Source organism: Taudactylus pleione, unplaced genomic scaffold (genome assembly GCF_031769625.1).
Source record: "Taudactylus pleione unplaced genomic scaffold, aTauple2 ptg000393l, whole genome shotgun sequence".
In the NCBI taxonomy this organism is placed as follows: Eukaryota; Metazoa; Chordata; class Amphibia; order Anura; family Myobatrachidae; genus Taudactylus; species Taudactylus pleione.
In genome coordinates, this window is record NW_028284794.1 from 8,808,726 (window position 1) to 8,952,904 (window position 144,179).

At 44.2% G+C, this 144,179-nt stretch overlaps 1 protein-coding gene and 1 pseudogene across 1 annotated transcript in view; both read right to left on the reverse strand.

The window, feature by feature from the left end:
* Positions 1-1,813, reverse strand: part of LOC148507449 (NXPE family member 3-like) — a 61,321-nt gene extending 59,508 nt beyond the window's left edge. The window contains exon 1 of the mRNA XM_088446151.1: positions 1,609-1,813. Within this exon, the coding sequence (XP_088302277.1) occupies positions 1,609-1,656 (48 nt within the window). The 5' untranslated portion in view covers positions 1,657-1,813. The remainder of the gene's footprint in view (positions 1-1,608) is intronic.
* Positions 1,814-36,403: 34,590 nt separating this feature from the next.
* On the reverse strand, positions 36,404-96,317 carry LOC148507450 (NXPE family member 3-like; annotated as a pseudogene).
* Positions 96,318-144,179: the final 47,862 nt, after the last annotated feature.

Sequence of the window (144,179 nt, forward strand, 5' to 3'; positions counted from 1 at the left end):
AATGGCTAAGTTTGGGAACCACTGGTATTACTTACCTTTCTGCCACCACTTGGAAAATGACATGGGTGGGGTGGCACACAGAGACTGCACATGCCCCCCACCCCCCCCCTTCATAAACCTCCTGTAAAAGGTGCCAGGAATAAGATACTGCTACGCTATATCCATAGTTGCCAACTCTCCCTGAAATAGTAGCAATCGTCCTGATTGCACCTTACCCCATGTAAATACGCCAACTATAATATATATATATATATATTTACACACACACACACACACATACATACACACACAGTGCATTTGGAAAGTATTCACAACGCTTCACTTTTTCCACATTTTGTTATGTTACAGCCTTATTCTGAAATAGAATAAATTAATTTTTGTCCTCACAATTCTACACACAATACCCCATAATGACAACGTATAAAAAGTGTTAGAGATTTTTGCATATTTAAAAAAAAAAAAAAACACACTAAAGGTGCATACACACACAACGATTTTTTGAACGATTATTGATAACGATATAGTTTATCATTCAATCGTTGAAAAAATCGTTCACTTTCTGAGTTAAAACAGTGAACTATTATCGTTCATGCACATTCACGTTTGTAGTTTGTACTTCAGTCAGACTGACCAACTCAACAATTTTCAGTAAGGGAATATGCAAAAATCGTTTGTAGTTCAAAAAAATCGTTCATTACATTTAGTAAATGAACGATTTTAGTAAATGATTTTCGTTAATTTTTCCCTTGAAAAAATGAACGAAAATCATTTACTAAAATCGTTCATTTACTAAATAATTTTGTGTGTATGCAGCTTAAAGGTGCATACACACACAACGATTTTTTGAACGATTATCGTTAAACGATATCGTTTAACGATAATCGTTTGTAAAAATTGTTCACTTTCTGAGTCAAACGATGAACGATTTTCGTTCATGCGCGTTCACGTTTGTAGTTTGTAGTTTGTAGTTCAGTCAGACTTGTCAACTCAACGATTTTCAGTAAGGGAATATGCAAAAATCGTTTGTAGTTCTAGAAAATCGTTCATTACATTTAAATGAACATAGTAAATGAACAACTTTAGAAATGATTTTAGTTCATTTTTTCAAGGGAGAAAATCGTTTACTAAAATCGTTCATTAACTAAATCATTGTGTGTGTATGCAGCTTAAGAAATCACATGTACATAAGTATTCACAGCCTTTGCCATGAAGTACAAAATGGAGCTCAGATCATCCTTGAGATGTTCCTACAGCTTTATTGGAGTCCACCTGTGGTAAATTCAGTTAATTGGACATGATTTTGAAAAGCATACACCTGTCTATATAAGGTCCCACACTTGGCAGTGCATGTCAGAGCACAGACCAAGCATTTCATCAACAAGTAGAGCTTACGAACTGCTTCGGGGCTCATTAACATTTGGACAGAAGTCAACTTTATGAAACACCTCTCAAATGTATCAGTACACATCCACTGTAACGCTGCACTTATATGTACTGCCTTCACAATCTCCCTGTAATGCCTTTTCACAGGTAGGTAAGTATGCACTATATCTCCTCCTGTCACAGCCCAATATCCACTGTACTCGCCCCCCTTCCCCTTGCACTTACCATTCCAATACACCAAATAAAGATGAGTAGCAGCCATCTCCGTCTCATGCTTAGTCAGCATAGGTGAGGATCGTGCCTGCAGACTCCCTGGTAATACAGGTGTATTGTGCTCTGGAAATTCCTCAGCCCCACCTGTACTTGTGCCTTTCACAGATCTTCTGTCACATACTGTAGATGTTAGTGATTGCAGTATAGAGGTAGAGGCTGCTTATACGGCTTATTCAGACAATCCAAATTTAAAGGGAACTCCACACAAATTAAAGTATAATGTAGCACAAGGGTTCTCAAATTCGGTCCTCAGGACCCCACACAGTCCCCGTTATCCATGTCACCTAGCAGGAGCACAGATGTATACAGTACATTACTCAAAGACATTTTAGAAGTTACACAGGTGGAGCTAATTATTTCACTTGTGATTCTGTGAGGAAACCTGGAAAATATGCACTGTCTGGGGTCCTGAGGACTGAGTTTGAGAACCTGTGACATACAGTATCATGTCGTTAAATTGATAATAAAAGCATTTTCTTATTGAGACATCTGGTGCCTTCAGGAGGAGAGATAAGTATATGCTAATGATGTTTCAAAGTTCTCTCCGTGAGCGATTTCACTTGGCACATACCAAGCAGAGCTGTAACTAGACTTTTTGGTGCCCTGTGCCAGAAAGAGCATTGGAGCCCCCCTCATTTTTCAAAGGGACATAATACACCCAAAAAAGGGCCATGGCTTCATGGGGAAGGGCCAGGGAAGAGATATGAGAGACCAGGAGATGCTGGGGATGAAATAAGAGGAAGCTACAAGTGAGAATGATAACAAACAGAAATTTGACAGGGCCAAACAGCGCCCCCTGACCTGTGGTGCCCTGTGCGATGGCACCGGCTGCACTACCCTAGCTACGGCCCTGGTACCAAGTGTAATGTTCTGGGGTACTATGCTCAGTAGTGTAGTTAGAGGTGCAGTGTTTAAGGTGCCAAATAAATATTTCTAGGGGCAATATTCAATTAGGCTGAGAAAACCCGTTATCAGCGATACTTTATCGCCGATGACATAATTTTCTCCATTTTCACTTTTCCCCATATTCAATTTCAAAGACTTTTCGCAGGTGCGAAAAGTATTTGTCAAAAATCGGGGATAACTTTTCACCATAGAATAGGTGGTGAAAAAAGTGCAGAATCTGGGTTTTGGGGTGCAGACTTTAAAAAACTACCCTGCACCCCTTGGAATATCCCCTAAGAGTAATCTGTCAAAAAAAATGTAAAAAGTTCCATAGGACACCTCAAAAAAGTGGTTTCCTTTTGTGGGCAAAAAAAAAAAAAGTTGGGGAACAAACTTATCAACTAGCGAAATAGACTCAGGGGGGTCATCCCCAAGTATGTGGCAGGTGTTTTTTGTTGTTTTTGCGGTAGGTGAATTTTTAAAGTTTTTTTTTAAAGTTCACTTTAGGGAGTTAAAAATATGCTTGCACCCATTTTCATGTACCCCAAATTTGATGGGACTAGTTAATTTAAAAAAAAAAAAAGTTGCTAAATTCTATTCTTCACCACTTTTTTTTAAAGGCGCATTAAAGCACCTGTAGAGCCCATTTAAAACCCCTAAATACTTTTAGCAGGGCTTTTGGGGGGTACCCATAGTGATCCCCATGTTAGTGCATCTTTTGGGGGGTGACAGGCTGATTTCCCCAAATGGGACAGGACTTTGCTACTTACCTTTCCGCCGGGTCCCGTTTTCTCCAATTCCAAATTGAATACAGGGGTACGCAGGCACGCACCAGATACTTTATCCCCAACAAAAAGCTCAGATGACGGCGAAAAGTCCGGTAACTGACTTTTTACCTCTAATTGAATATGGCCCTATATCTCTATACAGTTTGGCTGGGTTTAAATAACTTAGGAGAAGAAAGAATAGAAAACTCTTTGTTTGAGGCGCTCTTAAAGTAGTATGAATAAATTAAAACTTAACTTTTATTTTATAAGATTTTAGAATATAAGGGGGGGAAGTAGTTATTTTTCAACCTCCAATAATATTTAAATACAGCCAATAATTACAGACAAACAGAAATCAATATAGTCCACTGCCAATTTTTTGTTAATACAGCCAAAAGGCGATTACTATAAGTGGTTAGATTCAACACATTATATTTATCTATTATTGATTAATCAAAAAAAATATTCTTGTTATTGAAAAAAAATATACCAAAGAAACCTTCCTTCTAATTTTGAAAAAGAATCAGATAAACATTTCTACATAGAGTCTAGTATACTTGAAGGAGTATTTTGTCAGATGGTTTATCCTGCTTATATACTGTTATAGGAGATGTAATTGTATAACTTTTGTACCAATATGTTGAAACATGTTGCAGTGCGGTTGCTAGCAGAAAGACAATTAGTACCAATATGTTGCAATGCAGCAGCTCAAGAGCTGGCAGAGAGAATTGTTATTCATGTAGCAAAAAACAGAAAAACAAATCCCTACAGTTTTTTCACTTATACCTCTTTTCCACCAAAAACCCAGGTCCAACCTGGGTTTTTGGACATGGTTCCAACCCTGGTCAGACCCAGGTCAGACCCATTTACACTGCACCTTTCATCTGGGTAACTCCCAGGTCAGCCCTGTTCACACTGAGCTCAGGTCTGCCCTGCTAAACCTGTGAGGTCATTAAAAGTGGGAGGTGACTGCTCCACAGCCACCAATCAGCTCATTTTAGGCATGATCCAGGTCAGATAACCCGGGTTGCACCGTTTACACTGCACCATTACACGGATCCATCCTGGGTCCAACCCTGGTAGCTACCTAGGTTGGATTGCAGGGTCACTTGACCCAGGTTATTTTTCAGGGACCCTTTTACACTTATACCCCTTTTACACCAGAGCAAAAACCTGGGTTTTTGCTGGGTCTACCCGGTTCGCAGCTCAGTGTAAAAGGGTCCCTGAAAAATAACCTGGGTCAAGTGACCCTGCAATCCAACCCAGGTAGCTACCAGGGTTGGACCCAGGTAATGGTGCAGTGCAAACGGTGCAACCCAGGTTATCTGACCTGGATCATGCCAAAAATGAGGGGATTGGTGGTTGTGGTGCATTCACCTCCCACTTTTTATGACCTCACAGGTTTAGCAGGGCAGACCTGAGTTCAGTGTGAACAGGGCTGACCCAAGGTGCAGTGTAAACGGGTCTGACCAGGGTTGGAACCATGTCCAAAAACCCAGGTCGGACCTGGGTTTTTGGTGGAAAAGAGGTATTAGCTGCGACCTGGGTGGACCCAGCAAAAACCCAGGTTTTTGCTCTGGTGTAAAAGGGGTATTAGTGGATATAACACCGTCCTGCTCAAAGAAATATATTACATGAAATTAATCAGCAGTAGTTTATATATTTTAGGCCCATATTCAATTTGAGGCGAAAAGTCCACTCTTTTCACCTGCTGGACTTTTCCTCCTTCACCTGTTTTCCAGGCGGAAAAGTATTGCACGCGTGCCCGATATTCAATTTCAAAGGACGCAAAAATGGGACCTGGCGAAACTTGGAGCGTCGAAAAAAAAGGGAATTTTTTGGGAAATCATCCTTTGACCTCCCTAAAGATGTCCAAACATGGGGGATCACTATGGGGGTTTTGCACGCAGAAGGGAAGTCGGGTTTTTAAATAGCCACGGCAGGTGCATAAATGCGGCTTTGAAGAAAGTGATGCAGAAGAGCATTTAGCAAATTTTTTGGGGGTGTTCCGATTTTTTTTTTTTATAAACTTTTTTGACATACATTAATTTTAGGGGCATTCCCAGGGGTGCAGGTTTTTTTTTTTTTTAAGCCTGCACCCCTAAACCCCAATTCTGCACTTTTTTTCACATATTCAAAACTTATCCCCATATTTTTACATTGATTTTTCGCCCCGGTGAAAAGTCTTTGTAATTGAATACGGGGATAATGACAATAGGTGAAAATGACATAATCAGCAATAAATTATTGCCGATAACGGGTTTTCACCTCAAAATTAATATGGTCCTTAAGCTGGGCATCCACTATACAATTTTCTGTCAGATATCTGTCCAATGTGGCTGGTTGGAATGAAAACCTGGTAATGTATTAGGGCAAATGACAATCGTCAATTTGCTCACAAACACTGGAAAATAGCCAAAAATGTTTGTTCAGACATATTGGTTAAAACACACAAATTTAATCAATTTGAACAAAATTTTTTGCCCTTTTTTCAGTGTTTAACACCATATGATCAACTGTCATTTGCTCCCATACATTACCAGGTTTTCATTCCAACCAGCCAGATCTCCCTGTATTAGTATTTGCTTCAGTGGTCATATTCCAATGGAGATGTCTGCATCCTTGTTTGCTGGAGATGACAATCATTTCACCTAGAGAGTTTGTTCACATCATTACAGGTGAAGTATTTCCCAGCAGAGCTTCTCCTTTATAGGATCTCAGTAGTTCATTTCAGTAGGTAATTCAATTAATTAGATGTCATGTGACATCGTTAGCCTCGTTTATGGCTAGTCTGGAGAAAGTTTTTCAAACACACTTTATCTGGGACATGAAAAAAACATTAAAGAGCTGACTTATTGTATATTACAGTCACTAAGCGCTATCCAAACATTTAATATCTCATATCTATGTATCAGAGAGGTGGTTCCAATTTTTAGATCAGTGTCTGATAGTATTAACCCAGTGTAAGCCATTTCAACCGTCAGCACAAAGAGCTATGTGAATTTATGAAGTGGCTTGAATCAAAATGCACGAAGAACTCAAATAGTTTCAAGAAGCATCTCAGTTTGCTTAATGTCGGCTAAGTGCTGACACAGATGCATGTATTCAATGATTGAACTAGGACAAAAAGGAAATATAAGAAAAAAGACATAACGTATGATATAATCATTGAGCGCTATCCGGGCACTCTGGACCTCATTCAGAGTCGGTCGTAGCGGCCGCACGGTCGTACGCCACCGATGTTCGCTAAACTGCACATGCGGAAAGTTCGCAATGCACGTGCGCAAACTAGCTGCTACGATCACAAATTTCTCTCTCCTTGAACACAGACAGGTCGGTAGTTTGAGTGACAGAATGAGGCATTTGTGGGTGGTAACAGGGGAAGGTGCTTGAAAACGGGGGAGTGGAGATCCGAACGTAGGCGTGCCTAATTATGCGAACGGCATTTTATGGGAGTACATAATTAACAAAGTAGTGTCATGGCACACGTGACATGGGTGGTTTGTACACTGACCTGATCGTAGTGCTTAAGAGAGGATATGGTCAACCTTAAGCTCTACGACCAGTTCCGATGGTTCCCGATGGTCTCGATTAATCCTTATATGCCCGGAGATGACGTGTAATGTGTACGAGAAGGGGGCGTATTTTTTTGTCTTCCGGCTGCTTCCTCCCCTTGGTCGGCCGCATACCGATCCGATCTTAGGGACACAACTTGCGAGGGAATCATTTGCATATCCGGCCCCTTTTCCCGTACGACTGTGTGGCCGCAATGACCGACTCTGAATGAGGTCCTCAGTGTCTCAGATACATATAAGAAAATTAGTTCCAATTTGCCAAATGTCAGCTGACATGGACATATTTATTCGATCATTTAACTGGGACAAAGGAGAAACATTAAGGAACAGGCATAGTTATGATATAATCATAAGGCGCTATCTGAGCATTCAGTGTCTCTTATGCATATACCAGAAAGTTAGTTCCAATTAATAAAAGAGTGTTCGATGTTATTAGCTCCCTGTATACCATTTCAGCCATCGGTACTAAAAAATCTATGTGCATAAATTGTGTTGCTTGAGCAGAGATATGTGAAGAAATCAGATAACACTAGATACAATTTCTAGTTATTTAATATCAGCTAAGTGCTAGATAATATCTAAGCATATATAGTGATGTAATATACTGAAAGAGTTAAAGCAGTTGTCCACTGACATCATTATCGATATAGGGCCATATTCAATTAGAGGTGAAAAGTCAGAGGTCGGACTTTTTGCCTTCATCAACGTTTTTCCAGGGGGTTAAAGTATCGGTTCTGTGCCCACATATCCCCATATTCAATTAGGAATCAGCGAACACGGGACCCGGCGGAAAGGTAGGTATCGAAAAGTCCTCTCACTTTTTGTGAAAATCAGCCTGTCACCCCCCAAAAGATGGTCTGACATGGGGGATCACTATGGGTACACCAGAATTGGCCAGCTAAAGATATTTGGGCTTTTAAACGGTGTCGGCGGGTGCTTTTATGCACCTTTGTAAAGGTGGTGAAGAATAGCACTTAGCTTTATTTTTTTGGAAACAAAACTAGTCCCATTAAATTTGGGGTACATGAAAATGGGTGCAAGCATATTTTTAAGTCTCTACAGTGATTTTTTAATATTTTTCAAAAATCCACCTTCCGCAACCACCCGCATTCTATAAAACACCTGCCGCATACTTGGGGACCCCCACTGAGTCAATTTTGCTAGTTTTTAAGTTTGTCCCCCAACTTTTTTTTTTACCCCCAAAATGAAACCACTTTTTGGGGGTGTCCTATGCTTATATTTTTTAAAAAAAATCATACAGATAACTTTTAAGGGACATTCCAAGGGGTGCAGGGTACTTTTTTTAAGTCTTTCACCCCAAAACCCCAAATCTGCACTTTTTCTCACCACCTATTCAGTAGAGAAAACTTATCGCCGTTTTTTAACAAAAACTTTTCGCACCTGCAAACAGTCTTTGAAATTGAATATGGGGAAATTGAATATGGGGATAAGTGAAAACGGTGAAAATTATGTCATCGGCATAACGGTGGGTTTCGTTCTGATCGAAATGAATAGTACATACGTGACCATTTGAGTGAGTACAAATGAATACACTTTATTTACAAGTAACAAACAAACAATTAACATACAAAGTATACAGTATACTCAACTTTTGTCATTGTATTCAGATGACACCAGTAGTTCATCATCTTCATCTGGGGAGCCCTCGTTTCAATAACGCCCAGGTAGTTCAATATACTTTAAAGGATAGAGGAGATATATTCCGCACAGGTCAATCGTAGATAGAAAATATTCCTATAAACCCCTAATGTTACATATAGAGTATTCTCATTTATTCTTAGTAGGGGGTGCTATCATTGACAACAGTTATAGCAAAGTCCACACAGATAAAGAAAGAGTTGTCTTTTTAGATGCACAGTTAGTATTAAAATGTAATTTTTGTTAGTATTTTAAAATATTATGCATATTTTTACAGTCAGTGAAATATTAAAAGAAAGAAGAATGTGATCAAAGAATTAGAGATAGTGTATTAAAATAATTAATATGACCAATACATGTCTGTATATCTATTTTCCATGAATATATATTATATATATATATATATATATATATATATATATACAGTCAGGTGCATAAATATTGGGACACTGACAGAATTTTCATATTTTGTCCTCTATTCACCACCACAATGGCTTTGAAATGAAACCAACAAGATGTGCTTTAACTGCAGACTTTCAGATTTAATTTTAGGGTAATTACATCCAAATCAGGTGAACAGTGTAGGAATTACAACGGTTTCCATTTGTGCCTCCCACTTTTTAAGGGGCCAAAAGTAATGGGACAAACTAAACAATCCTAAATCTAACTTTCACTTTTTAATACTTTGTTGCAAATCCTTTGCAGGCAATTACAGCCTGAAGTCTGGAACGCATAGACATCACCAGACGCTGGGTGTCATCCCTGGTGATGCTCTGCCAGGCCTCTACTGCAAATGTCTTCAGTTCCTGCATGTTCTTGGGGCATTTTCCCTTCAGTTTTGTCTTCATCAAGTGAAATGCATGCTCAATTGGATTCAGGTCAGGGGATTGACTTGGCCATTGCATAACATTCCACTTTTTAGCCTTAAAAAACTCTTTGGTTGCTTTTGCAGTATGCTTCGGGTCATTGTCCATCTGCACTGTGAAACGCCGTCCAATGAGTTCTGAAGCATTTGACTGAATATGAGCACATAATATTGCCCGAAACACTTCAGAATTCATTCTGCTGCTTTTGTCAGAAGTCACATCATCAATAAATACAAGGGAACCAGTTCCATTGGCAGCCATACATGCCCACGCTATGACACTACCACCACCATGCTTCACTGATGAGGTGGTATGGTTTGGATCATGAGCAGTTCCTTTCCTTCTCTTCTCTTCCCATCACTCTGGTACAAGTTGATCTTTTTCTCATTTGTCAATAGGATGTTGTTCCAGAACTGTAATGGCTTTTTTAGATGTTGTTTGGCAAACTCTAATCTGGTCTTCCTGTTTTTGTGGCTCACCAATGGTTTGCATCTTGTGGTGAACCCTCTATATTCACTCTTGTGAAGTCTTCTCTTGATTGTTGACTTTTACACATATACATCTACCTCCTGGAGAGTGTTCTTGATTTGGCCAACTGTTGTGAAGGGGTTTCTCTTCACCAGGGAAATAATTATTTTGTCATCCACCACAGTTGTTTTCCGTAGTCTTCCGGGTCTTTTGGTGTTGCTGAGCTCTCCGGTGTGTTCTTTCTTTTTAAGAATGTTCCAAACAGTTGATTTGGCCACACCTAATGTTTTTGCTCTCTCTCTGATGGGTTTGTTTTGATTTTTCAGCCTAATTATGGCTTGCTTCACTGATAGTGACAGCTCATATTGAGAGTTGACAGCAACTGCATGCAGAAGGTGTTTTATAGAATGCAGGTGGTTGCGGCAGGTGGATTTTTGAAGAATTTTAAAAAATCACTGTAGGGAGATAAAAATATGCTTGCACCCATTTTCATGTACTCCATATTTAATGGGACAATTCTGACTGTGTAACAGTGGGAAATATAATAGGAGAGATAGCTCATAAGCTTTATATTACGTATAAGCTAACATATGGTCAACATAATTGCAGCACTAAATAACAATGAACTAATAGTATCACTGTCCAGGCTAACAAGAGCTGATTATGATTACAACACTGAAGAGGCAGTATAGCATGTAAATTTGCTAAATAAAAGCCATATCCTTCAGTTTAATATGATTGAATAGTATGGACTTCATATAGAATTGCTGTATCTGCCACTATTAGTAGTCTTTTCATGTCAGAATAATAAAAATGATAAGCCCAATACATAGAGAATAACAAACCAATAATCTAAATATATTTGATATACCTGATGTATTGATTTTATACAACTAGTATATGGATTCTGTGCACTTATAAACAGGACATATGAGTGGATGTGATTGAATAACCAATGTAGTACACACAGTGATGGAAAAGAGGAGAGTTGTCTGACTCCCTGGAGTATAGTCCTATTTGTAACATAGTTTGTGTTCGATCTGCCTCTTTATGTCAAAAGCACAAGAATTACAAATGTATCCAGTATAACTAGAAATCTAAGGTTTACTAACTGTCTATGTAATTTTGATTACACACTGATACAATCTGAATGCGGAATAAATAACAACTCTGATGGGAAGAAATAAGTGGATTTAATTAATAATTGACATATATATAAAAACAACAATATAACAATATAAACCACTATTATATATATAATTTTTCATGGAAAATAGATTTACAGACTTGTATTTGTCATATTAATTATTTTAATACATCATCTCTAATTCTTTGATCACATTCTTTTTTCTTTTAATATTTCACAGACTGTAAAACTATGCATAATATTTTAAAATACTAATTAAAATTACATTTTTATACTAACTGTGCATCTAAAAAGACAACGCTTTCTTTATCTGTGTGGACAGTCCAATATACATTACAGGCACCATGTACTGCAGGCTTAGGTCCATGCACGAGCCAAAGAGCCTTTGTCTAGCTCTTGATTTATATACCCTAGTCTGGGGTGTTGGCTTTCCAGATATTAAGCCCATTGTAGTTACAAACTAGGTATCAAGCACTGGTTGGTAGAATGTAGCATTGGCCAAACTTATCTTTCGCACATGCTCTGTAAGCACTAACATATACTACCAGACAAAGAAATACAGTAATGACATATCCTAGTATGTCTGGAGATAAACTCTCAAAGCTCCTTTGTCTGTAGAATATGGACATCACTAACAGTTACCCATAATACTTAGAGTCTCTACACATCTTACAATGGTCATTCTATTGGAATGTGACTCACTGTCTACTGATAACAGCATATAAGCTTTGAATGGCTCATTGTACATCACTGATAGTGACAGGTACAAGCTAGGCCTCAATATTTATGTCTTGTTTGACCTCAAGGTGAATCTGACCATTCTATGCTTAGACTGCAACTGTATAAATACAATCTCTTTGCAAACCTCAATGGGGCCTAGCAAGGGTACAGGTATATGTGTGTGTTACAACTTATATGCCTATGTAGAAATTAATTATTTAACCCACTGGTTACATCATCGGCGATAAATTTTCGCCTCTAATTGAATATGGCCCATAGCAGTAATTACAGTTTAATCCTCTATGAAAGAATCCTTAAAGCAAATTACATGTAGTTACTGGTCATTCTTTATGCTAGAAACCTTAAAGCAAATGTCCACTGACACCATTCCAAATATGGCTGTGATAACAGCTTAATATAGGAAAACATATACTTCCATAGGAATGTTTCAGTGAGGATCATAAGGCTGGATACCCATCAAGAGTGCTGAATATGCTATGTATACAAGGGAACCATATTAGGGTCCTGCAAAATAAGGGATTATTGTGCAAAGAAGTAATATTCAATAGAATCATGATATATATGCGTGATATGATGTTAGTTCATAGTGTTCATCCATAGTGTCCATCCTGCAAGTGTCATAGATAGGAATATGCTCTATGTTTTCATAAGGTTCAAAATAAGAACTGTCCTCTTTATCTGAACAGTATAGGTAGAGTGATGATTCTATAATTATTAACAGAAGAGAATTGCCTTTACTATTCTTATCAGCAAATTACTTCCCTTTCTTACATATGTTCCCCACTATAAGTATGGATCACAGGGCCTGATTCAGAGCCGCTTGTAAGCGGCTGCTCGCTCGTTCCGAGCGATGTTCGCACTTCTGCGCATGCATATGGGTTTTAGTACGCATGCGCGAACCAGTCAGTGCGGTCGGAAATCATGTGCGAGTGCCTGCTAATTCGAGTGACAGAATGAGGCGTTTGTGGGTGGTAACAGGGGAAGGTGCTTGAAAACGGGGAGTGGAGATCAGAACGCAGGCGTGCCAAACGGTCAAAACGGGCGTTTTATGGGTGTGCATAATTAACAAAGCAGCGTCATCGACCACGTCAGTTGGTTGTCTTTTAGCCTGAACTGTTCGCATGATTGCGGTAGGAAAATGCTACCACAAGCACTGCAAGCAGTTCAGACGCCTTTCGATGTACTCAATTAATCTAATAAACAGCGGAGATGACGTATGATGCGAGCGGCCAGGGGGCGTTTTTTTACAAAAAAACGTCCGCATGTTTTGTTCGCTCGTTCAGACATAGAGGCGTCAACAGACCGCAAAGAGCGAATGGTCAATTTAAATAGCCGGCCCCTTTTTCTGGACGAGCGAGCGCAAATAGCGTCCGGCTCTGAATCAGACCCACTGTCCATAAGACATATATTTTCTTCTATTAATAATGTGTCAATTGTGCTTGATGTGTATTTTCTACAGCACATTTACTAAGGGTAAAAAATATTGACGCTCCTGCTCACTAAGCAGGGTGAAGCTCTGCCGTGAGCAATTAGTATATACCTAATAAATGTGTTTACTACAATGCACTCTGCATTACCAGTTTTTAAGACTAAAATCTATCTCTACAGCTGATTAATTTCATGCACTATATTTCTTTGAGCAGGACGGTGTTCTATCCACGGAGTGAAAAAAAACTGTAGGGATTTGTTTTTCTGTTTTTTGCTACATGAATAACAATTGTCTCTCTGCCAACTCTTGAGCTGCTACATTGCAACATATTGATACTAATGGTGCATACACACACAACGATTTAGTTAATGAACGATTTTAGTAAACGATTTTCTACCTTGAAAAAATGAACTAAAATCGTTTACTAAAGTTGTTCATTTACTATGTTCATTTAAATGTAATGAACGATTTTCTAGAACTACAAATGATTTTTGCATATTCCCTTACTGAAAATCGTTGAGTTGACAAGTCTGACTGAACTATAAGCTACAAACTACAAACGTGAACGCGCATGTAATGAACGATTTTTATGAACTACAAACAATTTTTGCATATTATCTTAATGAAAATCGTTGAGTTGACAAGTCTGACTGAACTACAAACTACAGACGTGAACGCGCATGAACAATAATCGTTCATCTTTTGACTCAGAAAGTGAACGATTTTTTCAAACGATTATCGTTAAACGATATCGTTTAACGATAATCGTTCAAAAAATCGTTGTGTGTGTATGCACCTTAAGGGGTAACTTTACTAAAGTGAGGGTTTTTAGAAGTGAGTTTTAAAAGTGATGTTGCCCATAGCAACCAATCAGATTCTAGCTATTATCTTCTAGAAGGTGCTAGTTAAATGTTAAGTAGAATCTGGTTGCTATGGGCAACATCACTTTTAAAACTCACTTTAGTAAATTTACCCCTAATTGTCTCTCTGCTAGCAACTGCACTGTAACATATTGCAACATATTGGTACTAAATGGAGACAATTACATATTCTATAACGGTATATATGCAGGACAAACAATCTGATAAAATAATCCAAGTATACTACTGTAGATTCTATGTAGAAATGTTTATCTGATATATTTTCAAAATTGGAAGGAAGGTTTCTTTGGTATATTTTTTTCAATAACAAGGGATGTTTTTTGAATGATCAATAATAGATAAATATAATGTGTTGAATCTAACCACTTACAATAATCGCCTTTTACCTATATTAACAAAAATTGTCAGTGAACTATATTGATTTCCATGTTCTGACTCAGGGGAGCACCACCAACCAAGAATTAGGAAGCAACGACTATTACCTTGAATCTTATTAAGTTGGTCTTTTACACATAATAATATCATCATATACTCTACTGTAATATTTTTCATATTGAGTATGTAGTGCCAACCACTTTTTGGAATTGGCAAACTTAGATTGTTTTTGGGTTTTTTTCTAGTGCGGGTCCCAACTCTTCTGTTTCTTCTGGGTTTTAAATAAATAAGGTGTCTATATACTAAGCCTTGGATGGAGATAAAGTGAATGGAGATAAAGGGTCGTATTCAATTAGGTGCGAAAAGGCAAGATACGTGAAAAAGTATCGCCGATTGCGACTTTTCACCAGTCGGATAGTTTCCTCCGTATTTAATTCCAAACAGTTTTTGCGTATGTGAAAATGCAATGCAATGTAATAGGCTAAAAAGATTTGCCTCTGAATAGCAGGTGGAAAAAAATGCAGAAATGCAGTTTTGGGGTGCAAAGGTGCGGAAACCACCCAGCACCTTTGGGACAGCCCCCCAAAGGGTAGCTGCATAAAAAAGGAGGGACACCCCAAAAAATGACTTTGAAAATGGGAGCAATAAAGTACAGTGAAATAGACTTTTGGGGGGTCTGCAAGTATGGGGGAGGTGTTTTTGTGTTTTTTTATTGCAGGTGCTTGCTTTAGGTGCTTTTTTTTTCCATTTTTCAAAACTTCATTTTAGCGATTTTAAACCATGCTAGTAACCATTTCAAAGTACCCCAAATTTGACAGGACTACTTATTTTCACCAAAAATACTGCTTAATGCTATTATTCATCACTTGTGCAAAGATGCTAATTAGAAGCAATTAACAGCTCTTAAGTACCCCAAATAGATTCACTAGGGCTATTCAGGTGCATCTACTTTGATCCCCAATGTTAGTGCATCTTTTGGGGGGTGTCCGGCTGATTTCCCCATTTTTACAGCACTTTTCGCCTATTCAAGTTTCGCCGGGGCGCGTTTTCACGTCTTTTGGAATTGAATAGCGGAGGCACCGATGAAAAGTTTCGCTGCAAAACACGCGAAGTCTGCAAAAAGTATTGCTAGTGCGAAACTAGTTGAATATGGGCCAAAGTACCAGCCAATCAGCTCCTAATTGCCATGTCACAGGCTCTATTTAAAAAATGACAGTTAGGAGCTAGTTGGTTGATATTTTATCTCCATCCAAGGCTTAGTAAATAGACCCCTAAGTGATGCTTTAATGTCAACATAAATGAATAGACAATAGTAAATAGCATAGCCCCCATTCAGGACACTAGCTCTTTGCTATCAAGGGCAACTTGTCTGCAAACAACTTCACACAAAGGGCCTGCTTCAGAGATGGATGGTTATGTAATCGCAACTGCATTCTCTCACAGATCGCAGTTGCTAAAATATGCTAATGCCTTCCAAAGTATAGCCGAGCCTAGGGACGCCCACTGCTGCCTTCTCATGTCCATCCGACGACGTGCAACAGCGTAACCATCAGTAACATCCATACAGATCGGGCAGCCAGTCAGCTTGTAAGACAAGTCTGACCAGCCGCAAACAATGCAGATCTTATTACATGCAGAGGGCTCTCATAATGTGCAGGAGATCACAATGTCTATATTATGCCCACCCATGTAGTGCTGTTTAAACGGTCAGATACGCCTGCATTTTTCTAACCACCACCTCTGTTACCAGGGCCACCATCACAGGGGGAACTGCCGGGCCTGGAGTCCCGGTCCCGGACAGGGAGGGGGCCCGCAGCTGGCTCCTACCAGGAGGACGGCTCGGGGACCAAGGAGACATCTGCTTCCTGGGCCAGTATAATTCTATTACTGGAAGGCCCAGGGCCACCGGCTGGCAGAGACTAAGGGCTCCGCTCCCCGGCTGCCTGGCCACTTCTGCTCTAGGGAACAAGGTGAGGTGTCGGCGTGCTGGGATGGAGTTATGAGCGGCGGACCAGGCGGCTGTCGCAGTGACTGTTGTCTGCCTCCAGTCCCTCTTCCTTCCTACGTCGGCTGAGAAGGGAAGTGACTGAGACGTTAGGACGTCTCATGCACAGAGCAACAGCTTGCAAGAGGAGTGAACACGCTCCTCCCTGGCCAGCGTGAGCCGATTCCCAGCAACGATCACAGGCAAGAAGAGAAGAGGAAGAAATGGAAGAGCAGGAGAAGTCAAAAAAAAGGAGACACAAGATTATTGAACAGGTCACATACACACACTCACTGTATAAGGGAAAGGATGGAGGTGGTCTTGGAGGGGAAAAAATCCATAAATACATATATGTTACATATATACAATAACTATAAAAGTGATGGGGTGGGGCTTGGAACACAAAGTGGGGATGGGGAATGTAAAATAAAAATGAAAAGGAGAAGGGAGGCTGGCTAGGGAGACAGGAGGGGGGCTGGCTGGGGAGACAGGAGGGGGGCTGGCTGGGGAGACAGGAGGGGGGCTGGCTGGGGAGACAGGAGGGGGGCTGGCTAGGGAGACAGAAGGTGGGCTGGAGAGACAATGCAGGAACACGGGAAGTGGGGACCAGCTATTACGTCAGTCCTGTGCCCCACATTTTCTGATGGCAGCCCTGTCTGTTACCTCCCACAAACACTCAGTTTCACTCATATTGCGAGTGGTTCATCTACGCAAATGAAAGCTCAAAGCAATCTCTGTGCGTGCACAGTGTGACATTCACGCATGCACTTTAGCAAACAAATTAGCTTGTTCTGTGAGATAAAGGAGGTTTGAGCTAGAACCGAGGGCACATAAACTTTTATTCAGGGATAGAGGGGTTAATAAAGTTAGAAATATATGTTTTGTTTGGGTTCATCAGTAGGCCGGCAGCAATGATAGACTGAGGGGTTTAGGGGGCGTGTTATGTGAGAGGGTGTGGGGAATCTAAATTGGTAATTCTGCCCTTTGAATTTGATCTTCTGACAAGGGAGGTTACGTTTTTGCAGACCTGTCCTTTCTGTCGTTATAACACTCCTTCCTTTATCTCTCTACTATTCTCCTCTTCATTAAGTCTCTCCCGCAGGGCCGGCTCCAGGGGTCGGAGCACCCTGTGCCGGCCCTTAACAAGGCGCCTTTGCATCGCACGCGTGACCGAAGTGGGGTGTGTGGCCTAATTACCATAGACCACACCCCTACGTGATGTTATTTGAAGGCGTCCCGCATGGCATGCCTCCAAATAATGTCAGGCTGGGGGTAAAGCCCAGCCCTCCGTCACTGGCTGGGCTTCCCCCAGCCCTTTCCTATCAGTGAATGGATGCCGCGCACATGCGCACTGCATCCATTCACACTCTGTGCGGCGGTGGGGGTCCCCCACCTCCCAATTTGACCACCCACGGGCCACTTCGGCCCACGGGAAATCGGGATGCTGAGGAGGGGTGCACCGTCTACAGGTGGTGCCCCTGTGCGACTGCACTGGTCGAACACCCCTAGAGCCGGCACTGCTCTCCTGCTTGCATTTTCTTTTTCCCTCTTCTCTCCCTGTCCTCAATCTCTTCCTTTTGCATACTCTTTCCCTACTCTATCCCTCTCATTGTCATGCAGCTCCCCCATCATCGAAGGCATTTTAGTGACAGGTCCTTGGGGACTAGTACTAGTGTAGACCGGGGGCAGGTCCCCATGATGTGGGGCACTGCGCTAATACAGCACTCACACGGGGTCTGCGTACCGGGGTTAAGCAGTGCATAAAAAAGGCCACTATGTAGACATGTTGGCAAAGAAGTCTTTCATCTGCAAAGGCCAAAGGGGGTATTGGGCTGGATGCGTATAAGTCCTACACTTATTAGCTCTCTGGGTTTTGTATATTTTCAGCTTGCTACCTTTAGTCGAGGCTGGCCGAGTACCTTAATGTGACTCTGCATTTACACCTAATGCACAACCTGTTCAAGTCATCACTACCATGTCACAGGCTGTGGTTGAAAAATGGCAGTTAGGAGCTGATTGGCTGGTACCTTACTGTCGTTCACTATTTCTCCTAACACAGCTTAGTAAATCGCCCCCTGAGGAGTTTTGTTGTAAGTAGGATTGGGTCATGGTCATGGACCTAAGTTGTGAGGATGTAGAGGTGTGGATGGAGGTAACGCATCCTGCACGTGTCTTTGCTGATCTGCTCCCGGGGCGACCAGTTCAACCCTCGTCCCCATCAGCACAGAGGGCAGCCAGTGGAGCACAGAACAGAGGGAAATGTTACACGTACAATAAAGGGAATTGTACCGTGGGAAGCAGGTGTCATTTTTGACACCTTTGCATCCATTGCAATGCTGTGCACCCCAGCAAGGATTCCTGATACCTTAGGTGGGAATCCCTCCATTTTTATGCTTTTAATTGTTTTTCATATGTTTCTGGAGTGGAATTAAAAGAATTATGAGCTTTTTCCCTGGCTGTCTATACACTTTTTGGGAGTGATACATGAGGAGCCTTGTTTAAAGGAGGAGGAGGAGAGAGAACTTCTCCAGGATAATAAAGACCCACCTGATGTACCTATTTGAACCCCTGAGATTGTGAGTGTTTTGCAGAGGGGGTAACCCCACCAACATCTTTTTATGGTGATGGTGAGCAGAGGCGTAACTAGACTTCAGGGTGCCCTGTGCCAGAAAGAGCATTGGCGCCCCCCTCATTTTTCAAAGAGACATTATGCACCCAAAAAAGGGCCATGGCTTCATGGAGAAAGGCCAGGAAAGAGATAGGAGAAGCCAGGAGATGCTGGGGATGAAATAAGAGGAAGCTACAAGCAAGAATGATAATAAACAGAAATCTGACAGGCCCAAACAGCGCCCCCTGACCTGTGGTGCCCTGTGCGATGGCACCGTCCGCACTACCCTAGCTACGGCCCTGATGGTGAGAAGCAAGAGTATCTTGTGATGGGCTTTGCTTATACTTTGAATCTGTGAGTGCTATGGTGTGGGGGATTTTTGTGTGTTTGTCTTTTTGTTTTGCATACACTGGAACCTCCTTCTACCGAGATCGAAAAGAGGGGGAACAGATTTTCTTCAGAGATCTTAAGGGAAGTAACATTGATGTAAATTCTGAGTGCCATTATACTACAATAGAGTTTGCTGTTATAAATGATCTGTGGAAATTGTGGGTGTGTTCCTTTTTATAGTGATGAATATAGGCTGCTTGGGTTGTGCACCAGGATAGTACCATTATTTAGTATCGAATAAACTAGAATGCCCTTGCATTGTGTTCTGCTGGTTTTCACATTTTGCAAAACCACGGCTCCAGTCGCAGTCTAGTCTCACCTCACAGCGGTATGACAAAGGGAGGTATTCACAGCCAAGAGAGTGTCGCAGCTGGAACATGTCATATGCGACCGTCACTGAATCAGCTGCAACAATGTGAATGCATTTTGCGAGTCCCTTTGCGTCCGACTTTGAACAAGGCCCTCACTCCCTACGAAGCAGCCATAAATCGGAAGCAGGAACCAATATTGTGTAGACCACACTGAGATCCAGGTAATTTCTGTAACAAAAGTATACAAGGGCAGCTCTTAGTGCAATAACAATGTGATGAGTGAGAATGAACGGAGATGAACTGTACCAAACATAAAACCAATATGGGCTTATCTGAGACCAACATACCAGCAGCTCCAAACTAGTTCAACAAGTAATTCTTCTATATTTCTACACAGGAAGCCATGAAATACAGATAATATAGTGTAATCCTGCTTTTACACATTTTGGGAAAAACACATCACGCGTACAATGTTTAAGGAGATAAAATCACTTACCTGACTAACAGCATCAGAACATCAGATAACAGCACAAATATATATTATGCACATACACAGTGACTCGGAGCAGCCCTACATATGTGCCCTCATGCACCTAGCCTCAATACGCCATGCAGCATGAGACGACTGGTCCAAAAAAGCCACCAAGTCCAAGGCAACTTACCTTGCGTCAAGTGTCTATTTCATCAGTAAAAATGCATCTCAGTTTCTAACGGATGCACCAAGCCACTTCGCGAGACTGCATTTGATTTGCGACACTTGTATATCTGTGTGCACAGGACCTGGAACACCTAGAAGGGCTGTTTGGCGGGCACAAAGCAATAGTGTATGAGGACACATCTGTATGTATACGGACACAGGAGGAGAAGGAGCCAATAGAAGAGGGGACACTGGAGAGGGCTCGAGAGAGAGAGAGAGGACAAGAGCTGATATTTCTTTCAATCAGTCCGACAGCCATAATTACTGCCCGACTGGCAAGTGCAGCACAATAATGTGTCCAAGGTAAACGGTAGCCACAGCAAGGTTCCACAAGGACAAGACAGCAACGCGTTACATCCACTGCTGTGGACTTTTTCTGTGACTATTGTTTACTTCTCACCTGTTATTCTGCTCTACTTGGCATACGAGCGGCAACTTTGGCTGCTGGACTGTGCTTCAGCCGGGAGAGAGGCATAACACACCACCATATTGGATATTCAAAAGGTACTGCTTCTAACCATATATACTAACATTGTCTATACGCTAATAGATTCTATGCAAAATACTCACCAGGACCGCTAACAATATACTATTCCACAGGGTCTCAATCTTGGTTCTCAGGACCCCAAACAGTGCATGTTTTCCAGGTCTCCTCACAGAATCATAAGTGAAATAATTAGTTCACCTGTGGATCTTGTAAAATGTGTCAATGAGTAATGAGTACACCTGTGCACCTGCTAGGGGACATGGAAAATGTGCCCCTTCTGCTCCACAGAAGGTTTGTCCTCCCTGAGCTCATCTTAGGACACCTGCATTATGGTTTGACAGGAGTACCGCCCCAGTCAAACTTCCCACCTGCCACTGTCCCCGGAGTGGGTCGCATGTCAGCCGTGTAAAGAGATGGGTGCTTGGAGCCAGAAGCAAGAGCCCGCTCAGGGCTTGCCAATGCCCAGGGCCAGATTAAGGTCTGTGGGGACCCCTGGGCAACAAACTTGTGGGAGCCCCTATATACCACCTTTTCTTGTCATCCTAGGAAAAAAATTTTTCTTTCTATTCACCTTAATGCCCCCAGTAGTAATGCCCCTCTTGCAATGCCCACTGTAGTAGTGCCCCTTATCCAATGTCCCCAGTGGCAGTGCCCCTTATGCAGTGTCCCCAGTAGTGCCGCCCTATTCAGTGCCCCTTATATAGTGCCCCCAGTAGTAGTCTCCCCTATGCATTGTCCCCAGTAGTAGTCCCTTCTATGCATTGCCCCAGTATGTCCCCCCCTATACAGTGCCCCCATGAAGCGGCCCCCCTATGCAGTGCCAGTGCCCCTTACACACACACACACAAAACACAACTTACCTGAATCCCCACTCCTGATGCTACCGCCGCTGTCCGCTAGGAGACCCGGCTCTTCTCCTGCACTATGGGAGAGACGTAATGACATCTTTACCATCACCAGCTGTGGGGGGAGCAGGAAGGCAGAGCTCATGAGTGAGCTCCAGCCAGCTCCCTCCATTGATGCAGCAGCCAATGAGAGTCTGTCTGACTCTCATCGGCTGCTATAACAAACACACCGCTGCTGCCTGCAACTGTGTGTTTGTCACTGTGTAGTGTGGACTCCGCTCACTGCGGTCTACACTACATTAGCGGCAGGGGAGGACAGCGGACTCTGGTGCACAAACACTGGTGGCACTGCTGCTAATGGGGGCCCAGGGACGACCGCCTCTGTCACCTCCCCCCCTCTTAATCCGGCCCTACTAATGCCTCACCGGGTAAGGAGGAACGGGTTTGATACCCAATGTACTATTAAATCATGGATGTTCACTCTGCATATTGTATTTAATTATACACTACTGTATCCTACCTGCTGTACTAACCAGGACCGCTCACAACATACTGTTTAGTAACAGATTGTCACTCTGGATACAATATAAAGCTTGATTCAGATATGGACACAAATTCAATCACAGCTGTGATCTCTCACAGATTTGCAATTGTTAAAATATGCTAATGAGCCAGTGCTTAGAGATGCCCACTGGAAGCATCTCACACCCGCCGCTCGCAGAACCAGAAATAATGAACGCAGATTAGGTGGCCATCAGCCTTCCGAGTAAGTCTAAACTGCCGCAGACAGAGCGGGTCTCCAGACACACACAAGACTCTTCTGCTGCCAGCAAGTACACAGAGGCTAATTTATGGATGCCCAGAAAACAGCGTTTAAACAGTCCAACACACCTGTATTTTTCGAACCACCCCCCGTTACCTGCCCCAAATGCTGATACCTGTCACTCACTTTGCTTATTAATCTTCTGTGTGAGTGTAATCGCAATTCAATTGCTGTACATGTGCAATGGCTAACAATCGCACAATCTGCGTAAATATCGGCATTGCGGGAATCTATGAAACAGGACCAGTTTCTTCTATGAGTTTCTGACTATCGGCTGCAACTTCCAATATAATTTGCTATTAATTTGAAACAATGTTACTGTACATTTTTCATTGAAACATTGTATCACAAAGATCATTAGACTCTCTGGATTAAATATTTATTTCTCATGGTGCTGCTGGTTGCAAAATCCATTCTGCTTTTATGTTTTTAGCTCGCTCTGAGTATATAGAGGATACACACTTATGTGATTTTAAATGCTTATGGTTTTTATGATATTTATGTGTAATATAATTATATTATCAATAAATTGTCCTACTATTCTGCATATTCTCAGTCTTCTTGCGACTACAGTAAATATTCACCATCACGATTTTTAATTTATCCTTAACTTTCTTCGTGGAGTTTGCAAATTGTCCTTAATTTAGAACCACTCCAGGTGAATAATAATAAACATCATTAGGTATTGCCATTACCTGGGGCTGGGTATATTTTTCTGTTTTCACAATAAAGATCCTGCAGGACATGAATTCAGATTCCTGCTTGGTGTCCTGTATCTAACCCTCTACACTACAAGTTAGTTTCTGAAGTAGGATGAAGTTGAGTCCTGTTCCTGAGGACTTCATGGAGCCATCCCGGAATCTGCTGAAAGTGATTTATAATTTCTTCATAAATATAATATGCTCATGGTAAATATATGTATGTATGTGTATATATATATATATATATATATATATATATATTCAACAATTGAACTGGCACTCAAATTAAATGGAGTGTGTGCCAGGGTGCCTTCCGTGTAGAAATTGGATATCCAAGCGAAGAAAACAGCGGCACTCCCAGTGGCCCTGAAACGTCGGCTGAATGGCATGCATTAAAACCTTATTTCACTAAGAATCAAGTCTGGGAGTGCCGCTGTTTTCTTCGCTTGGATATATATATATATATATATATATATATATATATAATCTCACTGGGGAACAAAAAAAATATATTTTTTCTTTCCAAGGATGTAAGATCGATGTGAGAGTACTCGCAGGTACTATTTTCACATTAGATCTTTGCTATAGCTGAATTGGCTCCAATTTTCAAATGAATGAAAAACTATAAAATTGTATTATTTTCTAGTCTAGGCCTGCTTTACTTAAGAGAATCGACTTAGTTTTGCTTTTTTAACAACTCCAAGAATTTGTTTTATTTGTGATAACGTAGCTGGTAGTCATGTTTGTGACCCATAACACATTCAAATCTCCTCACTATCGCTGGGAGTAGGTGTGGCAGTGCACAGTTGAGCCTGCTGGGTCATCCTCAGACCACAGCCACCCCTCCTCCCAGCATACAGCATGTTCAGCCCTCTCTCTGTCCCACCACAACCAATTTCCCGCCATTTGGGCTTGCTTTGTTCAGTACATCCTCGGCTTTTGTTGGGAGTTAGCACTGAATGTGTGAAACAACACGTTTTTGCCATATAAATTAGTTCTTCTCAGAGACAGTGTGCTAACCACCCTGATGTTTTTTGTTATATTTGTGGCAAATATAGTGTTAAAAAAGAAAAAAATTAACTGTATTCATAAAACAAGCGTATCAGGCTTATTTTGGACGTCACATAAGCCAGCAAGATAAGATTTGGGTGCCTCACAAAGTTTGTAAGACCTGCGTGGAATCACTCCACAATTGGACAAAAGGTGATCGAAAAGGACTTCATTTCGGCATACCTATGATGTGGTGTGAGCCAAAAGATCACTTGAGTGACTGCTATCTTTGTGCTGTAAATGTGAAGGGTATGAATCGATTTAAGAAAAACAAATGGGAATACCCAAGTATGAATTCTGCAACACAACCTATACCACATGGCGAAGATTTACCTGTACCGTAATTCAGTTCTTTGTGCGAAGTTGAATGTGATGATCTGGAAATGTTAATTTGATCCAGTGCAAGTGACAACACAGATGAAAGTGAGTTTGAAGAAAGTTCCTCTACTTCAACAAATTTTCTCAAAAGGAACTAAACAATTTATGTTGTGACTTGAATTTATCGAAAAAAGGAGCTGAGCTTTTAGCATCCAGACTTCAAGAAAAGCACTGTCTTGAGCCGGATGTTACTATAACATCGTATCAAAATAGAGAGCAACCATACTGCTGTTCTTTAGCCAAGATAACAATCTTGTGTATTGCAACAATATTCCAGAACTTCTCCAGATGATGAGTTTACCAGAATATCAAGCAGAAGACTGGTGGCTCTTTTTGGATAGTTCTAAAAGGAGCTTAGAATGCGTATTACTGCACAATGGGAATAAATTTGCATCGATTCCTATCGGTCATTCAACAAAACTTAAAGAACAGTATGAAAATATGAAGTTAGTCTTAGAAATAATTGCTTATTCTCAGCATCAGTGATCTGTTTGTGTGGATTTAAAAATGGTGAACTTTCTTCTTGGGCAGCAAAGTGGATATACTAAGCATCCTTGTCCCATATGCTTATGGGATAGTCGTGCAAAACAAAAGCACTGGAAGCAAACCGTATGGCCTCCAAGAGAAGTTATAACTGTAGGAGAAGCCAACATCATTCATGAGACCTTAATTGACAGGAAAAAAATCATACTGCCGCCTCTCCATATCAAACTGGGTTTAATGAAACAATTTGTAAAAGCATTGGACAAGTCAGGCGATTGTTTCACGTATATTTGTCGAACATTTCCATCTCTTAGTATTGAAAAATTAAAGGCAGGATTTTTTGCCGGCCCACAGATACGAAAACTGGTGAAGGATCCAAATTTTACCACATCTATGACTGAAACCGAATCTGAAGCATAGCTGAGTTAGGTCTTATGTGTCTGTCATTTAAAAATTTTTAGGCAATCACAAGGCAGACAACTATCATGAATTAGTCCACAACATGCTAAAATGTTTCGAGAAAGTAGGTGCCAACATGAGTATTAAAGTACATTTTTTGTACAGCCATGTAGATCACTTCCCATCCAATCTAGGAGATTTAAGCGAAGAACAGAGTGAATGGTTCCACCAGGATATTCAGGTAATGGAAGAAAGATATCAAGGAAGGTGGGATCGTCACATGATGGCTGATTACTGTTGGGGTCTGCAGAGGGACTGCCCGCAACAAGAATACAAAAGAAAATCCTATAAAAAACGGTTCTCATAGCTTCCTAACACTTATGTATGGTATGTAATCATCCTGTGTCTATGGCAAGCCTGCTCCCTCTGGGCAGGATGTACTAAGCGGAAAATCTGGTAAAAACCCTGTTTTCAGGGTTTTACTGCGTTTTCCATATGTATCGTCACCTGGCCGCTGGGTCTCCGATGCGGAGGGTAATGCCAGCCTTTGCTGGCATTACCCTATAGAAGCCTATGGGTTTCTACCATGTTGCGCTGCTATGAAAGATCCGATCGGATCCCTCCCAGCTTTCCCCGCAGCTGCCATAGAAGCCTATGGGTTTCTACCATGTTGCGCTGCTATGAAAGATCCGAACGGATCCCTCCCAGCTTTCCCCACAGCTGCCACATCATTCTGCGCATGCGCAGTTGGACTCCCGTGACATAAACCCGGAAGTCTGCGGCACAGAGCATATCGCAAAGGACAGCTCTTATCAGAAGAGCTGTCCTTTGCGCTACTGATCGCATATGTTAGTGCATATGTGATCAGTAGGAATGTGAAGCATGGCGGGATGTACTTAGCAAAGTTAGTATAGAATGACCTCTGTGCAACCACTGGGGAAGGTCTGTGGCTCAGACGGCCACCCATTCACTGCCATGTAGGGGGCGCAGGTCCGCCTTGATCTGCCCCACTCCTAGCTCCAGACTGCCTTCTGCTACTGAGGGGTATGAGGGGAGGGCAGAATCTGCTATCCTTTGGGTCCGCCTCCAGCCCACCTGCTTCCAAAGGGGGTATAGAGAGTATGCTGGTGCTGGACTCCTCCAGTCCGCCAATGGCTTCACCTTCATTGGCAGCTGTCAAATCAACCACGGAGGTCTCTTACAGTGATGTTGCTCTGCTACTGCCGCTGGGAGCACAGCACTAGGGATGGGCATCGGTGGGGTGTCCATCAATGGCTAACAACCATTGGCTCTCTGCCATCGATGGTAAAAGCATTCAATATCGGCCTCATAAATATCGATAAGTTTGAAACAGTACTGATGGCAACTGCATACGTCTGTCAGCGCAGGTCTCTTTCATAATGCTCCCTCAGGACTTTAAAACGGTCCAGGTGAATCCCTCGTACTGGCTGCCTTCCAGCTGAACCCTTGAACCAGGCATCTGCAGTGTAAACTGGGCTCCCCATTTTAAGGTGCAAGAGTTCTTGTCTCGAGCTCACAGTCTGCTTGATTCACTGGCTTCTGGGAATGAGTCACTCTTTTCCCTCTCGGGGGAAGGTATGCCAGAGGTGCTCCAGCACTGGGTTATAGAGCCTGATTCACAATAGTTTGAAATTCTGCTTATACGCACGCCCTGCAGTTGCTAATATCAGCGGTGCTATTTAAATGTTTGCATTCACATTGCGATCACAGCCTGACATAAGGACACCCACTTCCGCTTACTCACCTCCATATACTTGGGGAACATAGCGAAACAATCGGTAACATCGAGTAACATCGGACCCATATGCACACTTGCACAAGACCTGACCTTACTCAGAAATTGCTAACATCCACGCACGCTATCAGTGCCTTGGCTGCTTATTCCCACGCAGTGGATAATTTATGCATGTCCCTACAATGGCATTGCAATGCACTGGCATGCCTGCATTCGCCCGACCACCCCCCCATCACCACCCACAAACTGCACTTCCTGTCAATCACTCTGCTCTGGGTCTGCGCAGCCTCTGCAATCTCAATTCTGTTTGCAAGTGCTAGTTTGCGCGCTGTAATGCATACACATGCGCAGAATGCAACAATCGACCGATTGCGTGCGCATAAGCAACTGCGATCCAAGATGAATCAGGCCCATAGTTCCTAAATCGAATTAAACTTAACAGTTACTACCACAAAGCTCCATTCCTCTACCTAGGATTTTTCCTCTTCTCTCCCCCTATTTTTCCAGTCAACCACATCCCATATACACAGTGCATCTAGAAAGTATTCACAGCGCCTTCACTTTTTCCACATTTCATATGGCTGACCAGGTAGGGGAAACCATCATTTTGGAGTAGATTACCTGTCTACTTCCCCAGGGTTTGGTTCACAGTATCCATATGCATAGGAGAGAGAATTTGAAGTTATGTCTATTCATTTGGTGGAAAATCCCATTTCTGGTCGGCTTTTAGAGTCATCAGCTGCCTCCCCAACCTTTCTACCAATGGAATCTGGAAGTAGGTGCAGAAAGGGTCAGAAGTCCATTGCCCGGTTATTTAGCCCTGCAAGGTACAAAATAAATTGTGCACCTGCAAAAACCAGGTGCATGATTTGGAGTTTATAATAACAATGACACATATTTGCTGTGGCGGGATCTAAACACTACTAGATCTTACATATCTTACAGATCTTGCAATGAATGTAGATGAAAATACAGGCATGGTGCAAATGAGCAGAGATATCTTTTTTTATACACAAATGGGGCATTTTTTCAAATCAGAATCATTGTAGCTTTGGCTAAATCAGGATAATGAAGTGGGTTGCTAGAATGTGTCCTGCCATGTAATAATCTTGATGTAGTAATTGGTGTAATAATCTTTACTGCATCTGTCTTTGAAATGTAGACTTTGGACAAGTAAGTTTGCTTAACCAGATCTTTATACTGATGCTTATAATCCATGCCATAATCTTTTGCTCGACAGACAATATCATTTAAACAATAGTTTTTGATCTATCATAGTTTATGTGGTTATAACAAGCTCTGCAGCTGTAGAGATAAAGCACAAACAGGTTGTTAAAAATCTTTGTGAATATCTTGCCCTTTAATGACTATAGATTGCTTTCCTTATGGTACATACACACGGTCAGATTTTTCTTCAGACCTGAACGATAACGATTTAAAAAATTGTTCACTCGTTCATATCTGAAGGAAAATCTGACATATCTGATATGCCTGAACGATGGACGATGAACGATGTGCGTTCCCGATGGTCAGATAACGATATCTGACATCTGATGTGTTTGCAGTCAGACTTGGACGATTCCATTTATTTTAATGCATTCAAAGATCGTTCAATCATTCAAATCTTTGGTAAAAGAGTTGAAATCATTCATATGACAGATCTGACCGTGTGTATGCTCTATTACTTTGTTCTTTGGCAAGTTTTATATCTAATTACATACTGTATTGTCATTTATCAGCCAATAGTCTTCCACCTTATGCACCATGAGAAATGCTTCTGAATCATCTAAATATACTACGTCCACTACCACCTAGGGGCTTATTTAGAACTGAGGGCCTGATTCAGAGACGAACGCTATTTGTGGACGGACGTTCTGAAAAAGGGGCCGGATATTTAAATGAAGCGCTCGCTCTTTGCGGTCTGTTGACGCCTCTATGTCTGAACAAGCGAACAAAACATGCGGTTGCTATGTTGAAAAAAACTCCCCCTGGCTGCTCGCATCATACGTCATCTCCGCTATTTATTAGATTAATCGAGTACATCGAACGGCGTATGAACTGTTCGCTATTCTTGTGGTAGCATTTTCCTACCGCAATCATGCGAGCAGTTCAGGCTAAAAAAACAACCAAGTGACGTGGTCAATGACGCTGCTTTGTTAATTATGCACACCCTTAAAACACCCGTTTTGACCGTTTGGCACGCCTGCGTTCGGATCTCCACTCCTCGTTTTCAAGCACCTTCCCCTGTTACCACCCACAAACGCCTCATCCTGTCACTCAAATTAGCAGGCATTCGTTATTTTGCGAGCACACGATTTCTGACTGCATTGACTGGTTCGCGAATGCGTACTAAAACCCATACGCATGCGCAGATTTGCGAACATCGCTCCGAACGAACGAGCGGCCGCTTACGAGCGGCTCTGAATCAGACCCTGAGTACCCGAAACCCATTTGCAGTATGCTGCAGGTGTGATATCAAGGTAACTAGGAATAGTCCAGACAACCAGAACTGACTTGCATGTAAGGAACTAAGCAGGACATGAGTTAGACAGGGCACTAGTACTAGATGCAGGTAACAGGTTAATAAGTAGTTGAAATGTATTGCATAATTGGCTTCTGAAACTTGCAGACAGAAGAGAATGTAGCAGAAGTAGTACAGTAAATGCAGATAAATACAAAAGTCATGGAGCGCTAATCAACACAGTAATAAACAAATCCTGGATGCAGTGATTAGAACACAGGAGATATAAAGAATACTGTATCAGATAACTTACTTGAGGAAGGCATAAGGAAAATGGGGAATGCTGTCGGGATGCCTCCTGTCAGATGGTTGGTAACAACCCGATGGTTGGTATCCCAACAGGGGTTGGGTAAGTATATTTACCCTTCCCCCCTAACCCTCCCTTCTTGTAGCTTAATCTTAACCCTCCCCACCCCGCACCCTAACCCTCCCCATTAATGCCCAAACTTAACTCCCCCCTTCGTGCCTAAACCGAACCTTCCCCCCTTAGTGCCTAACCCTAACCCCCCCAGTGGTGCCTAACCCTAACCCCCCCCCAAAAAAAACCTAACCCTAATCCCGCTATGCTCCTTAAACCTAACTCTTTTCTCCTGCGGCTTACGCTAACGGCGCCCCGTACTTACCTCGTTCGGTCTGGGGTCTTTCGGCGTTCCAACGTTAGGATTAAGATAGGCATCGTTCTCATAACTACTTCCCGGAAAATGGGTAGCAGAGAGCCAGGATCTAGAGCCAGCAGGCAGGCACCAAATATACTGGGAATGTGACCTAGAAAGCAGTCACAGAGGTTGACATGATGATCTGGCAAGTAGGGCTCTGATGAGTTGGATTATATTGGCAAGTCAGGCAAATCATCCCAGGCAATCACAAGGATAAAGTCTGAAATGTGCTTAAAACACCTGCAAGGAGAGTGAGACCACAGGCAGAGCAGGGGAACTGCACGGGATAATGACGGCCACAAGTCAACATATATTCCCGATAAGGCAATGTTGACGCATTTGTGCCAGACTTTTATGTGTATCTGAATTAGACAACGTGTACAATTTTTTGCTCTCTTCTTTATAATATCCACGTTTCTCAAACTCATGTTCAAACTGTTGTCAGGATTATATTCCAGAGCATATTCCTGAATATGGTCCCTTAATGACCCTTCAAATCACTTCCCAACTACTGTTCAGTGTTAAAGGGCTGGATTCAGAGATGGACAAAGTCTCGACATTCCTGCAATTGAGCGATTTTGCTGCTGTGTGAAAAGTCAGAGAAAGCCTTACTGCACTTGCGCGAAGTCAAGGGTGAGATGGCAATCACAGTCGCGTATGGCATGGCTAGCACTCAAAAGGTGTTTGAGATTTCTGAGCATTTCAGGGTGGAGACTGGGAGGTGACCTACACTGATCGCAAAAAGGGTCAGTTTCATGGGAGTGTCAAGGGCGTGTCTGGTAATGCTGATGCGTTTAGTTGGATTAAAAGAGAGTAGCTAGAGGCACTTGGCCTCTGCAAATGTCAGTGGTGCGATCGGTGTTGGATTGTTTACAATCTCCACCTCAAATGTAGAGACCACGGAGCCTGAAAGTAGATGTCTCACTGCTCGTACACTCTATCGCACGGTCCAGCACAAAGGGAAGGCTGGGATTAGCATTTGCGTATTACCATAACCACTAATCCAGGAGCATCTGAGATCACAGCTGCATTACCAGCCATCTCTGAATCAGGCAAAAATACTGACCTATTATTACCCTCATACTTTTTTTTTTGAATATTCAGACCACACTTGCTCTACACCAACTCACTGGTAACATGGTATGTACAGTCCTTCAAAAGTAGGTTCAGATGCTTTATTCACATTAATGTGATTCTATCCAATCTGTCTTGGACCAAGACTTCTGTTGTTCCCAGCTTTATTTAGTGTAGTATAGGAAGCATTATGTTACATTACTGGTAACAATTAAATTTTGTGACAATGCATTTCTTTTTACACAGCAAGGTGCAGTAGATGGGGTGGGTATGGAATGTCGGTGCTCGGGATCCCAGCGGTCAAAATCCCGACGCCAGCATTCCTGACACCTGTCAGTAGGTATCCTAACCATCCCCCTCTCCCTAACTCTAACCCTCCCTCCCCAGTGCCTAAACCTAACCTCCCCCTCCCCGCACCATAAACTTATCCTCCCCTCTTAGTGCCTAACCCTAATAAAAAGCCGGAAGTAGGGTAGTGTGACCAGTGCCATGGCACAGGGCACCGCATGGCAGGGGGCGCTGTTTGGGCATATCAATTTTCCTGTTTATTATTATTCTCACTTGAAGCTTCTTCTTCTGTTATCACCAGCATCTCCTGGCCTCTCCTATCTCTTCCCTGGTCCTTCCCCATGAGGCTATTGCCCCTGGCCCTTCCCCATGAGGTCATTGCCCTTTGGGGGGGGAGAGAGAGAGAGAGAGAGAGAGAGAGAGAGAGAGAGAGAGAGAGAGAGAGAGAGAGATCTTGTGGCTGACTCAGCACAGATTGCGATTGCAACTGCGATTACGCACACAGTCCTGCTGCAAAAACATGCTAATGAATTCAATCATAATGCCATCGCACAGCCAGCATAGAGACTAACACTACCGCTATCTCACATCCATAATGCCCTGCATATACATCGGGAGCGTTGAGCAACATCGGCCCCTCACGCACAATTACAGCAGCTCTGACCTTACTCAGAATTCGCTAACCTCATCACACGCAGTGAGTGCACAAGCTGCGCATGCCGTCGCAGTGGCCAATTTATTCATGCCCCTGTAACAGCGTTTAAACGGACAGGCGCGCCTGTGTTTCTCCGACCACCCCCCCATCACCACCCCAAAACGCTGACGTCCCGTCACTCACTCTGCGATGGCTTTCTGTGGTCTGCGTGATTGCAATGCATTCGTAATGCTACTGTCATGCACGCGAGCTGCGATGCATATACATGCGCAGTAAGCAACAATCGGCCATCTGCGTACGTTGTTGCAGTTGCGATCCGTGCTGAATCAGGCCCCTTGTACGGACTGCCAATATCATAAGACAGTTTAGTTAGCATACTAGCTGCGAGACCCCTGCCAGCTCTCATCTCAGTCACAGATAGAAGAAGACAGATATTGATGGCAGTTCAGCTTAAGGATTTTAATAGAGAGAGAACAAAGATATAGAGATCTGTGGCTGATTAGAGAAGGGCAGGACAAGATGCATTGGTCCTGATCCTCTGAGGTGGTGAGAGGAAACCATTTTGTGTAGACATACCAACACTCCCTACATGACTTAAGCATTGCTTCCCAATATACAGTATATAAGCTTCATAATTAGAGATGTGCGCCGACCCCCGTGTTTTGGTTTTGGATCTGGATCTACCCTGGTTTGGGATCTGGATTGGTTTTGCCAAAACCTCACCTCCGTGTTTTGGTTTTGGATCTGGATTTTTTCTTAAACCATAAAAACAGCTAAAATCACATAAAATGGGCCTATTTTGTTCCTACAGTATAATTAACCTCAATAACATTTATTTCCAGTAATTTGCAATCAATTTTGATCAGCTCACAATATTATTTGCTTCATCTAGTTAAGGCCAAAAGATTGCATCCAGCTAGCTGGCTGACTAAGCTAAGTGACACAGTGGGCGGCACTAACATGTGGCAGTTCAGTTTCTAATTTCCAACACGGATACAGTGTGTTATACAGTATGGTTTGGATACACCAATAGTGCACTTACTGTGACAGCAGTGTCAGCAGAGCGGGGTTGCTGACGGTGTCCTCAGTACAAGGAATGGCAGTGCTGCGGTGCTGGCAGTGTCCTCAGTGAAGGGTACCGGTGATGTCGGCAGTGCGGGGGTCTTTAGTGCAGGTTTGCTGGTTGTGTCGGCAGTGCAGGGGTGACAATGGTGTCCTCAGTGCAGGTTTGCTGACTGTCAGGAGTGCAGGGGTGTTCTCAATGCAGGGTGCCGGCGGTGTTCGGCAGAGCGGGGGTGCCAGTGGTGTCCTCAGTGCAGGTTTGCTGACTGTGTTGGCAGTGCAGGGGTGCTGGTGGTGTCCTCAGTGTGGGAGTGTCAGCGGTGTCGACAGTGTGGGGGTAGCTAACTGTGTCCTCAGTACGTTGGGCAGCAGTGCAGGAGTGTCTACAGCGGTGGTGTTGGCAGCAGGGGGTGCCGGCGGTGTCAGGCGGCGGGGGATGGCGGCGCCATCTTCTTTTCCTCTTTTATTCTGTTTTCAATTGGCTTAACGCTGATTGGCTGAGAGCCGTGACAGACAGCTCTCTCAGCCAATCAGTGTTAAGCCTGCTCAAAACAAAACCTCGCAACTCGACAGAGGTTGCAAGGTTTTGCCTCGGGTCAGGGATCCCCGAAATTCGGGTGGGTTTGGATCTCTGAGATCCGAACCCGCTCATCTCTATTCAGAAGTACTCCATGTGCACCAACCCGGGCTGCCAACATTCAAGTTTTTTAGGGTTCAACATCTATTAAGTGTTCTGAGCATTAGGATTAGGACCTATATCTTAGATTGGAGACCATGGGGAAAAGGATTAAAGTGTGCACACTAAACAAAGAAGCCAACTGCAACCTATTTTTTTGTTTTTGTTTATTGATCCAGTTTAAATAAGAATTTGTCAAGTATATTAACAAAAAATATATATATATTTCCTTCCTATTGGTTGTGACTGTACTGTGTCTAGGGGCTGGGAATCCTTGCCTCTCTGCTGTGGTGAGAAGAAGGGCAGTGAAACCTTAGTTCTGCCAAAGATGGAGTACAGAAGCAAGAGTGAACTTCCAAGATCCTGCCACAATCGGGTATTTATGAACTTGTGAACTGTGACCATGGCCGATGCAAGGTGTCTCAGCATCCTAGGCAAAACTTTAGCCAACTGAACCTCCCCCACTGCCACCAAGACCCACTCTCCAGCCCCTCAGGCGAAAGTTAGGAGGCGGCATCTTAGAAGTTCCACAGCCATCACCTGCATTAGTACAACAAGAATGTCTCTCAGACACATCCTTAATATTGTGATAGGCAGAGTCTGTGGTGCCTCACCCAGATCCCGGCACCCTAGGCAGCTGCCTAAAGTTGTCTAATGGAATCCGGCCCTGACTGTGATCCATAAGCATTAAGTAGATCCATCACATAGAGTTTTCTAGTAAACTATTTGAGGTTACTATTGAATTTTGGCTTCACAAACAGGATACAGAAGCCAAAGCAGTACTTCCTATTCCCATAGACAAATTGGCTAATGAGCATCAACAAATAACCAGAAGCAATATTGCACCTGAAGGTAGTCATAACCCAAGGCCTCTAGCACCCATTACCTTGCCGTATTACTATGGAGCTTCTTGGCTGCCAATCTATTTTAGAGATGTTGGCAACCTAGAGTCCAACTAACTTCAAAAGTTCAAACCCAAAATTAAGTCACTGTTATGTCTATACCGTTTGACTAAACATAAGACAGTAGAAATCCTCTTGTGACAATTAAGGGGACCATCACTAAGGGATATATTTACTAAAGTGCGGGTTTTTAGAAGAGATGTTCTTGCTCATAGCAACCAGATTCTAGCGATTATTTCCAAGAAGGTACTAGATAAATGATACGTAGAATCTGATTGGTTGCTATGGGCAACAACTCCACTTCTGAAAAACACGCACTAAATATACCCCTAACAGGTAAATTTGTGAGCAGTTATCGTGAAGGTGCACGGAACAGATGTGTCTCGTAGTAGTGTCTTGGATGTGTCATGTGTATGGAGCCCAACTTCCATGCAGGCATGAGGCGTGCAGTAACAGATGGTTTGCATATTTCACATCTTTTCCACCCAGTATGCAACTGCTTATACCAATGATGAGGGCTGGAAAAACAATATGCTCATGAATCTGCATCTATACTTGCTTAGATGGACGGGGGCTCACATTAGCATAAGGTAGTAAATCCGGATGCTCTTCCAGCCACTTCGCTTTTGACTCAAAATCAAGCCATTTGACCGATATAGAGAATGGCGTCAACTGGTATGGTAACAAGTTTGAGGTATCTTCAGAAACCCATAATTGTCCCCTTAATATTGCTCTTAACTTCCTTCCCCATCTTTTTTTTTTTTTTGTTACATTTTATTTATAACAAAAAACAGGCAAAGAAAACCTCCCATTTCTGTAAATGATGCGCTGGTAATAAAACAAACTAGTAGTAAATATTGTATCATATAAGCTGTATATGTATGTTGATATAATAGCATGACCGCTCTCTTATTAATTTATTATATTTTTTTTTATTGAGTCATTTTTTTACAGTATTAAAACTGTACTATACATCATAACCATACAATGAAAATGATTAAAAAACAGTTCAGAAGCATTTAATCCCAAATAATTTCATTTGAATCCTTTGGAAAAAGAGATCTTCAATAATCTTCAAAGTCCAAATGTTGCTAAGATGCCAGTCCTAATATTAATATAATGTATTATCTGGTTGTTATCCTACGGTCAACATACAAAAACACAGGATGCCGCACTTGTTGGCTTGTAACTGAGAAGTGTCCTGTCCCTCATTGTGGACATATGTAGGACAACATAAGGTCCACCTCATTCCTGATGACTGCTGGTCCTGGGTGGATGTTGTCAGGATAGTAGTGGCAGGAGGTCATGTCCCAGGCATCCAGGATAGTGACAGCCATTCCCCTGAAGTATTCCCTCAATAAGATGTCCAACTGAAGAGACAACCAGTCGCTGCCATAAATTGACTTGTAACCCGTGTTGGCCGATTTAATTATCACCGTGGTCTGAGGGCTACGGGAAAGCAAAGATGTGATTGCCTGGCGGACCTTTTCCAATCTTTCTAAATAGACTCTCACAGGATAGGTGGTGAAATGGGCCCATAGGGTCATCACAATAATAGTATGAGGTCCTCCACCAAGTCCAGCCAAGTGGGCTGCCTCATAGTGTAGGTCAGAGACCATGGTCTTGGAGGTTCTCAGGGGTATCCCATGTGCCCTCCATCTCATGGCCAGACCAACATTAGCATCCACTGCTAGCAGAGGTCCCGACTTGTAATTAGCATGCAAGTCTATCCTCTTGAGACCTAAAGAAAAAAAGTAAAACATTTATTGTCATTCGAGCATTATAGAGCTAGCCCATCAAATTGTACCTCTCTAAAGTGGTGCTTTCCAAAGTCACTATTTTAGCTAATTAACTTGGCCCCAAGACATAGGTATTAAAATTGTTGGTCCCTTACCCATGGGAAGGTTCATCTTGACCCCAGAGGACTATGCCACTAGAAACCCCCGTGATGGGATCTGTAGATGTCAAGTTTGTAGCCAAGATACTGATACATAATTTTAGCTAGGTAGAAATCCACAGAAGTTATTAAGTGTCCAAGGTTCCCAACTTCAGGGAGAATTGATGTAGACTCTTTGGAAGAAATCACAGGTTAGACCCTGCATAAAACAACATATGATTCCCAGCCAAATGGTCTACGTTAGAGGATTAATAGTAGCAGGAGGTCATGTGTCATAGTCCACTGGCTAAACTAGATCACAGGGTACAATGGAATCTGACTTAAAAGCTAACAGTGATATATCTCCCACAAAATAAGTTGACATGGGGCTGCAGGTGGATGCTCACACTAGTAGGAACTAGAAACAGAGCCACACACTCGTGACCAGGCCTGAACATTGCTGCCTGCTCCACATCTAGGGGTATATTTACTAAAGTGAGTGTTTTCAGAAGTGGAAATGTTGCCCATTGCAACCAGTCAGATTCTAACTGTTATCTTCTAGAAGGTGTTAGTTAAATGTTAAGTAGAATCTGATTGGTTGTTATGGGCAACATGTCCATTTCTAATAAAAAAACTCACACTTTAGTAAATACAGTATACCTCCTAGACTGTGGATGTATTTAAGTAATGGAAGGAATGTGGTGAAAGCAGTATGATGGGCAAAACATATTATAGAAATTAAACCCACTAGGCATTCCATCTTTCCAGTACTGATGTTGTGCTGACTATGTAATATATTGTGTATTGTATATGTTACACTTTCACAATTCTTAAATGTCACCAGGTGGATCCTCTGTACAACGCTAGATCATTTACATTTCACCTAAAGGAGCTACAGCTACTTGCAGTCCCCAGAGCAACCACAATAAGTTGCACCAGAATTCCAGATCAGACCACAAAATAGCTGGAAAATATTACCATGAGGTTAAATTGGGCATGTCTCAGGATGCCATGGGGTTTAATGCAATTTATGTTCCATTGAAGGAGGTGGTTGTTTCTTATCTTCTGGTCCAGCTAGATTGCCCAGAGATGACAATGGCAGAATGGCTTCTGTTACTTGGGGACTGGAGGGGGAGAATACTGGGCAGCCCCCTGAGAAGAAGTCACCAATCTCAGACAGATGAGCTATCTAAGAACTTCCCTGCTGTAGCCAAAACACTATGATAATCAGGTAGATGATAGAAGAAAGCATCAATCTCACCTTTGTGTTGCACTTGTCCAGTACTGACTAGGGGTTTCAGCGACTGTTGATTGGGAAGACATGCTGATTACACTTTGTAACTATACCAGAACCAGGGGAAGGTTCCTACCAAGCTCATGGAATAGCAGAAGGTCATGCCTTAGCAGCCAGGACAGCACCATCAGTGGGCAGTGACTAAAGCTCTTTTTTTATCTAGGGCTGTGTGAAAGGTGTAGTATGGTGAAACTTTAGTGCCTGTAAATTGTTTTAATCTTGTGTGATGATTTAATAATAAAGGGTATACTTTACTTTAACTACAAAGTGTCTTGTTAATTTCATTCCCGCTAGAGTTACCAGGTGCGCTCCACTTGCCGATAAGGCAACTTCCAGGTAGACCAGTTTGCTGGGACATAGGGCCTGATTCAGACCCACTCGCGAGCGGCTGTCCGCTCGCAAGTGGGTCGATGTTATGGACTGAGCATGCGCACGACGGAGGGAGCTCCGTCGTGCGCATGCGCCAGACGCGACGAGCGAAGGAAAGTCCTTCGCTCGTTGTGTCCGATCAAAGGGGGCGTGCTGTCAATGTTGATTGACAGCACGCCCCCTTTGGTGGGCGTGTCGGGGGCGTGCCTCCCTGACGGGGGCGTTCCCACGGGAACGCCTCCCGTCAGAAGCCGGCCCACTGACATCACTAGTGATGTCAGTGGGAGTGATTTTGGCTCTGATAGAGCCAAAATCACTCCGGAGCTTGCGGTTGAAAACCTCAACGCAGGCTCCGGCTCGCAATTTTGATGGCCATCACAATGCACGCTCGTATAGCCTGTGGGTGGTGACCCACAGCTATACGAGCGTCCAGGAGGACGCTCCATTTTCATGGAGCCCGGCCCTCATTCAGAGCGTGCGCTCTGCTCAGAGCATACGGCTCTGAATGAGGGCCATAGTCAGAATTCTGGTGTGCAGGATGCCGACAGTCAAAATCCCATAGCTGAGTATCAGGGGTTAGGGGAGGGGCAGGTTTACATTTAAGCGTTAGGGTTAGGCACTAGGGCTGTGTTGGCTAACCTTGACACTCCAGCTGTTATGGAACTACATAACCCAGCATGCACTGCTACAGTTTTGCTATTAGGGCATGCTAAAACTGTGGCAGGGCATGCTGGAATATATAGTTCCACAACAGCTGGAGTGTCAAGGTTAGCCAACACTGCACTAGGGGGAGGGTTAGGGTTAGGCACTAAGGAGGGAGGGTTATGTTTAGGGTGCAGGGAGGGGGAGGTTAGGTTTAGGTACTAGGAGGGGAGGATAGGTTTAGGCACCGGGGAGGGAGGGTTAATGTAGGGAGAGGGGTAGGGTTAGGGTAATTACCTTAAGGGAGTCAGGATTCTCACTGTTGGGGTGACACGGTCGGTATTCTGACCAATGGTATCCCGACCGCTGGGATCCCATACCCAACCCCAGTATGCTACATTGGCGTGAAAAATATTTTGCTCCTTCCTAATTCCTTCTGTTTTTGCCTATTTGTCACACTTAGTTGTTTCAGTTCTTCAAACAGAAGACCTATTCCATGTCACGTACGGGACAAAAAGGAAACTTCTACTTGATAATTCTTCTCAAATCTTTGTATCAAGAGCCTATGTTATTTTTTTTTTTTAAGAAAGCAATGAGAAAGAGCTATAATGTAACTTGTCCACCTATGTTAGAAACTCAAAAGATACACAGCTAGAGATTTTCTTTTACTATATAGTGTCAAGTATAGGTCATTTCATGGAATGGCCCAAAACTGAATATAAGAGACAACTTGAGTCAATATATCACCCATATGAAAAATAAATTGGCCCGCTAAACTTAATAACTGTTTGTACCACCTTCTAGCAGCAACAACTGCAACTAAAGGCTTCCAGTAACTGGAGATCAGCCTTTCACATTGCTGTGGAGGACTTTTGGCCCACTCTTATATGCAGGATTACATATTAAATCAGCCCTATTGAAGGGTTTTCCAGCAGGAACTGTCCATTTAAGATCCTGCCTCAGCATCACAATTGTATTAAAGTTAAGACTTTGAATAGGCCACTTCAAAACCTTAATTTTATTTCTATTGAGAAATACACTCACTCTTGTGCTTTGGATCATTGTCCTGATGTATAACCCAATTGCACTTGAGCTCCAGATCACAGAATGATGACCAGACATTATCCCTCAGAACTTTCTGGTAGAGAACAGAATTCATGATTCTGTCAGTAATGGCAAGTCACTCAGGTCCTGAAGCAGGAAAGTATCCACACACCATAACACTACCACCAGCATGTGTGACTGTTGGTACGATGTTCTTATTGTAGAATGCTGTGTTAGCTTTATGCCTTATCCATGTCTTCCAAAAAGTCACATTTTTTGACTCATCAGTCCACAGAACATTGGGGCAGATGTATGAAGTTCTGGAAAGTGATAAAGTGCAGAGTGATAAACGGCCAACCAATCAGCTCACAAATGTCATGTTACTAGCTGTGTTTGAAAAATGACAGGTGGGAGCGGATTGGTTGGTCGTTTATCACTCTGCACTTTATCACTTACCACAGCTTCATACATCTGCCCCATTAGCCCAAAAGTGTTGGGGGTTGTCAAAGTTGGGGTGGTTTTTTTTGGCAAATATGACACAAACTTTTTGTCTCTCTTGGTAAGCAGTGGTTTTCACCTTACATCTCATCCATGGGTACCATTTTTGCCCAGTCTTTTTCCTACAGCAGAATCATGATTGTTGGCATTAACTGAGGCAAGCGAGGTGTGCAGTTCGATGTTTGTCTGGGTACTGGTTGAATCGTCGATGTGCTTTTGGAGGAATTTTGCAGGCCAGCCACTCCTGGGAAGATTCACCACTGTAAAAAGTTTTCCCCATTTGTAGATAATGGGCAAAATGTACTAAGCGGCGGGTTCTAAACCCCGGGGGTTTGGCGGCGGTTTCTAAATGGCAGCCCTGTTCTATTCTATTCTAAAATTTGTTTTGACTGCGGTTTTGGCCTTAGTAAACCTGTGGATAGCAAAAACACTGCAAAACCACAGTCAAAACAAATGTTAGAATAGAGTAGAACAGGGCTGCCATTTAGAAACTGCCGCCAAACCCCCGGGGTTTAGAACCCGCCATCAAACCACCACCAAACTGCCAGGGTTTAGAACCTGCCGCTTAGTAAATTTTATCCAAAAGCTCTCACTGTGTCTAACTGGACTACCAGAGCCTTAGAAATGGCTTTGTATCCCTTTTACAGTCTAAAATATTTGAATAACTTTCTCTTTCTCATCTCTCCCAGAATTTGTTTTGATTGCGGCATACTGTGCTGCTTGTTGAGACCTTTTAGGCAATGAAACCATCATTTATAAACTGTATTGTGTGTTTACTCAGGGTGTCTTTGTCAACTAATATTATCATCTCTATGCTGATGCCACTCAGATCTACCTTTCCTCCCCTGACCTCTCCTCACTGGTATCTCCAGCTGTCTCTCTGCTATCTCATCCTGGATGTCCCAGCACTTACTTAAACTTAACACATCTAAGCCTGAGCTGACCATCTTCCCGCCCTCCCACATAACCTCACCTGCCACAATTTCATTATCTATTGGCAGCACAACCATCTTCTCTAGCCCCTATTTAAGCTTCTGACACTCACATACAAAGCCCTCATCCCAATTCTCTCCCATTTACATCTCTGACCCTTATCCCCCTTCACATTCCCACCCGCTTTGCTCCACATATGCATGCCACCTCTGATTACTTCCTCCCACTTCGGACTCCAAGATGTTGCCCGTGCTGCTCCCTACCTCTGGAACTCTCTCCCTCTCCCTATCAGACTCTCCATCGCTCTGCAAAACTTCAAAAGGGCTCTCAAGACCCAATTCTTCAACATAGTCTTCCAGCTCTCATCCTGATTCCTAACCCATTGCTGCTTGCTCTTTCCTCTTTGTCTACCCCATCTGTGTCACGTCTGTCTGCCTGCCCCACCCGTCTAGATTGTAAACTGTCATGAGCAGGGCCCTCATCTCTTTTCCCTTACTTATGCTAAGCCGATGTGCGTAATGTTACAGATATTACGCAGGTAAGCATCATCACTCTCTTCAAAGGCACCTAACCTTTGGTTGCTGCCTCCCTGCTGCTTATTTCAAGGTTACGATCACGGATGCTGAAATATTTATATACCCTGTCCTTGTCCTGCATTGTTTTGTACTGTAAGTCACTATTCTCTTGTGTTGTTCAAAGTGCTGCGGAATCCTCGTGGTGCCATCAAAATAAAGGATAATAATAACAATAATTAGATTTTCTTTGAAGCTCTGAAACAGTTAAGTGTGACAAATATGCCAAAGTAGAAGAAATCAGGAATGGTCAAAAAATGTGCATGCAGAAAAAGAGCAACATACAGTATGGACCTGATGTCCTCTCATCCAGGTTTGTGGCAGAGATGCTGACATTCTGGCAGGGCAGCCAGTTCAGCAAAATTGGGGAGCAGGGGTGGCTGTTGTGGACGGAGCTGGGGGCAGGGCCACACGCTCGCATCATTTTGGCCCCACCCCCGCTACACAATGCCGATAATCCCAGCATTGTGAAGCAGGGGGTGGGGCCAAAATGATGCGATTCGGCGTGATGTAATCGTGGGGGGGCAGGAGGGGTTGGCCGCTTGCGGGAGGATTGCCTGCCTTCCCGGGAGGCCGGAAGTGGCACACGATTTTCGGGAGGCTCACGACCAACTCTGGAGGGTAGGCAAGTATGGTGTACTGTGGCTGAAGCCACATCTCATGATCTATATTATAGATCTAGTTTCTACAATGGAATTCTAGATGGCTAATAAAAGACTTCTCATCTATCACTCTATGCACATCCCCCCAAAAAAACAAGTGGGAGGTAAACTTACCATTCATGGGGCCATTTAGGCTCCTGAAAACGATAGTTGCCTGCTGTATTATAATTCTCTAGCCAGAGGGAGATTGAGCATAACACTCTGGGCCTGATTCAGAGCCGGACGCTCTGAACGAACGCCCGCTCTGAATCAGGGCGTTTTTTTTTTTCCCGTCCGGCCTTTTGGACTCCTCGCATAGCTGTGGGTTACCACTCACAGCTATGCGAGCGTCCATGATGATAGTCGCGATGGTCAAGACCATCGCGACCATCGGGCTTGCGACGAGACCCTTGCGGTAGGGTGTCGGTGACCGCAAGCCCTGGAGTGATTTTGGCTCTATCAGAGCCAAAATCGCTCCCACTGACATCACTAATGATGTCAGTGGGGCCGGGCCCAGACGGTAGGCGTTCCCATGGGAACGCCTCCGTCTGGGCAGCCACGCCCCCGGCACGCCCACCAAAGGGGGCGTGCTGTCACTCACCATCGACAGCACGCCTCCTTTGGTGCGAGACCCATAACGACGGCTACCCCATCGTTATTCAGGTCTCGCGCATGCGCACGACGGAGGCGCCTCCATTGTGCGCATGCGCATTTGGGCACCATCGACCCGCTTGCGAGCGTACAGCGCTCGCGAGCGGGTCTGAATGAGACCCTCTGAATGAGCGGGAGGTGTATATGGGATTTGACAGAGAAATTGAGAATGAAATGACAGGGCTCTAGGTAAAGTACTACTCCTTTCACATTGCAAACACGGCTCCGACCCGGGATTTTGAATACGGATCCAACTCGGCTGCGACCCGGGTCAGACCCCTTTCACACTGCACCCCGGTTATTCTCGGGATAGCCCCGTTCACATTGATCCCAGGTCAGCCCTGTAAAACCCTATGTATCAATGTCAAATGCAGGATTTCTAGAGGGGGGGTTTCCAAATGCTTGATTTTAGAGTGAGTGTGGCCAGTCCATGAAGAGAGCATAATTAACACTTATCCAGCTTTAATATGTGTCATACAAAGTGTATTGTGTGTCATAATTCCAGCATATACAGGACCAGTGATCACAATAAGCCATTAAATGCGGCAGTAGGGCCATCCTGCCTGAGCTGAATGTATTTATTTTAGATGTGGGCACCATTCCAGAGCATGGGAGCAAGTCCGGGAGTCCGGGAGTCTGGGAGCAGCAGAAGAACCTAGCACTGTCCTGGACATATATGTAAATATTGGGCTCTATAGCAGTGCATCCCTAACAGTGCATGTTTTTCAAATCCCCTAATTGGTGCACAGGTTATTTATTACTGGCTGATACAAGTTAAAAGATCCACAGCTGGTGCTATTTATTTCATTTATGATACTGAGAAGAACATGCAGCACTAGTAAAATTCCATTATATTACTATTTCTATTGTGGTCATGGTGTGGGCTGGGGAGGGGGGTTTCCAGGCAGACGGAAACCCCCCCTGCGTTTGCCTATGTGTATGTCACTAAAAGTTGGTCTTGGCCATCGCGACCATCGAAACTGCGAGCCGGAGCCTGCGGTTGAGGTTTTCAACCGCAAGCTCCGGAGTGATTTTGGCTCTATCAGAGCCAAAATCACTCCCACTGACATCACTAGTGATGTCAGTGGGCCGGCTTCTGACGGGAGGTGTTCCCGTGGGAGCGCCCCCGTCAGGGAGGCACGCCCCCGGCACGCCTACCAAAGGGGGCGTGCTGTCAATCAACATCGACAGCACGCCCCCTTTGATCAGACACAACGAGCGAAGGACTTTCCTTCGCTCGTCGCGTCTGGCGCATGCGCACGACGGAGCTCCCTCCGTCATGCGCATGCTCAGTGCACACCATCGACCCACTTGCGAGCGGACAGCCGCTTGGGAGTGGGTCTGAATCAGGCCCAAAGTTCCTATCCGGATCAGATCCGGAATTTTGCCGGCGCCGACTTGGGATATTCCCGAGTCAGCGCCGCTCACACCGCAGTCGGGTCTGCATAGACACGGCTTTAGCGGAGTGAAAGTGGTCGCTTGGAGATGACGTCATCTCCAAGCGCCACTGAAGCCGGACCAATCGGCCGGCTAGCAGTGCACTCCAGGTCATCGTGACCCGGAGTGCGCTGTTCTCACAGCAGGGTGTCACGGGCTACGCCCGGGTTAAACCCTGCTAGTTACCTGGGTTGGATTGCCGGGTCACTCGACCCGGCGATCCAACTCTCTCCCCTTTTACACCAGGGAACTGCCCGGGTTAACCCTTCAAAAACCCGGGTTTTAGCTCCGGTGTAAAAGGGGTATAAGTCACACATAGCTCCCATTTATAACTTTTCCTCTGCTTTTATCACAAACATCTTGTTAATATGTGCACGTGATCCTGCACATATGCACAATTATAGATTCCCCTGAAAGTAAAATCAGAAGCCACTGCAGCTAGACACACATGTTCATATTTGTTACATAAAAATAGTACACTTTAATCTTCCAGTTGTTTTTTAAGGGATTCAGAATAAATAAAGAGGCATTGCGCCCTCTGCAGGCATATTCAGTAAGTCTGTCTTCAGTTCTGAGTGGCAACAGCGCATGGATGTTGTAGATAATTGTTTAAGGCACCTTTTAAACAGTGGCGTAACTAGGGCAGGGCGAGCGGGGTGCGTGCCCTGGGCGCCGTTGGACCGGCGGCGTGGGGGGCGCCGCCGGCCACGGTACCGGCCCGCCCGCCCGCCCTAGTTAGCCAGTGTAGCGCCGACCGCAGTGAGTGCGGTCAGCGCTACACATTTACACAGGACCGGCGCTAGGCTTCCAGCGCCAGTCCTGTGCTGCACAGCTGAGCCCATTCCGTCCCCCTGAGGGCTTGCCCAATAGCGCTAGGAGGTGGGCTCAGGCTGTGCATAACACACGCATCTGTGTTAACACACATGCGTGTGTTAAACAGCAGCCAATGAGAGTCAGATAGACTCTCATTGACTGCTGCAGCACCCACTGCAGTGGGTAATGGGACAGACGTCATGACATCATGACGTCTGTCCCATAATGCTGAGCGCGCCAGCCCGGGAGGACTGGCGGGCGGCGGTGGAAGCGGCGTCGCGGACCGGAGCAGCAGCAGCGTGGATTCAGGTAAGTATATTTTTATATATATATATATATATATTTTTTTTTAACCTATCTGCACTACTGGGGGCACAACGGGGGAGGGGGGTGGCTACTACTGGGGGGACCTCTACTCATGGTGGGGGCACAACGGGGGAGGGGTGGCTACTACTGGGGGCACCATTATTGGGAGGACCTCTACTGGGGGGGGGTTACTACTTGGGGCACTTAATCGGGAGTGGGAACCTCTACTGGGGACTACTACTTGGGGGGGGAACTACCACTGGGGGCATAATAAAAGGGGCCTACTACTAGAGGCACTGCACTCGGGGGACCACTACTGGGGGCAATAATAGGAAGGGCCACTACAGGGGGCACTGGATAGGGGGGATCACTACTGGGTGCTTGCATAAGGGGACCACTACTGGGAAAACAGCATGGGGGGGACTACTGCTGGGGGCACTATATAAAGGGCACTGCATAGGGGGAAACTACTACTGGGGGCACCATATAAAGGGCACTGCATAAGGGGATACTGCTACTGGGCGCACTGCATTGTGGGGACTGCTATTGGGGGCACTGCATAAGGGGGAACACTACATGGGGCACTGCATTTGGGGGGGCCACTACTGGGGGTACTGAGTAAGGGGAACTAATTTGGGGCTGTATAAAGGGGACCACTACTGGGGATACTGTATAAGGGGCACTACTATGGGCCTGCATAAGAGGGACCACAACTGCATACTGGGGGTACTGTATAAGGGGTCCTACTGGGGTTAAGGTGCATATGGATAGGAATGTTCAGTGTGAAAATAAAGGGGTGTGTCATGTTGACACGCCCCATTTTTAAGTGACCACACCCATTTTTCTGCGTTTCTGCGATTACGTACGCAGCTCAACTGTGATAGTATGCTAATCCATTGTGATCGCAATGCCATACGCAGCACTACATAAGGATGCCCACCTTACCTTACACATCCATAATGTTTAGCAAGACTGCGAAACCATCAGTAACATCGAGTACCATCGCAGCCTCATGAAATTGCACAAGGTCAGACCTTACTCGGAAATGCTGACTTCCACACAGGCTATGAGTACTCAGGCTGCGTAGGGCCTCACCCCTGCAACTATGTTGAAACGCACTGGCACACCTGCGTTTGTCCAACCACTTCCCCCCCCCCCCCCGTTACCACCGACAAATGGCATTTCCTGTGAATCACTCCGCGGTGGGTCTGCATAGTCACGGCGATCACAGTCCTGATCGCAGTGGCTAGCTCACGCACGCATGTGCAGTACGCAACAATCAGCTGATTGCATGCGTGATTGCAGTTGCGTGCGGTAGTGAATCAGGCCTCAATGTGCTTCAGACATTTTTTATATATTTTTGAACAAATCAAAAAAAAAAAAACACAAAATGCAAATCTTACTGGGAATGAACTTCTCCAAGTACTCAAACCACTGGCGCAGTGTGGAGTCTCCAAACATGTGGATGTCTTTCCCCTTGAGACAGGCAAGAGCATCGGATGGCCCAGGAAAATGCCGCCCCAAACACACAAAGGATGTCCATTTGTCACCATAGTAAAAGCCAGAAGGCTGTGTAGATTCCTGGCCAGGTCTGCAGGCCGAGAGATTGGAGGCGAGTTCTACAAGAGAGTGAGCTGAGTGAGAAAGAGAGACCAAGAAGCTCAATTCAATTTAAAGAATGTTCCAACAACATCACCATTTGGGCTAGACAGTGTCCCATCACAGTCACTTGTATAGAGACCATGAAGGGAAATGTTCAACAATCACCCCAAGGTTACTACACTGGCTGGGTCCCTAGTGCTGGCCTCAACTTGATCAGACCTTGTGCTCCCCTTGACCCAGGGGCCAGAGAACACCACTCGCCCTGCTCCAGTCATAGACACACCCCTGGAGACAACAGACGTCTATTGCCCTACAGCAGCGTTTTTCAATCACTAGTGTGCCATGAGCGGTTGTCAAGTGTGTAGTGGTGGTCAGCTCAGCACACTCCGGAGAGGTGTGTTTTATTCCTGAGGAGGCCAATGTAGTGCGTTTTATTCCTGAGGAGGCCAATGTAGTGCGTTTTATTCCTGAGGAGGCCAATGTAGTGCGTTTTATTCCTGAGGAGGCCAATGTAGTGCGTTTTATTCCTGAGGAGGCCAATGTAGTGCGTTTTATTCCTGAGGAGGCCAAAGTAGTGCGTTTTATTCCTGTGGAGGCCAAAGTAGTGTGTTTTATTCCTGTGGAGGCCAATGTAGTGTGTTTTATTCCTGTGGAGGCCAATGTGGTGTGTTTTATTCCTGAGGAGGCCAATGTAGTGTGTTTTATTCCTGAGGAGGCCAATGTAGTGTGTTTTGTTCCTGTGGAGGCCAATGTAGTGTGTTTTATTCCTGTGGAGGCCAATGTAGTGTGTTTTATTCCTGAGGAGGCCAATGTAGTGTGTTTTATTCCTGAGGAGGCCAATGTAGTGTGTTTTATGCCTGAGGAGGCCAATGTAGTGTGTTTTGTTCCTGTGGAGGCCAATGTAGTGTGTTTTGTTCCTGTGGAGGCCAATGTAGTGTGTTTTGTTCCTGTGGAGGCCAATGTAGTGTGTTTTGTTCCTGTGGAGGCCAATGTAGTGTGTATATTTTTTTATGTGGGAGCCAATGTTTTAAGTTTTTTTTATTGGTCACACACACTGCATAGCCGGATAGTGTGCCTTGGCAATTTTATAATCTTGTGTAGTGTGCTTCGAGTTGAAAAGGTTGAAAATCTCTGACCTACAGGAAACTTACCCAATGAGCTGTTACTGGAGGTGACATTGATTGGAGGAACCTTGCCGGGGATAATCTTGGCAGTGACAAAGCTGATTGATTAAACAGATTGAAATGTGTCAGAGGTATAATTGGAAATGACAAGACATTAAAACAAATTCTATATAGGGGTTAGCAGGGGAATATTTTGACTCTTTCTATCCTGGTTGGCCTTAATTCTTGGCTGTAATTAGTTGTGCGAGTCAATGAACAGTAGGGGGTAAATTTACTAAAGTGAGAGTTTTTGGAAGTGAGTTTTAGAAGAGATGTTGCCCATAGCAACCAATCAAGACCAAATGGTTCCTTGGGCCTTATATGTCCCCTTGGCCCCTGGGCCTGAGATTCCCCATTCCTGCCTTAGAGGGTCTACTTCCAGGATGCTCCAGTTTATCCATTTAAGGGATACCTCCTGAATTGATACAGGAAGATACTAGCACTTAAGAATCAAAAGACACTAGAGGAAGAAATTCATTCTGTCAGTTTCATGATAAAGAGACATTATTTATGTTTGGTTGTGCTTCTAGCGCCCTCAAATCTATATAATTGGGTCGTATGTCTTTGGGGCCCACTAACAGGGATTCTGATTTGAGGTGCTGCTCATTCTCTTTTCTTTTATTTTGGTTTCAGTGCAAGATAAGGGTATTTGTGAATATATATATATATGTCAATGCATCATTTCAGTGCTCTAAATCGTCCAAATAAATGTAAAATAGTTGCTTGCAGCTCAACCTCATTATAATACGCTCCAGCCAGAGGGAGTAGCCAGCTTATTTCTGCTAGCCTCATCTGACTAGCAGGTGTCTAGAATGACACCCTGCAGCCAGGGGTGTAACCAGAGGTATGGGGGCCCCATAGCAAAATTTCCTCGGGGCCCCCATAGGTCTACCTGTACAGTGCCCCTGTAGTTGTGCTCATTATGCATTAACCCTGTAGTAGTTCCTCTTATACAATGCCCCCTGGATTAAAGCCCCTTATGCAGTGCCACCGGTAGTACCCCTCATATATTGCCAATTATGCAGTGCCCCCTGTAATGCCCCTATGCTGTGCCCCCTGATAATGCCACTTATGCTATGCCCCTGCTAGTGCCCCTTATGCTGAGCCTCCGGTAATGCCCCTTATGCTGAGCCTCCGGTAATGCCCCTTATGCTGGGCCCCCAGGTAATGACACTTATGCTATGCCCCTGCTATTGCCCCTTATGGTGAGCCTCCGGTAATGCCCCTTATGCCTGGCCCCCAGGCAATGCCCCTTATGCTGTGCCCCTGCTATTGCCCCTTATGCTGAGCCCCCAGGTAATGCCGCTTATGCTGTACCCCCTCCGCTTTGTAGTACTTACCAGTCTCCACGAATGTCAGCGCTTGCCACTCCGGCATCTGTGCATGCCGCTGAGAGGATCTAATTAGATCCGACAGGCTCCTCACATGTCAGGTGATGCGGGTGACGTCATCACGTCACCCGCACACCCGCACACTGCATCTCTGGGAACGCTGGCCTCTGAAGCGATCAGAGGTGTCTTTAGCGTTTCCAGTTGCACCAGCTACAGACTACAGAGGGTGCAGGGGGATGCTTGCTGGGCTGACGGGCCCCCTAAGCCGCCGGGCCCCATAGCAAGCGCACCCCCTGAACCCTCTGTAGTTACGCCACTGCCTGCAGTCAGAATCTATGCAGCAGTGCCACCTGGAGCGTCTTTAGGATGCTTCAGACAGTCACACCGCTGCTGTTACAGCTCCCTGGAGCATCCTCAGGATGCTCCGGGCATTGCTGTAATCACCAGCGATTGTGGCCCCGCACCCGTGTGATGTCACACGGAGAAGGAGTTTCATGCACCGGGCCCACAAATAATGTTATATATATATATATCTCAAAATGGCCCTCGGCAGAAAAAAGGTTCCCCACCCATGCTCTAAGGGAACGGGGGGCAGGGCCGGATTAAGGTCTGTGGGGGCCCCTGGGCAACAAGCTTGTGGGGGCCCCCATGAAACTGCTGCTACATATGTAGTCCAAACCCCAAATGGTGTGTGTATGTGTGTGTGTATATATATATATATATATAATATATATATATATATATATTATATATATGGTACTTCCGTATCTTTGAGGCCCCCTGCAGGAGCCGCTGGTTACGCTACTTACGTATCTTCACTAGTCAGTGAAGATACGTAAGTAGCGTAGATATCAGCCAGTGTCCAAAGTCATTCCCTACCATCCAAGTGAGCATGGAGGGGGAATACATCCATGTGGCGAGCGAAGCGAGCCAGCAAGGGGCCCAATGACACTGGCTGATATTTTACGCTACTTGCGTATCTTCACTGACTAGTGAAGATACGTAAGTAGCGTAACCAGCGGCTCCTGCAGGGGGCCTCAAAGATACGGAAGTACCATATATATGTGTGTGTGTGTGTGTATGTGTGTATATATATATATATATATATATATATACACACATACACACACACACATACACATATATACTGTGTGTGTATGTATATATAAATGCGCAGTATATTCAGATTATATATATATATATATACTGTGTGTATGTATATATATATATATATATATATATACACAATTTGACATTTTAAGGCAAATGTAATGAACACACACACACACATATATATATATATATATATATATATATACACAGGATATGTGTATATATAGTTATATATATTGTATAGATATATATATATATATATATATATATATATATATACACAGGATATGTGTATATATAGTTATATATATATTGTATAGATATATATATTATGGGCTACCTGCCTGTTAGCTCTGTAGCTCAGCTCACGGTACCTGCACCGCTGAGCCTGAGCTGTATCACGGGGGAAGGCTTAGGGTAACGAGTCACTGGCACTGAGAATCTTCTCTATGCAGCAGCCTCAGCTTCTGACAGTCAAACTCTCGCGAGACTGACTGTCCGAGCCGAGGCTGCAGCACATAGGGAAGATTTTCAGTGGCTGGCTTTGACTATTGAAGCTCCTCGGCGGCTGCTGTTTAAGGAACAGCTGAGCCGCCGGAGAGGAGCGGAGACAACTGAATGCTGTTCTCCACTGTGTTTGTACAGTGGCATGTGTGGGGACAGAGTGGGGGCACCCTGTGTGTGGGGGCCCCAGGACGACCGCCCCTAACGCCCCGCCTATAATCCGGCCCTGACGGGGGGATTGAGGAGAGGGGAGAATTGAGTTTGACAGCCAGAGGGAGAGGGAGGTATTGTCACAGGGGATGGGGAGGGGAAGGTAGGGGGACCTTGTAGTAGGGAAAGTTAACGATTCCAGCTTTAGCTCTCATTTATTAAATTGCATATAAAGATATTTCTCAAACTCCATCAAAATCATATTAGCAGCAACTAACTAATACAAAATCTCCTTAGCATATAGGGATGTGCAGGCTCGGATAGGTTCGAATTTGCACGCCGAGTTCGGATTTTTCCCTCCAAAAATCAGGTCTCAGAAAGAGGCAAAACGTCATCTTTCATGGATAAACATCATCTTCCATGGACTTTTGTCCAGGAATGATGACGTTTTGCCTCTTTCTGAGACCCGATTTTTGGAGGGAAAAATCCGAACTTGGTGTGCAAATTCGAACCTATCCGAGCCTGCACATCCCTAATTAGCATATAATTCATTGATTAAACATTAAAATCACGTCTTTATCGAAAATACGGATTGGAAGAAGGGGGATGGATAGGTCCAAAACCAGCACAACAATCAAAAAAAGACTCTGTGACAATTAAAAAACTAGACTGATGAAAACGTCCAGGCATTTAGCTGTTCAATTTGCTGTATGGTCAGTGTTATTGAAAAAAAAACCACAACAAAAACATTTCCGCGTCTGTACATCTTGCCGTCCGGTCAACCAGTTTCGCAACTCTGCGCCATATTCTGGAGCGAGGCATATTCTAACATCAGTCATCATGTTAAGTACCGTGGAAGAAGACCACACGACGCTGCAAACTCGCAACATTTCACCTAATATACGCTATTATAAATTTATTGCACTTTATATTTCTGTCATGTTCAAAAGGTGACAGAAATGAATGGAAACTGAATTAGAAACCATTAGAAAAATTTTACCTGATTATTTAAAATATTGGCGTATAATCAGAAAATGTCCAGTACATAGAACTAGAACGATGTATTTTAGTGACATCTAGTGGTAGAAAGGAAATATGCACTACTGTATGTTCTATTGGTGATATCAGTTACTCAGCACTACAATATATTCCCAATATAATAACATTCTCCTTAAAGAATCTAACAGGAAATAAAGGGAAACTAAATAAAAAATATTTAAAAACACCATAGTATGTTCTCAATATGTTATAATTTACCGTCATGAAGACTTGTAAACTACAATTATTGACAGGTAGCCCAAGGTTATTGAAACAAAACAATGCCAATATATGAAACCATTTATATCTCAGGGCGCTATTAATGAAGTATGGTGATAGGTATAAACAAATATTAACAAGCATTAAGACACTATACAACACTTTCCTTATTATTGCCAGGTAGAAGTCTCATGTGTATACAGAACTCATTACGGAGACAATTTTTCATAGGGATTTTTTCTGTCTCTGTTTGTTGATGATTTCTTTATTTTGCTCATCAGCATGCAAACATAATAAAGGAACAAGCAGAAACAAAAAGAACTAATGTGTAGTACGTTCCAGTCTTAAAAGGGTAGCAAACGTTGTAATAACTCCTTTTGATTTAAAAAAGAAGCAGATCCCACTCACACTTTGTAAGAGGACTTGTATGAAGGTTTCTTTATAGTAATACATAGAATCCTTCTATTCAGAAACAGGTAAGCGTACCCCACTCACTCTTTAGCGTAGTAATTTCAAACACATATAGGTGTCTTTTGGCAATAGGGAAAAGAAGCGTACCCCAAACTCACAGCATGCATATGGATGAAATACACAAAAAGGGTCTTTAACAGGTTGACTGGGAATAGATGCGTACTAAACACTCACAGTGTTAGGATGAATGTGACTCCTATCAAGGTTTCTTTGTGTAAGCTCCAGGCTCATGTGTGGATCTCCCCTGTCTTTTGCTCTCCAACAAAGTGTGGCAGTGACCATATGATCCAAAATATTTATTAAAAACAAATATACAAAACACAAGAGTCCAAACAAGGATAAAAAAAAGTCCACAGGAAAAACAGTCAAAACCCAAATTGTATTTGTGGTCATAAAACAAATCCACTAATCAAAAACAAATTTAAAAAAAATAAGTAAAAAGGTAAAATTGCAAATGATGATCCAGCAGGTTCGACAAAGCTACTCACACTCCTGGTGTCAATGCGTTTTGCTCTGGGGACCTTTATCAAGTGTCTTATATCATCACATTTCCCAAACAGCGTATGGCTCCCTAACACAAAGCTAACATTACCAGCTCTCTATCACCTGGCCAACTAATTCAGCATCAGGAGCACCTTCCCCCTGAATCCCACAATCCTTTATACTTCACACACACAATCACACACACAAACACACATACACACAAACAGCAATCAAACTGATGTGGTGCAGCTGTGGTTTAAAGGTATCCAGCAGGGAACAACATCATCTTTACCCCTGTTCAGCATTTCATAGTTGAAAAGATTTAAATCCATCAGGAAAAATCATGTATATTTCCTTATGATACATTGGTCAGAAGGATTAAAGATACCTTTATGCATTTTTATCTACAAAAACAAGAAGTGAGTTGGGTACGCCAAACCAATTAAGGAGAAATTCCACATTAAAGATGCCTTTATTACGTGTTTTCCTGCCACATGTGATGTGAGTGGGGTACGCTATAATATATTATTTGACATATAGGATATCCCACTTTGCACAATTGACTTTCTATTGGTGGTTTCAAGATATTACTACACATTCGTTCTTCTATCTCTTTAATGTCTTTCTGCATGCTGTAACCAAGCAACTATCAAATCTTGAGACTCCATTAAGAAGACAAAAGATTCCAGTTGATTGCATCCTCTATAAGACTACAGCTTCTACACTAAAGGGATGTATCAATGCCACACCCATTTAGCGCCGTAATTTTTGTCTATTTCGTATCTCTGTGTTATGTATTGTTTCTTTTGAATTGTGGTGAAATTCGTAGAATATTGACTAAATTAAGGGCAGCTGGGTAACGCGCCCTAAGAAGTTTTCTCCTCACCTCTTTTTCAAACATCTTTACCCCTGTCTACTCTTTGTTCCAGGGAATGAGTCATGTTCTTTATACCCTTCCCATAAGCTTCGCCATGCTTGGTGAAGCAGACCCTTTTACTGAAAAGGATTCTCCTCTTCCCACCTACCTCTCACATAGCTTTGCCAACTTTGGCAACTCAGCTTCCCTATGCAGTGCAAACTTCTGTGAGTGGGCATCAACATTATTTTAGGAAGCCCCCGTTTTGATTTTCCCAGCACATCATTCTGTAATCTGTTGAGGAAGGGGTTGAGGATGGAAGAGCCTACAGAACCCTATCACTTCACTTGCGCCTGGCACATGTGCACACCATTTACCGTTTTGTGTGGGCACCTGCTCAAACTCCTTGTCACCTGGATTGTAGGAGCATATGGAGGCTTAGGCCTCAGATCCCCTCTTTTTTTGCCCCTGTGCCCCCTTTAAGTGTTACTTTACTTTTGAATCTGGGACTATAGAAATGGGTACCTGGGGAACTCCATAATTAGGTCTAGGTAAGCTCTGTTGGTAGACTGTGCAAACTTGGCAGTATCTCCTAACTGCCATGCAGATGCCTGGCCAGTAAAATCTCTGGAGTACCCATTTGGGAGTTTGCTTCTCTCCCAAATGCCCTCCCTCGGGGTGTACATGGGCCACTGCCAATATCAAAGCAACATGTACCCATGGCATCAAGAGCTGTTTAACTAATTTCCTTTGAACCACTTCTACCCTACTATTCTAAAGTATGGTTGTCTTTTATCCAGTCCCTCAGCCTCCCATACTCCATTAATTTCCATTACATTTTTTTAGGCATTCGTACAATGCACAATCCTTTCATTGGTCTGCTTGCAGCTTTCTGATTTCTCCCTCCAGTTCTGGAATGTAAGCAATAGGATCATGTGTGGTCAGATGTCCGGCCGGCAATTCAGTTGCCGGCATGTACACACCGATCTGGTCCAGTATAATCTTTCCCAGAACAGGGGAAAGTCTTGCCCCAGAATAAGGGGATACGGCAACCTTGGTGCTAATGCAGCTATCACTTGCACCATTTGTCCCCTGATGGTTACGTGGAGACAGACATGGTCATATTCCTCAGTGCCCTCGTGGACACAGAGGACCTTTAGTGCCAGCAGCCGATCCACCAGTCCTTCTGGAATCAGAGCACTTGGCACCAGGGTGACTTCACTATCTGAATCCATCAAGGCCAACACTGCCTGTTGCTCAGGGCTATCCTGGGATGAGGACAAAGTCAAAGACAGGGAATATGGGGCCCCATTGCTGAACAATCCATTGGTTCCTGCCTATTTGGGCAATTCCTATGAAAGTGCCCCATTTTGCTACACTTAAAGCATCTTTCTGGGGTCACCCAGCACTCTGTACCAACATCTTGTGATGACTCTTTTCTGAATATCGGCCAGACAACCTTCTCTGCTGTCTGGGCCAAATTACCCAGGGCATAATATCAGTCAATGGCTGCCAGAAGATCCTCAAATGACTGTGGATAGCTCTGCAGAACCCGTCTTTGTAGCTCCTGCTTTAGGTCCCTCACACGTTGGTCAATTGCCAGGAGTTCTAGGATCCTGTCCGGCGTGTTTCATTTGGGCTCTAACCAACTCTGAGTTAACTTTGCCCGATCGGCTAGCAGAGCACGCGTTGTGGACCTTGTCTCCCCTACCCATGCCAGAAAAACAACTTTTAGCTGCTGATAATTTGCCGTCTGAGCTTCGGGCATATCCACATACGCTAGTTGGGCTTAGCCCATCATATAAGGAGCCAATTACGCCACCCACTCTTTTATTGGCCATTTTAGCCAAGTTTGCTGGACAACAGAAATGCCTCAACATCATATACTGGTGTCATCTTCTGTATCACAGCAGGCCTGCATTCATCCATTCACAGCTGACCAAGCTCTGCCCACAGCAGTTTATTGCTCTCCCCCTGGGCCTCAGTGACTGCTAGCATAAGGGCTTGCTAAGCCTGGTATGCGGCTGCTACAGTAGTTAAGGTTTGGAGGATTGCCGCCATCTTATTGTCTAAGCTGACTGGGTAACAAAATTGGGCCTCCCTTATCATACACCGGCCAGCCAATGTTTTGATGCTAATAACCCATTGAGGACAATATTCAATTGCTGGCGAAAAGCCGGCAAAAAGTTCTCACTGGTGACGTAATTTCGCCTGGTGAGAACTTTTCCCTGTATTCAATTGTAAAGAGTTTATGCCAGAGCGAAAAGTCTGCGCCTTCAAACCAGCGGACAAGATTCGCCTCTGAATGGAGGCGGAAAAAAGTGCAGAATTGGGGGTTTGGGGTGCAAAGTTGCGGGAACACCCCTGCAGACAGTCCCGCAAAGGTAAACTGCATCCAAAAAGGTAAAAAAAAAAATAATAATTTAGATGACCCCAGAAAAGTACTTTTATTTTGGGGGCAAAAAAAAACAAAAACAAAGTTGGGGGACAAACTTAAAAACTAGCGACATCCACTCCAGGGGGTCCCCCAAGTATGCCCAAGCTGATTTTTTGTTTCAGGTGCTTGCTGAAGGTGCGTTTTTTAAGGTTTTTTATAAACGAACTTTAGCTAATTTTAACCATGCTTGCACCCATTTTCAAGTACCCCAAATTTGCTGGGACTACTTATTTTCCTAAAAAAAACCCCTGATAAATGCTATTCTTCACCACTTGTGCAAAGACGCTAAAAAGCACCAATTGAGAGCATTAAAGCACCCCAAATAACTTCAGCAGGGCTAATCGGGGGGTATCCATAGTGATCCCCCATATCATTGCATCTTTTGAGAGGTGCCAGGCTGATTTCACCCCAAATCTGACAGGACTTTTCGCCAATTTCAGTTTTGCCGTGATGCATTCTCGCGTCCTTTGCAATTGAATAGGGCGAATCACGGTGACGAGCGAGATTCTTTTCTGCTGGCCAAACTGGCGATGACGGTGAAAACTCCGGAATGCGAAAAGTCCGGGACTTTCACCGGCAATTGAATACGGACCTGAATCTCCACATTTATTCCACTCAATAATAAACTCCTCCAACTCCTCCTCCCCTTATCTCCCCTCCTCTGTCTGCCTTCCTCCCCCTCTTCTCCCATTACTCCACTTTCATTCTTTTCTACCCCACTATGGTCCTACTACCCACTGCTAATCTCTCCCTCTCACTGTACCCCACCTTCATCCACACCTCATTAAACTCCCTCCCTGCCCAACTCCTACAGGTTCCTCTCCTAGCACTGTAGCCCACACTATCGCTACACTCTATTCATCCCGGTCCCCCAAATTAATCTCAATAATGACTAGAGAAAGTAGAGTATTCCTTAGGGTGCACTAGGATCAACAAATGACTTAAAATAATAAATCCTTATTGGTATGCATTAAAAAGATATCTCCTACATATCATAATTAGGTGAAATAAATATAGAATGTGAATAAAGAGAAGATAATTGTGCTCGTAGAAATAAAATATTTGTTTCAATGCTGTGGCTCCTGTGTTTAGTTGTTCTTCCTTACAATTATAACTATAAATGCTCAGTAGCTCTACTCTGCTTATATGAATCTCAGTGTCTTTTTATCCTTCTGTATATTCAGTGCTCCCTGGTCTGATTATGCATGAATGTGTGGGAAAGATGGCTCAATTACTTAGTATCAGGTTTGTAATGATTTTATACAATGTTTCAAAGATATTGCACATACTGTATATTCACATGTTATATTCCTCTGTCACCACTAGATGTCACTCTTTTCCCATATCTGTGGAATGTCTCTGTTTCGTACAGTGCTAATCTTATGATGCATACACACTGTCAGACAAAAAGGACGATACAAATGATAACGATATCATTTGATCGTTTATATGGTCCTTTTTATAGCCCCCTCCAATGACCAAACAATGGATCGTCGTCTGATCATCCCGTGTGTACGGCCCATTACTGGTAACTGTTAACATTTCATATCAGATGTTTCACAGGATATTTCTTATCCCTCGTATATACAGTGGTGTCAGGTAATTCTCAGAAAATGCAGTTCCAGACCCTGGTGGACCCCAAGTTGTCCGGACTCCGTCTTTAATCTATATGTTTAAATAACCACTAGTATTAATCCACAGTTATAAATCAGTAGTGTCTATTATAAACCTGCTGCTATTATATATTTCCCAGTCTGTATTCACCAAGACCGTGGTGTTTATACACATTCACATATATTCTAACTGGTGTTATTATATATATATATATTTCCAGGGCAGGGGAGTATTCCCCATATTCAGTATCGGAATCTCAGGGACGTTTTCATGATCGTGAACTGTTAGTTTTCAACTTTGTGAGTATTAACTCTTTGTAGCTATTCGGCTACATATGTGCTGCCTATATCTGTTATCTGCAGAGTTTTAATTTGAACCCCAATGTTTCCAACATTAAACAGGGGCTGACGGCGATAGTGTACACATTATATATATTCTCCTCCTGCCGCCCTTACTCTGCTGACCTTTCCATGTGCTATTATCCACACCGCACAGTCACAGCTAATCTAACAGGCACCGGCACCTCTAGGTCAGTCAGCATGTTTCTGCTCTATGCTGATCTTTCCGTGTGCTATTATCCACACCGCACGGTCACAGCTAATCTAACAGGCACTGGCACCTCTAGGTCAGTCAGCATGTTTCTTCTCTATGGTAACCATGCGTTGCGCTCTCTTTGCACCGCTTGGTTCCAACTAATTGGGACAGGCACCAGGAGCTTCTATATTAGCACTAACACATTATATAAATTTTCATTAATTTCAAGTCCTTTTAGGGGAATTAGACTAACTTCATATCATTTATAACAGAGACATCGGCCACAGCTCTGCCGACGGCCGTTTCACCCAAGGCTTTTTCAAGGCCTTGAAAAATTCCCCATTCCCCCTCTCTGACCATCACCATCTCTCTTATAACTTATCCCTTTTACCTTCCCCTCCTCTACTTGACGTACCATTGAGGCTATTGATACTGTTTCTTGTTCCTCCCTGCTTGACTCACTTCTCTCCCCTATCCTTTCTCTCTCCTGCCCTGAGAAAGCCACTTCCCTGTACAATGCCTCCCTTACTGCTGCTCTTGACTCACCGCCGTAGATCCAAACCTCAACCCTGGCATTCCAAATGTACCAGATACCTGCAAAAGTGATCACGAACTGCTGAGCGACAGTGGAGACACTCACGCTCTAAGGCAGATTTTCTCCATTTCAGATGTATGCTCTCATCCTACAGTGCTGCGCTTTCCCTCTCTAAACAGTCATATTTCAAAAACCTCATCTCCTCCCAGTCCTCAAATCCCCAGCGTCTCTTTGCCACTTTCAACTCCCTCCTTTGCCCACCCCCTCCTCACCTCCCCTCCTCAGTCTCTGCCTTTGACCTGCCACCTACTTTACATCTAAAATTGACTCCATACGCCAGGACATCATATCCCACCAGACCCTCAGCATTACTCTCCTCCTGTCCTCCGCCCTTGACCCTATCCCTTCCTCACTCCTCCGCTACCTTTCTCCCTCTGCCTGTTTCCATCTTGCCCACCTCCACAATCTCTCCCTTTCATCTGGCACTGTCCCTTCTGCATTCAAACATGTCCTTGTATTCCCCATTCTTGAAAAACCTACCCTTGATCCTAATGCTCTTTCCAACTACCAACCCATCTCTCTCCTCCACTTTGTCTCCAAACTTCTTCAGTGTATTGTTTACAACCACCATACCACTATTCTTTCCTTCCTTGTTGACCCTTTTCAGTCTGGCTTCCATTCTCTCCACTCCACTGAAACTGCCCTCACGAAAGTCAGCAATGTCCTTCTTGCTGCCAAATCCAAGGTCCACTACACTCTGGGCCTGATTCAGAGCCGGACGCTCTGACCAGAGCGCTTGCTCTGAATCAGGGCCGGCCTACCTAAAATTGGAGTGGCCTCCTAGCCACTCGCATAGCTGTGGGTGACCACCCACAGCTTATGTGAGCGGCCAAAAAGATGGTCACGATGGTCAAGACCATCGCAACCATCGGGCTTGCGATGAGACCCTTGTGGTAGGGTCTCATCTGCCGCAAGCCCAGAGTGCTTTTGGCTCTATCAGAGCCAAAAGCACTCCCACTGACATCACTAGTGATGTCAGTGGGGCCGGCCCCAGGCGGTAGGCGTTCCCATGGGAACGCCTCCATCTGGGCAGCCACGCCCCCGGCACGCCCACCAAAGGGGGCGTGCTGTCACTCACCATTGACAGCACGCCCCCTTTGTTGCGAGACCCATAACGACGGCTACCCCATCGTTATTTGGGTCTCGCGCATGCGCACGATGGAGGCACCTCCATCGTGCGCAAGCGCATTTTTGTAACATCAACCCGCTTGCGAGCGTACAGCGCTCTCGAGTGGGTATGAATGAGACCCTCTATTCATTCTCCTTAACCTCTCTGCTGCTTTTGACACTGTGGACTACCCTCTCCTTCTGCAAATCCTTCACTCCCTTAGTTCACATAACACTGCCCTCTCCTGGCTGTCCTCCTACCTCTCTGACCTCTTCTCTGTCTTCTCTCAGGTCTCCTCTCCCCCCCCCCACTTCCACTAACAGTAGGTGTTCCCCAAGGTTCTGTTTTTGGACCCCTACTATTCTCCCTCTATACGTCCTCTCTAGGTAAACCCTTCAGCTCCTTTGACCTCCAATATCATCTCTATGCTGATGATACTCAGATCTACCTTTCCTCCCCTGACCTTTCCTCCCCTCTCCTCACTCGTATCTACAACTGTCTCTCTGATATCTCTACCTGGTTGTCCCAGCGAGTTCTTAAACTTTAATATATCTAAGACTGAGCTGATCATCTTCCCACCCTCCCGCATAACCTCACTTTCACAATTTCATTATCAATTGATGGCACAACTATCTCCTCTAGCCCAAAGTGCGCTGTCTTGGAGTTATCCTGGACTCATCCCTCTCCTTCAAACCACATATCCAGCACCTCTCATAGTCCTGCAGCTTCCACTTCAAAAATATTTCCAAGATCAGACCCTTTCTCACCCAAGATGCTACTAAAATCCTTATCCACTCACTGGTCATCTCCAGATTGGACTACTGTAACCTCCTCCTATTTGGCCTACCTGCTTCCTACCTCTCTCCACTCCAATCTGTTGCTTGGGTCATCTTCCCTTCCAAATGTTCTACAGTACATCTGCCTCCCCTCTCCTACAAGCCCTCTACTGGCTCCCCTTCCTCTTCAGAGGCCAATTCAAGAATCTTACACTCACTTACAAAACCCTCACCCATTCCTCTCACCTTTGCATATCTGAGCGCATCTCCCTTTATTCTCCTGTTGGCCTTCTTAGCTCAACAAATGCACGCCGCCACTCCTGCCAACTGATTACTTCCTCCCACTCCAACCTCCAAGATCTAGCCTGTGCTGCTCCCTACCTCTGGAACTCTCTTCCTCTTCCTAGCAGACGTTTCACCTTTCTACAAATCTTCAAACGGACTCTCAAGACCCATTACTTCATAAAAACCTTCCAGCTCTCATCCTAACCTGCTGATACCTGCTCCTTCCTCCCTGTCTACCCCATCTGTGTCATACCTGTTTGTCTGCTCTGCCCCTTTAGAAAGTAAGCTTTCACAACCAGAACCTCTACCCTCTGTGCTACTCCTAATTTAAGAAAAATAAAAAAGAAGACAGAAATGTCCCTTGGTTGGCGCACTAACAAAAAATTTAATAAAATGTAACTTTTATTAAACAATATTAAAATAGTATATATAATAATCTCTCCAGTGAAATATAAAAAATGAAAAACGTCTCAGTGTGTTAATTATTGAAATGAATAGTGTTATTGGTACACCTGCGCGTGTAATGGTGACACAAAAATGGATATTAATAAATAGAAAATCTCTCACAAATAAGTCATAGAATATATGCAAATCCAAAAATAGCAAATCAAAAAATGCATTTAATTGGGACCAATTATATGTGGCATGCTATAACATCCCTAAAAGTGGGATAATATTCTGCAATGTCCACTGCATGTCAGAATTGCCATGATATGCATGTGAGAAGTGGCCGCAATATACTCATATGCCTAGATTGCCACCTGTAACTGAAATGCACATGGAATCTAATACATTTAAACAAGGTTTGACTTAACTGCTGCAAAGCCAACAAATAACTTTTAACATCTAAGGGGCTGGAATTATATTCCGTAAAGACTGACTAATATACTTGTAATCAGTCAATTGGCTCAATTAATATAGATTTCATATCACAAATGTCATGTAGGAAAAGGAGATTGATATCTTATATTATCACCTTATCCCCTCATGTTATTCTACCATGTTTATGGACATAATTGGCTATTCATTAGGCTGCAGGTAAACATGCACATGTGCTGTCTGCAGTGTATTCAGCAAATCTCTGGAAAGAAAGCCAAATCTTCAGATATACAATGTTGCAGTGTCACAGTGTCTTGTTATAATGTTATCAGCACGTGTAGCCATTTAAATCATAAGGGTATTTGCATTAGCTTTGACAATAAGAAAACCCATGCCCAACTTAGGGAGTATCTGTGAAAGAAGCCAAATTTGAACAGCACACATGGTGTGTATAAATGATTCTAAGCTTGCTGCTGTTCATGCAGCTATAAATAAATAGGATCTAACATGAATAGCTGGTAACTTAGTGAGTCTAGAAACAGCTCTAATCAGTCACATGGTATACACTATCTGAGCCTTACACTAGCTCACTAATAATGGTTGAATTCAGCAGTATAAGTTATATGAGTATTAGGTTTGACTTAATTGATATAATATATATGAGCATTACATCAGCTCAATAGAGATAAGTGTCTCATATACACAGCGCATATATCAGGTGAGTACTGAGTGAAGTATTATCTTCTTTTTACATCACATCACATCACTACAGACGTTTGAGCAGTAAGATATCTGCTCATGCAGCAGTAAAGTCCCAGGGATTTTGCTGCTGCATGAGCAGATATCTTACTGCTCAAACGTCTGTAGTGATGTGATGTAAAAAGAAGATAATACTTCACTCAGTACTCACCTGATATATGCGCTGTGTATATGAGACACTTATCTCTATTGAGCTGATGTAATGCTCATATATATTATATCAATTAAGTCAAACCTAATACTCATATAACTTATACTGCTGAATTCAACAATTATTAGTGAGCTAGTGTAAGGCTCAGATAGTGTATACCATGTGACTGATTAGAGCTGTTTCTAGACTCACTAAGTTACCAGCTATTCATGTTAGATCCTATTTATTTATAGCTGCATGAACAGCAGCAAGCTTAGAATCATTTATACACACCATGTGTGCTGTTCAAATTTGGCTTCTTTCCCAGATACTCCCTAATTTGGGCATGTGTTTTCTTATTGTCAAAGCTAATGCAAATACCCTTATGATTTAAATGGCTACATGTGCTGATAACATTATAACAAGACACTGTGACACTGCAACATTGTATATCTGAAGATTTGGCTTTCTTCCCAGAGATTTGCTGAATACACTGCAGACAGCACATGTGCATGTTTACCTGCAGCCTAATGAATAGCCAATTATGTCCATAAACATGGTAGAATAACATGAGGGGATAAGGTGATAATATAAGATATCAATCTCCTATTCCTACATGACATTTGTGATATGAAATCTATATTAATTGAGCCAATTGACTGATTACAAGTATATTAGTCAGTCTTTACGGAATATAATTCCAGCCCCTTAGATGTTAAAAGTTATTTGTTGGCTTTGCAGCAGTTAAGTCAAACCTTGTTTAAATGTATTAGATTCCATGTGCATTTCAGTTACAGGTGGCAATCTAGGCATATGAGTATATTGCGGCCACTTCTCACATGCATATCATGGCAATTCTGACATGCAGTGGACATTGCAGAATATTATCCCACTTTTAGGGATGTTATAGCATGCCACATATAATTGGTCCCAATTAAATGCATTTTTTGATTTGCTATTTTTGGATTTGCATATATTCTATGACTTATTTGTGAGAGATTTTCTATTTATTAATATCCATTTTTGTGTCACCATTACACGCGCAGGTGTACCAATAACACTATTCATTTCAATAATTAACACACTGAGACGTTTTTCATTTTTTATATTTCACTGGAGAGATTATTATATATACAATTTTAATATTGTTTAATAAAAGTTACATTTTATTAAATTTTTTGTTAGTGCGCCAACCAAGGGACATTTCTGTCTTCTTTTTTATTTTTCTTACATGTTGTATCTCGTCCTTGGCAGCACGCCCCAGACGTCGCATAAATATTGAATTTATTACTCTTCATATTGGGGTTTCACACTTATTTCTAAATAAATATTTACTGGTGCAGAAGCTTTCCCCAGATTCCATTCCTTCTATTCTAACTACTCCTAATTTATACTGTCATCTTCTCACTCGGGTGCCTAACACTTGGTTGCTTACACCCTGTTGCTTATTTGAGTGTTATGATCACTAATGCAGCATGTCACTTGTTGCTTGTTCACTTATTTGTCTTTGTACATTATAAGGCTCTGCAGAACACTTGTGGCACCATATAAATAAAATATAATAATAATACTACATCAGATAGCTTTTACTGATGAAAATGTTATATCATCACATTTCCCAAATAGCATATGGCTCCCTAGCACAAAGCTAACATTACCAGCAATTCAGCATCAGAAGCACCTTCCATCCTGAATCCCACAATCCTTTATGCTTTACATACACATAGGAAAAGAAATTGCAGATGCACTATGTGATCATTACTGTTACAATTTAAATGTACATTGTAATTATAGATCATATCAGAGGTAATTAGCATATCATTGGCCAATGATATGGGCCTGCCCACCAACGTCAAGGTTACCTCGTTGAGCTGGTCCCTAACACTCTGGGGCTCACATCTGGGGTGCAGGGGATCCCAAAAAACAGCCCAGCCAAAGATCCCTCCAGGGCATCACATGGGAAAAAAAGGGTGACAGTGAAGTGTTATAAAGTATCAGGGGTGTGAATGTAGCTAATGAGTGTTGAAATAGTTACTAAAGAAAAAATGTGTGAAAAAATATATGGATAATAAACAAACATAAATAGTGATATAAAAAGTGACTATGGGCTCTATGTACTACAATCTGCATTATAATGGGGTTGTAGTGTGACCGACCACCGGCTTCCCAACTGTCTAATCCCGGCAGGGGTCTAATGATAGGAGTCAAAATCCTGATGCCCTTCATTATCCCTACCTGGCATACTGAACGAAGGTAAGCCGGACGGCAGGTGCGGACAGCTGCGGGGGAGGGGGAGGGTTAGGTTAGTGGGTCCCAGGGGAAACTTAGGGTTAGGCACACCCTGGGAGGGTTAGGGATAGGCAAGGGCAAGGGGGGGTTAGGGTTAGGCACCACAGGGGGTGGGCACCCCCTCATGAGGGTTAGGTTTAGGCTGTGGCGAAGGGGGATTAGGTTTAGGCACTTACAGTGGGGGTTAGGGTTAGGCACTTCTATGGAAGGGTTAGGGGGAGGGTTAGTAATAATTAAATACTCACCTGTTGGGATCTTCTGTTGCCGGTCTTCCAGCACCTAACATTGCACCACTGACATTCTACTGAGCTAATTACCCCAGTTACAGTATATCACTATATATATATATATATATACACACACACACACATATATATATATATATATATATATATGTATATATATATATATATGTATATATATATATATATGTCAGGGACCCATAACAAGTATCCCTGATGTGGAGGTGCACCTCTGCTATAGACAGCGCCGGAATACAAATACCTTACTTACCAAACTGCCACCACCGATAGAGATGATTCAAAGTGGCCACCGATCCTCTATTTACCCAATAATTGCGCAGATTCGGCAACAAGTTTCCCACGCAGTTAATCTGTTGCCTCCTGCTTTCAGCAATTAACACAGCTGTTGCATAACCTCTGCCCAATAGCGCAGACTCAGCATCACTGATGACCACACAGTTTGCCGAGACCGCCTCTGCTTCTAGTAATTAACAATAGATGTGGCGTCACCCTAAGTTTTCGGAGCAAATATGAAATAAACTAATAAAGAATACTTTGTTTACAAAAAGGAGTACAGTGCTTAAAAAGAATGTTACAAAGCAAAGAATGGTTACAAAGGTACATACATGTATAGTAATTTAAAATAAACAGGAAACTTACAAATTAAGGCTCAGCTAATTTGCCCCCGGAAGGCACAATAGAAATGCAAGGAATGCAGGTTAAACTACAGGACTTCAATCCTTTTCATACACAGAGCATCACACCTAAGATAATGTCATCGTAGTCTTCTCTGATTGGTGGATTAAGATAATTGGGGTCCAGGAACCTCCCAGCTAACTTCCAAAGCCCTTAAACTTAAAACCGAATAATGAAAAATTATATGAACAGCGCTAGGAACTTAATATTATAACATGAGTATCATAATATGCCAATGCAAAAAAATAAATATATCAAGAAAGATATATGGTGTCAAAATAGGAGAGGGTGAATTGAATCTATAGGATCTCAGTACATTATAATTGAGAACTAGTATCTATACGGCTTGATTGAAAATGTCAATTTATTGTGATAAAAATATGTTAAAAAGGTACATTCCATAAATATTACATTTCACAATAGAAACAACATGAATAAAAAACAACAATTGAATATTGTATAATAATAAAACATAAAAATATTAAAAATAATAATAAATAAAAAATAATGAATGTTAATTGAATGAATAAATAAATAAATTAATAATGAATGAATTCAGAGAATATACTGAAAAAAAAAATTAATAATAATCCAGAAGAAATCCCCCAAAAAATATCCATTTGAATTGATGGGTGAAACTGTGTAAATATGAAGTTAATATGTGAAATATTCTCAAAAGGTAGTCTCGCTTGAGGTGATATAAGATATGCACTATAGCAACAATGAAGCAACAGTCACTGGTCTACATGTGTGGATCCGGAATAATATCCAGCTTTTATAATTACCAGACTTCGTTAAATGTCCACAGCCCGAGAGTAATGCAGATATTCTTGCACTGGCATGTCGACGTAGGAAGAAAAAATACTGGAAAGTGATGAATGGTGCTGGTCCGGAAACAAGTCCACATAGAAATCCAAGTGCTGTATATAAAGCCCCACATTGAAGCAGTGTGGATATTGCTACTGAGGAAGCTGTGGGACCTACCTCAGCGAAACACGTTTCATACACAACCTACTTCATACACAACCCTTGGACTTCTATGTGGACTTGTTTCCAGACCAGCACCATTCATCACTTTCCAATTTTTTTTCTTACTACGTCGACATGCCAGTGCAAGAATATCTGCATTACTCTCGGGCTGTGGACATTTAACAAAGTCTGGTAATTATAAAAGCTGGATATAATTCCGGATCCACACGTGTAGACCAGTGACTGTTGCTTCATTGTTGCTATAGTGCATATCTTATATCACCTCAAGCGAGACTACCTTTTGAGAATATTTCTCATATTAACTTCATATTTACACAGTTTCACCCATCAATTCAAATGGATATTTTTGGGGGGATTTCTTCTGGATTATTATTAATTTTTTTTCAGTATATTTTCTGAATTAATTCGTTATTAATTTATTTATTTATTCATTCAAATAACATTCAGTATTTTTAATTTATTATTATTTTTTAAATTTTTTTGTTTTATTATTATACAATATTCAATTGTTGTTTTTTATGCATGTTGTTTCTATTGTGAAATGTAATATTTATGGAATGTACCTTTTTAACATATTTTTATTACAATAAATTGACATTTCCAATCAAGCCGTATAGATACTACTTCTCAATTATAATGTACTGAGATCCTATAGATTCAATTCACCCTCTCCTATTTTGACACCATATATCTTTCTTGATATATTTATTTTTTTGCATTGGCATATTATGATACTCATGTTATAATATTAAGTTCCTAGCGCTGTTCATATAATTTTTCGTTTTCTTTGTGTAGTTAGGAGTTGACACCTCCACTGAACTAGCTGCTTGTTGATAGCGCCGAACTGATATTTTCCTTTTCTTCTTTTAAAACCGAATAATCCTTCATAACTTCCCCTGTGGAAAAATTACCTAAAACCAGTGGCGGATCTAGACTGCTCTTTTTGGGGGGGTGATTTAATGATTAATCTTGACTCCTCCTCTTTCCTGTCACGGCACCTCCCCTTTTTGTAGCCAACTCCTCCCCATTAGTATTTTTTTTAAAATGGGTGGTCATGTGGACTATTCCAATTTATATATCTTTATTTGTTCACTGTGTGACTTGTGTACATGTACAATACAAAGGGGGATATCCCATTAGCCCGGATATATTTTCGTGGATGAAAAATGGGGATTTTTTGTCGATAATCCCTGTTTCACCCGTTTTTTAATCTTGGTATCCTATTTGTTCCGCAGAACCAATAGGTTTTTTTGATCAAGAACACATAGGATCTGCAGCGACCAAAACACGGCACTTTTCAGGGATCATTTTTCGGGACGCCTTAGGTCCCGGAAAATGTACCAATAAATGCCGGCATCAGGCCGGATTTTGGGGCTAAGTGGATAGCCCCAGGGAATCCATTAGTGCCCAATAATTGGATAACCCCCAAAGCGTGCTAAATGCATCGAAACAACAAAGTCGCAGTCTACAGTAGGGAGCAATGATAAGAGCAGAGGCGTCTGGCACTGGCACACTGCAGGACACCCAGCACTTGGCATCTCCCCTCCAGATGTGTGGGCAGTTCCTCCTATTCAATGTCAGGGACACACAGCACCATATCTTGCTGAAAGTTGGCACAGGAAGGAACAATTAGCATGTGCCAGCCCTGGCCGAGTAAACTCATTAGATCTGCATCCATTCCACTTACCTGGGTGAGGCAGACCTGGGTGAGTACATGCTGCCGGGTGTAGTGTAGCCTGGAAGCTAGAGAACAAGATCACATCACAGTCACACCTGCTGCTGCTACTACTAAATTTTCTAACTCTGCTATTTTAACTGCAGCTGAGTTGCTCCATGGACTGAACCTTCAGCCCTCCCTTCCTCCCAAACTCTGTGCCTGACTTGTGCAGGACTCGGTGCTCTGTGCCCTTAGCCAGCGTTATCCTGGGAGCTGACTGCAGTACAGCAGCTCTCCCAGGCACCCGACCTCTGATCACAGCACAGCGCTGCCTCACTAAGCACATGGGTTAACGCGGCTGAACTATATATGAAAAGCTCCTTATCAGAACTATCATCAGCTGGGGCTGGGGGTGTACAGAACAGGGGAGGGAGAGGGAGAGGAGCGGACCTTAACCAGTTCAATACAGAATGCACTGCAGACAGAGAGATGATCATGAGGAGTCAGACAGACTGTGCTGGGGGGGGCATCACTCCGATCACTCCCCCCCTGGATCCGCCACTGCCTAAAACATGGGGTGTTCATCTTATTAATTACTTTATCTGTTATGTGAGTGTAGATACAGTATCATGTGTTTATGATGGTGCATTCTTGAGATATCTCATATCTTTAAAACTGTACGTCTCAGTGACCTTACAAATCCGCGCTAATGAGATGTTCAGGAAAATGAACCTATTCCACAGATTCCAAATGTATCTCAATGAGTCCATATGTAGATAAAAAAAGAAGAAAAACAAAATGTTTCTTTTGTCAGACAATCAATGTTATTAGAGATGTATTACACCTCAGGTGTCAGAAATGGATGAGGAGGTGATATAGGTCCGAACCCAGGACAGCAATGAATCTTGACAGAATATCCAAAACATCCATAAAGATACACCAACAATGTGATGAGACCAAATAATGCTTACATGTAAGCTTACATATAAAATGCAGGATACAAGTGCGTAGCGGTTTCTTTAATCGGTCCTCTTTCACAGACACAGATCCACTGTTTTTTCACATGGATCAAATCCACAGGGCCCAAAAAAATATAATAAAGGGCCCAAAAAGTCACAACAAGTAACTAAAATAATATGGTTTATTAAAGTATAAAAACATCAAAATGAACATACCCTATGTACAACACTTAAACCTAACAGCGAAAGATGGATCCCGGGAATAACGCTGAATAGGTAAGGTGGGACACACAGGGTGGTAAAACAGACACTAGTACGACGCGTTTCGACGCTCTGCGGCGTCTTTATCAACTTTAGTGTCTGCATAAATAAAAACTCCCAATTAAGATCCAAAATATATAACATGAATGAACAAGGAAAATAGGATATATCTTGCCAAACAATGAACTTGAATACTCGTGCAGCCGCCATCTTGATTAAGGGGACTACATTTCCCATCAATCACTCCACGTATATATACATACTAAATGATATCACATGACCGCTAAATCAGTGACGTCATCTCTACTCACCGCGTATACTTCAATGGCACCGGCAGCGTGGTTTACCATGTTGCCTAACCTATACTTTGACCCCACATACAGCAAAAAGCTGTATCTTCATTCAGCGTCGTCATCAAGATATGCCGCGCATATTACTTAAACGCTGGCTGCATGGTATAACAGGCTCACTCCCTGCTAGAAAAAACTACAACTACCATGGGGCAGCTTGATGGAATAGGACACATCACGTGACAAAAGGCTAGTCACGTGGTCCGCGGCGCCTCAACAACCGCAAAATACAATAAAACTATATATAACAAGTAAATCATCCAAAGGCTTACCTACCCATATCGCTATAACACTATGATACCGCACAGTCACCATATTGTAAAGGGGGACTACACATCCCATACTGCAAAGATGATCTAGTATACCCCATCAACCAATGGGCTACAAGGAGCCAAAAAGTAAACAAATACACATAAAATAATAAATCAAACGTTCTAACCAGAATCCATCTTGTACATAATTAATATGCAATAAATGAATAATATAAAATAATGATAGAATATTGATAAAATCAAACTTTATAAAAACCATTTAATTTCAAAATCGGAGTTCAATCCTGTGGGTTTAAGTGTCTGGAGTTCATATATATACCGCATCTCTGACTTGGCAAGTCTGATATCTCTATCCTTAACTCGCCAATTGTCCTTAACCCAGACTATGCCACAACAGGATTTTAAACCCATGATTGAACTATTATGTTTTTCTTTAAAATGCATTGACAGTGGATGATTTTCACAACCTCTAATGATATTATAAACATGTTCAGACCATCTTATTTTAAGCTGGCGTTTGGTCTTACCAATATATGTTAGATTGCATGTACATGTTAATGCATAAATTACATAATTAGTATGACAAGTGATAAAATCATTAATGGGAAAACGATGTCCATTAATAAAAACTTCAGTTATCTTTGATTGAGGATTTCTGCATGCCTTGCACATCCTACAGTCTCCACACCTATAAAAACCTTTGTTTCTAGGTAGTAGACGTCTCTCATCCATAGGTAATGCACTAGATACCAATTTATTTCTAATATTGGGAGCTTTGCGATATATAATTCTTGGTTTCTCTGGAAGAATCTCTTTCAGGATATCGTCCTTTAATAATATTCCCCAATGTTTCCTAAAGATGCCTTCAATATATTTATATTTATTATTAAATTGTGTACTGAAGTACACCGTATATTTGTTGTTACAATTTTTATTCTTTTTATCTTCCAACAAATGATTCCTATCAATCTTTAACACTTCATCCATATCCCCTTTTAATTTAGGAACATTGTACCCCTTTTGAGCAAAATTGTTGATCATTTTATTAGCCTGACTTTCATATGTTATACTATTGGAACAGTTACGTCTAAGTCTTAATAATTGTCCCTTTGGTACATTTTCCAACCAAAGTGGGAGATGGTTACTCTTTCTGTCAATATATGTGTTGCAATCTGTTGGTTTCCTAAAATTGCTGGTCTCTATTTGGCCATTGATCGCACAAATTTGCAAATCTAGAAAATTCACCACATCTTTACTATTAGAGAAAGTAAGGACTATGTTGTAAGAATTATTATTGAGATAGTTACAACATTCTTTCAGCCCTTCTTCGTCACCCTCCCAAACAAATAGGATGTCGTCAATATAACGCCACCACTGCACCAGGTTTGCGACCCAGCTATGTCCAGACCACACATAGGACTCCTCCCATTTGGACATAAATAAGTTGGCATAGCTGGGCGCAAACCTGGTGCCCATTGCCGTGCCAACGAGTTGCTTGTAAAAATTACCATTAAAATTAAAATAATTATTTTTTAAAATAAAATTAATACCATCAAGGATAAATTGATTGGTAGTTTTATCAAGATTTTCTTCTTCTAATACTTTATGGATCGCTTCTATTCCCTGTGGATGAGCAATAATAGTGTATAATGATGATACATCCGCCGTGACAAGAGAATAATTCTCCTTCCACTCTATCATATTGAGTTTATTCAAAACATCTTTCGTGTCCCTCAGATGTGATCTTCCTTTTACAACAAAAGGTTGAAGGTAATGATCAATATATGCCGAGAGATTGGAGGTAATGGAATTAGTCCCTGCTACTATAGGTCTACCCGGAGGATCTTGAATGCTTTTATGTATCTTGGGCAGCAAATATAGCACAGGGATAGAAAAATTTTCATTAATCAAATAATCACATGTTTCTTTACTAATCGTGCCTAACTCCTTATAGGAGAGAATCATAGACTGATAATTTTTGAAAATATATGAAGAGGGATCACTTTTTAATTTGGAGTATGTAACTCCATCATTTAATTGTCGTAAGCCTTCCTTAATATACAAATCTTTATCCATTACAACAATCCCTCCCCCCTTATCAGCGGGTTTAATAATTATAGTTTTATTATCTTGCAACGATTTCAGTGCATCTTTCTCTCTTTGATTTAAATTATTTCTATATTTCAAACTTTTAGATTTCATATTCTCAATGTCATCCATTACACTTTTGTGAAATGTTTCAACGAAACATCCATGACTATGGGTCGGATAGAATAAGGACCTTTTTTTGAAGGTATTCACTACTTCTTTATTTTCAGGTTCTAAATTCCTGCCAAAAAATCTTTTTAAAGATAGTTTCCGAATGAATTTTTGTAGATCAACATATATATTAAAATAGTTGATATCATTGGAAGGTGAAAATTTTAAGCCCTTCTGTAAGACTTTTTCCTCAATCTCATTGAGGACATATTTGCTGATGTTAAAGATTTTAATCTTTTCATCAGTGCAATCTGTTGCATTATTATTAGTGTTGCTATCTAAACAGCTTATCTTTTTCATTTTGTTCTTTTTCTTAATTTCAAATTTGTTTAATTTTTTAAGTTTTCCTGCTCTAATTCCTCTTTTTCTTCTTTTCTTGGCTTTATGACTAATGTCAATTAATGATATTTCCTCTGGAATCTGTTCCCTTCTAAAAAATCCTCATCATTACCCAAAGACCCTACTTCCTGTAGTGTATCAAATCTATTAAAGGTCTTTATCGGAGGTGGGTATCTATTGTATGGAGGAAATTCCCTCCTATTTTCTTTTATTTCTGGCATGTTTTTATATATCCTAGTCCTATAGGGATATTTCTTAGTGTTCCCATAAGGGAACCGGTTAAATTTGCCATGTGTGGAAGTATAACCTGTTTCTCGTGACTGGAACACTTTAGCTCCATTTTTTCTGTAAGGTATAATATAGGGTTGTTTCTTAGATTTAATAGTAGGAGGGATAGAATTGTATTCCTTCTTTAACGGGCTTATCGATTTATGTGAATTACTGCTATTCTCTTGTGAAGGGATATTTTGATTTAAAATGTACAACTTATCTCTATTGAACTTTCTTTTCTTTTTTGCTATAATCTCATTCTCATTTTTCTTTATTTTTTGAATAGTACGTGCCTCTAAAATTTTATAATCTTGTGTATCCACAAGAGGACTCATTAATAGTTCATACTCTGTAATCTGTTCTTCTAATTGTTTCAATTCAACCTTCCTCTCTTGAATGATCAGATCCATCAATGAGAAGGAACAGTTTTTCACAGTTAAATCCCACTTCATTTTAAATAGTTCTGAAGCATTATTAAAGGATGATTGCTTATCAATCTGTAATCCTTTGGGGATAATCTGTGCTGCAATATACTGCTCTAAAGTTACAATCTCCCACCAGATTTTATTCTCTTTGATGAGGACGTATTCTAATTTATTCATAAGGCTATCTAAAGTCTCATCATCAGACGTGATGGGATAGATGGTGTCTGAAGTAAATATATCTTTAATTAGATGGGTCCTATTAACCCGATGTTGAAACATGCTGCTGCCCAGTTGTGAAAACAAGGTGAAAATACAATCTGAAAACATCTCATTAGCGCGGATTTGTAAGGTCATTTTCTACGTTTCATGTCTGTATTTGTAAGTTGGTGACTTATATACTGACCTTGTCTGCTGCTATATGAGGCAGCGCCTTATGTTGTGATATTTTTTCATTTTTGTATATCAGATTGTATTTTCACCTTGTTTTCACAACTGGGCAGCAGCATGTTTCAACATCGGGTTAATAGGACCCATCTAATTAAAGATATATTTACTTCAGACACCATCTATCCCATCACGTCTGATGATGAGACTTTAGATAGCCTTATGAATAAATTAGAATACGTCCTCATCAAAGAGAATAAAATCTGGTGGGAGATTGTAACTTTAGAGCAGTATATTGCAGCACAGATTATCCCCAAAGGATTACAGATTGATAAGCAATCATCCTTTAATAATACTTCAGAACTATTTAAAATGAAGTGGGATTTAACTGTGAAAAACTGTTCCTTCTCATTGATGGATCTGATCATTCAAGAGAGGAAGGTTGAATTGAAACAATTAGAAGAACAGATTACAGAGTATGAACTATTAATGAGTCCTCTTGTGGATACACAAGATTATAAAATTTTAGAGGCACGTACTATTCAAAAAATAAAGAAAAATGAGAATGAGATTATAGCAAAAAAGAAAAGAAAGTTCAATAGAGATAAGTTGTACATTTTAAATCAAAATATCCCTTCACAAGAGAATAGCAGTAATTCACATAAATCGATAAGCCCGTTAAAGAAGGAGTACAATTCTATCCCTCCTACTATTAAATCTAAGAAACAACCCTATATTATACCTTACAGAAAAAATGGAGCTAAAGTGTTCCAGTCACGAGAAACAGGTTATACTTCCACACAGGGCAAATTTAACCGGTTCCCTTATGGGAACCCTAAGAAATATCCCTATAGGACTAGGATATATAAAAACATGCCAGAAATAAAAGAAAATAGGAGGGAATTTCCTCCATACAATAGATACCCACCTCCGATAAAGACCTTTAATAGATTTGATACACTACAGGAAGTAGGGTCTTTGGGTAATGATGAGGATTTTTTAGAAGGGAACAGATTCCAGAGGAAATATCATTAATTGACATTAGTCATAAGTCCAAGAAAAGAAGAAAAAGAGGAATTAGAGCAGGAAAACTTAAAAAATTAAACAAATTTGAAATTAAGAAAAAGAACAAAATGAAAAAGATAAGCTGTTTAGATAGCAACACTAATAATAATGCAACAGATTGCACTGATGAAAAGATTAAAATCTTTAACCTCAGCAAATATGTCCTCAATGAGATTGAGGAAAAAGTCTTACAGAAGGGCTTAAAATTTTCACCTTCCAATGATATCAACTATTTTAATATATATGTTGATCTGCAAAAATTCATTCGGAAACTATCTTTAAAAAGATTTTTTGGCAGGAATTTAGAACCTGAAAATAAAGAAGTAGTGAATACCTTCAAAAAAAGGTCCTTATTCTATCCGACCCATAGTCGTGGATGTTTCGTTGAAACATTTCACAAAAGTGTACATTGAGAATATGAAATCTAAAAGTTTGAAATATAGAAATAATTTAAATCAAAGAGAGAAAGATGCACTGAAATCGTTGCAAGATAATAAAACTATAATTATTAAACCCGCTGATAAGGGGGGAGGGATTGTTGTAATGGATAAAGATTTGTATATTAAGGAAGGCTTACGACAATTAAATGATGGAGTTACATACTCCAAATTAAAAAGTGATCCCTCTTCATATATTTTCAAAAATTATCAGTCTATGATTCTCTCCTATAAGGAGTTAGGCACGATTAGTAAAGAAACATGTGATTATTTGATTAATGAAAATTTTTCTATCCCTGTGCTATATTTGCTGCCCAAGATACATAAAAGCATTCAAGATCCTCCGGGTAGACCTATAGTAGCAGGGACTAATTCCATTACCTCCAATCTCTCGGCATATATTGATCATTACCTTCAACCTTTTGTTGTAAAAGGAAGATCACATCTGAGGGACACGAAAGATGTTTTGAATAAACTCAATATGATAGAGTGGAAGGAGAATTATTCTCTTGTCACGGCGGATGTATCATCATTATACACTATTATTGCTCATCCACAGGGAATAGAAGCGATCCATAAAGTATTAGAAGAAGAAAATCTTGATAAAACTACCAATCAATTTATCCTTGATGGTATTAATTTTATTTTAAAAAATAATTATTTTAATTTTAATGGTAATTTTTACAAGCAACTCGTTGGCACGGCAATGGGCACCAGGTTTGCGCCCAGCTATGCCAACTTATTTATGTCCAAATGGGAGGAGTCCTATGTGTGGTCTGGACATAGCTGGGTCGCAAACCTGGTGCAGTGGTGGCGTTATATTGACGACATCCTATTTGTTTGGGAGGGTGACGAAGAAGGGCTGAAAGAATTTTGTAACTATCTCAATAATAATTCTTACAACATAGTCCTTACTTTCTCTAATAGTAAAGATGTGGTGAATTTTCTAGATTTGCAAATTTGTGTGATCAATGGCCAAATAGAGACCAGCAATTTTAGGAAACCAACAGATTGCAACACATATATTGACAGAAAGAGTAACCATCTCCCACTTTGGTTGGAAAATGTACCAAAGGGACAATTATTAAGACTTAGACGTAACTGTTCCAATAGTATAACATATGAAAGTCAGGCTAATAAAATGATCAACAATTTTGCTCAAAAGGGGTACAATGTTCCTAAATTAAAAGGGGATATGGATGAAGTGTTAAAGATTGATAGGAATCATTTGTTGGAAGATAAAAAGAATAAAAATTGTAACAACAAATATACGGTGTCCTTCAGTACACAATTTAATAATAAATATAAATATATTGAAGGCATCTTTAGGAAACATTGGGGAATATTATTAAAGGACGATATCCTGAAAGAGATTCTTCCAGAGAAACCAAGAATTATATATCGCAAAGCTCCCAATATTAGAAATAAATTGGTATCTAGTGCATTACCTATGGATGAGAGACATCTACTACCTAGAAACAAAGGTTTTTATAGGTGTGGAGACTGTAGGATGTGCAAGGCGTGCAGAAATCCTCAATCAAAGATAACTGAAGTTTTTATTAATGGACATCGTTTTCCCATTAATGATTTTATCACTTGTCATACTAATTATGTAATTTATGCATTAACATGTACATGCAATCTAACATATATTGGTAAGACCAAACGCCAGCTTAAAATAAGATGGTCTGAACATGTTTATAATATCATTAGAGGTTGTGAAAATCATCCACTGTCAATGCATTTTAAAGAAAAACATAATAGTTCAATCATGGGTTTAAAATCCTGTTGTGGCATAGTCTGGGTTAAGGACAATTGGCGAGTTAAGGATAGAGATATCAGACTTGCCAAGTCAGAGATGCGGTATATATATGAACTCCAGACACTTAAACCCACAGGATTGAACTCCGATTTTGAAATTAAATGGTTTTTATAAAGTTTGATTTTATCAATATTCTATCATTATTTTATATTATTCATTTATTGCATATTAATTATGTACAAGATGGATTCTGGTTAAAACGTTTGATTTATTATTTTATGTGTATTTGTTTACTTTTTGGCTCCTTGTAGCCCATTGGTTGATGGGGTATACTAGATCATCTTTGCAGTATGGGATGTGTAGTCCCCCTTTACAATATGGTGACTGTGCGGTATCATAGTGTTATAGCGATATGGGTAGGTAAGCCTTTGGATGATTTACTTGTTATATATAGTTTTATTGTATTTTGCGGTTGTTGAGGCGCCGCGGACCACGTGACTAGCCTTTTGTCACGTGATGTGTCCTATTCCATCAAGCTGCCCCATGGTAGTTGTAGTTTTTTCTAGCAGGGAGTGAGCCTGTTATACCATGCAGCCAGCGTTTAAGTAATATGCGCGGCATATCTTGATGACGATGCTGAATGAAGATACAGCTTTTTGCTGTATGTGGGGTCAAAGCATAGGTTAGGCAACGTGGTAAACCACGCTGCCGGTGCCATTGAAGTATACGCGGCGAGTAGAGATGACGTCACTGATTTAGCGGTCATGTGATATCATTTAGTATGTATATATACGTGGAGTGATTGATGGGAAATGTAGTCCCCTTAATCAAGATGGCGGCTGCACGAGTATTCAAGTTCATTGTTTGGTAAGATATATCCTATTTTCCTTGCTCATTCATGTTATATATTTTGGATCTTAATTGGGAGTTTTTATTTATGCAGACACTAAAGTTGATAAAGACGCCGCAGAGCGTTGAAACGCGTCCTACTAGTGTCTGTTTTACCACCCTGTGTGTCCCACCTTACCTATTCAGCGTTATTCCCGGGATCCATCTTTCGCTGTTAGGTTTAAGTGTTGTACATAGGGTATGTTCATTTTGATGTTTTTATACTTTAATAAACCATATTATTTTAGTTACTTGTTGTGACTTTTTGGGCCCTTTATTATATTTTTTTGGGCCCTGTGGATTTGATCCATGTGAAAAAACAGTGGATCTGTGTCTGTGAAAGAGGACCGATTAAAGAAACCGCTACGCACTTGTATCCTGCATTTTATATGTAAGCTTACATGTAAGCATTATTTGGTCTCATCACGTTGTTGGTGTATCTTTATGGACGTTTTGGATATTCTGTCAAGATTCATTGCTGTCCTGGGTTCGGACCTATATCACCTCCTCATCCATTTCTGACACCTGAGGTGTAATACATCTCTAATAACATTGATTGTCTGACAAAAGAAACATTTTGTTTTTCTTCTTTTTTTATCTACATATGGACTCATTGAGATACATTTGGAATCTGTGGAAAAGGTTCATTTTCCTGAACATCTCATTAGCGCGGATTTGTAAGGTCATTTTCTACGTTTCATGTCTGTATTTGTAAGTTGGTGACTTATATACTGACCTTGTCTGCTGCTATATGAGGCAGCGCCTTATGTTGTGATATTTTTTCATTTTTGTATATCAGATTGTACGTCTCAGTGATTTGTGAATCGCACCCAACCTGGAAGTTGTTTCCAGTTATTTGTATATGATTTTCCCAGCTTCCAGCTATCACTGATACATCAATTTTATCTCATAAACCATTTGAAATATGACTGAGCTTTGATCTGGCTATATCTGATCAGACCTGAATGTCGTCACCATGGTTACTCTTTGTTGTACTCCCCCTATGGTGCTTGTTTCCTATAGCTGAGAACACAAAGGGCTGAGTAATCTACATGTCCTGGTGACAACGTTATCATAATTGTATGAACCTGCAGATGGGCTCTAAGCTAGATGAATCTGCTCAGTATTTCCTGACTTTGATAACAGGTTATTGGGAACTTCTTAGTTTCGTTACCTGGGCGATTCTGACAGACTGTAAACAAAAGGCTCCCTGCCCTGTACACTACGAAGAATCATTATCATGGGAGTCATATGAAATTAGCATCTTATTGGTCAGTGAGGGGCCAGAGTTTAACAACAAGCTATTGAGAAACAAACTCACAATCATATAAGAGCTATAATTCTTCCCTATATATACTGTATATACAGATGTGTCCGTATACATGTAGCCTCCTTGCGTGTTAGTCCTGCCATGTGGTGGAGTGACTCAGTAGCGCAGAGCGCCTTCTCGTGCAGCTTTTTACCATCAAATGTGTCTTTTTCACACAGTGATGTGAATAAAAAGCACAAGCAGCTTCTCCTTACTGTATATACAGCATGCCTATATTCTGTGTGCAACTGCGGGTGTTTCTGCATGCGAAACGCTAAGCTATTGTGACAGTGGCTGTGACTCTGTAGCTTAGCGATATATATATATATATATATGTATATTTGAGCTGAAGTACCCAGCATTGCTTGGGTTTAAATCTTCAAGTTTATAAGTTTTATTATGTGATGTCACCCAAATCCACCCATTGGATGGCCTAGAATAGGTTTCCTGGGTCACAGTTCTGCCCAGCGCTCTCCGCCGTGAGATCTGGCTCCATTAGGCATCCTAGACCAATTGCCACCCCTCTGTGAAGTTTTCATCCAAATCAATCCAGTGGAAGACTCAGAACAGGCTCCCCGAGTCAAAGTTCTGCCCAGCGTACACCAAAGGGAGCACCAACTGGGACCCTAACCCCGCTAAACCTGGCCAGGATTAGCATTAGTGAGCATACCCTACTATAATATTATTAGTGAGCATACCCTATTATAATATCATTAGTGAGCATACCCTACTATAATATTATTAGTGAGCATACCCTATTATAATATCATTAGTGAGCATAGCCTACTATAATATTATTAGTGAGCATACCCTACTATAATATTATTAGTGAGCATACCCTACTATAATATTATTAGTGAGCATTCCCTACTATAATATTATTAGTGCGCATACCCTACTATATTATTATTAGTGAGCATACCCTACTATAACATCATTAGTGAGGATACCCTAATATAGTATTATTAGTGAGCATACCATACTATAACATCATTAGTGAGCATACCCTAATATAATATTATTAGTGAACATACCCTACTATAACATCATTAGTGAGCATACCCTACTATAATATTATTAGTGAGAATACCCTACTATAACATCATTAGTGAGCATACCCTACTATAATATTATTAGTGAGCATACCCTACTATAACATCATTAGTGAGCATACCCTACTATAACATCATTAGTGTGCATACCCTATTATAACATCATTATTGAGTATACCCTATTATAATATTATTAGTGAGCATACCCTATTATAATATTATTAGTGAGCATTCCATACTATAATATTATTAGTGAGCATACACTAATATAACATCATTAGTGAGCATACCCTATTATAGTATTATTAGTGAGCATACCCTACTATAATATTATTATTGAGCATACCCTACTATAATATTATTAGTGAGCATACCCTACTATAATATTATTAGTGAGCATACACTACTATAACATTATTAGTGAGCATACCCTATTATAATATTATTAGTGAGCATTCCCTACTATAATATTATTAGTGAGCATACACTACTATAACATCATTAGTGAGCATACCCTATTATAATATTATTAGTGAGCATACCCTACTATTACATCATTAGTGAGCATACCATACTATAATATTATTAGTGAGCATACCCTACTATAATATTATTATTTAGCATACCCTACTATAATATTATTAGTGAGCATACCCTACTATAATATTATTAGTGAGCATACCCTACTATAATATTATTAGTGAGCATACCCTACTATAACATCATTAGTGTGCATACCCTATTATAATATTATTAGTGAGCATACCCTACTATAATATTATTAGTGAGCATACCCTACTATAATATTATTAGTGAGCATACCCTACTATAACATCATTAGTGTGCATACCCTATTATAATATTATTAGTGAGCATACCCTACTATAATATTATTAGTGAGCATACCCTACAATAATATTATTAGTGAGCATACCCTATTATAATATTATTAGTGAGCATACCCTACTATTACATCATTAGTGAGCATACCCTACTATAATATTATTAGTGAGCATACCCTACTATAACAGACCTACCACAAGGGCAAGATGGACACTCGGTATGCATCAATGTTACCGATAGTTACGAAGGTAAGTGGCGCTGTACACATATGAGAAGGCAGCATTGGGCGTATCTATGCTCCGATGATCTTTGCATCCATTAGCATATTTTCGCAGCCGCGTTACATACAAGATCGCAGCTGCGATGGCATTAGCGTCCGTCTCTGAATCAGGCCCTGTGTCACAAGTTTAAATTAGTCTCTCACTCACCCACTCAGCAGAACATTCTCCAGTGTATTAGTCACTCTGCGGTATCCGCCCATAGAGTGATAGACCCAGGAGTCACATGGCAGCTTCCGTGGTCGCACACACTGCCACGTGTCCCCAGAGATGGGGTCCTTGTATTTGCACACGTCCTTTCCTGGCAGCTCCAGGTTACACTCTGTCACCTCACTGCTACCGTTATATTGGAAATATCCATAGAAATAGACCTGAAAAGTACAACGCATATTTTACTGGGGATGTAATCCTATCAGGATCAGTTCTGTACAGGTGGAACGTACCATGTAATGTCCATATTAACACTTTCATCAATATTAGTTCCATACTTTTCTAATTTATTTTATACGTTTGGGAGATCCTGGATGGGGATTGGCCAGGTAGGGCCCTTACATCAGTGGCGTCACAAGGGGGGTGAGCCAGCACTCCGCACCTCCACCGCCCCAGTGATGACAACCATGGGCCGGGGTCGAGGTTCGGCCTGCGAGGCAACCCTCCATTTCTGCGAGGCCACACCACTGACCATGAGGCCACACCCCTCTTTGGCGTTTGCTACAGCGCCACAGGTATGGCATCTCACCCCGCACCTGGTGTCACCACGGGGAGGGACGCCACTGCCCTGCACTCTGCCATGTAATGCATTACTTTATGGGGACAGGGATGTGATTATGGAATTCACAGTGAATCACATCACCACTCCCCACACATTTCCCTGTATCACTATTGTATGTTCGAGGGCTGTCTAATCTCCTGGGAGCTGTGAGTAGTCCCCCAAATGTGTGACTATCCTGGAAGTTCAAGGAGAATTTAAACTAGGGATGTGCAGCGACCCCCATGTTTTGGTTTTGGATCAGTATCTCCTCGTGTTTTGGATCTGGATTTGGTTTTGCCAAAACCGCCCCTTGGGTGTTTTGGTTTTGGATCTGTATTTTTTTTAGAAATATCATAAAAACAGCTAAAATCAAATAATTTGGGCCTGTTTTTGTTTCTACAGTATTATTAACCTCAATAACATTTATTTCCAGTCATTTCCAGTCAATTTTTACCACTTCACAGCTCACAATATTGATTTTCACCTAGTTTAGGGCCAAAAGGCTGCATCCAGCTAGCTGGCTGACTAAGCTTAGTGACAGCAGTGGGCGGTTCAGCTTCCAACATGGCACAGTGGACCTCATTCAGAGGCGGTCGCTCGGGAGCGATCGGTCGCACCCAAAGTGATCGAGAATATGCAAAACAAGTGCTCAATCGCAACGCACATGGTAAGCATGGAAACACCCTCAACAATGAAGGCACACCTCCTATCTCTACGGCCTAATTCAAAATCGGTCGCAGGCGGCAACCTATGTCAGCACGATTAACACCTGTTACATTGTTAATTACCTACAGACATCGCCTGTACTCGCAATGCTTAGGGTAAACCCTGGGCTACCTTTAGCACTGCGAGCAGTAGCGTCGTTATTGCAACCAGATGACGTGTGATGACTCGCTCAGTAATATATGCATGCCCTTAAAACGCCCTTTTTAAGGTCAGCCACTCCTGCGTTCACACCACCACACCCCCGTTCGCAAGCACCTTCCCCTGTAACCAACCACAAACAGCACGAAATGTCAATCACAGAAAGACAGGCTTGCGCACGCGCACTGCCATGTGGACACATGCGCAGTTGAAAAAAACATCGCTCGCTACGTCCAATCGCTCCGCGCGACCGCCTCTGAATGAGGTCCAGAGTACCCAAATAAGCAGCAGGTCGGCAGAACCCAAAGTTACAGTAGGTGCCATTGTTGGCAGTAGCGAGCTGATGATGGTATAAGTAAGAGAAGGGAAAGCACATGATGAAGAGGGCCCTGCTCGTGAGAGCTTATAATCTAAAAAGGAGGGATGACGCAGATGGGAGAGGCGATGAGCATTGAGCATGAAGAGATGGGAGAGAGTTCCAGAGGTTAGGAAGCAGCACGGGCCAAAGATTGGATGTAGGAGTGGTTAAAATATCAACATAAACTAGTCTTCATCTTATATATTTTAATGCAATGCACTCTACACTTGCAGCAGGGGTGTATTTATAATGGGTACAGGATGTGCAGTGCACACGGGCCCTTAGGTCCAGGGGGGCCCACACTGCACACCCTGTCATTTTCCCGTCATTTGCGCATGTGCAGCACAGGAAAAATGGCCGCCGTGGCCATTTTCCCGGTGACCTGCGCATACTCTATAGACTCTGGGTGCATTCTAGTGCCCAGAGTCAATAACTCTGGTGCTGGCCGCGCACAGCTCAGTGCGCTGCCGGCCGCCGGACACAGAGGAGGGGGCCCGTGTCAGAGACTGCACACGGGCCCCCTCCTCTCTAGAAATGCCCCTGGCTGCAGAGCAGAAAAAAATCACCGGGAAAATGGCGGCGGACATTTTCCCGGTGACTCACACATGCGCAAAAAAGGTGCGGGCACCATTTTCCCAGAGTCCTGTGCATGTGCAGTAGATTCTGGCATGAAGCCAGAATCTACTGCGCTGACAGAGAGGAGGCGGCCCAAACGGTGGCTGCACACGGGCCTCCTCCTCTCTTAAAATTTCCCCTGACTTGTAGATTGCAAATTGCAACTTATGAAAAGACAAATGTCAGTCCTGATGTCCCCTTACTCTCAGTACAAACATAATACAGACAGTCCAATCCTCGCTCTTGTCTTTGAAGCATCTCAGATTTCAGTCATGTATTTATATTAGGGATGAGCGGGTTCGGATTTCTGAAATCCGAACCCCCCCCCCAGTGGCGTAACTAGGGTATTTGGAGCCCAGGGCAAATTTGAAAAGGGAGCCCCCCCCATGTGCGCACGCCGAAGGCGCACGTGGCAAAAAAATGGGCGTGGTCACTTAAAAATGGGGCGTGTCAACATGACACACCCCTTTATTTTCAAACTGAACATTCCTATCCATATGCACCTTAACCCCAGTAGTACCCCCAGTATGCAGTTGTGGTCCCTCTCATGCAGGCCCATAGTAGTGCCCCTTATACAGTATCCCCAGTAGTGGTCCCTCTTATACAGCCCCCAATTAGTTCCCCTTACTCAGTACCCCCAGTAGTGGCCCCCCCAAATGCAGTGCCCCACGTAGTGTTCCCCCTTATGCAGTGCCCCCAGTAGCAGTCCCCACAATGCAGTGCACCCAGTAGCAGTGCCCTTTTATATAGTGCCCCCAGCAGTAGTCCCCCCCATGCAGTTTTCCCAGTAGTGGTCCCCTTATGCAGGCACCCTGTAGTGATCCCCCCTATCTAGTGCCCCCTGTAGTGGTCCCCGCAGTGCCCGTAGCAGTAAGCCCCTTATATAGTGCCCCCAGCAGTAGTGTCCCCCCTCCCATGCAGTGCCCCCAGTAGTGGTCCCCCTGATGCAGGCTCCCAGTAGTGACCCCCCCCCTATCCAGTGGTCCCTGTAGTGGTCCTTCCTATTATTGCCCCCATTAGTGGTCCCCCGAGTGCAGTGCCTCTAGTAATACTATGCCCCTTTTAGAATGCCCCCAGTGGTAGTCCCCCCCCCAAGTAGTAGTCCCCAGTAGAGTAGCCCCCCCCCAGTAGAGGTCCTCCCAATGGCACCCCCAGTAGATGTCCCCCCGAGTAGATGTCCCCCCCAGTAGTAGCTAACCCCTCCCCCGTTGTGCAGATAGGTAAGGTTTAAAAATAAATAAATATATATAAAAATATACTTACCTGATTCCACGCTGCTCCTGTCCGCGATGCCGATGCCGCTCCCGCCCTCCAGTCCGCCCGGGCTGGCGCGCTCAGCATTATGGGACTGACGTCATGACGTCAGTCCCATTACCCACTGCAGGAGCCGGACGGAAGTCCGGCTCTTGCAGTGGGTGCTGCAGCAGTCAATGAGAGTCTATCTGACTCTCATTGGCTGCTGTTTAACACAGCAAAACATCATCCCGCCTTCTGGATCTCGTGGGTTTTGGATTCTATAAAAGGTCTCCGCGTCGGCACCATTTCTCACTCCGGCTGTGGACAGTGAAGGAGGGTGACTGGGCTGTGTTGTGCTGCTGTTGTCCATAGGGGCTGGCTGGGCTGTGTTGTGCTGCTGTCATAGGGGCTGGATGGGCTGTGTTGTGCAGTCAGTTGTCCACAGGGGCTGTGGGTCTGATTCAGAGCCGGACACTATTTGCGGACACTCATTCTTAAAAAGGGGCCGGATATTTAAATTGAGCGCTCGCTCTTTGCGGTGTGTAGACGCCTCTATGTCTGAGCAAGCGTCAGAAAAATGCGTTCGCTATTTTGTAAAGACGCCCCTTTGCCGTTCGCATCACACGTCATCTCCGTTATTTATTAGATTAATCGGGAACATCGAAAGGCATTTGTGGTAGGATTTACTTCCCGCAATCACTGCGAGCAGTTCAGGCTAAAAGACAACCAAGTGACGTGGTCGATGACGCTCCTTTACTAATTATGCACTCCCATTAAACGCCATTTTGACCGTTAGGCATGCCTGCTTTCTGATCTCCACTGCCCAGTTTTCAAGCACCTTCCCCTGTTACCACCCACAAACGGTACATTCTGTCACTCAAATTAGCAGCCCCTCGTTGTTTTATGAGCGCACGATTTACGACCGCAATGACAGGTTTGCGCATGCGCATTACGGCCCATACGCATGCGCAGTTGTGCGAACATCGCTCAGAGCGAACGAGCGGCTGCTTATGAGCGGCTCTGAATCAGGCCCAGTGTCCACTCCAAAGTCTGCAGGGGCTGGCTGGACTGTGTTGTGCAGTGTCCCATAAAGGCTATAGTCCTAAAGGGGTGCTGTAGTGTTGTCCAGGGGGTGATCTGTCCATCAGGGGTGCTCCCCCAAAGTGCACTCCAAAAAAAATAAAAATTCTGTGTTTGTGAATTGTATGCGCAGTAGCCGCACGTGCATCAACAAAATAGTGCCAAGCGTGCTGTAACCCCCAAAGTGCACTCCAAAAAAAAAAAAAATTCTGTGTTTGTGAATTGTGTGCGCAGTAGCCGTACGTGCATCAGCTAAGTAGAGCCAAGCGTGCGCCTGTGTCATAAGTAAAGGGCCGGCTGGCTCATCTGTTAAAGGGTGGTGTAACCCCCAAAGTGCACTCCAAACAAATAAAAAAAAAAAATTTCTGTGTTTGTGAATTGTGTGCGCTGTAGCCGCATGTACATCAACAAAGTAGCGCCAAGCGAGTGCCTGTGTCATAAATCAAGCGCCGGCTGGCTTGACCATTAAAGGGTGCTGTAACCCCCAAAGTGCACTCCAAACAATATAAAAAATTATTTTCTGTGTTTGTGAATTGTGTGCACTGTGGTTGCACGTGCATCAACAAAGGAGCAGTGCCAAGCGTGCGCCTGTGTCCCACAAGTAAAGGGCCGGCTGGCTCATCTCTTAAAGGGTGGTGTAACCCCCAAAGTGCACTCCACAAAAAATAAATAATTCTTTTTTTTCTGTTTGTGTGTAAAATGTATGCGCAGTAGCCGCACGTGCATCAACAAAGGATCAGCGCCAAGCGTGCACCTGTGTCCCATAAGTCTGTTAAAGGGTGGTGTAACCCCCAAAGTGCCTCCACAATAAATAAACAATTCTTCTTTTTTTTCAGTGTTTGTGTGCGAAAGGAATGCGCAGTAGCCGCACGTGCATCAACACAGTAGCAGCGCCAAGTATGCGCCTGTGTCATAAGTCAAGGGCTGGTTTGGACATCTGGTCCGGACTGAAGGACCTGCCAACAATTTCTGACAGGTCTACTGTCACGGCATATGATACTGTCACCACTGACAGAATGGTGGAGGATTACATTAGTGACAGCTTCCAAGTAGGGATGTCAGACAGTCCGTACCTGTACTGGCAGGAAAAAGAGGCAATTTGGAGGCCCCTGTACGAACTGGCTCTATTTTACCTGAGTTGCCCCCCCTCCAGTGTGTACTCCAAAAGAGTGTTTAGTGCAGCCGGGAACCTTGTCAGCGAAAGGCGTAGGAGGTTGCTTCCACAAAATGTGGAGAAGATGATGTTCATAAAAATGAATTATCAACTCTTCCAGGGAGACCAGCCTCCAGAACGTACAGAGGGACCTGTGGTGGTGGATTCCAGCGGGGACGAATTAATATTCTGTGAGGATGAGAATGTACACAACACTGAAGAGGGTGAAGAATCAGTGGATGAGGAGGATGAGGACGACATCTTACCTCCGTAGAGCCAGTTTGTGCAGGGACAGATTAATTGCCAGCTTGTTTTGTGGGGGCCCAAACAAACCAATCATTTCAGCCACAGTTGTGTGGCAGACCCTGGTGCTGAAATGATTGGTTTGTTGAAGTGTGCATGTCCTGTTTATACAACATAAGGGTGAGTGGGAGTGTCCAAGGACAGTTCCATCTTGCACCTCTTTTCTTTCTTTGCAGTATGTACTGTTTGGGGCCTAGTTTTTCAAACTGCCATCCTGTCTGCCACTGCAGTGTCACTCCTAGATGGACTGCGTGTTTGTGCCGCCCACTCGTATCGCTTAGCATAGTCATCCAGCTACCTTGGTGCAACCTTTTGGGCTAAAAACAATATTGTGAGGTGTGAGGTGTTCAGAATAGACTGGAAATGAGTGGAAATTAAGGTTATTGAGGAGGTTAATAATAGCATAGGAGCAGAAAAACCCACAAATTCTGTGATTTTAGCTGTTTTTATGTTTTTAAAAAAAAAAAAAAAAAAATACAGATCCAAAACACAAAACCCTGAACCCAAAACACGGAAGGGTGGTTTTGGCAAAACCAATCCAGATCCAAAACACGAAGAAAGACCCAGATCCAAAACACGAAAAGTGGCCGGTGCACACCCCTAATTTATATATAACTGTTACAAGTCAAGTCCAGGACTTGTCTCCTGCCAGTATTCCTCCTGCTCCTGACCATGCTTCTAGGTTGCAGGTTGCTAGGAGACCCAGACGTCAGAGGATTTCACATGTTTCTTCCTAGTGTTGCCTGATTGGCAGCTGATCCTATTTGAACTTCCTGGACTGTCGCCGCCCTGTCGGCTATAGTTTTCATGTGGAACTTTTGGTTATGCAAGCTGTGCATCCAGACTTCCAGCAATATTTTCTACATGCTGCGTGTATTCTGCTCACCGGCTTTTAAGTGACCCAAGTACCCTGGGGCCAAGCAACGCTATCTCCAGGGCCCTCCAGGCCATACAGCTATCCTGCTTCTATACCACGGTTCAAGCATCGCTGTCTACAGAGCCTCCAGGCCATACAGCTATCCTGCTTCTATACCACGGTTCAAGCATCGCTATCTACTGAGCCCTCCAGGCCATACAGCTATCCTGCTTCTATACCACGGTTCAAGCATCGCTGTCTACAGAGGCTCCAGGTCATACAGCTATCCTGCTTCTATACCACAGTTCAAGCATTGCTGTCTACAGAGCCTCCAGGTCATACAGCTATCCTGCATCTATACCACGGTTCAAGCATCGCTGTCTACAGAGCCCTGCAGGCTATACAGCTATCCTGCTTCTATACCACGGTTCAAGCATCGCTGTCTACAGAGCCTCCAGGCCATACAGCTATCCTGCTTCTAAGCCACGTTTCTAGCTACGCTGTCTACAGAGCCTCCAGGTCATACAGCTATCCTGCTTCTATACCACGGTTCAAGCATCGCTGTCTACAGAGCCTCCAGGTCATACAGCTATCCTGCTTCTATATCACGGTTCAAGCATCGCTGTCTACAGAGCCCTGCAGGCTATACAGCTTACCTGCTTCTATACCACGGTTCAAGCGTCGCTGTCTGCTGAGCCCTCCAGGCCATACAGCTATCCTGCTTCTAAGCCACGTTTCTAGCTATGCTGTCTACTAGGCCCTTCAGGCCATACAGCAATCCTGCTTCAACACCACGTTTCAAGCACCGCTGTCTACTAGGCCCTCCAGGCCATACAGCAATCCTGCTTCAACACCACGTTTCAAGCACCACTGTCTACTAGGCCCTCCTGGCCATACAGCAATCCTGCTTCTGCACCAGGTTTCAAGCATCGCTGTCTGCTAGGCCCCCCAGGCCATACTGCAATCCTGCTTCTATACCAGGTTTCAAGCATTGCTGTCTGCTAGGCCCTAAAGGCCATTTAACAACTTTCTTTGGACTGTAAACCTACAGTATATTCTATTGACTGTCCTATGGTTTCAGCTCCTTATTGCACCATTGACATGTTGTGTTTACACTGGTCCATCATATCATTTATTTAGTAAACTGCCATGATTTAACCATACTTCTTGTGTTTGTTCTTCGATGTGCCACGTATCTCCAACACCTCCATCTCGGTCCTAGCAATTGCTAGAGGATCGGAACATTATAGCCGACCAAATCTTTGGACTACGATGGAGCATACGCAGAACCCAGGACAAGTTCTGGCAGCTCAAATTCAGACTCTTACTCAAAAAGTTAATGAACTCTCACTTAAAGTTGAAGATGTCCGTACCTCCTCGTTACAAGCTGCTCTTACGGAGCCCAAAATGGACTTGCCTGATCGTTTCGCTGGGGACAGAAACTTGTTTGTGAATTTCCGTGAGAGTTGTAAACGTTATTTCCGCATGCGTCCAGTCTCTTCTGGTTCTGAGACACAAAGAGTTGGACTTATTATCTCCCTGCTTCAGGGTGATCCGCAAACATGGGCATTTGGACTGCCTTCCTCGCATGTTGCCCTTCAGACTGTGGATGCCTTTTTCCTCCAGCTGGGCCTGTTGTTTGAAGACCCAGATAAGGTATCACTTGCAGAATCCAAGCTTCGCTCTCTTAAACAGGGACAAAAAGCTGCAGAGGATTATTGTTCTGAATTTCATAGATGGGCAGTGGAATCAGGCTGGAATGATTCGGCTTTGCGTAACCAGTTTCGGATTGGTCTTTCTGAAGAAATAAAGGACATTCTTGTGCAACATTCCCTGGCAAAGGCTCTGGATGACTTCATGCATACAGTTATATGTATTGACCCTCATTTACGTGAAAGACGGAGAGAGCAGCAGTTGCCTACTATGTCCCCCCGATCTTCTTTGTTGCCTCCTTCACTGGATCGCGAGGAGCCTATGCGAATTGGAGCTTCTCGTCTTTCTCCGGGAGAAAGGCGTAGAAGACGTTCACAAAGTCTCTGTTTGTACTGTGGAGACAAGGCTCATTCCATAAAAGACTGTCCTTTGATATTCATAAAAAGGCAGGGTCTAAGTGTACAGAAGGGATTACACTTAGGTTTAGCCTCAATTTTCCTCCAAGAATTCAGTACTTGTTCCTGTATCCATTCATTCAGCTATTAAAGAGTTCAAGACACAGGCTTTTTTGGATAGTGGAGCAGCAGCTAATTTTATGGACTATGCGTTCTTTCAGAAGTTAAAGATTCCTGCAGTTCCATCAGAGCAAGAAGTTTCCATTTGTGGCCTGGATGGAGGCTTATTCCCTAAAGGAATTCTTAAGGTTAAGACACCCCTTATTCGGCTTACCGTAGGTGTTTCACATATTGAACTCATTTCATTTTTTCTTCTGCATAGTCCTTTGGTTCCAATTGTATTGGGCCTACACAATCCTTCCATTGACTGGTCCTCTGGGGAGATTATTAAGTGGAGTCCTGAATGTCAGTCCTCATGCCCTTCACTCCCTGTGCGGATGCTACAATGTCCTGAAGTTTCATCCGCTTGTAGCATTCCTCATCAACATTTGGATTTTGCTGATGTGTTTTCTAAACAAAAAGCTAATGAATTGCCTCCACATCGACCATATGATTGCGCCATCAATCTTATTCCTGGTTCTAAAGATGTTAAAGCTGACGCTCTCTCCAGAAGTTTCTTCTCTGACCAACAAGTCTCCGTTTCTGAAGAACCCATCATTCCTAAAGATTTAATTCATTTTGCCTTAACCCAGACTCTAGCTGAGACACTCCAGAGATGCCAATCTGAAGCTCCATTGAATGTTCCTGCTCATCTTCTTTTTGTTCCTGAGAGACTTAGGAAAACTGTCCTTTTGGATTTTCATTCTAAAAAAGCCTTTGGTCATCCAGGCATTTCTAAGACTATGGACATTCTCTCCCGTTCTGTCTTTTGGCCATGCTTAGCCAAAGATGTCCGTGAGTTTGTGTTAGCATGTGAAGTCTGTGCCCATAATAAGACTCCTCGGACAGCTCCTCCTGGTCTTCTTCTTCCGTTGTCTACACCTAAGAGTATTGCTGACAGGCATCGAAGACCATGTTTTTTTAAAAAGGGAGATTTGGTCTGGCTTTCTACTAAGAATATCAAGCTGCGCCAACCTACTGATAAATTGGGACCTAGATTCATGGGCCTTTTCGCATCATTGCTCAAGTGAATCCCGTTGCTTTCAAGTTGCAACTACCCAATTCTTTACGTATTAAGAACACTTTTCATTGCTCTCTCCTCAAAACGTTTTGTTCTTCCATGAGATTTGGAAGTAAGCCTAGTGCCAAACCTGGTCCCGTGACTGTCCATGGTCAACAGGAATTTGTTGATGAAAGAATTCTGGACTCCAAGTTCTCCAGAGGTAAATTACAGTTTTTGGTTCATTGGAGGGGTTCCGGCCCAGAGGAACGTTCCTGGGTTTCAGAAGATGCACTCCATGCTCCCAGACTGAAAAGACTTTTCTTTCAGAAGTTTCCTGATAAACCTGGATCTGGGGGTTCTTCAACCCCGCGTCAAGGGGGGGTACTGTTAAAAGTCCAGTCCAGGACTTGTCTCCTGCCGGTATTCCTCCTGCTCCTGACCATGCTTCTAGGTTGCCGGTTGCTAGGAGACCCAGACGTCAGAGGATTTCACATGTTTCCTCCTAGTGTTGCCTGATTGGCAGCTGATCCTTTTTGAACTTCCTGGACTGTCGCCGCCCTGTCGGCTATAGAGTTTTCATGTGGAACTTTTGGTTATGCAAGCTGCTCTCTGTGCATCCAGACTTCCAGCAATATTTTCTACATGCTGCGTGTATTCTGCTCAACGGCTTTTAAGTGACCCAAGTACCCTGGGTCCAAGCAATGCTGTCTCCAGTGCCCTCCAGGCCATACAGCTATCCTGCTTCTATACCACGGTTCAAGCATCGCTGTCTACAGAGCCTCCAGGCCATACAGCTATCCTGCTTCTATACCACGGTTCAAGCATCGCTGTCTACAGAGCCTCCAGGCCATACAACTATCCTGCTTCTATACCACGGTTCAAGCATCACTGTTGACAGAGCCTCCAGGTCATACAGCTATCCTGCTTCTATACCACGGTTCAAGCATCGCTGTCTGCTGAGCCCTCCAGGCCATACAGCTATCCTTCTTCTAAGCCACGTTTCTAGCTATGCTGTCTACTAGGCCCTTCAGGCCATACAGCAATCCTGCTTCAACACCACGTTTCAAGCACCGCTGTCTACTAGTCCTTTCAGGCCATACAGCAATCCTGCTTCTGCACCAGGTTTCAAGCATCGCTGTCTGCTAGGCCCTCCAGGCCATACTGCAATCCTGCTTCTATACCAGGTTTCAAGCATCGCTGTCTGCTAGGCCCTCCAGGCCATCCAGCAATCCTGCTTCTTCACCACGTTTCAAGCATTGCTGTCTACTAGGCCTCCAGGCCATTTAACAACTTTCTTTGGACTGTAAACCTACAGTATATTCTATTGACTGTCCTATGGTTTCAGCTCCTTATTGCACCATTGACATGTTGTGTTTACACTGGTCCATCATATCATTTATTTAGTAAACTGCCATGATTTATCTATACCTCTTGTGTTTGTTCTTCGATCTGCCATGTATCTCCAACACCTCCATCTCGGTCCTAGCAATTGCTAGAGGATCGGAACAATAACTTTCCTCGTCTTTTTTTTCAGCTTATATGTTTTACAGAAGGAACATATTAGCAGACCCCAATATTTTTGAATACTCTATAACACTGAAAGCTCTATGCTTGCCATGGCAAAAAAAAGTGGCTTTAGCTACAGGGAGCTAGCACTGAAAAATGAAGCTTGCAGCTATGTATCATAGACACTTTTCATAGTTCCCATGGAGAGCTATGGGGACTGCTTTTGTGAGTGAAAAAAGAGGAACCACTACAGATAGCTCCGATATCTATTAATTATGTGGAATCAAAAGCTGCAATCCTCTGACAATGGTCTATTGCAGCAATAAGAAATTATTTTTCAGGGCAATTTATTAAGGTTCTTTTGCTGGCACATGGGCTGTGATAATAGGTAAGAGAAAAAGTAAAGGGACCTGTTCTTGGACTATTGACAGCAAAAGGTGTTTAATAAATAAGCCCACTGATCAGATTGTCATGCTAATTCTATAAGTCAAAGGGGGATATCACCAAAAGAACAACATATACAGTAACAGTTATAGATATTGTTTGTTGGATTGATAACTGTTATATTAGTCAGGGCTGCTATGTATCTGTACCTTTTCTGGATGGCTCTCCCTCTTCTTATTTAAAACATCCACAGCCTCACTGGAGTGAATGAGCCGGATTTGTACCTCTGCTGTCCCCGGCCATAGGAGGAGGAGTGTGGCCAGCTAGCTGCCATTACCATGGTCCTTTACTTGCCCAGTCACTCCAGCCTTCAGTGCCGGAGAGTGCAGCTTGGCCCGGAAGTAATCTACACCATATTCCTTTGGCCGACCATTGTGGTCCCGAGCTGTGATGAGCACCTCCAATGTCTCTCCAACCCTGTATGTGTCCCATGAATTCAGCAGATGGTAATCACAGAGACTGGGACTGGTGGATAAATTATAATGTGTCACAGTGGTTGGAGGCTCAGGCCAGTCAATCAGTCTTAAAAGTTCTTTGAACTTGGAATCAACCGTTGTGGGAGAGACTGACGTGGTGTGAAGAGCATTCGTGGGACGTCTGTGCATCTTAGGGGAGGGTGGTTTGTACTTTTTCAAAGAATCCATTGTCAGAAACCTGAAAATGAACTGAAGATAGCACACATTACAAATACTTTAAACAATTAAACAAACCAGTTGTGGATAAACTGCGCTATGATACAATGTGAATCACAGTGTTGGGCAGCAACATGGGGGCAGAATGAGTTAAAAATATTGAAATCATAATACACTGATCAAAATGTAATCAAACTTCTGATTGGATGGCCATGTACTCCTTAATACCTGCGTGGTCCTCAATTTTAGTAGTGTGTTATATCCCAATGCTTTCTCCAGGAGCTCCTCCCAAATCTACTCAACACAGAGCAGAGATGAATTACCCTGGTTGATAAAGATCTCCTGGTTTGCAAATAATCTAGAGTTGAGCGGTTCGGTTTTGACGCACTTCTTTTTGCAAAATTATCGCAAGTTCAGATTAGTTTGGATTTATGTTATTGGCTATCCAAAACACGTGAGAGCTGGATAGCCAACATGAAGCCGTTTTTGAGATCGGAACATAACCAAATGAAACCGAGTAAAATGGTACCGCTCATCTCTAAAATAATCTATTTATCTATCATATTAATGTCTCACACACATAATCACGCAACTAAAGTGTCCTTTAAATTTATTTTCAGACGGTTAAATATATATTTGTAACTCAGATATAATATATATTACGGCACAATTTTGCATTATCCAATGCATATTTATTCATTATGCTTAATTAACCAATACACTGGTGAGTAAATTTTGGCAACTGCGGTCAGATATTCAACAGTTTGTCTCTAAGACATCCATTAACACCGACCTTAAGGAAACTGCTTACAAACTTTGGGCCTGATTCAGACCCGCTCGCAAGCGGGTTGAAGTTGGCCCAGTGCGCATGCACACGACGGAGCCGGCTCCGTCGTGCGCATGCGCGAGATCCGGATAGCGACGGGCAAGGCGTCGCTCCAGGTCTTGCTACAAAAGGGGCGTGCTGTTGATGTTGAGTGACAGCACGCCCCCTTTGGTGGGCGGGCCGGGGGCGTGTCTGCCCAGATGAAGGCGTTCCCATGGGAACGCCTACCGTCTAGGGCCGGCCCCACTGACATCACAAGTGATGTCAGTGGGAGTGCTTTCGGCTCTGTTAGAGCAGAAAGCACTCTTGGGCTTGCGGCAACGAGACCCTACCACAAGGATCTCATCGCAAGCCCGATGGTCGCGATGGTCTTTACCATCGCGACCATATTCCTGGCCGCTCGCTATAGCTGTGGGTGGTCACCCACAGCTATGCGAGCGACCAGAAGGCCGCTCTAAAAAAAGAGAATGACGGCCCTGATTCAGAGCGAGCGCTCTGTCAGAGAGCGTCCGGCTCTGAATCAGGGCCTTTATACCAGATGGTAGTTGGTCCCTGAAAAACTAAAAATCCATCTACCCATTGACTTCAGATCTTTGCTGGCGTTAGTGTGGACATAAAGGCTCCTACTTCCATATATGGTGGGATTGTCCATTGATTTCAATATATTGGGATGAAGTTTTAACTTTGATCGACTGTATCTTCATCTCTGTACCCAATAAAGACCCATTACATGTTTGTTATGCAAACCACCTCTAAACCTTATATTAGGCTATGTGATCATGTATTTAATGCTGCTAAACCCCCCAACCCATTTTTTTTCCTCCCTCCCAACCCAGTTTCTTCAAAGTTACATCCATTATTGTAGTTGTCAAATGTTAAAAAACATGAAAAAACAAGATAGGTTGATATCTTTAATTATTTTTATTTTTGCTGAATCACTTATTACAGTTTTTGTGTCTTTTTGTATCCATACTCAGTTTTGTATTTTTATTGAATTATATGATGTTGACCAGTCTTGCCTAAACGCGACTTTGTATTTTGTCTGTCTTCTACCTTTATAAATAAATTGAGTTTGGCAATTTCATTTAAATGGTCACATTCCATCAATATCAGTAATTATTTATGCAGTACCCAACAAAGTACAGTATGTCTTGTTTGTTTGTTTTTTTCCAGTTGTCTTTTGGCTTGATTCAGAAAAACACCCTAAGTCAATGCCGCACTCAAGCTGCTGATGTTTTCAATCGCATCGATGGTTGCCTATGAAAGCCACGATAAAATGTAGACACAGAGACAATTTCAATGGGAGTTCCTGGGCAGTAACGGGGGTGACTAGCCAGAGCTAGGTGTTTCACGGGCAGCTACTGCGGTTTTTGCAGCAGCTGCACTGTTTTCTAAATGGAAAGTGAAAAAAAGCAAATGTGTATTTTTATTCACCACCAAGAAATATGTAGTGGTTTGTGCTTCAGAACTAATCCTCCAATCCTCCGGCAAAAAACAAAATCTCAGTGACGTGCGGTTAGGTGAGGCAGGTGAGACGGAGCCCTTCCTGTCATACTTAGGTATACTCCACAGTTTTACTGTAGAGGTTATGGGAAGAACATACAGAAAATTTTATAAATGTCTTCTTTGTATTGTTCTGATGGTTTCTGTGGTCAAAACTCTGGAGTAAAAAGTATATGGCAGGTGAGGCACTGCCTCACCTGTCTACCTTTTCCACACATCCCTAATCAAAACTCACCAAATTTCCAGCACTATATACTGCTGCACCTTTGTATAATGCCCACATGAACCCTCAGGTTCATATATGTGTGTGTAAATCTGGCTCTGATACCAGCTAGTGCCTCCCCAGCCATTTACTTCACTGCACGTCGCTAAATCTAAATTATAATATAAATCATAGGAAAAGCTGCACTTGAAAATGATCACATATTTTCTCTGTTTGAATGAAACGCATGAGATGTGTAACAATAATATGGTCAGACGTGTATCGTGTAGCCATGGCGCACAGACCAAATGCATTCTATGGCACCACCATCCCAATCCAAACCCCCCTCCCCCAACCAGTAGTGTGCTAGGGAATGGTCATGTCCAACCTGTGAGGGGAGTTAATAGGAAATAAAATTAAACATTGGGGGTAGTATTGGATTATGACCCCTAGGGGCCCGAGGCATTATACCTGTTCGCCCTCTCTCACCAATGAATAGTATTATTTCATTGGTTAAATGTATAGAGGATATAAAGGCTGGGTCACGGACTCTGACTCATGGGGCAAAATTGTTTCTCCAGCCTCTGTCACTTATTGCTGCATTACTGCTCCTCTGGGGAACTTCAGGGACTATCAGATCATGCGTTTGTGTCTCTGCTGATAGGGGGAGCCAGGAGCGCGCATATACGCCCGGCTGCGTGCGGCTCTCAGCATTTCATTAGTGATTACAGTCACTCTGCACCACTGAAATGCCTGTGAGCTGGGAGCATACTAGTGCACCCTGCTGCATGTGGCTTTTCTCGGCAGCAGCCGGGGGTTGGCAGGTAGCACAATGGCAAACGGCTGGTCAGGTCGCTTGTCATCATGCTGTAGTAGGAGGCAGTTGGCCAGTGATTTCCAGACACCAATGGGGATGTCAATGCCAGGGCTGAAACTAGGATATCTGTCACCCGGTGCAAGGCAGCAATTTTGCGCCCCCTCCCTTCCCGTACCTGGATTTTGTCCTTGCTCCTCCATAAGGCAGTGCACTAGTCAAACGTCCCTGGTATAATGACTTACATTATTCCACACACCATAATGCCCATTACACATTATGCCACACACTGTAATGCTTATTACCAAAGTGCCACTTACATATTTGCCCGAAGTTACATGCTCGTTGCCGTAGGGTTTCATGCTAATTGCCATGGGGTTTATGCTCGTTGTCATGGGTTTACATGCTCATTGCCAGGGGATTACATGCTTGTTGCCAGGGGGTTACATGCTCATTGCCAGGGGGTTACATGCTTGTTGCCAGGGGTTTTCATGCTCGTTACAAGGGGGTTTCACGGGAGAAGATGCAGCTTTAAGCATCTTCTCCCGGCCCTTGTGCTGGCCTACAGACACTAGAGGTCCAGTAGGACCTGTAGTGTCTGTCTCCTCCTTGGCGGCGGCCATTTTTGCATGGCCGTTTTCAGCAGAGTCCATGCGGACGGCTAGTTTGCATGGAATCTGCTGAAAATGCCCATCCAAAAATGGCCGCCGCTAAGGAGGAGACAAACACTAGAGGTCCAATAAGGACCTCTAGCATCTTTCTCCTCCTTGGCGGTGGCCATTTTTGGATGGCCGTTTTCTGAATCTGCAGTCCCCAAGCCACCGTGAGTCAGCCCTTTTTCACCCCCTGCATTTCGGCACCTGGTGCACGTGCACCTCTAGCCCCCCCTAGTTGCGGCCCTGTCTATGCTATGTATTGCCAGGGATTGGGAAACGATTCCCTGTCTTAAGTAATTACCAGAAAAAAAGAGAAGAATGCAACCCAGACAGCGCAACTAACCAGAACAGGCATCTGGAGAACGAGCTCCGCCTCCGCTATGCCCCTAAAAATTTAAAACACATACTACTAACCAATTGAGTTAACCATGTGCTTATTGATGCCATCATGTGAGCTATTTGTCACTATAGCAGTGAATTATACTGGCAGGAAGTGCTTAATGCTTCTACAGGGTCAAGGCTGGCATGTGTGCTCACAGGGCCTGATTCAGACCCGCTCGGGCCGATACCTGTGGTGTCTTTTTTTTCATTACGCGGTAAGAACATATGCCGGAATCGGTATGTTCGAATCCTGGCAGCGGCAGCCCAACAAAACAGCAGAGCCCGGCAGTGGAAGCCCGAAAGCGCTGGAAATCCCGATCGTGGTAAGGAAGTATCAACTAATCTAACCTAACCCCCCTAACCCTAACCCTCCTTAGGGGTGCCTAACCCTAACCTCCCCCCCTGTGCCTAACGCTAATCCTCCCTCTAAGTGCCTAACCCCAGGGGCGCCGAGAGGGGGAGGGAGCGGGTACAGATTACCCGGGCCCGGGCTTCCTGAGGGGCCCGGGTCTGACACCGCCCCCCCTCCCTCACAGCAGCCCATCACACAGCGTGTGCTGAGTTGCGGTTGGAGACTGCACGTGGCTGCTGAGCAGCAGCCACAGCAGTCTCCTATGCCTGTGCGGGGGAGTGATCATACTGATCGTGCCCCCCTTGGCTTTGTGCCAGGCTGAGGGGGCCCAGAGCGCCCCCCTCCCCTGCAAATCTTTTTTTTTTTTTTGGAAAGGGGGCGTGGCCACACCTCCCATGATTAGGCCATGCCCCCTATTACCCGGGCCCGCCTTGGCTCTTGGTGGCCCTGCCTAACCCTAACCCCCCCTTCCCCGCTGCCTAAACTTAAGTCCCCCGGGGGGTGCCTAACCCTAAGTCCCCCCCCCGAGTGTCCTAAACGTAACCCTCCCCCCCCCCGCGGCTGTCCGGCTGCAGCACCCGGCCTTGGGGATGTGACAGGCGTCTAGATATAGATGCCGTCATTTATCCCACGCTGGGATAAAGCAGTCGGGAAGCCGGCTGTCAGGATTCCGGCAGCCGGCTTCCGATTGTATACCCATATGTCTCATGCATGTCATTGTGTTGAAGTTTTTTATTTTATTTTTGGGGAGGGCTTGTAATGTACAGGCTTTACACGTTTTTTTACGACATTATGGTGCTGTCTTCAATTAGATGTTATTTTGCACTTTTTTTGTTTGCTTTAAAAGCAGATGGCATTTTGTTGGCTCATTTTACTTTTACCAGTATTTAAATTTGCGTACTTTTTTCTGCATATTTTTTTCAGGGGTTCTGTTTAACACCATTTAATTAAAAATATGGGGCTAAGCGAATGCAACACATACTTTTTCATCCGCAAACCTCAATTTTTAAAAAAAATCCTGCACGGACTTTGCGCATTCTATTTTCATATGTGCCCCTAAATGCACTTTCCTTTATGTCCAAGTTTTGCGAATGCATCTGATTTATTCCATTTTAACCAAAATATGTGCATAAAGGGAACATGTGTAATCTTGTTGGAGCATAATTTAAAATTATAATTTGTAAACTGCTCCTGGCCCCCCCCCATAAAGATAACCAGACATGGGGGCTTACTGTGGGTGACCCCATTTGTAAGTTTCACATTCTTGGAGTGGCTTTGGATTGTTGGTGAGCTCATAGTGGCGATGCTCCAACAACCCAACCAACTTGTACATCCTCCTAGGCCAGGGAACTTTTTTACCTTTTACCCCAAAATATATTTAGATATGCCGACGTTACCCACTTGATTTGAAAGGAAGGAAATCCTATAGTAGTGCCCCCATATAATGCCCCTGTAGTAGTGCCCCCATATAATGCCCCTGTAGTAGTGACCCCATAGTTATGCCCCTGTAGCAGTGCCCCCATAGTTATGCCCCTGTAGCAGTGCCCCCATAGTTATTCCCCTGTAGTAGTGCCCTTATATGTAATGCCCCTGTAGCAGTGCCCCCATATGTAATGCCCCTGTAGCAGTGCCCCCATAGTTATGCCCCTGTAGTAGTGCCCCCATAGTTATGCCCCTGTAGTAGTGCCCTTATATGTAATGCCCCTGTAGCAATGCCCCCATAGTTATGCCCCTGTAGCAGTGCCCCCATAGTTATGCCCCTGTAGTGCCACTTGTACAAAAAAAACACTTAAAACCTTAATCCCCGCTCCTGCATCCACCACCGTCCTGTCCACCCGGCTGCTCCTCGGAACTATGGGAGAGATGTCATGATGTCTCTCCCATAGTGCGCATGGAGAGAGGCGGAGGCTGTAGTTCAGAAGAGAGCTCCAGCCTCCGGCTAACGCGGCACTTCAGGGAAAGAGTCGGGCGCCCGCTGGTAATAACATCTCAGCGGGCGTCCGGCTTAGAGCCTCCCTGCGGTGCCAGGCTAGAGATCACTGGTGCCGGGTGCAGTGGCGCACTCGGTTCACGTGTACCTCCAGCCCTGCATCCATTACCCCCAGGAATTTCACTTTTACCCCATGTGGGGTTATTTACCCCTGTTCCCCAACCACTGTCCTAGGCGTAGGCATCAGAGGCATGCAAGGCTCCAGATATATAGAACATGTGTCACCCTTTTTGGAATGCCTGATGATGTGGTGTTAAGGCGTTACCGCCTACCCCCAAACATTATCCTAGACACGCTCTCATTAATAGATAGTGATCTTGAAAGTGAAACAAACATTCCTACAGCAATTTCACCAATCACCCAGTTTATGGCGGTGTTACATTTCTGTGCCTCAGGGTCCTTCCAGACCACAGTGGGGGTTGTGGCTGGCATTTCACAGGCCTCCTTTTTCCGGATCCTGGGGCGCATGATGCATGACTTCTGGTAAGTTTAGTTAATTTGTTGTGTTTTTTACATTTTTCTAAAGTGTTTTTTTTTTATTATTATTATTTCCACAGGAGGCAGTGGATATCCTTGCATGCCCTGGCTGCTGACTCCTTATTTGGCCCCCACACCAGGGCCACAAACCCAATATAATGCCGCATTTACTGCCACCAGGCAGGTGGTGGAGCGCTGTATTGGCCATTTAAAAGGCCGATTTAGATGCCTCCACCGCACTGGTGGTGAACTAATGTATTTTCCGGCCATGGTTTCTAAAATAGTGGTCCTGTGTGGGATATTTCATAACATCGCCATAAGGAGTCGAGTCCCAATGCAGCCAGAGGATGCCTTGCTGGAGGATGGCTCCCCTCAGGTAGGTCGTGTGAGAGTGTCCGGGGGGGAGCATCTGCGATGATGTTGTTTTGTGTTATTTCAGGTAATTTCATTTTGGCCTGCATTTTTTTTTTTTGGTAAACAGTTATGTGGAGTTGCTTGCCATTTTTTGATTGTTTATTAATGGTTTTGTTTTTTTTTCCAGGAAATTACATATCATCATCCTTGCTTCTACCCAAAAAAACATCATTGCCACATTATCTCAAACCTTGGGTCATGGAAAAAACTCATCATGGAATGGATTCGCACAACATGTTGTCACGCTCCATCTTCTAGCAGTTCTTGATTTTTATATATTATATTTGTTAAAATATTTTTCTTTGTGTTGTTCCCAATAAATTGACTAATTCTATCATTGTGTTATTTTTTTATTGCAAGCTAAATTTTGGAAACGCACATTCCTTAAAATTTAATCAAAACACTTTTTGAAAAATTGAATACAAAATTACATTTCAAGAGTGTGTGTGTGGGGGATTGTGTGTTGTAGGTGATCTGGTTTGCACTTTTTAAGCCAGTTTTTATAATAAAAAATTATAAATCTGGTTTGAAGTACACATTTCACACACATACACAATGCTTGCAAAATGCGTTAGTTACATATACTACATATGGGTAGTAGAGCAAACATGTTGATTATGTATTTTAATTCAAATATGATGGGTAGTATGAAGTTTTCGGCATTTCTAATTTGATTAAGCAGGTGTTTAATTAAAAAATTGCTTTAGTATTAAGCAAGTAGAAATATGTTGGACATGAGACCCAATTAAATGTCTTATAAAGTTCAAAGAACAAATAAGCTTTTTAAAAGTATAATTAACCCATGCCCCATATACCAACAGATTGGGTCACCTTGGTTCGTAATGTGGTAGTCTGTGAAGAAGGAGACATTTTTAAACACAAAAATTTTACTGGAACAAAAATACATTAAAATATAAAAGTAAACCAAAAATTATTGACGTCCAAGTAACTCAATAATATGGGCCAAAGAGGAGTCAATGTGGCCTAAATGGGCCCAAACATGCAGCAATTCTGAATAATCTGGCTTGACAACATCCGTGGCTCTGTTGAAACATTACAATATAATAGAATTAAAAGGAGAGTACAAAAAACAAACTAAAAAAACATTTTAATATACTTAGGCAATCGTATTATACATTTGCAGGTGAGTCAACTAATCTGCATTTGGCCCGTCCCTTTCAAACATTTCATAAAACATTATTATAAGACATTAGCCGATATTAAAAGGCATGTTCTCATGATAAAGGCCCATGTAAGAGTGGGTAGGCCACTCTGTGTTGTTTATGAATGAAGACTGATCCAAGAGGCAATGTTTGCAAATTACACAAACAGGGCCAGACACAAAAGGCATGTGTTGGCCTGTGGCATGGGCAAACTGAAAGTAGGCAACTTTGTACATGAAAGTAATCTAGTTTAGAAAATTCAGAATGGTTAATCACAAATTTTGATGTGCCACCCCAAAAAATAACAAAAAAACAAGAAATAAAAACTCACACCTACAACATTACATTAATACTTGAAATTTTCATGGTTAATGTGTAACCAAAATATTATTATTCTGTTTTTTGAATAAGCAAATAAATGTGGACTCAAAATTTGAGGATGGTCATATTGAAAGCATTTTGAAGAATAGACAACTGACTTGGGTTTAGACAAACCAAAACAACTGTACACATTTGAGAGTGGCTCCATGTTAACAATTTCAGCCAGATTTATTTAAAAAATTAATCATGATAAACAAACTAGTAGGAACAATACACCCCCAAAAAAAGGTTTACTTCTGTTTGGATTACATTTGGTTGCAGTTTCAAACAATGTATGCATAGGGTCAAATTTAGAAACAACAAAAAGAAACAAAAACATTTTGAACATTAAAATAATAACATACCTCCCAAATCCTCCAATGGGGCTAAGCCTGCTGAGTCCTCGACAGAGGGAGGCGTGGGCCAATATATTGGCGAAGGTTGCAGGGAGGGAGGGGTAATTTAGGAGGGGTACATTTGTATACACATTGAACCATTAACACAAATACACTTACGAAGCCGGATCTGCAGCAACAGAGATGCCAGCAGGGCAGGTGACCCGCGGCGCAAATCAGGCCATCGCCTTTCAAGCTGCCCAATGGTCCTGCGAAAGCAAGACGAACTGAGGCGGGATGCACCTCCGCGTACACTTCATGTTTTATGCGGTTTGGAATGGGGGAGGGCTGGAGTGCCCAAGTGACGGTCCAAAATCTCAGTTAAGATGGCCAGCTCACGCCGCGTGAATGCACTCGCTCTCATGATGGCAATGATATTTTTGCACCAAAACAGTTTTCTTACAGGTACCAAACAAATGTGATTGACTAATTAACTTTCATAAAACACATATGCTAACTTCGAATGGTTAATGCATGAGTCATGTGACAATAAAAGCTGATAATATTGCGAGTTATGATTGGCTACATGTGTTTAGGTGCATAAGCAAAGTTAAGGGCAAACAGAAACCCATATTTTAATAAACACAGCTATTTGCAAAGTTCACTTACTAACAAGCAAACATTCTAAGGATATAAACAAAACAACATCTTGAAAAAAAAAAAACCCGTAAGGATAAACCATAACAACTTTGAAAAATAACACAAAATCTATAAAGTTTATTGACATTTGGAAAAAAAGGCTAGAGTGCAAACAATTGGACATCACTTAAGCAAATTAATGAAATGATTGACAGCAATCAATTAACGGATGCTTTGGAAACGAAACACAAGCCAATCGAAACATAACAGAGTTACTTCCGGAAAATACTTGTGCGAGCGCAAACATCATAACAACCACAAGTGGCCCGCTCGCTAATGCTGTCGCTCGTTATCTAGAGGAGGAGTTGGGTGAATATGGGGCGGATGCACGTGCGAGAGTATTGTTTAACATATTTCCGCACGCACGCACTGTCGGTGAACACAGATTTGCGTCCGGGCCTGAATCAGGCCCTAAGTAATATTGAAATGTTTCTGTCAGAAATGTGTATTTTTTGTCAGTGAGGCAGTGATGTGTATGTCTGTCAGGGAGGCAGTGATGTGTATAGTGAGGCAGTGATGTGTATGTCTGTCAGTGAGGCAGTAATGTGTATGTCTGTCAGTGAGGCAGTAATGTGTATGTATGTCAGTGAGGCAGTAATGTGTATGTCTGTCAGTGAGGCAGTGATGTGTATGTCTGTCAGTGAGGCAGTGATGTGCATGTCTGTCAGTGAGGCAATGATGTGTATGTCTGTCAGTGAGGCAGTGATGTGTATATGTCAGCGAGGCAGTGATGTGTATGTCTGTCAGTGATGTGTATGTCTGTGAGGCAGTGATATGTATGTCAGTGACGCAGTGATGTGTATTTGTGTCAGTGAGGCAGTGATGTGTATGTCTGTCAGTGAGGCAATGATATGTATATTTCAGTGAGGCAGTGATGTGTATGTTTGTGAGGCAGTGATGTGTATGTCTGTCAGTGATGTGTATGTCTGTGAGGCAGTGATGTGTATGTCTGTGAGGCAGTGATGTGTATGTCTGTCAGTGATGTGTATGTCTGTGAGGCAGTGATGTGTATGTCTGTCAGTGATGTGTATGTCTGTGAGGCAGTGATATGTATGTCAGTGACGCAGTGATGTGTATTTGTGTCAGTGAGGCAGTGATGTGTATGTCTGTCAGTGAGGCAATGATATGTATATTTCAGTGAGGCAGTGATGTGTATGTCTGTGAGGCAGTGATGTGTATGTCTGTCAGTGATGTGTATGTCTGTGAGGCAGTGATGTGTATGTCTGTCAGTGATGTGTATGTCTGTGAGGCAGTGATGTGTATGTCTGTGAGGCAGTGATGTGTATGTCTGTCAGTGATGTGTATGTCTGTGAGGCAGTGATGTGTATGTCTGTCAGTGATGTGTATGTCTGTCAGTGATGTGTGTGTCTGTGAGGCAGTGATGTGTATGTCAGTGAGGCAGTGATGTGTATGTCAGTGAGGCAGTGATGTGTATGTCAGTGAGGCAGTGATGTGTATGTCAGTGAGGCAGTGATGTGTATGTCTGTGAGGCAGTGATGTGTATGTCAGTGAGGCAGTGATGTGTATGTCAGTGAGGCAGTGATGTGTATGTCAGTGAGGAAGTGATGTAAATGTCTGTCAGTGAGGCAGTGATGTGTATGTCAGTGATGTACATGTGTAATACCCTGCTATGTGAGATATTACACCTGACACTGTGCATCACTTCTGCACTACATGTGCCTGTCATGTCGGTAATCTCTGCACCTGGTCAAGAGGACAGGAGCAGGTCACATGATCAGGGTTAGGTGGTAGGGAAGTGACAGTATGAAGCTAGTGGCAGTTAGTCCGGCCAGAGCGATGCTGTGAAGTTGCGCTGAGGATGGTTTTCTGAAGAGGTACCTCAGGCGGAGGGATCTGTGTCCCCAGCGCTCCTGTCAGATCTGCAGAGATAAGGACTTTGATACAGGCAACTGATCTGAGGGAAACTAGAGCTGCCGAGGAACAGGGGGCTGAGGCTGACCCAGAGTCTAAGGTGGGAGTCGCCAGAGAATAGATCACATGTAGCTGCTCCACCCCTCATTGTATCTGAGGCTTCATCCTATTCTGTGAGAGTTGAGGTAAATTGCCCCATCCATACAGTGCAGTGACCCAGCGACTGGCAGCGGGAGAAGGCTGTAATTTTTCAGGCAAAGTTTCACCTCAATATTAAAATTGGATAGTGACACAAGTTTATCCCAACAGTGACTTTGTTTCAATAAGGAACTGCAGCAACTTATGAATCACAGCCAGTTATCAAGCTTGTGACAATAACAAAAAGTAAATGATACTAAAGTATGTGCACCACCGCATCTGCTACAGTATGTGCACCACCGCATCAGCTACAGTATGTGCACCACCGCATCAGCTATTTAGTTGCAGCTAATAGGACTATTGTGATAAAAGGTGTTATGGACTTTCAAGACAGCATATAAGCTTATAAGGATCTAAACAAAATGTATTGTTAGTATTGTTTTACATGTGCTATAATGTGTAACTAATATTTATTTAACTGAAATTCAACATTTAAAAAGAACAGGTATCCCAGCATTGCAGTCTTGGACTGGAGTTAAAAAAAACTTTTCTTTTTGTCCATAACAATTGTCGGTCACTGAGCTTGGGGTAATGGTGGGGTCCTTGCCTCTCTGCCAGGGTGTGGTCTTAGCTTGCCACAGAAGGAAGAAGTGAGGAGGTATCTCCACTACAGAGGTAACTCCAGCTTATACCCACTCCATTAATTAGCCTCACCTTGGCCGGGTAACACACATGTCTGTCAGTGAGGCAGTGATGAGTATGTCTGTGAGGCAGTGATTTTTATGTTAGTGAGGCAGTTATGTGTATATCTGTCTGTGAGGCAGTGATGTGTATGTCTGTCTATGAGGCAGTGATGTGTATGTCTGTCTATGAGGCAGTGATGTGTATATCTATCAGTGAGGCAGTAATGTGTATGTCTGTCAGTGAGGCAGTGATGTGTACATCTATCAGTGAGGCAGTGATGTGTATGTCTGTCAGTGAGGCAGTGATGTGTATGTCTGTCAGTGAGGCAGTGATGTGTATGTCAGTCTGTGTGGCAGTGATGTGTATGTCTATCAGTAAGGCAGTGATGTGTATGTTAGAGAGGCAGTGATGTGTACGTCTATCAGTGAGGCAGTGATGTGTATGTCTATCAGTGAGGCAGTGATATGTATGTCTATCAGTGAGGCAGTGATGTGTATGTCTGTCTGTGTGGCAGTGATGTGTATGTCTGTCTGTGTGGCAGTGATGTGTATGTCTGTCTATGAGGCAGTGATGTGTATATCTATCAGTGAGGCAGTGATGTGTATGTCTGTAAGTGAGGCAGTGATGTGTATGTCTGTCTGTGTGGTAGTGATGTGTATGTCTATCAGTGAGGCAGTGATGTGCATGTTAGTGAGGCAGTGATGTGTACGTCTTTCAGTGAGGCAGTGATGAGTATGTCTATCAGTGAGGCAGTGATATGTATGTCTATCAGTGAGGCAGTGATGTGTATGTCTGTCTGTGTGGCAGTGATGTGTATGTCTGTCTGTGTGGCAGTGATGTGTATGTCTGTCTGTGAGGCAGTGATGAGTATGTCTGTCTGTGAGGCAGTGATGTGTATGTCTATCAGTGAGGCAGTGATATGTATGTCTATCAGTGAGGCAGTGATGTGTATGTCTGTCTGTGAGGCAGTGATGTGTATGTCTGTCTGTGAGGCAGTGATGAGTATGTCTGTCTGTGAGGCAGAGATGAGTATGTCTGTCTGTGAGGCAGTGATGAGTATGTCTGTCTGTGAGGCAGTGATGTGTATGTCTATCAGTGAGGCAGTGATGTGTATGTCTATCAGTGAGGCAGTGATGTGTATGTCTATCAGTGAGGCAGTGATGTGTATGTCTGTCTGTGTGGCAGTGATGTGTATGTCTGTCTGTGTGGCAGTGATGTGTACGTCTGTCTGTGAGGCAGTGATGTGTACGTCTATCAGTGAGGCAGTGATGTGTATGTCTATCAGTGAGGCAGTTATATGTATGTCTATCAGTGAGGCAGTTATGTGTATGTCTGTCTGTCTGTCTGTGTGGCAGTGATGTGTATGTCTGTCTGTGAGGCAGTGATTTTTATGTTAGTGAGGCAGCTATGTGTATATCTGTCTGTGTGGCAGGGATGTGTATGTCTGTCTATGAGGCAGTGATGTGTATGTCTTTCTGTGAGGCAGTGATGTGTATGTCTATCAGTGAGGCAGTGATGTGTATGTCTGTCTGTGTGGCAGTGATGTGTATGTCTGTCTATGAGGCAGTGATGTGTATGTCTGTCTGTGAGGCAGTGATGTGTATGTCTATCAGTGAGGCAGTGATGTGTATGTCTGTCTGTGTGGCAGTGATGTGTATGTCTGTCTGTGTGGCAGTGATGTGTATGTCTGTCTATGAGGCAGTGATGTGTATGTCTGTCTGTGAGGCAGTGATGTGTATGTCTATCAGTGAGGCAGTGATATGTATGTCTATCAGTGAGGCAGTGATGTGTATGTCTGTCTGTGAGGCAGTGATGAGTATGTCTGTCTGTGAGGCAGTGATGTGTATGTCTGTCTGTGAGGTAGTGATGTGTATGCCTGTCTGTGAGGCAGTGATGTGTATGTCTGTCAGTGAGACAGTGATATGTATGTCTATCAGGTGAGCAATGATGTGTATGTCAGTGGGGCAGTGATGTGTATGTCTGTCTATGAGGCAGTGATGTGTATGTCTGTCTGTGAGGCAGTGATGTGTATGTCTATCAGTGAGGCAGTGATATGTATGTCTATCAGTGAGGCAGTGATGTGTATGTCTGTCTGTGAGGCAGTGATGTGTATGTCTGTCAGTGAGGCAGTGATGTGTGTGTCTGTCAGTGAGGCAGTGATGTGTATGTCTGTCAGTATGAGGTAGTGATGTGTATGTCCGTAAGAGGTAGTGATGTGTATGTCAGTATGAGGTAGTGATGTGTATGTCAGTATGAGGCAGTGATGTGTATGAGTATGTGTATGTCAGTATGAGGCAGTGATGTGTGTGTCTGTCAGTGAGGCAGTGATGTGTATGTCAGCGAAGCAGTGATTTTTATGTTAGTGAGGCAGTGATGTGTATGTCTGTCTATGAGGCTGTGATGTGTATGTCTGTCAGTGAGGCAGTGATGTGTATGTCTGTCAGTGAGGCAGTGATGTGTATGTCTGTTAGTGAGGCAGTGATGTGTATGTCTGTCAGTGAGGTAGTGATGTGTATGTCAGTATGAGGCAGTGATGTGTATGTCAGTATGAGGCAGTGATGTGTGTGTCTGTCAGTGAGGCAGTGATGTGTATATCTGTCTGTGAGGCAGTGATGTGTATGTCTATCTGTGAGGCAGTGATGTGTATGTCTGTCAGTGAGGCAGTGATGTGTATATCTGTCTGTGAGGCAGTGATGTGTATGTCTGTCTGTGAGGCAGTGATGTGTATGTCTGTCAGTGAGGCAGTGATGTGTATATCTGTCTGTGAGGCAGTGATGTGTATGTCTGTCTGTGAGGCAGTGATGTGTATGTCTGTCAGTGAGGCAGTGATGTGTATGTCTGTCTGTGAGGCAGTGATGTGTATGTCTGTCAGTGAGGCAGTGATGTTTATGCCAGTGAGGCAGTGATGTGTATGTCTGTTAGTGAGGCAGTGATATGTATGTCTGTTAGTGAGACAGTGATGTTTATGTCAGTGAGGCAGTGATGTGTATGTCTGTCAGTGAGGCAGTGATGTGTATGTCTGTCTGTGAGGCAGTGATGTGTATGTCTGTCAGTGAGGCAGTGATGTTTATGCCAGTGAGGCAGTGATGTGTATGTCTGTCAGTGAGGCAGTGATGTTTATGTCTGTTAGTGAGGCAGTGATGTGTATGTCTGTTAGTGAGACAGTGATGTTTATGTCAGTGAGGCAGTGATGTGTATGTCTGTCAGTGAGGCAGTGATGTGTATGTCTGTCTGTGAGGCAGTGATGTGTATGTCTGTCAGTGAGGCAGTGATGTTTATGCCAGTGAGGCAGTGATGTGTATGTCTATCAGTGAGGCGGTGAATTGCATTTCTGTCAGTGAGGCAGTGATGTGTATGTGTGTTTGTGAGGCAGTGATGTGTATGTGTGTTAGTGAGGCAGTGATGTGTATGTCAGCGAGGCAGTAATGTGCTGCTTTTCTGTGACCACTGTTATTATTTACACTTGTGGAGTGATATGGCTCTGGCTTTGTAATGCGGTTTAGGTCAGAGTTGGAAGTTGATCATACATGTGGTGTGTGGTTATTGGGAAATAATGCTAATATTCAGTGCTATTTTTCAAGAAGAATAGGCTTTGGAACTCCTGTCAGGGTGCATATGTGGGTAGAGCTGTGGGTGTTTATACCAATTTTATTATAAGTGTCAATCATATAATATATAAAACTATACAAGTACAGAAATATAGGAGAAAAAAAAATTCTGTAAATTCACACACACAGCAACAGAAAACCAAAATCCATACTAAATAAATAGGGAAAGACACATTGATTTTACATATATATTGTGACACAGTCAGATTAGGAGGTCCCTCTCCTGGGTAGGGGACTCCTTCCTTACACACACAGCAGCTGGGAAACAGTACGCCAGACTGGATTCGAGTACAAGCTGGTCGGCGCCAGTCTTTATTGTGCAAAACAGAAACAACAAAAGAAACCATAAACAAAAATCCTAGCCCTGGCCGGGCTCTAACTTTACAGGTGGTTCCCTCACTACCAGAACCTGGCAGGGCCTAATGCCCTCACCAGCAACAAAGGCACATCACAACACTCACAGTTAGGTTTTTCCAGTGTCTCTGAGCAAACTCCCTGTCTGCTCTCCCAGGTGAGACACTCAGCCCTAAACACACTAGGCTTATATTGGCCACTCTCAGGTGGAAACCCTAACAAGCCTGTTACCAGGCTGCGAGAACCAAAACCTGGAGTGGCCGTGGGTGGAGCCCTCCCTCTCCTCTCACCCACAACCCCCAGGTCCCAAACCGGCTTTTCAAAAAGCCGAAACTCAAGCCTGCTACACTGCAGACTTTCTCCTGGGGGTTTAAAACACATAAGACAGGAATCTGGGACAAATGTACCTGCCACAGACCACTTTACCAGTGATCCTATCACAATATATATACAGTAAGAAAAAGCCAGATTCACATAAAAAAAACCATTGAATAGCCAGATCCACATACCATACTTTGAAAAATCCAGATCCACATAAAATACATTGAATAAGCTTGGGCCACATAAAAAAAAATTGAAAACGAATGATCCACATAAAATACATTTGTATGGGGCCCCCAATATTTTAGAAAGATTAAAAATTGTGCTTATCTGCCATCTTTATGTTCAGTTATGCGGCGTCAAACACTACTAGTGATCGTCAGCCACCAGCCTTGGGTAGGATGGAGGCAAAGACACAGTAGGGGATGGCGGTGGGATAACAGTGAGAGATGAGGAGGGAGTCAGAGACAAAAATGGGTATGGGAGCACTGCCGGTGCTTCCATTAGGCAGCTGCCTAAAGGCAGGAGAGGCGTCCCGCGGAGACTGCCTGAGGCTGGGAGAGAAATTATGATGACCCCGCTCTTTTCCCCATGCTCTGGGCAGGCCGGCAGTTACAATCACAGCAGCGCTGACAAATCTGTCGTATGTTGTGATGCTGCCGGCAAAGCACACCCCTTGTCTAGTAATACCTCTCTCTGGTCCACTTTGCTCTGTGGCCGCCTAGCTGCAGCTGGTGGATGGCAGGAACATAGAGCTAGAGAGCACTTACTTGTACCCCTGTGGACCTGCTGGACTGTAAGCCTGCCTCTATCGACGCCTAATCTTCCAGGTGGTTGCGGGGTCCTGGTGTGTGGAAGGACCTTTGTCAATGCCGCCTGACACCTGCGGCCTTCTGCTGCTTTGTAGGCTGGGGCATGCTTCGGTGTCTCTGCAGTAAGTATCTGTGGAAAGTCCAGCCAACAGCAACAGTGAATGATCTCTGCCTGTGTCTGATCCTCCCCCTAAATGTGTGGACGAGCGGCTCCATTTGCATCCAACCTGCCTCAGAGGAACCCTGCTGCCTTCTGCTCTGTTTAGCAGTCACCCCCAGAGACACTGTACAGCTCTGGTCCCCCCTTTGGTCTCCTGCTGATCTGCATGGATATTCCTTGTCTCTGAGCCCTACATTGGTTTTCATCTGGCCTCTTGCTTCTGCTGCTGCTGCTGCTGTGAGATGGTTCTACATTTGCCTCCTGCAGTGGCATTATCTCTGAGATACTTGGGATGCCGTCCTTGCCTGGTGCCAGGTGCTGTGATTCTGCACCCCCTCTAAGGTAATGTTTAACCTGCTCCCTATAACTGCCACTTGAACCCAGATTCTGCTCCCTGCAAAAATCACCCCTACACCTTGAAACTGCCTTCCCTACACCTGACACCACTGCATGTTCCACCCCTTCACCCTGTAACTGCCCACCCCTGCAATATGCACCTTACACCTCTGATCCCTATATCTTCCACCCCTGCACCCTGTAAATGCCCACCCCTGCATGCTGTAACTGCCCACTCCTGCAATATGCACCTTCCACCTCTTATCCCTATACCTTCCACCCCTGCACCCTGTAACTGCTCATCTCTGCAATATGCATCTTCCACCCCTGCACCCTGTAACTGCCCACCACTGCAATATGCATCTTCCCGTGTGTGCCGCTGACCTCCACTACTCAGGGTGACGATAGTGATAAAACAGTGAAACGTTGATACAGTATACATCTGATTGGACTCATGAATTCTTTATTGCTGAGTGCCAATATATATATTATATATATACACATATATACATACTTGTAATTATTTATTATCTATCTAAGAGCTACCTCTTGGCAGCACTACCCCCTGATGAAGTCCTAGGTGGATGAAACTCATTGGTAAGCTGCCTCCTCTTGTCTTATGAACTTTAAACACCATATTCAGGTAAGCATTGATTTGTTAGAATTACTTATTGCTTTATATCTTTCATTATTGCTCCTCTTTGCTTTTTATGATTGAGCTATTGATTTGTGAAGGATTCTATGCTATTTATTAAGTCACCTGGAAGTTGTATCAGGTAGCAAAAGAACTGTTTACACTTACCTTGCACAGCACTTGCACGTTTTGCACTATTTATACATTTGGATATAATTTATAATTAAGGAAAACTCAATAGGGGACATTTGAAATCTTATTGTGGAGATCTATTCATTTGGTTTATGTCTGTATTGATTTTAGATAAACGAAATGACTGTATAGGAGTGGAGAGGGTTAAACTTCCTAGGCTGGGGGCAGACCAGTGTGAGGAATCATGTGATAATTAGGGCCAATGGGTTTTTAGGGTTGTAGGTTATAGCAGGGATATTAGAGATTGTTGGAGGCGGAGTCAGCCTCTTTTGTTCCTGTCTTACCTGAGCTCTGTTATATTTTCTTCATAGCCATCCTTCTGTTTTTCTTTCCTCTTCTTATCTTTGTTCTTCACCTTCTTCATCTATCCCTCTCTCTCTCTGCCCTCCCCCACCTTTGCGCTCTGCATTTTCTAACAATCCTCCTAACCCTTATAAGGACTGTGACCCCCCCCCAAATTGGTAGCATGCCCCGCCCGCACCGCTCATCGCGGATCCCCGCCCGTTACCGGGCACAGGAAGAAGGCCCAGGGAGTTCTGGGGAGGCTCCTGCCTCTCAAGAGGGAGCTGAAGGGGCTAGCGCGAGTCGCGCAGCCCCGCGGCGTCATGGGCCGCGCTTACCCGCGGCCGTCAAGCAGGTGCTGTCAGGGCGGCTGGACACAGCCGCCGGCGGGGGGAAGGCGCGGCTGCTCTGAGCAGCCGCGAGAGGCAGTTAGTGAGCCCGCGGGAGGGCAGAGCTGCCGCGATTAGGGCGGTGAGCGCTCGCCCCCCGCGGGTTCAAAGGTCACAGGCGCACACGCGCACCGCAAGGAGGGCTGCTAATAGCCCTGTTAGTGCCCGGAGGGGCAGGGGGGACTCCCCCACAGTTAATGAAGTGGGGAATGTCGAGGTGGGGGAGATGGACAGCCCTGGCAGCACATTAGGGGCTTTGTCAGTCAGGGAGGCAGCCATTTTAGGACAGGGAGAGCTGATGGAGGATGATTGGCAGGCTAGTCAGCAATCAGCAGACAGGGCCATGTCTGGGGCAGCAGCTTCTGGCTATGTGGATACTCAGGTCCCTAGTGGGGGTGCAAGTCAGTCCTTTGACCCTGCAGCTTTTGCGGCCATGATGTCATCAATGACATCTGCTTTTGCTCCCATGGTTGCGGCATTGGCTCCTAGCCAAGCAGATAGTGAAAGGGTGGATCAGAGGCAGCGTTCAATTTCTGCTACTCTAGGGCCAGCGGTAGATCAGTTCATGCAGGCTTGCAAGGCTATGGGCTCCGCTGCGGCTCAGTTGGCAAGACCAGAGGCGTCTGGGGCTGGTGCGGCTGTGTCTTCTCCTGCTGTGTCGACCGTGCCCAGGGTTTCGGCCCAGGGGGCGGCTTCATCGTCTGTTTCAGATACTGCTGAGGGCGAAGCTATGGAACAGGATTTCAGCGTCGAGGAGGCTTCATCATCGGTCGTGTCCGGGAGGGAGCAGTCCGGATCGTCAGGTGAGATCTCAGAAGATGATGATGTTGCTGACTCTGCCTCCTCTTCTTCCTCTGTCTCTGACTTGTCGTCGACCTCTTCTTCTCTGGCTTCTTCTGTCAGCAGCGCGAAAAAGGCGCGGAAGAGGGCTGCTAAATATGCGCGCAAGGAGGCGGATAGGCGGGATAAGCGGGCTAAGCAGCAGCGTCAGGGTAGTAGCGCGCGGAAGTCCAAGAAGCGTCAGCATCAACCAGGTGTGGTGCATTGCGACAATACAGCAGTATTGCGGGGTCTGCGCGATTGTTGCAAGAAAAAAATCAGGAAGGGCGATTATGTGGACATGTTCATTTTAACTGAGCAAGCCAAAAAAGATTTCAAGGCAGCTAAGCTTAAAGGCGGGGTGGGGTTGGAAGCTTTTCGTTCCTATGATAACTGGCTTGCTGGGTTTTGCGTATTCGCAGCATGCTACTTGAAAGATCGCCCAGGGGAGCACCTGAACGTAATAAGGTATATCCACCTGATTCATGGGATGCAGCGTAAATCCAGGGGCAGCGCCTGGAGAACATATGATGAGGAATTTAGGCGCAAGCAGGACGGATCCAAGCGCTTAGATTTTGGGTGCAAGGACGTGGAAGTGTGGCTTGACGTCACGCAACCACCAAAAGGTGGAGTGGAGGATTCTCGGGTAGGCGGGGATACTCATAAGGGGGGGTGTGGGGCGTGGCGCCCGAGTTCTGATCCCTCCCCGGGGCGTCGACAGACGGGCCCCGGTCGGCTTTCTGCGCAGACACCTTTTAAAGGTAAATGTTTTGCCTTTAATAATGCCTCCTGTTCCCAGGGCCAACGGTGCCGTTTTCGACACCTTTGCTTGCGTTGCAACGGATCGCACCCCGCCTCTAATTGTTTCAGGTTGTCAGCCCAACAGGGATCCAAGTCGGGAGGAGGAGCTATTCCCAAAGCGGGAGGTAGCGCAGGCGCTAAATAGGGCACCAACCCCTATCCGTTTGGATGCTATGTCCAGGTGGCTAGGGTGGTACCCTAATAGGCAGGACGCTAAGTTTTTGTTTTTCGGGTTCAAGTTGGGTTTTCGTTTACCAGTTATAGGGGAAGTTCGAGTCGGTTCCCCGAGAAATTTACAATCAGCTCGACTTTTTCCTGACGTTCTTCAGTTAAAAGTCGAGAAAGAGGTTCAGTTAGGACGTATGGTGGGTCCATTTGCGCATCCTCCAATGGGGAATCTGATTCTTTCCCCAGTGGGGGTGGTGCCTAAGAAAACTCCAGGAAAATTTCGGCTGATCCAGCATCTGTCTTATCCATTGGGGTCCTCCGTTAATGACGCTATACCTCCTGAATTCTGTTCAGTGAGGTATCAGTCTTTTGATGATGCTCTCAGTATCGTTAGGGCATATGGACGCGGGGCCCTCATGGCTAAGATGGATGTGGAGTCAGCTTTTCGTTTGCTTCCTTTGCACCCCGAATCGTTTAGGTTCATGGGTTTTCGCATTGGGGGGGAATACTTCATAGACAAGTGTTTGCCTATGGGGTGTTCGATTTCCTGCGCATACTTTGAAAAATTTAGCACTTTCCTTCATTGGTGCGTAGAGTTTTCTTGTGGGGGTCATGGGATAGCGCACTATCTCGATGACTTCCTCTGCGTGGGGCCCGCTGGGTCAGAGCGTTGTAACGAGTTACTTGGTTCCATGAGAGCGCTGTTTTTTCATTTTGGAGTACCTGTGGCAGACGAAAAGACAGAGGGACCCCTCTCGTGTTTGTCATTTTTAGGTATCGAGATTGATACCTTGGCTGGATCCTGTCGGCTGCCGCGCGATAAAATTGACAAATTGCGAGATTCCATTTCAGAGTGTTTGGTTGCGCGCAAAATTTCGCTCAGGCAGGCCCAATCACTGTTGGGTTGTATGAACTTTGCCTGTAGAGTTATACCGATGGGGAGGGTATTTTGCAGAAAGCTAGAGAGGGCCACAGCGGGGGTTTCCAAACCTCACCATTTGATCCGTTTATCGTCAGAAATAAAGAGAGACCTGGAAGTTTGGGTTTCCTTTTTGGCAGATTTTAATGGGATCAGGATATGGTTATCCCCTCTGGTGGGCAATGTCGATTTGCAGCTTTTCACCGATGCAGCAGGATCTTCGGGGTTCGGTTGCTACCTGAGGGGATCCTGGTGCGTCGCAACTTGGCCAGAGGAGTGGATTCGTGCAGGTTTGACAAGAGATATGCTGCTCTTAGAACTGTTCCCAATAATGGTCGCCTTGGAGGTCTGGGGCGAGCGCATCTGCAATCGCAGCATTCTGTTCAGATGTGACAATCTGGGCGTGGTGCATGCGGTAAACGGGCAGCGAGCAAAGTCGTTGCTGGTTTTGCGTGTGCTAGCGCAGCTGGTGCTTGCCTGTTTGCGCCATAATGTGCTGTTTCGAGCTCAACACGTACCCGGAGTTGACAACGGGATTGCCGATGCGCTGTCCAGATGTCAATGGGGTCGGTTCCGTACATTGGCTCCTGATGCAGAGACTGATGGTGTGCTGTGCCCCTCTTATGTTTGGCAGGTTATCAAGCCGGACTGGAGGGGTTAGCGGAGCTGTCCATTGCACCAAGTACCCTCAAGGCTTACCGTCGGTCTTGGGAAGAATGGGAAGTTTTTTCCCGTAGCCAAGGCCTTGGAGGTAAGGGTCAGCATCAATTGATGCTTGCTTTTATTTGGCAGCTGTATGTATCTGGCAAATCGAGAGCGGTAGTTTCACGGTACCTGGCAGGTATTTCGTTTTTCTCCAAATTGAAGGGAATCCCTGACCTTACAAGGAGTTTTGTCATCACAAAGGCCTTGAAAGGTTGGGCGCGCGCTGAGCCGGTTAACCCCGATAAAAGACGGCCTATAGACATTTATCTGTTACCGTCCATTCTAGGAGCGGTTGCGGACGTGGCGGCCTCCGGTTTCGAAACGCTTTTGTTTAAGTTAGCTTTTTCCATGGCTTTTCATGGTGCTTTCCGGGTGTCGGAATTGGTTGCTCCCTCCAAGTGGAGGGATTCAACTATGCTGCGTTCGGATGTGAAGGTGGGTGAGAGGTCCTTGCTGTGCAGATTGCGTCGTTCTAAGACCGATCAGTTAGGCAGGGGTCGCTGGATAACATTGGTCCCCTCGGCGGATTGTCGAATTTGTCCGGTCGGCTTGGCCACTCGTTATGCATCTGTCAGACCCTCAGCGGAGGGCTCATGGCTGATGCATGGCGATGGGCTTCCGCTGACAAAATTTCAGTTTAGTTGGATGCTGCGGCGATGTCTTTGCAGCGTGGGCCTCTCACCAGGGGAGTTCGGCACGCATTCGTTTCGAATTGGTGCTGCCACTTCCGCCGCTGCTGCGGGATTTCCAGAGTCACAGATTCAAGCTCTGGGCCGATGGAAATCAGCCAGTTATAAGCGTTACATTCGACCGAATCATTGAGGTTAATGTTGTGCATGCACGTTACATATGGTTTGTTATGTTTTACGAAATGTCATTGGTCCTGGTCTTGTTTGTTTTCCCCTGTCTTTCCTACTCGGGGACTAGCTACTCGCCATTGATTTCAGTGGGAGTCTGGAGAGTTTTGACGATTTTTTTACCTGATCTGACGGATTTAATTCGGCTATTTGGTTTATAATTACAATTATATGTCCCTCAGCAGGTTTTACGTTTTCTCTCTGGTCGAGTTCACTTGTGTTATCCGATATCTCTCCCAAACCCCCCCCCCCCGCTCTCCCCCCCCCCTTCTTTTTTATTTTAACTTATCCTCTTGTGTCTTCATGTTGCTTCAAATTGGCACAGAAGCTTGTTGATCTTTAAAGATTCAAATCAAAATTTTTTCTTTTTGGCAGATCCTCAGTAATATGTTCCCCGTTAGATATACATGATTAAATATGCTAAAATTTTACAATAACTTTAATGTTTTCTTTGTTTTTCCCTCATTATAGGAATGGCTTTTGATGATTGTACTGTATGGATAATTGGCCATTCATTTGTTTTTTGGGCGGCTAGGTTCATGCAGGCGCAGGACGCGCCGTTGTTTCCGGGGGCTAGTGGAGTTAGATGGATAGGGGTCAGAGGTATGTTGTGGGAGAGCCTTAAGCCTAAACTCTTGCAGCAGGTTCAGCGGTATGGCTTACCGAGAGTCGTGGTTATTCATCTAGGCGGGAATGATTTGGGCAAGAGGACATCTCTGGATTTAAGGCATGCGGTGGTGGAGGATTTGGGTCAGATTATAATGGCATGGCCAGCTTGCACAATAGTTTGGTCTTTCATGGTCCCTAGATTGTGTTGGAGTGGTGTGGTTGACGGCAGAGCCATTGATGAAGCCCGGAAGAAAGTGAACTTTACGGTTTCAAAATTTGTGTTGGAAAATGGTGGGGCAGTGGTCAGACATCCTAGGATAAAATTTCGGTATACTTACCTTTTTCGGTCTGACGGGGTTCATTTAGCGGAGGAAGGTATGTTTATTTTTCTTGAGGATCTGTTTGAGGTTGTGGTTTCTGTGCGTTAGTTCTATGGTGGCGGTGCAAGGTTTCTTTTGGCAGAACCTTGCTTTTGGCGGGAAAGAACGGCAGGTTACCTATTAGCACTGTGAATATTTGTTTACTCATTGTTTTGCTCACCTTCGTTGACTCATAAAGTCTGCTGGACCACCCTGCCGGGGGCAGCATCATCACCTTACCGGGTGGGTAGTCAAGATAGAAGGCTTGAGCGTATTGTGTTGTGGTTGGAGTGTTTATAGTGTTAGGCTTGGGCGGTTGTTAGCCGTTCTTTCTTTGCCACCATATTTAAATTAATTTAATTAATATAGTAACTAATTCATTATATGTTTTTAAATAAATAGCTAACAAATTCTGCCAAATACAAGTCTCCGTGTCTTTATTTCAATTAAGTATGTTATTGTCACTGATTCACACGCAGGTCAATCCTCAGACGATGGGAAGTTTAGATAAACGAAATGACTGTATAGGAGTGGAGAGGGTTAAACTTCCTAGGCTGGGGGCAGACCAGTGTGAGGAATCATGTGATAATTAGGGCCAATGGGTTTTTAGGGTTGTAGGTTATAGCAGGGATATTAGAGATTGTTGGAGGCGGAGTCAGCCTCTTTTGTTCCTGTCTTCCCACCCTCCCTCCCTAAAGTTTATTTTTATGGGCTCTTTTTGATTTGGGTTTGGTGATTGTTTCGTTGGCTATTTTAGGCGGGAAAGAACGGCAGGTTACCTATTAGCACTGTGAATATTTGTTTACTCATTGTTTTGCTCACCTTCGTTGACTCATAAAGTCTGCTGGACCACCCTGCCGGGGGCAGCATCATCACCTTACCGGGTGGGTAGTCAAGATAGAAGGCTTGAGCGTATTGTGTTGTGGTTGGAGTGTTTATAGTGTTAGGCTTGGGCGGTTGTTAGCCGTTCTTTCTTTGCCACCATATTTAAATTAATTTAATTAATATAGTAACTAATTCATTATATGTTTTTAAATAAATAGCTAACAAATTCTGCCAAATACAAGTCTCCGTGTCTTTATTTCAATTAAGTATGTTATTGTCACTGATTCACACGCAGGTCAATCCTCAGACGATGGGAAGTTTATTTTCAATGAATTCTTTGTAAATAAATTGTAAGCTGTTGGTGCTAATTGATTACACTCACATTTTTTTATTATATTTAAATTATTGTAGTATATCACATACATGGTTTGTACACTTGCACTTTATTATACACAGTAAGTGGTTATAGACTGTTCACAGTTATGCACTACAACACGCCAGTCGCTTGAACTAATTACATGTGGGCATATAACCCAATGCCCTACGTCAATTGGTTTAGCTGACACCCCCTCCTGCCATTCCCTTTGTTTACCATCACCACTGGAGAAATGGAGGGAGCTTGATCCACAGAGCCAGAGTTGGAGGACCACTGAGATCTGCAGCACCCCGGGAAGGCTTAGTGAAAGGTATGGTCAGGGGGTAAGGGGGGTGGAGGAGGGGACTGAAGTTCTGCATAGGGTGTTGTGATACCTTGCACTGGCCCTGTATGGGGGGGTCAGAATCAAACAAGTGTATGGGAGGCTCAGAGGAGGCACACATGGGTAGTAGGGGTCAGAGGAGGCACACATGGGTAGTGGGGGTTAGAGGCACACATGGGTAGTTGAAGTTAGAGGCACACATGGGTAGGGAGGAGTCAGAGGCACACATGGGGGTGAGTCAGAGGCACACATGGGTAGTGGGGTTTAGAGGCACACATGGGTAGTGGGGGTTAAAGGCACACATGGGTAGTGGGGGTTAGAGGCACACATGGGTAGTGGGGGTTAGAGGCACACATGGGTAGTGGGGGTCAGAAGCACACATGAGTAGTGGGGGTTAGAGGCACACATGGGTAGTGGGGGTTAGAGGCACACATGGGTAGTTGAGGTTAGAGGCACACATGGGTAGGGAGGAGTCAGAGGCACACATGGGGGTGAGTCAGAGGCACACGTGGGTATGGGGAAGTCAAAGGCACACAAGGGTAGTGGAGGTCAGAGGCACACATGGGCAGGGGCATTCTAAGGTACACAATGGAAGGAGGGGTGCCGAGGCACATTTGTGGAAAGGTGGAGGTCAGAGGCACAAATGGGGAAGAAGGGGTCAGAGGCACACATGGGGATGGGGGGTCAGAGGCACACATGGGGAAGGGGGTTACTGTAGCACACGCAGGGGGGGTTCCGAGCACACAGAAACCCCCCAGATGAATCAATTTTTTTTAAAGATGGACACAACCTTGATTCTGCAGAGTCAGCGGCCCACCCGCGGCCGCGATTGGAGCTGCCACACATGTGCAGCAGCTACTCAGGCAGAGAGCTCTGATCGGAAGAGCTCTCTGCACTGGATACAGAAGATACGGATAGCCAAGGGAGTTTAGGCGCATGTGCAGCATAGTATCTGCTAGGGCAGCCGTGGCGGTGAGCTCCACCTCCTCAGCCCTGGGTTTATGTAAGTACTATATGCTGTATGTGTGTGTGTATAGTCTGTGTATGTGTGTGTGTGTGTATGCTGTGTGTATGTTTGCTATGTGTGTGTATGTATGAATGCATGCAAGCTTGTGTGTACAGTACAGTATGTATGCTGTGTGTATATTCTGTGTGTGTGTGTGTGTGTGTATGCTGTGTGTATGTTTGCTATGTGTGAATGAATGTATGTATGTATGCTGTGTGTATGTTTGCTATTTGTGTGTGTATGTATGTTATGTGTGAATGCATGCAAGCTTGTGTGTACAGTATGTATGCTGTGTGTATGTTTGCTATGTGTGAATGTATGTATGTATGTATGTATGCTGTGTGTGTATGTATGCTATGTATGTGTGTATGTATGCTATGTGTGTGTGTATGTATGCTATGTATGTGTGTATGTATGCTATGTGTGAATGCATGCAAGCTTGTGTGTACAGTACAGTATGTATGCTGTGTGTATGTTTCCTATGTGTGAATGAATGTATGTATGCTGTGTGTATGTTTGTGTGTATGTATGCTATGTGTGTGTGTATGTTTGCTATGTGTGAATGAATGTATGTATGCTGTGTGTATGTTTGCTATGTTTGTGTGTATGTATGCTATGTGTGTGTGTATGTATGCTATGTGTGTGTGTGTGTATGTATGCTACGTGTGAAAGAATGCAGGGGCAAACGCAGGATTTCTAGATGGGGGTTTCCAAGTGGTTGATTTTAGAGCGAGTGTGGCCAGTCCATGAAGAGGGCATAATTAGTACTTAACCAGCTTTAATATGCATCATACAAAGTGTATTGTGTGTAATAATTCCAGCATATACAGGCCCAGTGATCACAGTAACCCATTAGATGCGCCAGTAGGGCCATCCTGTCTGAGCAGAATGGTTTTTTCAGATGTGGGCACCTTTCCAGAGCATTGGAGCAAGTCTGGGAGACTGGAGGAGCAGCAGAAGAACCTAGCACTGCCCTGGATATATATGTACATATTGGGCTCTATAGCAGTGCATCCCTAACAGTACATGTTTTCCAGATCTCCTAGTTGGTGCACAGGTTATTTATTACTGGCTGATACATGTTAAAAGATCCACAAGTGGTGTTAATTATTTAATTTGTGATACTGAGAAGTACATGTAGCACTAGTAAAATTCTATTATATTACTATTTCTACTGTGGTCATGGTATGTGCTGGGACGGGGGGTTTCCAGGCAGATGGAAACCACCCCTGTGTTTGCCTATGGAATGTATGTATGCTGTGTGTGTGTATGTATGCTATGTGTTAATGCATGCAAGCTTGTGTGTACAGTACAGTACGTATGCTGTGTGTGTATATATTAGGGGTGTGCACCGGCCACTTTTCGTGTTTTGTGTTTTGGTTTTGGATCTGGATCTTTCTTCGTGTTTTGGATCTGGATTGGTTTTGCCAAAACCACCCTTCCGTGTTTTGGGTTCTGGGTTTTGTGTTTTGGATCTGTATTTTTTTGAAAAAAAGCATAAAAACAGCTAAAATCACAGAATTTGTAGGTTTTTCTGCTCCTATGCTATTATTAACCTCAATAACCTTAATTTCCACTCATTTCCAGTCTATTCTGAACACCTCACAATAGTGTTTTTATGTCCAAAAGGTTGCACCGAGGTAGCTGGATGACTATGCTAAGCGACACGAGTGGGCGGCACAAACACGTGACCCATCTAGGAGTGACACTGCAGTGGCAGGCAGGATGGCAGTTAGAAAAACTAGGCCCCAAACTGTACATAATGCAAAGAAAAAAAGAGGTGCAAGATGGAATTGTCCTTGGGCCCTCCCACCCACCCTTATGTTGTATAAACAGGACATGCACACTTTAACAAATCAATCATTTCAGCGCCAGGGTCTGCCACACAACTGTGGCTGAAATGATTGGTTCGTTTGGGCCCCCACAAAACAAGCTGGCAATTAATGTGTCCCTGCACAAACTGGCTCTACGGAGGCAAGATGTCATCCTCATCCTCCTCATCCACCGATTCCTCACCCTCTTCAGTGTGTACATCCTCATCCTCACAAAGTATTAACTCGTCCCCACTTGAATCCACCACCACAGGTCCCTCTGTACCTTCTGGAGGCTGGTCTCCCTGGAAGAGCTGATAATTCATTTTGATGAACATCATCTTCTCCACATTCTGTGGAAGCAACCTCCTACGCCTTTCGCTGACAAGGTTCCCGGCTGCACTAAACACTCTTTCGGAGTACACACTGGAGGGGGGGCAACTCAGGTAAAATAGAGCCAGTTTGTACAGGGGCCTCCAAATTGCCTCTTTTTCCTGCCAGTACAGGTATGGACTGTCTGACATGCCTACTTGGATGCTGTCACCGATGTAATCCTCCACCATTCTGTCAATGGTGACAGTATCATATGCAGTGACAGTAGACATGTCAGAAATTGTTGCCAGGTCCTTCAGTCCGGACCAGATGTCCAAACTTGGTCCTGCCTGCCCTGCATCACCGCCAGCGGGTTGCTTAGGATACCTAAGTTTTTTCCTGGCAGCCCCAGTTGCGGGAGAAAATGAAGAAGGAGCCGTTGACGTGTCACGTTCCGCTTCAGCTGACAGTGTGTTCACCAGCAGGTCTTTGCACCTCTGCAGGCTTGTGTCGGCCGGAAAGAGAGACACCACATAGGCTTTAAACCTAGGATCGAGCACGGTGGCCAAAATGTAGTGGTCTGATTTCAACAGATTGACCACCCTGGAATCCTGGCAAAGCGAATGAAGGGCTTCATCCACAAGTCCCACATGCCGAGCGGAATCGCTCCGTCTTAGCTCCTCCTTCACTTTCTCCAGCTGCTTCTGCAAAAGCCTGATGAGGGGAATGACCTGACTCAAGCTGGCAGTGTCTGAACTGACTTCACGTGTGGCAAGTTCGAAGGGCTGAAGAACCTTGCACAACACGGAAATCATTCTCCACTGCGCTTGAGTCAGGTGCATACCCCCTCCTTTGCCTATGTCATAGGTGGATGTATAGGCTTGTATGGCCTTTTGCTGCTCCTCCATCCTCTGAAGCATATAGAGGGTTGAGTTCCACCGCGTCACAACCTCTTGCTTCAGGTGATGGCGGGGCAGGTTCAAGAGTGTTTGCTGGCGCTCCAGTCTTCGGCACGCAGTCGCTGAATGGCGAAAGTGGCCAGAAATTTTTCGGGCCACCCAAAGCGTCTCCTGCACGCCCCTGTCGCTTTTCAGAAAATTCTGCACCACCAAGTTTATTGTGTGAGCAAAACATGGGACGTGCTGGAATTTGCCCAGATGTAATGCCCGCACAATATTGGTGGCGTTGTCAGATATCACAAATCCCCAGGAGAGTCTAAGTGGGGTAAGCCACTGGGCGATGATTTCCCTCAGTTTCTCTAAGAGGTTGTCGGCGGTGTGCCTCTTACTGAAACCGGTGATACACAGCGTAGCCTGCCTTGTAACGAGCTGGCGTTTCTGAGATGCTGCTACTGGTGACGCTGCTGCTGTTGCTGCGTAAGGTGATACATCTACCCAGTGGGCTGTCACAGTCATATAGTCCTTAGTCTGCCCTGTTCCACTTGTCCACATGTCCGTGGTTAAGTGGACATTGTGTACAACGGCATTTTTCAGGACACTGAGGACACTTTTTCTGACGTTTCTGTACAGTCTCGGTATCGCCTGCCTAGTGAAGTGGAATCTAGACGGGATTTGGAACCGGGGACACACTACCTCCATCAATTGTCTAAATCCCACTGCACTAATGGCGGATACCGGACGCACGTCTAACACCAACATAGCAGTCAAGGCCTCAGTTATACGTTTTGCTTCAGGATGACTGCTGTCGTACTTCATCCTCCTCGCTAAGGACTGTTGGAGGGTCAATTGTTTAGTAAAAGTAGTGGTGTTCCTACTTCCTCTCTGGGATGATGAACGACTCCCAGCAGCAGCAGCAACAGCAGCAGCGGCAGCAGTAGGCGTAGCAATGCAGGATCCTCCGGAGGAATCCCGGATAGGAGAGTCAGTCATGCCAGTGATATGGCCTGCAGGACTACTTCCGATCCTGACTAAGGAGGAAATTGACGAGGAGGGAGTTGACGGTGTGGTTTGCAGGCGCTTGGATACAACAGGACAACGGGATTTAGGTGTCCCTGGACTGCTTACGGTCTGAGCCAAAGTTTCTGAACTTGACAGTAACTTTTTATGAACGCGCTGCAGGTGCCGTATAAGGGAGGATGTTCCTAGGTGGTTGACGTCCCTACCCCTACTTATTTCACCTTTACATATGGTACATATGGCAAGACAGTTGTTGTCCGGATTTGGATAGAAATATTGCCAGACCAAAGAGGTGGAATGTTTGGTCTTCTGCCCAGGCATGACCGTGATGGGCTTTTTCATCCCACGGACAACAACTGTCTCCCCCGGAGCCTGATTTAAACAAACCACATCACCATCAGAATCCTCCTCGCCAACTTCCTCCTCAGCGCCAGCTACACCAGTATCCTCATCCTGTTGTACTTCAACAGTGACATCTTCAATTTGCATATCAGCAAGTGGACTGTGGGTGCTCCTTTCAGCACTTGCAGGGGGCGTGCAAATGGTGGAAAGAGCCACCTCTTCCCGTCCAGTGCTGGGAAGGTCAGGCATCGCAACCACCACCACACTTGGACTCTCTTTGGGGATTTGTGATATCTTCTTAGAAAGCACAGTTCTTCGCTGTGCTTTTGCCAGCTTAACTCTTTTGATTTTTTTAGTGGGAGGAGTGCTTCCATCGTCATGTGAAGCTGAACCACTAGTCATGAACATACTAGGGATCGACCTTAGCCGTTCCTTGCCACTCCGTGTCGTAAATGGCATATTGGCAAGTTTACGTTTCTCTTCAGCTGATTTAAATGTCTTTTTCAAGGTCATTTTCCTGAACTTTGCCATTTGGGATTGTATGTGCCCTCTACTATGACATTGGGCATCGGACTTGGCAGACGACGTTGATGGCATGTTATCGTCTATGTCATGACTAGTGGCAGCAGCTTCAGCACTAGGAGGAAGTGGTTCTTGATCTTTCTCTATTTTATTTTTATCGGAGAAAGTTTGGTCCTCCATTTATGTTATATCGATTTGATATATACGTGCGGCTAAACACAGAAAATAAATTTTTTTTTGGTTCGGACTGGAGTGTACTTTGTGGGTTACAGCACCCTTTAACGGTCAAGCCAGCCGGCCCTTTACTTATGACACAGGCGCACTCTTGGCACTACTTTGTTGATGCACGTGCGGCTACTGCGCACACAATTCACAAACACAGAAAATAATTTTTTTTTGGTTTGGACTGGAGTGTACTTTGGGGGTTACAGCACCCTTTAACGGTCAAGCCAGCCGGCCCTTTACTTATGACACAGGCGCACGCTTGGCACTACTTTGTTGATGCACGTGCGGCTACTGCGCACACAATTCACAAACACAGAAAATAATTTTTTTTTGGTTTGGACTGGAGTGTACTTTCGGGGGTTACAGCACCCTTTAACGGTCAAGCCAGCCGGCCCTTTACTTATGACACAGGCGCACGCTTGGCACTACTTGTTGATGCACGTGCGGCTACTGCGCACACAATTCACAAACACAGAAAATAATTTTTTTTTAGGTTTGGACTGGAGTGTACTTTCGGGGGTTACAGCACCCTTAACGGTCAAGCCAGCCGGCCCTTTACTTATGACACAGGCGCACGCTTGGCACTACTTTGTTGATGCACGTGCGGCTACTGCGCACACAATTCACAAACACAGAAAATAATTTTTTTTTTGGTTTGGACTGGAGTGTACTTTCGGGAGTTACAGCACCCTTAACGGTCAAGCCAGCCGGCCCTTTACTTATGACACAGGCGCACGCTTGGCACTACTTTGTTGATGCACGTGCGGCTACTGCGCACACAATTCACAAACACAGAAAATAATTTTTTTTTGGTTTGGACTGGAGTGTACTTTCAGGGGTTACAGCACCCTTTAACGGTCAAGCCAGCCGGCCCTTTACTTATGACACAGGCGCACGCTTGGCACTACTTTGTTGATGCACGTGCGGCTACTGCGCACACAATTCACAAACACAGAAAATAATTTTTTTTTGGTTTGGACTGGAGTGTACTTTCGGGGGTTACAGCACCCTTTAACGGTCAAGCCAGCCGGCCCTTTACTTATGACACAGGCGCACGCTTGGCACTACTTTGTTGATGCACGTGCGGCTACTGCGCACACAATTCACAAACACAGAAAATAATTTTTTTTTAGGTTTGGACTGGAGTGTACTTTCGGGGGTTACAGCACCCTTAACGGTCAAGCCAGCCGGCCCTTTACTTATGACACAGGCGCACGCTTGGCACTACTTTGTTGATGCACGTGCGGCTACTGCGCACACAATTCACAAACACAGAAAATAATTTTTTTTTTGGTTTGGACTGGAGTGTACTTTCGGGAGTTACGGCACCCTTAACGGTCAAGCCAGCCGGCCCTTTACTTATGACACAGGCGCACGCTTGGCACTACTTTGTTGATGCACGTGCGGCTACTGCGCACACAATTCACAAACACAGAAAATAATTTTTTTTTGGTTTGGACTGGAGTGTACTTTCAGGGGTTACAGCACCCTTTAACGGTCAAGCCAGCCGGCCCTTTACTTATGACACAGGCGCACGCTTGGCACTACTTTGTTGATGCACGTGCGGCTACTGCGCACACAATTCACAAACACAGAAAATAATTTTTTTTTGGTTTGGACTGGAGTGTACTTTCGGGGGTTACAGCACCCTTTAACGGTCAAGCCAGCCGGCCCTTTACTTATGACACAGGCGCACTCTTGGCACTACTTTGTTGATGCACGTGCGGCTACTGCGCACACAATTCACAAACACAGAAAATAATTTTTTTTTAGGTTTGGACTGGAGTGTACTTTCGGGGGTTACAGCACCCTTAACGGTCAAGCCAGCCGGCCCTTTACTTATGACACAGGCGCACGCTTGGCACTACTTTGTTGATGCACGTGCGGCTACTGCGCACACAATTCACAACCACAGAAAATAATTTTTTTTTGGTTTGGACTGGAGTGTACTTTCGGGGGTTACAGCACCCTTTAACGGTCAAGCCAGCCGGCCCTTTACTTATGACACAGGCGCACGCTTGGCACTACTTTGTTGATGCACGTGCGGCTACTGCGCACACAATTCACAAACACAGAAAATAATTTTTTTTTAGGTTTGGACTGGAGTGTACTTTCGGGGGTTACAGCACCCTTAACGGTCAAGCCAGCCGGCCCTTTACTTATGACACAGGCGCACGCTTGGCACTACTTTGTTGATGCACGTGCGGCTACTGCGCACACAATTCACAAACACAGAAAATAATTTTTTTTTTGGTTTGGACTGGAGTGTACTTTCGGGGGTTACAGCACCCTTAACGGTCAAGCCAGCCGGCCCTTTACTTATGACACAGGCGCACGCTTGGCACTACTTTGTTGATGCACGTGCGGCTACTGCGCACACAATTCACAAACACAGAAAATAATTTTTTTTTTGGTTTGGACTGGAGTGTACTTTCGGGGGTTACAGCACCCTTAACGGTCAAGCCAGCCGGCCCTTTACTTATGACACAGGCGAACGCTTGACACTACTTTGTTGATGCACGTGCGGCTACTGCGCACACAATTCACAAACACAGAAAATAATTTTTTTTTGGTTTGGACTGGAGTGTACTTTCAGGGGTTACAGCACCCTTTAACGGTCAAGCCAGCCGGCCCTTTACTTATGACACAGGCGCACGCTTGGCACTACTTTGTTGATGCACGTGCGGCTACTGCGCAAACAATTCACAAACACAGAAAATAATTTTTTTTTTGGTTTGGACTGGAGTGTACTTTCGGGGGTTACAGCACCCTTAACGGTCAAGCCAGCCGGCCCTTTACTTATGACACAGGCGCACGCTTGGCACTACTTTGTTGATGCACGTGCGGCTACTGCGCACACAATTCACAAACACAGAAAATAATTTTTTTTTTGGTTTGGACTGGAGTGTACTTTCGGGGGTTACAGCACCCTTAACGGTCAAGCCAGCCGGCCCTTTACTTATGACACAGGCGCACGCTTGGCACTACTTTGTTGATGCACGTGCGGCTACTGCGCACACAATTCACAAACACAGAAAATATATTATTTTTTTAGCACTTGGGGGGAGCACCCCTGATGGACAGAGCACCCCCTGGACAACACTACAGCACTCCTTTAGGACTGGGACACTGCACAGGACTTTGGAACTGACTGCACAACACAGTCCAGCCAGCCCCTATGGACTTTGAAGTAGTGGACACAGCCCCTATTAACAACAGCAGCACAGCACAACACAGCCAGCCCCTATGGACTTTGAAGTAGTGGACAACAGCAGCACTACACTACACTACACTACACAGCACTAACTCCCACCCTCCCTCTTCACTGTCCACAGCCGAGTGAGAAAATGGCGCCGACGCGGGTACCTTATATAGGATCCAAAACCCGCGAGACTCGGAAGGCGGGATGATGACGTTTTGCCTCGATGTCAGATCCGAGTCAGGCGGGAAAAGTCGAGCCTGACTCGGATCGGACTCGGATCGGGGGGGCTCGGGGGGGTTCGGATTTCAGAAATCCGAACCCGCTCACCCCTAGTATATATATATATATATATATATATATTGTGATATGGTGGGGTCCCTCTCCTGGGGTAGACTGACGCCTCCTTATACACAGCAGCCAGGAAACAGCAGTGGTCGTGGGTTTTCGTGCAAGCTGGTCAGCACCAGTTTTTATTATGTGACACCAATAATCAAACAAACAAAACATAAAAATAAACCCTAGCCCGTCTGTGCTCTAACTAGACAGCTAACTCCCTCTCTACATGTGGCAGGGCCTACTGCCTTACCACAAACATAGTACATACCAATGTCACAGTCTCAGAACAAAGCCTCAATGTCTGTTCTCCCCAGGGTGTGTGAGACACTGCATCAAAACTCTACACAACTCTTATGAGCCACTTCCAGGTATAATCATTAATTAGGTCTCAGGCTGAAAAGCCCAACACCTGAAGTGGCCCTGTGGATGGAGCCCTCCCTTCTCTCTCACACCCACAACCCCAGGACCCATTATCCGGCTTTTACCTAAAGCCGACACTCAGATCTGTTTGTAAAACAGACTCTTCCTGGGGGTTAAGATACATATTACAGGAATCTGGGATACATATACGCGCCATCCCTAACTTCTCCAGTGCTTCTATCACAATATATATATTATGGAAACCCCCCCCCCTTAAAAATCCTGTGCTTGCCACTGCGTTAGAGGCACACATGGGGAAGGGGGTTAGAGGCACACATGGGGAAGGGGGTTAGAGGCACACATGGGGAAGGGGAGTCAGAAGCCATCACAATGATGTGAGTCCTGCACATTGAACAGTGCAGCAAGCCCAGGCCCAGGTAATTAGTACCCGCTTACCCCTCCTCTTGGCGCCATTATGAGTTCCCCAGCGCAAGCTACTCTGTACTATGCTGCATGCAGCATAGATTATGTTCAAAATAAAATTTATTATGCAATTCCAGAATGGTGTTCTCCTTGTGGAGGATTCCATCTGTCTGTCTATCTATATATATAAAACACTCCCCAGATCCAGCAGGGAAGGGCAGGGATAGCACTCACGTTACTTAAAAAACATATTTGTTTTATTGTATAATAACAACATGTTACAGTGTAACTGCACTTTGCGCCTGACCTCTGTTTTAATCAACTCCTGGTGACTGAGGAAACTTTGCAAATCCCGGGGGTTTCCCCTGACAATACACCAGGGGCTGGCTGGCAACTTTTAGCCTGGGGGGCAAATGCATGCAGGCAGCCCTGGCAGAGGGGTAGCGTGTAGCCAGGGTGCCCGAAGAACGTGGGTACAATGGCACCCCCCCTCCCCCTCAAGTGTTCCAGGGAGTCCATATGGCGGGTCCATATGGGATTAATGTAAAGTAAAAATAAAGATTAGGAACAGCCCCATCGTGGTGCCCATATGCAGTGCCCCCCTGTGCCCCAGGAGAGGGCCCCCTTATGCAGGCCTCCAGTAGTGCCCCCAGTAGTGATCCCCCCTATGCAGTGCCCCTTATACAGTGCCCCCAGTAGTGGTCCCCCCTGTGCAGTGCCCCTTGCGCCCCCAGTAGTAAGCCCCTTATATAGTGCCCCCATTAGTGTTACCCCCTATGCAGTGCTCCTTATATAGTGCCCCCAGTAGCAGTCCACACCCCATGCAGTGCCCCCAATAGTGGTAACCCTTATGCAGTGCCCCTTAAATAGTGGCCCCAGTTGTAGTCTCCCCCTATGCAGTACCCCCAGTATTGCCCTTTTTATAGAGCCCCCAGCAGTGGTCCCTCGATGCAGTGCCCCCAGTGGTAGTCCCCTCCCCCCTATGTAGTGCTCCTAGTAGTAGTCCCCTCCCCCCATGCAGTGACCCTAGTAGTTGTCCCCTCCCCTTGTAGTGCCCCTAGTAGTAGTAGTCCCCCCTTGTAATAGTAGTCCCCCCCTTGTAGTGCCCCCAGTAGTAGTCCCCCCAGTTGTAGTCCCCCCCTTGAAGTGTCCCGTTATAATCCCCAGTAGTGGTCCCCCCTTATAGTGCCCCCAGCAGTGATCTCCCCCTTGTAGTACCTCCAGTAGAGGTCTCCCTCTTGTAGTGCCCCCAGTAGTAGTCCCTCCCTCTTGTAGTGCCCCCAGTCCAGTAATGGTTCCCCCTTTGTAGTGCCACTAGTAGCCCCCCCCCTTGTAGTGCCCCCAGTAGTAGTAGTCCCCTCCTTGTATTGCCCCCATTAGTAGTAGTCCCCCCCTTGCAGTGCCTCCAGTAGTGGTTCCCCCCTTGTGGTGCCCCCAGTAGTGGTCTCCCCCAAGTAGTGCCAGCCTCCCCCCCCCAGTAGACACACGTAGTAAAAAAAAAAAAAAACACTTACTCCCGCCGTCGCCATCCGCTCCTCCGTCTGTCCTTCCCGAGCCGGGCCGCTCTGCATTATGGGAGAGACGTCATATGACGTCATAACGCCTTTCCCATTGCCCACTGCGGGAGCCGGAAGATGGAGCGGCTCCCGCAGTGGGTGCAGCAGCAGCTAATGAGAGTCTGACAGACTCTCATTGGCTGCTGATCAAAACAAACACACAGCTGCCGGAGCCAGTGGCTGTGTGTTTGTCACTTGTGTAGCGCTGACCGAACTCCGTCCGGTCAGCGCTACACACGCGGTGCAGTCTGTGTCACAGTGACACAGACTGCCCGCGGCCCGCATGATGCTGCAGCCCGGGGGGCACATTGCACCCTGCCCCCTGGCACAGCCCGCCACTGCCATACACAATAAGTGTCCTCCCCCATTCACCTAGTCCTCTAGTTTTTCTGCAGTGCAGTTTCATAGTGTCTGGAGATCACTGGTGATCAGCTGATGAAAAACACTAATACTGTATGTACTGTAACCACTAAAAGCCACGTCATTTGAAAGAGTGGTGCTTCTCTTTCAATTAAGAGTGCCACTGAGTTTATAGACGTTAAAATTGGAGAGATAGGGGTGTATCTAATTAGCCACGGGGTTTACCCCGTGACTAATTCCCAGCCCAAATCCCTGGGGCATGGACAAAGACTATTGAATTAAATAGCCTTTTTCCTGCTCCGAAAAGTCAGGACTCACGTGCGGAAACACACTGATTCTGAGTATACTGCAAAATCAACGAGTTTTTTCCCCGCGCGCGAGTCCGATTTGGTGGTTTTTAGGTGGATTTTCCCTCGCACCTCCATGAGCTGCGAGGTAAAGTCAGACAGCGGGGACTTGCGTGCAGGGAAAGCTCGCTAATTGAATAGGTCCGGAGTGGCAATTGAATACCCCCCATATTCTTAGAATAATATTAGAATAATATTTGCATAATACAGGTGTCTTCTCTGTTAATTAGTAACCAGTCAGTGATGTTATAGTAATGTTAATACTTGTGCTTTGATAGTAAATTATTATACAGTGCTGCGGACACTTTCTGATGCCATATAAATAGAAGTTAATAATATTAATTAGTAATAGAAATGTGCGCACACCCCCATGTGTTGATTTAGGTTCTAAAACCATCTTTGTGTTTTGGTTTTGGATCTGGATTTCTTTATAAAGATACAAATCAAACAAAATCACATAATTTTGTAGTTTCCTTAGTTCCTATATTAGAAATAATATCAATGTAATTTACAGTCACTTTTCTGATGACCACCTCATAGCTGTTATTTTGTTTACTTGATTCTAATCTTATTGTTGTTGGAAATGATGTGTGTGCAGATGTTGATACTGCAGAGTTATGTAGGCACACACCAGCGGATGGCCCAAACTATGAACAGCCCAGTTACTTAACCAGTGGTGCTTGTTTATTGATAGATAACAGGTACAGTCGTACTCACTGTTATATACGCTGATAGATGGAGAGTATCTTGAGCAGAATGTGGTCCTATACAGCTCACCAGCTGGTGAGTGTATGCTGCTTGTGGGTAGTGGTGCAGGATGATGGAACAGCATAAGTCACCCATTCGTTTTATTATTCCCTTTTGTTAATTTAACTTAATCCTAAACCTAGGAATAAACACACTGACACATGTATATGGAATTAAAAGAGGTCACAGTCAGAATTTATTGATCAAATTGAAATTTTAGAATAGGTGGCAAGAAGAAAGCAGTGTTCCAAGGCCACAGCCCGATGGATACCAATACTAAATAATAAGGGCGGATCCCCGCCCTGCGCAGACTGACCTGGGGCAGTACCATCTTTCCCTAATTGGCACAGCATTGGCCCCTCCCTTGGAACAAAGACCATGTCCCCCCTTTAGGCGGTGACAAACTGGCTGCTCTCAAAGGAAAGATGCTGCCACAGGCACTCCTGCGCTAATAATAGGCCGCCCGTGAGCACTGCTTCCCGCCAAAGCCCGGTTCGCAGAACCAGGCCCGCCACCAAACTGTGACCTTCCTGAAAATAAAGGGAAACTGCAGAGGTCACTGATCAACCACACTAGCCCCGCGACCAGGAGTTTAGCCCCATTGGGTCTATGAAAGCTCTCCGCCCTGTAACGTAAAAAACTTGGGTATTGCATGACGCGTCCGCCAACGCTAAATGACAAGTGTGCAATGACCATATCCGCTCAATACCCATGCATGCGCCCAAATCATTGCCTCCCAAGTGGGGCCCCAAACGTCTCGTCTGCTGCCCATAGGGCATCTAGCAGGCGCTTCCAATGCATTTCTCATAATCCTAACAATTGCAACTTACCCACTCACAACAAAAAATTGGACCTGCAAATCCAAGGGGTGCTGGCTAGCCCAGTAAAAAATAGGAATTTACCCACACCCGACAATTAGCATTCCCGGACAAACCTGTCCGAGAGTTCACGTAGACATAAATTGGCATTTATACAGACAGATATTGGAATTTAATACAGACAGAAATTGGTATGTAATAATAACAACAACAATTTAACCCCAAGGAAAGGGAAACAAATAGTTGGGTGACCCATCTGAAGATGAAAAACAGCAAAACCTCTTTGAGGGCAAAAGCTGAAAATCCTTTCAGAATCCCTAGCGGCAGTAGGCATAAGGCCCCTGGGATTCCCAACAAACTCGCAAGGAGTGCAACTACTTAGTGCAACTTATCCTCCTTTAAATATGACCTCACCACCCTAACTGTTTTTAATAAGTCGACTGAAACACCTGCCCCCGCTGCGCAAGCTGCTGCGCCTAACTAAATTAATGAGTCCCGCAAAGCTCCGTAGCTACACCTAAAGCAATAAGATAATTCTGAAATACCCTCATAAACTGCCACCTGGACAAAGGGGGTTAGATTAGCAAGGATAAACCAGTGCCCGCCACCTGGAGGGCCAACATTATTAAAGCACCCTGCCTGAGCAACTGGACAAAATCACGAGATATGCAAGCACCTGAATAGAAATCCAACGCCCCCTGGCCAGCTAATCTGTCTTAAACCTATGTAATTAGCATAAGATCAATACCTGCTTAATAACCACCTTATTAAACCTTAAATCTGCTAGCGCATAAAGCTTATTAGCAGCAACTAGCTTGCCCATGGTTAGTATAATGTAATTGGCCAGATCCGCCCACGGCGTGCCTGGAAAAATTTAGAGATACTTGATAATGCTGAAGACAAACCGCCTTGGAATGACCCCTTTCATGGCAGCCCCAGACAAACTCTGCTGTATAATCATCAATCGACCTACCTCACCCGCTCTTGGAAGCTAAGACCCTGTCCATCATACCAAACCGCCGTGTAGGTCTTTAATGTACTAGGCATCAATGACTTCAGTGTGAGGTCCTTGATGCCAGCCCAATGAAATGCCGGGCATGGAAAGGGAAGGTTAAACCATTTAAACAGGAGGCACGATAAAATGAACCTGTTTACTGAAAAAGATTTTAGGCGTCCGCCATACCGTTTGCAGCGCCTGAAACCTGCCATGCCCTAACTTCAATATTCCTTACCCACTTAGCAGTGTAAAATACATCAACAACCGTAAGGCCGGATCTAAGTCCGTCCCTGATTAGCACCGACCTACACCACGCTTAAGTTATCCAAAAGGGAATTTTCCTATTGCAAATCTTGCTCTCCTACAGCTACCTACCATTGGGAACACTCTCTAAAAGAAGGATGTTCTTGTTTAGGCCCTGAAACCCATAAGTAACCGGCCCGGGCTCCATGCACCACACCCTTACAAAATGCACCAAAACTTAAGGAACCGGACACATCTGTAAACAGTTGAAGTTCGAATTGGCTACAGATGCCGGAGGCCATATGTTTACGCCATTGAATTCGCACATAAACAACCAACCAAAAACGCAGAACCTCACTCAGCTCCAAAGAGATGCAGAATGAGGTTATGAGGCTTCCTAACCCCCGCTGACGTTCCTCCTAGCCATCTGCTGAAAGAACCCAACTCCTAGGTATGACTCTAAACGCGAAACTTAGCGATTGCAACTACATTAACTAAACCTTCTTTACCGAACTGAACGCTTCTAGCAACTCCCCCGAAATGCCACGCCCTCTCCATAGACAAGTGGCATAACCCTATCAAGGTATCGGTTTCTACATCCAAGTAATATATGCGCATAAGTAGACCTTACTAACGACGAACAAGGCCGGCAAGCAAAAAAGTAACTAAACCTTCGAAAAGTACACGAAATGAAACAGCCCATCGACAGACATCAGTCTACGTAATAGAGCTCTACTACTTTAATTCCCACATATCTAAAGGACTCGGGGTGAATGGGCAACAGCTGTAAAGCGGATTCTATATCCGCCTTAGCTAGTAGAGCCCTCCCCCAAAACCTTGTACTATCTCCATGGCGTTTTTTTTTTTTTTTTTATAAACAGATTGGCAAACGACACGACAATCTGATGGACATCATGCGTGGGAGCCCAACCCTTCTATCTGGGCAAGAGAGATGCTGTATCAACCCAAAACTACCCGGTTCCCTCTACGGTGCCGCCTTAAAGGCGGTGCACCTAAACTTTCAGAAAAGGGGGGGATGCAAAAAGGTGGCCGCACATGCACCCTAACCTGGCTTCCGCCTCCACCGTACACCTAACGACTTCCAGATGGACATGCGCTGAGTTCAGAATCCTCCTAGAAAACCCAGATATCGCCCATGTCAAAGGTAAACACCAACCCACGCCAAAACCTTGCCGCCCCCCCCCCCAAAAAGGCTGCTTCCTCCCCAAGGGGATAACGACCCAACCAACTCCTCAAAATCCCCAAATTACTCAGCAATGGCGCTTCATTGAACACCCTCCGCGATGCTCGTTGCCCTATTCTCCTCAACCTGTTCCTGCGCCGCAGACCCCTCACATCTTGGCTGGGTGACCACTCCCGCAGAGCATGCAGATATGCCAATATCCACAGCCTGCCCCTCATGATGCTGTGTGTTATTACACGCATAGCACGACACGCAACTGATGCCTGCAGATCCAGGGCGGATCAGAAAAGGCTGCTTCAGACCAGCCGAGGAATCTGCAGGCGTGTTAGGCAGTTGATTGACTGCAAGCCAAACCTCGACGTCCTTGAAACCGAATTAAAACACTGCTACCCATCCTGCTGTGTCCTAAATGCGTTGTATTGCCGCCAAGCGGTACCTTTAGCTGACTAGTTTAAGCCGTGTACCATGTGCATGTATTTTAGCACATGCATAATACTCCCCAGGCCTGGATTCAAGGGGCGTGCCGCAAAAACATATACACGCGCCACCGAATTCTGGTAAGAACGACATGTCGCCTCCGCAACTACCCCAGCTGACTAAGGGCCTGATTCAGACCCACTCGGGAGCTCCGTCGTGCGCATGCGCCAGACGCGACGAGCGAAGGAAAGTCCTTCGCTCGTTGTGTCCGATCAAAGGGGGCGTGCTGTCAATGTTGATTGACAGCACGCCCCCTTTGGTGGGCGTGCCAGGGGCATGCCTCCCTGACGGGGGCGTTCCCACGGGAACGTCTCCCGTCAAAAGCCGGCCCACTGACATCACTAGTGATGTCAGTGGGAGTGATTTTGGCTCTGATAGAGCCAAAATCACTCCGAAGCTTGCGGTTGAAAACCTCAACCGCAGGCTCCGGCTCGCAAATTCGATGGTCGCGATGGTCTCGACCATCGCGACCATCACAATGCACGCTCGTATAGCCTGTGGGTGGTGACCCACAGCTATACGAACGTCCAGGAGGACGCTCCATGAAAATGGAGCCCGGCCCTCATTCAGAGCGTGCGCTCTGCTCAGAGCGTACGGCTCTGAATGAGGGCCTAAGTCCGATCCAAAGACCTACTTGCGTAATCCGCAAACGCAAACATATGCACAAATTTACTCTTCTTGATCTGCTCCCTAAATTTAGAACTTAAACCCTTAAGGATAGCCATATTCGCGCAGTGAACCTCATCTCCCGATGCATCCGGCACCTTAGTTGCTGACACTGTGTTATACCTCTTATGGCTCCCCCGCTTTGCCTTAATTTGTATTTATTTATTTATTTATTTTATTTTTTTGCGCAAAGTAACGCCTGAAATTGCACGGCCTATCAGATGAACTGGAAGAATCGCTAGAATCAGTGGAAGATAAATGTGCGCTGCGAAATGTAGAAAAACCATGCTCACCAGAAATTGCCGCCGAAGGACCAGACATTTCCTCCTGAGCGTTTGCCAACTGTCCCTCGCTGCGTGGTGCGCCCACCACGATTTGACTCGCTGATACCACTGCATCATCCGTCTGCTGGACCTCAATAACGCAACTGGAAAGATCAGAAACTCCTACCTGGGGGCTTGAAACAGTAACTGGTGAATTGGACCGCACAGCAACTGTGCCTGCGGAATGGGGGACAGGGGGGGCAATGGGTGGCAGTGGGGGGCGTGGGCAGATTGCGGGGAAGGCAGGGGGGGCAGAAGGGGGGAGGGTTGCAACATATGTGTAGTTTGGGAATATGCAGGTGCGGGGGCATGAGGCAGGGAAAAGGGGTGAAAAAACCTGATAGGAAGGTGCAAAAACCTTGTAAAAGGGGGTTAGGGTCTGGAGTTGCAGCAGGGGGGGGGGGCTGATGGTACACGGAAGGGGCAGGATGGTAAGGGGCAGTATATTTCAAGAGGATTCTGCGTGTAGTGTGGTGGTGTATAAATATGGGGACCTGTCCTACTGCTGAGCCAGAAACGGGGCGAAGGGGTATAACTCCCGCCCCTGGGTGCCGGCAAACAACAGGGGAAAGATTGCTGGGTGGGGTACCTGGGGCCTTGGAAAACCATGTTACTAAAGAGCAGCGGGGAGTGCTGGGGGGGCCCTGCTCCTGGAGCAGAGGGGGCGGATGAAGGGGGGAACAGGACCAAGCAGGGCTCCCTGCGTATAAAATGGCCGCCGTGACCCTGTGGCCGGGGCCAACCGCCGGCGCAGGGAGCGGGCTGGCCGTGATCTGCGGTGCTGGGACAGGGGGCTGTGGCCGCCTGAGCTACTCGCGGCACCGCCGGAGAGCCAGACGGCCATGATCTGGGCCATGTGCGGGAGCGCAGACAGGCGCGCGGTCCCGGCCTATAGCAGGGCGCGCCCCGCTAAGAGGAAGCCACTGTGGTGAGAGGCGGCGGGGGGGAGGGCATTGGCTGAACGGCAGGGCCTGGGAGTAACTGAGCGGGGTACTGGAAGGGGACGAGGGGACCGCAGGGCGAGAGCCCTGGGAGCTTCCATAAGGCGGCGGGCGGGCGGGGGGTGGGGGGCAGCTGAACGGCTGGGCATGGCTGAGAAGATACTAGCAGGGGACAGGGGATGGATGAACACAAAAGCTGGGGAGGGAGGAGGAAAATGTGGAACAGAGTCTGAAAGGAAGCAAAATAGATAAACAATAAAAGAAATACTGACAGGAGCTAGAGAGGGTGTAAGAAAAGGGTAGATAAATGAGGTGTAAAATGCAGATGGGCAAGGGAAAGACAGGCAGATTAAATATAATATATAAATGACACTTAGCCAGCCTGGTTGAATAAACTGGAAAGAGGAAGATGGCTCCCTTCCCCAGATTATTTATATGGGACCTCTAAGCCTTCCCAGAAATCCTACCATAGGCTTATACTCCTCAAATGACCAATAACTAACTGCACCCCCCTCCAGCTTTTAACCCTTAACTTACCTAACAAAATTACATATCAAACAGGGTGCTTATCTATCCTCAAACTTATTCAAGTATTCGGATGCATTTATGCAGTTATACACTGGGATCTTTCACAAGGAGCTAAGCAGGAGACTTCTGTCCCCACCATGTAATTCTACACACAGTACTAACAAGGCTGCAGTCACATGATCAGGAGCACATCAGGCTGGAGGACAGACCTCCCTGCAGACTCTAGGTCCTAGTGCCCAGCATGCTACATGCTGCTGAATGTTGATATAATATCTGTTATTACCTTGTACTGTTTTATTGTTTGTATTTTGTAGTGTTGTCAATAGACAGAGTCCAGTTGGTATCCAGTCTATAGATCTACAGTAAAAAGGTAGACAATGGCCCGTATTCAATTGCCGGCGAAAAATCCGAATCCGCGAAAAAGTCGTCAATTTGCCAGGAGGAAACTTTTCACCGTATGCAATTACAAAGACTTTTCGCATACGTGGAAAGTCAAGTTAATAGGCAAAAAAGTTTTGCCTACGAATAGCAAGCGTAAAAAAGTGCATAATTGCGGATTTGGGGTGCAAAGGTGTGGAAATCACTCTGCACCCTTGGGACAGCCCCCAAAGGATAACTGCATCAAGAAAAACCTTAAAAAAAAAATACCAGCAAAAAATTACTATGAAAATGGGGGCGAAAAAGTACAAAGTGGGGGTACACCCATAAAAAGTAGCAAAAAAAGACTTTTGGGGGGCCTGCAAGTATGGGGGGAGGTGTTTTTCTGATTGCAGGTGCTTGCTGAATGTGCATTTTTAACTTCACTTAAAACTTTTGTGATTTTAATCCATGCTTGCACCCATTTTCAAGTACCTCAAATTTGACAGGACTACTTATTTTATCAAAAAAAACTGCTTAATGCTATTCTTCACCACTTGTGCAAAGACGCTATATAGAGGCAATTGAAAGCAGTTAAGTACCCCAAATAGCTCTAGGGGGGCTAATCGGGGACATATATACTGATCCCAATGTTAGTGCATCTTTTGGGGGGTGTTATGCTGATTTCCCCATCTCTGACAGCACTTTTCACCAGTTTGAGTTTTGCCGGGATACGTTTTCATGTCCTGTGGAATTGAATACGGTGAATAGCGGGAGCGTGCCAAATACTTTTCCGCATGCAAAACACGCAATGTACTGTAAGCGAAAAGTCTGGCAGGCAGAAAAGTGTTGTGGGTGCGAAACTAATTGAATATGGGCCAAAGTCTTGACAGACACCAGATGTTAGACAGGCAATAGGTCGACAAGGATAAAAGGTCGACAGTGACAAAAGGTCGACACACTAAATGTCGACATGTAAGAAGGTCGACTGGTTCATATGGCCGACCGGGTCGAAAGGTCAACATGCAAATTGTCGACATGAAAATGGTCAACACAGGAGTTTTTTTTGTAGGGTTAGGGTTAGGCACTTACCGGAGGGTTAAGGTTAGGCACCTGAAGGGATGGCTAGGGTCAGGCACCTACCACAACGGTA